Source organism: Notolepis coatsorum (assembly GCF_963971535.1).
Source record: "Notolepis coatsorum genome assembly, chromosome: 1".
Lineage (NCBI taxonomy): Eukaryota > Metazoa > Chordata > Actinopteri > Aulopiformes > Paralepididae > Notolepis > Notolepis coatsorum.
This window is the reverse complement of record NC_140165.1, coordinates 92,098,438-92,242,616: the sequence shown is the minus strand read 5'-3', so window position 1 is coordinate 92,242,616 and position 144,179 is coordinate 92,098,438. Positions and strand designations below refer to the sequence as shown.

The following is a 144,179-nucleotide window of genomic DNA, read 5'->3' as shown; positions in this document are numbered from 1 at the left end:
CTTCTGTAATCTGTTACAAAACATGATAAGGTTATAGTATGCACCCAGCAGATAGTGGGGCGTAAAGATAAAAGTAGAAATAAGTCAAATGAGCAGACATATAAAATCACAGTTTTTCACATTAGGATCTAACATCCTTTAGGGCCACCTTGTTTATGGTTTGATTCAGTTTTAGTAGAATGTAAAATACATGAATGATGAAATGAGCACATAAAGTGCAGACATACTGCAATGGAGGACATTCAGGAATGTAAAAAAAGAATAGCGCTTGCCGATTGGTGCTAAGAACAGCAGGGCGGGTGCAAGCGGTGTGACGTAATTGGCAGACTCGACTCAATCAAAATTATTCCGTTGCCGGCTGAATGATTGAATTAATGAAAACTTTATTAACAGATTGCAGAATGGGTACAATACAGTACAGCTCAATACAACAACAGTGGACTGGAGGATGAAGACCAAAAAAATACTTTCGGCTTTTTTACATAAGGGTCCTCCATTTTCAATTCATCAAAACATTTAGAGACATACAAATATACAGTAGTTTCATTAAAATGCTATTGATTGATTGATTGATTGATTGATTGATTTAAAACTTTAACATATTGCAGAATGGGTACAGTACAGCTCAATACATACAATTGTTAAGGGGATGCAGACCAGAGGAAGACTTTCGTCTTGTTTACATCAGGGTCCCCCATTTTCAATTCATCATATTTCATATCTAAATCATATAATATCTCATTGCTAAATATATGCAATATATAATCTAATAATCCAATCATCTAAATCTAATATATAATATAAAAATGCTAAATGCATGGGTATTTTATTTTGTCTTTAATGTTAGCTTGCAAACTCAAATACTGTCTTGGTAAGCCTCATAATGAATTGTTTGGGGAAAAAAAGAAAAACATTGTGATGTGTATCGTGTATCGCCGAAAGGTCAGAAAATATTGTGATATCATATTTAGGCTATATCGCCCAGCCCACAGTCCTTACCTGTGGTGGTATTCCAAAAATAATATTCCAATTATTTGATCGCCATCTGGTCCATCCTATGCCCATCTGGTCCACGACATAACCCACCACAACATATGGATCGGGGGTCCCGAAAACGATTCAATGCCCTGGACGCCACCTTGAGGACCAATGTTTTACATGACTGACACTGAGATTGTGAATTGCCCAAGGCATAGCTACAGCTGGGGGGGGGGGGGGGGGGGGTCGAATTTTAAGACAACTCTGTCGTCATAGTAACCAATTCAAATGGCTTCCCCTTCACCGCTTGGAGCCAGATCACGCAGATCCCAGTGCTAAACTTTTGCCGTTAGAACGTTGTGGCTGCATCCCATCCTCATCGTATCATTCTAGGGTGGGGGCCCAGTGCGTGCTGTCTGATGAAGGATGGAGGAAGATGAACCCTGTGACTATGTGCAAGCGTCTGGTAGCAACACCTCAGCACATACTCATGAGGCAGATTACATGAGTGGTACACGCACACATGGGAACACAGACACTCACACACACACACGCACACATTCATACCCCCCCCCCACACACACACACATTCATACCCCCCCCCCCCCCCCCCACACACACACACACACATTCATACCCCCCCCCACACACACAGACTCTCAGGAATAGAAAAAATGTCAGCTGTCACTCCTTCACTCCTTTTATAAGAATCTCTCCATAAAACATCTGCTCTCATGTCTGTTTCACTCCTAATTTATTTTCATCATTCCTTCAGTCTTCCTGTTGCCTGTCCTCGTTTGTTCATTCATCCATCCCATCCTTTTTTTTTTTTTTTTTATCACTTTTACACAAGGACTAATTTTAGTTAACTTTTCTATAACAGGAATGTGGATATTTTATACCGAGGAAGACGAGTATTTCGAAGCAAAAACGCGATAATTTCCGTACAAAAACATTGTTTCATATGAATGTAGAATGAATGTCATATCTCCCTTATTTCTACTGTCTTCAATAGGGGAATACGATGTGCTGGTAGGGACTGGGGAGCTAGCAGTGAGGCGTTGAGGACAGTGTATGTAGCTTTGGTGAGGTCCATGATAGACTACGGGTGCATGGCTTATGGGTCGGCGGCCCAGTCGCATCTGAGGTGGATGTGCTTCAGGCTCGGGCTTTGAGGATATGTAGTGGGGCCGTCAAGTCTACTCCAGTGCAGGCACTTCAGGTGGCGATGGGGAGATGCCCCTGGAGATAAGGAGAGGGCAGTTAACGGCTAATTACTGGGCGAGTCTGCAGGGACATGGTGACTCTCACCCGACTAAGGGGGTTCTTAGGGACTGCTGGGAGAATGGGAAGGGTAAAGAATAACTTTGGCCGGGTGGGGCAGGAAGCGGCGGTAGAGTTTGGAGTGGGGGGTCTAAGTATAAGCAGAATACTTATTATGTGAGCCATATTTTCCTGACTGCTCAGGCCTTAGGCCAAGTCAATTTAGGATTGAATGTAACATGATAATATACATTCTGAATGCTGTTGTGACATGTTCATGATGTTTATACTTGAATACGTTTTTTTTTAATCTACTTTTTCTCCTTTTTTCTGATTTTTCTCCCCATCCCAATTTACTTCTCGTGCCAATTCTCCCTCCCCTGTCCTGATCGTTGCTCGCATATGCCCCCCACTGGCCGGTTGTAGGGAGGATAGAAGCATTGCATCACATGTCCCCTCCGATACATGTGGAGGCAGCCTGTCACATCTTTTCACTTGCCAGCGCGGACTCTCATTTGGCGAGGAGTAACGTGTAAGAGGCTCACACTGCCCCCGCCATTTTCCTGACTTTGCTGTGCAGGCGCCCCAACCGACCTGTAGGAGTCGCTGTTCACAACGACCAGACTACCACCCTTCGACTTCCCACCCGCTAAATCTGCCAATTGAGTTAGTATGACGGCCGGCCCAAGCCGGAGGCAACGCCGACAGCCGGCTGCGCCACCCAGCCACCCCATACTTGAATACGTTTGAAATTAAAATCGCTAGTTTTATAGAGCAGTCCAGAAATATTGATTTATGACCATTATGTCATTTCGGGGAGGAGGTTAATATAGTCCTCTCGGGACAGATAAACCATTTCTCTAGCAGGATCAAGGGAGGGGAGAGGTGAGTTTATTTTGGGGAGGGGCTCCAAAGACAACAAGGGGTGGCCAAGGGAGGAGCTCCCCCAGGGAGCACTAAGTGGCTGTGGGTTTCCTCTGGGTGTCGTTATGTTGATGGCTGCTGTGTGTTCCCCGGTGTCCCGGGGGAGGCATGTAGGCATCGACCGACGAGATCACAGTTTTGACGAGATGCTGTCATCTTTCCTTGGGCATGGGGGAAGGGGGCAGTATGCGTCAAAACGACAGCCTAGTAAATAGAAAAACCAAGTAGTTTGTTGATTCTGAAGGTTGATTAAGATTCAAAGGGAGGATTGAAGGAAGTAGCCTTGTTACAATGTGTATATAATGTAAATATCTGTAGATGACAGCATCTACTCATAGATCTCAGATGAGGAGGACAGTATTAGTGGTGTGTGTGCTTTCAAGTTAGACTGGGAAGCCACAGGCTAATAGCAGCAGATGAGACAGGGCTGTGCCCCAAGGTCGGCAAGCAACAGCTGATAGCCACAGCATTTTGTTTTGGGTAAGCGATGCCGGTAATATCAACACCACCGTTGCTATAGTGATTTGGGTCAAAAGTGCTGTTGCCATGGTATTGTGTCACTTAGTAACGATAAAAGGGGGCAGGGCTCTGTAGCTCACTTGGTAAAGCATGGCACTAACAATGCTGAGGTTGTGGGTTCGATCCCATGGGACTACATATACTGAAAATCTATGCACTCATGTACTGTACGTTGCTATGGATAAAAGCGTCTGCTAAGAAGCATATATATAATTATTTTTATTTCATTGGATTTTTAGCCCTAGTTGCACTTATGTTTTATTTTGTGTTTTTAAAGGGGCTATGCATTATAAATGTCATTTTTCAGTCTCTAGCATTGTATTATAGTAATAGGAGTTCGTATCAATGTGTTTTTGGGCCTAAATACTATATTGACGAATTCCTCAGCTACAGCCCATCCCCTGTTTGCCTCTAGTAAATCAGGTCATGTTGATTTGACGACCTGGTGCACGTCACAGGGCGCTGTTTATAGCGCAAGGTGATGTGATTGGCTGTGTGGTTTTACCTAATGCCCGCCTCCATTCTTGGTACCTGGAGCCGATACAACCTGGAAACAGAAATTGCCGTCACTCGCCTCAATTTTACGATGAGCAGCAAACCCCGCAGAACATGTAATGTTCCTGGTTGTAGAGCTACCGAGAAGTCTTTGCACAGTTTCCCCGTTGATGCCGAACTTCGCCAACAATGGAACAAGTTCCTTTTTGGTGACCCTCCAAGTTCCGTCGCAACGTCTAATACTCGGGTTTGTACTGCACATTTCTCCGCCGACGACGTCACCAATCAAGGTATTTTTGATGCTGGAGTGGTCTCCATGTTGGTGCTAACCAAAAGAGCTGTGCCTTCAATACGCGACCCGACACAAGAAATAGTAAGTAGATATGTCGTGTGAGATATGTTATCATAAATACCATCTAACGTTATAGTAACTGCTGCTCTTTATAAAGTAACGTTATAGAAAACTATTGAAGCAAGCTAGTCATAACTTCTAAATAAAAGAACACAACTAGTGAGAGGTAAACAAGGTAACGTTATATTTAGTGGCTTGTATTATATTGTAATTGATTTACGATTTGGTAACTCTTAGGCCACCACAAGTTCCAACGGCAATGTACGCCTTTCTCCTGCTTCAAGGGACTTCAGTTGCCAGACAGACAACCCAAAGATTCGTTCTGTTGGTACACAGCTTTCTATGAAAACACTTCGTTCGCATGTCAAGAGTCAAGGTAGGTTTGTAACTCAGTGTGATGTAATGTAATAATGTGTAATAATGTGACCCAGAATTGTTTAGATTGGCCCCCTTCACCCACCGCTTTCACCCAAAGCTGTAAAGGAATGTGGATTGTTTGTATAGTGTCTCCCCCCCCCCCCACCTCCAATGTAAATTACCCAGTATGGTTGTCAATATACAGTATATATACAGTATATACAGTCAAATGTATATACTCCCTTTTCTTGACTCCTTCAGTATCACAAACAGTACTGTATTTGCAAATCAAATTTAGCTCTAGTGTGGTGACCCATGTTGGCGTTACACAGGTCACAATGCTAGCTCTAGTGGTGACCATGTTGTTGTTACACAGGTCATAATGCTAGCTCTAGTGTGGTGACCATGTTGGTGTTACGCCAGAGCAGGTCACAATGCTAGCTCTAGTGTGGTGACCATGTTGGTGTTACACCAGGTCACAATGCTAGCTCTAGTGTGGTGACCATGTTGGTGTTACACCAGGTCACAATGCTAGCTCTAGTGTGGTGACCATGTTGGTGTTACACCAGGTCACAATGCTAGCTCTAGTGTGGTGACCATGTTGCTGTTACACCAGGTCACAATGCTAGCTCTAGTGTGGTGACCATGTTGGTGTTACACCAGGTCACAATGCTAGCTCTAGTGTGGTGACCATGTTGGTGTTACACCAGGTCACAATGCTAGCTCTAGTGTGGTGACCATGTTGCTGTTACACCAGGTCACAATGCTAGCTCTAGTGTGGTGACCATGTTGCTGTTACACCAGGTCACAATGCTAGCTCTAGTGTGGTGACCATGTTGGTGTTACGCCAGAGCAGGTCACAATGCTAGCTCTAGTGTGGTGACCATGTTGGTGTTACACCAGGTCACAATGCTAGCTCTAGTGTGGTGACCATGTTGGTGTTACACCAGGTCACAATGCTAGCTCTAGTGTGGTGACCATGTTGGTGTTACGCCAGGTCACAATGCTAGCTCTAGTGTGGTGACCATGTTGGTGTTACGCCAGAGCAGGTCACAATGCTAGCTCTAGTGTGGTGACCATGTTGCTGTTACACCAGGTCACAATGCTAGCTCTAGTGTGGTGACCATGTTGCTGTTACACCAGGTCACAATGCTAGCTCTAGTGTGGTGACCATGTTGCTGTTACACCAGGTCACAATGCTAGCTCTAGTGTGGTGACCATGTTGCTGTTACACAGGTCACAATGCTAGCTCTAGTGTGGTGACCATGTTGGTGTTACGCCAGAGCAGGTCACAATGTGTGAGTGTGTGAGTGTGTGAGTGAGCAAAGTTATCAATAAATCCCTTGTTTGACTAAACTATGTTTTGTAAATAGGTGTTCAGGCGAAAGTCGTGTCGGTCTCGGTGGGGACACAAAATACTGGATACTGGTCTAATCAACAGGGACCATCCACGTCAACACCTGTGAAGGGGTTTAGACCCAGTAAAAGACCACGACTGGAGTCTGATGACGATGGAGTGACCGACAGCTCGATCGATGTTCCAGAGCCGCAGGATTCCACTTTCAACATTGACTCTTTGATTAGCGAGCCCTCGATTCTAGCGTAAGTTAGTTGTTACAAACATCTCCATGGCCCGTAAAAATACAAAAGCTATATAGTTGTGCCGTGTTATTTATTTGTGTTTTTCTCGAGCAGGGAACCGTCAAAACCAATCTATGAGGTCCAGAAATACATCGTTTACGAAGACAGTCTACTGGAATTATTTCAACAGTGTCCGGTGTGCGATGCTCAATGTCATATCACCAAAACTACGCGAGGGACCTTCTTGGCTGTCTCCCAAGTTTGCCCCGGTTGTAAATACAGCCGTAAATGGGCGAGTCAGCCTCTCATCGGCAGCACACCAACTGGAAATATTCAGCTTTCTGCAGCAGTTTTTTTTACTGGCTCATCTTTCACCCAAATGGAGAAGGTATTTGATTTGATTGATTTGATTGACAAGTCAGATATACATTATGTTTTTGTTTGTGATTCACACGTGCATATTAACAAAGCGTTATTCATTTATTCTTTTAGGTCCTAAATGCGTTACACGTCTCCACAATAAAGTACAGAGCGTTTCGGGTACACGCCAAGAAGTTCTTGGAACCTGCTGTTCTAAGTTTGTGGACCAAGGACCAAGACGTTACCCTCGCCAGATTAAGCGAGAAAGAAAGCGTGATAATCGGCGGTGACATGCGAGCCGATAGTCCAGGTTAGAAAAAGCTCCCCAATGACAAATTCCTACTTTATGAATACATTTTTAATATTGCACTACATTGATTGAAATTGTTATTATTATTTTCAACAGGCCACAGTGCTAAGTACGGAAGTTACTCTGTGATGGATGTATAGATGTAGCAGTACTCCAACCAGTCAATCAAGTTTGTAAATGGTAAATGGTGCATTTATATAACGCTTTTATCCAAAGCGCTTTACAATTTGTTCCTCACTTTTTTCACCCACCCATTCACTCACACATTCACGGCAGAGGCAGCCATGCAAGGTGCAAACCAGCTCATCGGGAGGGAGCAATTCCACCCCTCCTACCAACCCCCCCCCCCACCCACCCACCCAACCAGTACTGTAATAGCAAATCTGGTATGTCAAAAAATTTAGATGTAGCAGTACTGTCTATCTGTATGTCATGTATGTCATACGACTGTTATGTAATGTTATGTTATGTTATGTAATTCAAGGTCTGTCTAAGAAGCTTGACAAAATTGCACAGGCGAAAGACTGCAAGGTCATAAAAAAGTGGCGCCTGCACATTTCTAACCACCTCTACTGGACAGCTGCCACGTCGAAGTCTGCCGATGAGAGGGTTGCTAGGTGGAAGTCATGTCTCAATCACATGATGAATGTACATGAACACGACGAAGAACCACTCTATCCGCGTTGTCTTCATGCTGACCGTGTATCAAGAGATAGTAGCAAGTGGGTTAAACCTGGTATGTCTGTCTGTCTTTCATCATGAATATATACTCAACATATTTATTTATGTCCTCATTCTAGATTGGTGTGATTTACAAATGTATACTTGCTTGAATAATTCTAATCTACTGTAATATACTCTAATGAAATATCTGAATGCAATTTCTTTTTTACTTTAGACTCAAAACCGGCCCACCAGCTCGAGAAGGTTTTGCTAAACACAAGGATCATCAAAGATGTCGCCAAATTGAGTCCACACCATCAAACGTCTTCATTGGAGTCCTATCACAGTGTGATTTTACGTTTTGCCCCAAAAAACGTGGTTTTTTCGTACATAGGAATGCTTTGCAGGTATTTTATATTGTGTACAAATGACTAATTATGGACTCCTGATTTGTCAAATAACTCATTATGTTGCATTAGATAACCTCAGATCAACTACAAATATATTGCTTGTGCTTATTGAAATTTTCCTTTCAGACTATACCTAGCTGCCATGCATTTCAATGAAAACTCAAATCGCCAGCAAGCCATAAACGCTTCTGGAGAGCTGGCGTACAAGATGAGTTTTCCAAAGGCCAAAAAAGGTGGACACACAATAAAACCAAGGAAAATCCCAGCGACAGTCAGTAAGTAAAAATATCAACATTTATTATTGCACACACATGACCTATATAAATAGAAAAATATTTCCACTTACAGTGGAATACAATAAATTGAATAAATAATAACCTTTTTAACATGACAAAACAAATAACAATTTCTCATTTACAGACTATGTCAACCAGCTAATGGAGCTACTGTTTGACTTCGTCCTTCGTGACCCCCAACAATATATCCAGGTGGTAGAGGCGATTGCCATCCCAGAACATTTGTGCGCACAGTTCGACAGGCCTTCCATGGAAGAAGCGGTTGCCAGCTATGTGTCACGCTTTAATCCTGTACCGGTCTGAAGCCAGTATAGACACCATCAGCATCCGGAAATTCTGTGCGGATTCGAACCACTACACAGGATGGGATTACTACCCTCACTCTGCGGCCTAAGTAGCCGAAGCACCACGCGACAAAGCATCTGTACGCGATATATCTGAAACGGCTGAAGAAAATCAAGTATTATATTTATGCACAAATAAAATAAAAAAAAAGCTGGGAAATAACCATTTGTCATGTCATGTCATTGGACAGTAGCAAGCATTGATTATATGTGATGTGCAATAAGGATTAGATTGTGTTTGCAAGAAAGATTAGTATAGTCTGAGAGATGCAAGATGGAGAAACACCTGTAAAAAAATATATAAATCTGTAATAAATATTATTTACTTATTGATTCCGCTTTCTGGTATCCGGCCAAAATCTGCCTTGTAGATATTAGTTGCCATTTGGATGGTATAGGGGTTGAAGCACACTGGATCCAATCCCGGATGATCAACCATGCACAGTAGTCCAGTTGGTTCCTGGTTAATTCGACGTCTGACCTATATATATAGAAAATTAAATCGTTAGCCATATGCATGGTTTTCAGTGCTACCAAGATGCAAGTTTGTGTTACTACTTTACCTGTGGAACTTCCATGCAGCATACATTCTCAGTCTCTGTTGGCATCCGTTCACAATTTCCGCACGTGCACCTAGTAGATTTGAGGGTGAATGAAATTATCAATCAATGGAGGCCAGAGAAAGACTTTCGTCTTGTTTACATCAGGGTCCCCCAATTTCAATCGTCATGGTAACATATAGATAGACAGTACTGCTACATCTCTATATTTATGACATACTATATTTCTATTGCTACAGTATTGCTCAATACCAACAACTGTTATGATGGAGGCCAGAGAAAGACTTTCGTCTTGTTTACATCAGGGTCCCCCAATTTCAATCGTCATGGTAACATATAGATAGACAGTACTGCTACATCTCTATATTTATGACATACTATATTTCTATTGCTACAGTATTGCTCAATACCAACAACTGTTATGATGGAGGCCAGAGAAAGACTTTCGTCTTGTTTACATCAGGGTCCCCCAATTTCAATCGTCATGGTAACATATAGATAGACAGTACTGCTACATCTCTATATTTATGACATACTATATTTCTATTGCTACAGTATTGCTCAATACCAACAACTGTTATGATGGAGGCCAGAGAAAGACTTTCGTCTTGTTTACATCAGGGTCCCCCAATTTCAATCGTCATGGTAACATATAGATAGACAGTACTGCTACATCTCTATATTTATGACATACTATATTTCTATTGCTACAGTATTGCTCAATACCAACAACTGTTATGATGGAGGCCAGAGAAAGACTTTCGTCTTGTTTACATCAGGGTCCCCCAATTTCAATCGTCATGGTAACATATAGATAGACAGTACTGCTACATCTCTATATTTATGACATACTATATTTCTATTGCTACAGTATTGCTCAATACCAACAACTGTTATGATGGAGGCCAGAGAAAGACTTTCGTCTTGTTTACATCAGGGTCCCCCAATTTCAATCGTCATGGTAACATATAGATAGACAGTACTGCTACATCTCTATATTTATGACATACTATATTTCTATTGCTACAGTATTGCTCAATACCAACAACTGTTATGATGGAGGCCAGAGAAAGACTTTCGTCTTGTTTACATCAGGGTCCCCCAATTTCAATCGTCATGGTAACATATAGATAGACAGTACTGCTACATCTCTATATTTATGACATACTATATTTCTATTGCTACAGTATTGCTCAATACCAACAACTGTTATGATGGAGGCCAGAGAAAGACTTTCGTCTTGTTTACATCAGGGTCCCCCAATTTCAATCGTCAAGTACAGTTAGTGTCAGTCAGTACAATCTAACGTTAGTGAGTGTGTGTTTTCGACGGGCCGCGCGCGACAGAAGTACACAACTATTATATAACAGTAAGTAACTAATAGTGCAATTAATCAACTTACCAATCGGAAACGATGTAACGTAAGCCTCGATCGCTGTTGTTTGGGGGTTAGTGTCAGTACAATCTAACGTTAGTGAGTGTGTGTTTTCGACGGGCCGCGCGCGACAGAAGTACACAACTATTATATAACAGTAAGTAACTAATAGTGCAATTAATCAACTTACCAATCGGAAACGATGTAACGTAAGCCTCGATCGCTGTTGTTTGGGGGTTAGTGTCAGTACAATCTAACGTTAGTGAGTGTGTGTTTTCGACGGGCCGCGCGCGACAGAAGTACACAACTATTATATAACAGTAAGTAACTAATAGTGCAATTAATCAACTTACCAATCGGAAACGATGTAACGTAAGCATCGATCGCTGTTGTTTGGGGGTTAGTGTCAGTACAATCTAACGTTAGTGAGTGTGTGTTTTCGACGGGCCGCGCGCGACAGAAGTACACAACTATTATATAACAGTAAGTAACTAATAGTGCAATTAATCAACTTACCAATCGGAAACGATGTAATGTAAGCCTCGCTGTAGCAAATCGCCTTCTTCTTCTTCTTCGGGATCAAACTGTGGGTCGCTCTCTGGATCCCAAACATAATGTACATCCATGTTGTATTAGTTAGTAAAATCGGTATATGTTTTTGCGTGTCGAAATAAAAACCTGAAACCTAAGACCTCAGACCTCTACCTGGATGGAATGACGGGGAGATGGGCGGAGCTATTTGGTGGGTGGCTGTCACTCAAAGTGTGGGTGGAGCCAAGCCAATAATAGCCTGCTTTTATGAGGCTGAAAAATGCTGGTTTTGAGTACAAGATTAGAAATATAAAACAATGATTATTTTTGGAATAAAAATTACACATGTGTTACATAGACTCACAGGAAGTGTGTAAAGTTGCCCAAATAGTGCTAGGAATAGCACTGCATGACACCTTTAACAGTGCATGAAGGATTGTGTATTACTGCACAATTTTGGTGAAATAAATCAGTAGTTAAAAAATCTGGGTCGCGACTTAATGACTAAGGAAAAATGTGGGTCCTGAGGCTAGACCAGTTGAACCACTGGTGTTGTAGACTACCACATGCTGCCTTACTGTTGGTCTTGGGAGGGTGTAGACTACCACATGCTGCCTTACTGTTGGTCTTGGGAGGGTGTAGACTACCACATGCTGCCTTACTGTTGGTCTTGGGAGGGTGTAGACTACCACATGCTGCCTTACTGTTGGTCTTGGGAGGGTGTAGACTACCACATGCTGCCCTACCGTCGGTCTGGGTAGGGTGTAGACTACCACATGCTGCCTTACTGTTGGTCTGGGGAGGGTGTAGACTACCACATGCTGCCTTACTGTTTGATTGATTGAAAATGTTATTAACATATTGCAGAATGGGTACAATACAGTACAGCTCAATACACACAATTGTTAAGGGGATGCAGACCAGAGAAAGACTTTCGTCTCGTTTACATCAGGGTCCCCATTTTCAATTCATCATAACATTATGACATACATGACATACAGATAGACAGTACTGCTACATCTATACATTTATGACATACCAGATTTACAAATACAGTACTGTCTGTGATACAAGAAGAGTCTAAAAAAGAGAGTATATACATTTGACAAAGAAACTGTACATTGTTTTTTTTGCACCATTTCATTAGCCTGCAAGGGTGTAGGGTTTGAATATTTCGTTAATACGGTCCTGTGAAGTGTTTTTATTTAAAATAGATTCTTTAAAAAGGTTGCATTACAGTGTTTTATATTATTCACTTTAATTATTACACATATATTACACTATATATGATAGCTTAAAGAGTAGGGCTGAAAATATAAAGTACAGAAAAGATCTGTCTATATGGGTGTGTGTCTCTGTTCGGGGGGTGTGAATAGGCTCCTCTTAGGTGCTAAAACACAGCATGGGGGCGTGAAGATTAGGGCACATGCATATACTTAGAGTAAAAATGTAGAACATTATAGTCACATTTACAGGCAACATTCAAATGGTTTATATCTTTGTAACATGTACATGTACAAGTATTGTACAACATTTTACTCATAGCATATTTTTAGTTCACACAATGTTCACATGTTTTCACACATATTTTTTCTTAAAAGATTTCCCCATAAACATGCTATTGTCCTAATAAACTAACCTACACAATAACATGCAACACTTTGATGAATATTGTTACACCGCTGACAGAGATGTATTATAATTATAATTTGGATAAAAACGTCAGCTAAATGACTAAATGTAAATGTTGTAATACCAACTATTTGACAGTTTGGGACACGGTGGTGATTCTTATTTTGTAAAACTAAGACTAAAACTAAAATTAAAAGGCTACAGATCAGAGAAAGACTCTAGTCTTGTTTACATCAGAGTCACCCATTTTCAATTAATCAGGGCATACATGACATACTGATAGACATTAATGTTACATCCAGACATTTAGGACATACCAGATTTACAAATACAACACTGTTTGTGATAACTTGTAAGGGGTCTGTCTGTCCAAGCTGTTCTAACTGTTTCAATAGGGTATTTCAACCATCTTTAATTAAGACTTATTTTTGGATATGGATCACCTCAAGGCCTGAATGTCCATACACTGTAGCAATGCTAAGCCTACATTTCTAGGTCAACTTCCCCTTTTTAGCATGGTTCAGACCTCACCACCCCCAATTTATGTCACAGTACCAGTGAAAATAGCACAGAGTATGGGGAAAAGGCCTTTATGTGATAGCTAGCTATGTCTGTAAAGGACTTTCAAAAACCCATTCAATATAGTTTGCTCCACCTCAAATGTAATGTTCAGAAAATGTGTATTTATAGGTCTTTGCTGTTGCTGTCAATTGGGACCAGGTCTAGCTAAAAGAGGGGTCAATGATCTCCAATCATGGTATAGCATCTTTCATGCATGAATTTCAACTCTAACGTGTTACACACTAGTAATTCAGCCATAATATTTGCAAATAGTATTCTTCTAAACAGTGTATTACAAATACAGTGTATTTGTAGCTAATGTAGACAATAGGCAATTATATAATTGTCACCTGAAAACATATTGCAGGATATTTTCAAGATAGCCACTTAACCAGTTCATCGTCACCCCGCTCACACCGTATGTTTGTAATTTAGAAATTAAAATGTGATGATCAATCGTATCAAATGCTTTTTTTTTTATCCACTTTTTCTCCCATTTTCTATATTTTTCTCCCATCCCAATTTCGTATCATCCAATTCAACCCTCCCCTGTCACGAACGCTGTTTCTTGCCTCCCACAAGCCGGCTGCAATGTGGACTAAGTCATACATAGCACAAGTCCCCTCCGGTACTTGAGGTAACAGCAGTCGCATCTTTTCACCTGCGCAGCTCGATCTCTCAGTGGTGAGGAGTAACGCGTGGGAGGCTCACGCTGCCCCCGACACTTCCTGATTCTACTGCGCAGGCGCACCAACCGACCTGTAGGAGTCGCTGTCCACAACGCCCGATCCCCACCCATCAGTTTCCCACCCCCTAATACGGCCAATGTGTATTAGTACGGACGACCAGCTAAACTGAAAGAAAATGTGGAGCGCTGGGCTCGAACAGGCAAGCCCAGCGTCTCCAGATTTCGTGGCGAGCGCCTTGCCCACTACGCCACGTAGCCGCCCTATCAAATGCTTTTTTAAGTCAATAAACACCCCTATTGTGTAATTCCTCTCATCTACGGTTGTGGTTATTTCTTCATATATATTCATTAAGGCTAAGGCTGAGGCTGTATCACTCAGTAGGTTATTCTTTTCAACAAAAACTATCTAAGAATCTTGAATCAAGAATCTTGGAAAATTGTGAAAGCAAAGACACTGGTCTGTAGTTGGTAAAGCTGTCTTTGTCCCCAGATTTAAATAGAGGAATAATGTAGTGAATTAATAGAATTTTCCCACAGGGATGAGGTTTATCTTATCTAAGTGTGCTAGTGTTTAATAGTGTATAGGGACATAGTGTGTAATAGTGTAATATTGTCATAGGGTAGTCATATAATAGTATGTAATAGTGTTATAGTGTAATATTGTGCAAATGTGTAATAATGTAATAGTGTGTAATACTGCAATAGTTTAATACATTATTTTGTTTTATTTCCTCAAACAGACATGTTCATGTAACTTGCATCAATCCGATCATACTTATTATAATCTATACCCTTAATTTCAGTCACCTTTCAGCCAACTGTGTTGAAGATTTGTAGCATGGTCCTAGGATAAACATAAATTATAGACATCTAAAATCATGAAACAGGTCGATTTTTAGTAGATTGAATCATTAGTCAGAAGGATAATGCTATTTTAGTCAAGGGTTGAGATATATCACCCCCATGACACGTCCCTATTTTGTAAGACAAGCAGTTTGATGTTGTAATTACAGTGATTAGGCTCGTTTGCCTGTATACATTTTTTATCAATCTGCTTATTGTGTATTTTTTAGGTGTTTGGTTATGTTTTATCTGTCATTTGGATCAGGTCTAGCTAAAAGAGGGGATTTATGATCTCAAATGACTAAGGTTTACCAAATGTCATGCATGAATTTCAACTCTTGTTATGGTTTGTAACCGACCTCAAACCCAACGGCACAGAGAGGAAGTTCAGAGTTAGCCAAAGCAAGGGCGTATTTATTTACAGAGTCACAAGATGGAATGAAGTACAGCAATCGAACAAACGGGGAATCTGGCATGTGAAGATGTTGCGGCTCTGCAGATACTCCCAGTAGGTAGTGGTGAGGAATTGGCTAGTGACGTTGAAGCGGCTCTGCAGATACTCCCAGCTTTCACTCCCGGTGGAAACGGAGAGAGAGAGAAATCAGAGTTAGCCCAATGCACACACAGAGGCAGAGAGGTGACTGATCCAGTATAAATCCAAGTGACTTGATCTTCGGTGTACCACACACAAGTTAGCAGAGTCCAGAGAAAAAACAATACGGTATCTTCAGTGTTAATCTAACACAAAAATTAGGTGAGTCCAGTACAAACAAAAACGGGATCTCTTCGGTGTTCACCAAACACACAAAAAACTGATAATCCAAAAGACAGTTTCCAAAAACTCACCAGAGCGCAACGCGAGAAGCGGGCAGATTACGAGGCGTAGATCCGAACGGGGAACCAGGTTCTCCACAGCAGTTCTCCACAAAAGATCCTGGAGAGCAAAAAGACAGGAACAGCGACGGGGAAGGCAGGTATATGCAGGTGTAATTCAGAACGACCCAACATCGATAGTAAGGGGGTCTGAGCATATAAAGCCTTCAGGGGCGCTAATTACAAGCTGTGACAGCTGCGGGATGAGATTGATACTTGCTCCAAAAGCGTGTGGCGGGGAAAGCACCAATCAAACACGCCACCTTAAAGGAACGGAGCGCGTGGCGGGGAATGCATTAATCACATAGTACCTTAAAGGAACGGAGCGTGTGGCAGGGAGCGGACCAAAACCTCACAACTCTAACGTGTTACATAAGTAAAACAGACTATTTGCAAACAACATTGTTCTAAACAGTGTATCTACTATAGACAGTGTGTATTTATATTTTAGCTAAATGTAAAAAACATGAGAACATAATCCTAGTGAATTCTGAATTTGTTGTTTATTGGTTGAATGTCAAGGATAAACATAAATTATAAACATCTAAAACCATGAAACTGACCGATACACTTAAAACAGACATATCAACCTAGTTTTTAACCTGTTTGCATAATGATAAGGTAAAAAAAACAAAGTGCTTCAATACAAATGTATTTTTTAGAAGTTTAAAAATATCAAGCCCCAAATGTATTTTCTTTAACCTGATCTAAGGTACATTATACAACTCATTGCTGAATTACTTTGCAGTGTTTCGTTTTTTAGCCACACTAAATATTTATGCTCTCAATATTATGGATATGCATTAAATCCTACACGATAGGAAATATTCAATCAACTCAAAGATGATAATTCTAAGGCAAATACATTTGAACTCACTCACCATAGTTAGTGTATAGTATGGCTAACATGTATGAAAGTTGTTGATACAATATTATAATTCATAATTTTGCAGAAAAAAAAGCTAAATGCACTGTATTATCCGTGAGGTTGTTTGATTTTTGTCCCGATGATTGAAGGAAATTCATTTTAAGAACTATTTAGCATGAAATATCTTAATACAAAGATGTATTTTATACATTATAACCATGAAAATAATGCAATGTTAGGTTTTACCGTGATTATAGTGTTCACAGATAGGAATGTATCATTCACATTCAATTATCCAAATGTACTCTGTTTGTGTGAAATTTACTCTGTGAAATGTACTCTGCGAAAGTTCCCTGCACTATGCAGGCTTTTACATAGGCTACTAGCAAAAACAATTCATATTGTTTCAGTGATGGTCTTGTTGATAGGTCTATTGTCGACATGTCTTATTTTTTATTCTTATTTCATTGTATAGTGAATCCAGGGGTATAGTGGATCGATTATATTTTGTTTTTATAATATTTTATAATATCAAAACAGGTCTTATGTTCTATAAAATGTTCTTATATATATACAAGTCTTATATAGAATGATGTAAAAAAAGAGTCCTACTAATATATTTCACTTAAAAAACTTGTACAGAAAGATAAATATCCGACCCCCGGAGCCCTGTCGGCGTGTATACAGGTTCTGTACAGTATACCATATGCAAATCCCATATGGTCTAGCGGTAAGGATGCCCTGCTTTCACGCGGGGGCCAGCCGTGTATAGGTGTAACAGACTGACAGCCAATGAAATGGGTGCATTTGTCACGCTGTCCAAGGAGCTGAACTGCTCTCGTGCAGCCGTGTTCGAATCCCGGTCGGGGCAAAAGCCTGTCATACATTATCAAAGATAAACAGCTATGTTGAATCAATAAACATGAATATCACTAAATAAACATGAATATTGCACAGATTTAGATTATAATAGTAAAGCTATTATAATAGTTCAATGGTTGTGATGGCAAAGTTTGCGTCAGGTTCCTTACTGTATATTTGCATATCGTATGTCACAAATGTAACAGTACTATATACCTGTATGTCATGTATGTCCCTGTCATAAATGTCATGTATGTCATAAATGTCACTATGAATTGAAAATGGCAGACCCTGATGTAAACAAGACAAATGTCTTTCTCTGCTCTGCATCCCCTTAAACATTTTGTGTATTGAGCCGTACTGTATTGTACCCATTCTGCAATCTGTTAAATAAAGTTTTCATTCATTAATTCTGTCCCCGTCTCTCCTTGTTGCACATATTTAGATTATCATTAGATTGTAGCGGCAGAGGTTTTTGTCAACTTAAATCATGTTTCTTAATTTATGCACAGGACTGTGTGTGGATGACCACAGGCCTGTGGTCCCCAACACCTCTGGGGTCAAACACCATCTCCTCAGTCTTCTTAACATTTAAAACCAGACAGTTATTGTCGCACCAGTTTACAAACCACTGGATTTCCAAATAATAGTCAGCTAGGTCACTGTCATTCTTAATTAGAGCTAAAATGGCAGCGTCATCAGGAAATGTTCATATCATATCTGGTGAATTACCTAGCTCATGGAAGTCGGCCATGGTTCTCCCCTTGTTAAAGGGCGGAGACCCCTCTGACCTAAATAATTATCGCCCTATTTCCAGATTGTCTGTAATGGCCAAAGTCTTTGAATCTCTTGTAAACAAACTGAAAGAGTTTCTAGCTGACCATAATATTCTTAACAAGTCTCAGTCAGGCTTCAGATCCATAGTACTTCAGCGACTATGCTAGTCTCAAATGACATAATTGAAGCACTAGACAAGAAAAAACACTGTGCAGCATTGTTTGTTGATCTGTCTAAAGCGTTTGACTCTGTGGATCACGCATTACTGCAGAGGCTTGGCTGCATATAGGTCTTGGTAAAACGGCTTTGAGCTGGTTTAAAAACTATATCTGAAAGAACTGTGTCTCAGTAATAATAATAATAATAATAATAATAATAACAACTTTATTTGTATAGCACCTTTCATACAGGGGATTGCAGTTCAAAGTGCTTTACATCAGTAAGAAATAAAACATAAAATCAGTGTAAAACAAGCAGCAAGAGCAAAGCATAAAGTGGGATAAAATAATGCAGATATATTAATCAATTCATATCAGAACCTCACGTTCCAATATGCTTCTGTAATCTGTTACAAAACATGATAAGGTTATAGTATGCACCCAGCAGATAGTGGGGCGTAAAGATAAAAGTAGAAATAAGTCAAATGAGCAGACATATAAAATCACAGTTTTTCACATTAGGATCTAACATCCTTTAGGGCCACCTTGTTTATGGTTTGATTCAGTTTTAGTAGAATGTAAAATACATGAATGATGAAATGAGCACATAAAGTGCAGACATACTGCAATGGAGGACATTCAGGAATGTAAAAAAAGAATAGCGCTTGCCGATTGGTGCTAAGAACAGCAGGGCGGGTGCAAGCGGTGTGACGTAATTGGCAGACTCGACTCAATCAAAATTATTCCGTTGCCGGCTGAATGATTGAATTAATGAAAACTTTATTAACAGATTGCAGAATGGGTACAATACAGTACAGCTCAATACAACAACAGTGGACTGGAGGATGAAGACCAAAAAAATACTTTCGGCTTTTTTACATAAGGGTCCTCCATTTTCAATTCATCAAAACATTTAGAGACATACAAATATACAGTAGTTTCATTAAAATGCTATTGATTGATTGATTGATTGATTGATTGATTTAAAACTTTAACATATTGCAGAATGGGTACAGTACAGCTCAATACATACAATTGTTAAGGGGATGCAGACCAGAGGAAGACTTTCGTCTTGTTTACATCAGGGTCCCCCATTTTCAATTCATCATATTTCATATCTAAATCATATAATATCTCATTGCTAAATATATGCAATATATAATCTAATAATCCAATCATCTAAATCTAATATATAATATAAAAATGCTAAATGCATGGGTATTTTATTTTGTCTTTAATGTTAGCTTGCAAACTCAAATACTGTCTTGGTAAGCCTCATAATGAATTGTTTGGGGAAAAAAAGAAAAACATTGTGATGTGTATCGTGTATCGCCGAAAGGTCAGAAAATATTGTGATATCATATTTAGGCTATATCGCCCAGCCCACAGTCCTTACCTGTGGTGGTATTCCAAAAATAATATTCCAATTATTTGATCGCCATCTGGTCCATCCTATGCCCATCTGGTCCACGACATAACCCACCACAACATATGGATCGGGGGTCCCGAAAACGATTCAATGCCCTGGACGCCACCTTGAGGACCAATGTTTTACATGACTGACACTGAGATTGTGAATTGCCCAAGGCATAGCTACAGCTGGGGGGGGGGGGGGGGGGGTCGAATTTTAAGACAACTCTGTCGTCATAGTAACCAATTCAAATGGCTTCCCCTTCACCGCTTGGAGCCAGATCACGCAGATCCCAGTGCTAAACTTTTGCCGTTAGAACGTTGTGGCTGCATCCCATCCTCATCGTATCATTCTAGGGTGGGGGCCCAGTGCGTGCTGTCTGATGAAGGATGGAGGAAGATGAACCCTGTGACTATGTGCAAGCGTCTGGTAGCAACACCTCAGCACATACTCATGAGGCAGATTACATGAGTGGTACACGCACACATGGGAACACAGACACTCACACACACACACGCACACATTCATACCCCCCCCCCACACACACACACATTCATACCCCCCCCCCCCCCCCCCCCCACACACACACACACACATTCATACCCCCCCCCACACACACAGACTCTCAGGAATAGAAAAAATGTCAGCTGTCACTCCTTCACTCCTTTTATAAGAATCTCTCCATAAAACATCTGCTCTCATGTCTGTTTCACTCCTAATTTATTTTCATCATTCCTTCAGTCTTCCTGTTGCCTGTCCTCGTTTGTTCATTCATCCATCCCATCCTTTTTTTTTTTTTTTTTATCACTTTTACACAAGGACTAATTTTAGTTAACTTTTCTATAACAGGAATGTGGATATTTTATACCGAGGAAGACGAGTATTTCGAAGCAAAAACGCGATAATTTCCGTACAAAAACATTGTTTCATATGAATGTAGAATGAATGTCATATCTCCCTTATTTCTACTGTCTTCAATAGGGGAATACGATGTGCTGGTAGGGACTGGGGAGCTAGCAGTGAGGCGTTGAGGACAGTGTATGTAGCTTTGGTGAGGTCCATGATAGACTACGGGTGCATGGCTTATGGGTCGGCGGCCCAGTCGCATCTGAGGTGGATGTGCTTCAGGCTCTGGCTTTGAGGATATGTAGTGGGGCCGTCAAGTCTACTCCAGTGCAGGCACTTCAGGTGGCGATGGGGAGATGCCCCTGGAGATAAGGAGAGGGCAGTTAACGGCTAATTACTGGGCGAGTCTGCAGGGACATGGTGACTCTCACCCGACTAAGGGGGTTCTTAGGGACTGCTGGGAGAATGGGAAGGGTAAAGAATAACTTTGGCCGGGTGGGGCAGGAAGCGGCGGTAGAGTTTGGAGTGGGGGGTCTAAGTATAAGCAGAATACTTATTATGTGAGCCATATTTTCCTGACTGCTCAGGCCTTAGGCCAAGTCAATTTAGGATTGAATGTAACATGATAATATACATTCTGAATGCTGTTGTGACATGTTCATGATGTTTATACTTGAATACGTTTTTTTTTAATCTACTTTTTCTCCTTTTTTCTGATTTTTCTCCCCATCCCAATTTACTTCTCGTGCCAATTCTCCCTCCCCTGTCCTGATCGTTGCTCGCATATGCCCCCCACTGGCCGGTTGTAGGGAGGATAGAAGCATTGCATCACATGTCCCCTCCGATACATGTGGAGGCAGCCTGTCACATCTTTTCACTTGCCAGCGCGGACTCTCATTTGGCGAGGAGTAACGTGTAAGAGGCTCACACTGCCCCCGCCATTTTCCTGACTTTGCTGTGCAGGCGCCCCAACCGACCTGTAGGAGTCGCTGTTCACAACGACCAGACTACCACCCTTCGACTTCCCACCCGCTAAATCTGCCAATTGAGTTAGTATGACGGCCGGCCCAAGCCGGAGGCAACGCCGACAGCCGGCTGCGCCACCCAGCCACCCCATACTTGAATACGTTTGAAATTAAAATCGCTAGTTTTATAGAGCAGTCCAGAAATATTGATTTATGACCATTATGTCATTTCGGGGAGGAGGTTAATATAGTCCTCTCGGGACAGATAAACCATTTCTCTAGCAGGATCAAGGGAGGGGAGAGGTGAGTTTATTTTGGGGAGGGGCTCCAAAGACAACAAGGGGTGGCCAAGGGAGGAGCTCCCCCAGGGAGCACTAAGTGGCTGTGGGTTTCCTCTGGGTGTCGTTATGTTGATGGCTGCTGTGTGTTCCCCGGTGTCCCGGGGGAGGCATGTAGGCATCGACCGACGAGATCACAGTTTTGACGAGATGCTGTCATCTTTCCTTGGGCATGGGGGAAGGGGGCAGTATGCGTCAAAACGACAGCCTAGTAAATAGAAAAACCAAGTAGTTTGTTGATTCTGAAGGTTGATTAAGATTCAAAGGGAGGATTGAAGGAAGTAGCCTTGTTACAATGTGTATATAATGTAAATATCTGTAGATGACAGCATCTACTCATAGATCTCAGATGAGGAGGACAGTATTAGTGGTGTGTGTGCTTTCAAGTTAGACTGGGAAGCCACAGGCTAATAGCAGCAGATGAGACAGGGCTGTGCCCCAAGGTCGGCAAGCAACAGCTGATAGCCACAGCATTTTGTTTTGGGTAAGCGATGCCGGTAATATCAACACCACCGTTGCTATAGTGATTTGGGTCAAAAGTGCTGTTGCCATGGTATTGTGTCACTTAGTAACGATAAAAGGGGGCAGGGCTCTGTAGCTCACTTGGTAAAGCATGGCACTAACAATGCTGAGGTTGTGGGTTCGATCCCATGGGACTACATATACTGAAAATCTATGCACTCATGTACTGTACGTTGCTATGGATAAAAGCGTCTGCTAAGAAGCATATATATAATTATTTTTATTTCATTGGATTTTTAGCCCTAGTTGCACTTATGTTTTATTTTGTGTTTTTAAAGGGGCTATGCATTATAAATGTCATTTTTCAGTCTCTAGCATTGTATTATAGTAATAGGAGTTCGTATCAATGTGTTTTTGGGCCTAAATACTATATTGACGAATTCCTCAGCTACAGCCCATCCCCTGTTTGCCTCTAGTAAATCAGGTCATGTTGATTTGACGACCTGGTGCACGTCACAGGGCGCTGTTTATAGCGCAAGGTGATGTGATTGGCTGTGTGGTTTTACCTAATGCCCGCCTCCATTCTTGGTACCTGGAGCCGATACAACCTGGAAACAGAAATTGCCGTCACTCGCCTCAATTTTACGATGAGCAGCAAACCCCGCAGAACATGTAATGTTCCTGGTTGTAGAGCTACCGAGAAGTCTTTGCACAGTTTCCCCGTTGATGCCGAACTTCGCCAACAATGGAACAAGTTCCTTTTTGGTGACCCTCCAAGTTCCGTCGCAACGTCTAATACTCGGGTTTGTACTGCACATTTCTCCGCCGACGACGTCACCAATCAAGGTATTTTTGATGCTGGAGTGGTCTCCATGTTGGTGCTAACCAAAAGAGCTGTGCCTTCAATACGCGACCCGACACAAGAAATAGTAAGTAGATATGTCGTGTGAGATATGTTATCATAAATACCATCTAACGTTATAGTAACTGCTGCTCTTTATAAAGTAACGTTATAGAAAACTATTGAAGCAAGCTAGTCATAACTTCTAAATAAAAGAACACAACTAGTGAGAGGTAAACAAGGTAACGTTATATTTAGTGGCTTGTATTATATTGTAATTGATTTACGATTTGGTAACTCTTAGGCCACCACAAGTTCCAGCGGCAATGTACGCCTTTCTCCTGCTTCAAGGGACTTCAGTTGCCAGACAGACAACCCAAAGATTCGTTCTGTTGGTACACAGCTTTCTATGAAAACACTTCGTTCGCATGTCAAGAGTCAAGGTAGGTTTGTAACTGTGAGGTTTTGCCCGCTGCTCACCACCTTTTCTCTGTTTCTTTAAAGCCTACTGTTAGAAATTCCCTTCTCACTCACTCTCTCTAGCCCCCACCCTCTCGTTCTTTACTCTCGTTTACTCTCAGTGGCCACACCTGGACTATTATCAATTACCTCTCGCACCTGTGGTGGCAGGCTAATTAGTTCCCCTGTGGGCTTTAAATACCAGGGCTCTTCCCCTCGTTTCGGCGTGGGGTCGTGTTGTATTCATGCTGAGTCATATTCTCTAACATCTAGACTCTTTCGGGAGATCCTCTGGTCTACCAATGCTGTAAGATGGATCTCTCCAGCCTTGAGATGTTTGCTCCAGCCTTCGTCTGCTGTCGCCGTAGCCTGTGGAGGAGACTGTTCTGCGCTCCCTGTAACTTCCACGGGAGGCACCCCAGCGCTCCACTGCAGACCCCAGCGCAGCTGTTCGTCCTGACGCACATCTAGACCAACGCGCATCTCCCGGACCCTCGAGCTTGGCACGCTCTCCAGTCACCAGCGCGCAACGCGCATCTTCAAGGGCCTTGGCCACCTGTCGCCGTTTGCCTGGAGGGAGACATTGTACTGCGCTCTCTAATTCTCTACGGGAGGTATTCCAGTGTTCCACTCCAGACCAGCGCGCCAGATGCGCTCAAGCCTTCGCCACCTGCCGCCGTTTGCCTGGAGGGAGACACTGTACTGCGCTCTCTAATCCTCTACGGGAGGTATTCCAGTGTTCCACTTCAGACCTTCGAGCTTGGCACGCTCCTCCGTACCAGCGCACTGACGCGCATCTTCCAGACCTTCGAGCTTGGCACGCTCCTCCGTACCAGCGCACAGACGCGCATCTTCCAGACCTTCGAGCTTGGCACGCTCCTCCGTACCAGCGCGCCGACGCGCATCTTCCAGACCTTCGTGCTTGGCACACTCCTCCTCGCAGACGCACCCCGAGGCGTCTCTCGGTTCCGACGCGCACACCAAGGTGTGGCGCGCACTCTGTTCCTCGGCTCCGACAGCGGCTACCCGGTGGACGACACCCTCGCCACCGCCACTGTTCCGACGCGCACACCAAGGTGTGGCGCGCACTCTGTTCCTCGGCTCCGACAGCGGCTACCCGGTGGACGACATCCTCGCCACCGCCACTGTTCCGACGCGCACACCAAGGTGTGGCGCGCACTCTGTTCCTCGGCTCCGACAGCGGCTACCCGGTGGACGATATCCTCGTCACCGCCGCTGTTCCAGCACCCTGTTCCTCGGCTCCGACAGCGGCTACCCGGTGGACGACATCCTCGTCACCGCCGCTGTTCCAGCACCCTGTTCCTCGGCTCCGACAGCGGCTACCCGGTGGACGACATCCTCGCCACCGCCGCTGTTCCAGCACTCTGTTCCTCGGCTCCGACAGCCAGCCACCCGGTGGCGATGCCCTCGCCCCGCTGCTGTCCCCGTACCATTACGCATACGCCTGGGTGAGTTTTGATTGTGATGTCACTCACCCAGCGTAGTGCCCTTGCCCCCGTTCCCGCTGCTGTCCCTGTACCTTTACGCATACGCCTGGGTGAGTTTTGATTGTGATGTCACTCACTCAGCGTAATGCTTTTTGCCCCCCGTTCCCGCTGCTGTCCCTGTACCTTTACGCATACGCCTGGGTGAGTTTTGATTGTGATGTCACTCACTCAGCGTAATGCTTTTTGCCCCCCGTTCCCGCTGCTGTCCCTGTACCTTTACGCATACGCCTGGGTGAGTTTTGATTGTGATGTCACTCACTCAGCGTAATGCCCCTTGCCCTCGTCCCGCTGCTGTTCCTGCACCATTACGCATACGCCTGGGTGAGTTTTGATTGTGATGTCACTCACCCAGCGTATTGCCTCCTTTAGTTCTCACTTAGTTATTAGTGTGGACTTTTCATCTCCCACTCTGTTTTGTTCTCTCGTGGATATTATTTTGGACATTTCATCTCCCACTGTGTGTTTGTTCACACGAAGATAGTATTTACTTTATTACTTTGTTATTTGGACTGTTCTGCATCTGCTCTGTTTGTTCCCTTTGAATATTAACCCTCTCCTCTGTTCTGCAGAGCGGCCCAGATGTTTTCCCACCAGTCCCCAGTTCCTCCCTGTCCCCAGCCCGCCTCCGCGGTTCTCTGTCCCCAGTTCCTCCCTGTTCCCCAGCCCGCCTCCGCGGGCCTCAGTCCCCTCTGTCCCAAGTTCTCCCCTTCTAGTTCCACCTAGTCCCTAGTCCTCTATCCCTAGTTCTCCTAGTCCCTAGTCCTCTTTCCCTTGTTCTCCTAGTCTCTAGTTCCTCTGTTCCCTAGGCGTTCCCTTAACCTTCCCTTAGGCGTTCCCTTACCTTCCCATAGTGTTCCCTTTTCCTGCCCGCCTCTTAAAGGCACTTTACCTTCCCCTCTTGTGTTATTCCAGTGTTTTGTGTTTTCTCCCTTAAAGGGACAGTGCCCTTTTTCCCTGTTCTAAATAAATATCTGTTTCTTGGCAAACCATCATACCTGTCTTGTGTTGTGCGATTGGGGTCGGTTACAAACCATAACAGTAACTCAGTGTGATGTAATGTAATAATGTGTAATAATGTGACCCAGAATTGTTTAGATTGGCCCCCTTCACCCACCGCTTTCACCCAAAGCTGTAAAGGAATGTGGATTGTTTGTATAGTGTCTCCCCCCCCCCCCCCACCTCCAATGTAAATTACCCAGTATGGTTGTCAATATACAGTATATATACAGTATATACAGTCAAATGTATATACTCCCTTTTCTTGACTCCTTCAGTATCACAAACAGTACTGTATTTGCAAATCAAATTTAGCTCTAGTGTGGTGACCCATGTTGGCGTTACACAGGTCACAATGCTAGCTCTAGTGGTGACCATGTTGTTGTTACACAGGTCATAATGCTAGCTCTAGTGTGGTGACCATGTTGGTGTTACGCCAGAGCAGGTCACAATGCTAGCTCTAGTGTGGTGACCATGTTGGTGTTACACCAGGTCACAATGCTAGCTCTAGTGTGGTGACCATGTTGGTGTTACACCAGGTCACAATGCTAGCTCTAGTGTGGTGACCATGTTGGTGTTACACCAGGTCACAATGCTAGCTCTAGTGTGGTGACCATGTTGCTGTTACACCAGGTCACAATGCTAGCTCTAGTGTGGTGACCATGTTGGTGTTACACCAGGTCACAATGCTAGCTCTAGTGTGGTGACCATGTTGGTGTTACACCAGGTCACAATGCTAGCTCTAGTGTGGTGACCATGTTGCTGTTACACCAGGTCACAATGCTAGCTCTAGTGTGGTGACCATGTTGCTGTTACACCAGGTCACAATGCTAGCTCTAGTGTGGTGACCATGTTGGTGTTACGCCAGAGCAGGTCACAATGCTAGCTCTAGTGTGGTGACCATGTTGGTGTTACACCAGGTCACAATGCTAGCTCTAGTGTGGTGACCATGTTGGTGTTACACCAGGTCACAATGCTAGCTCTAGTGTGGTGACCATGTTGGTGTTACGCCAGGTCACAATGCTAGCTCTAGTGTGGTGACCATGTTGGTGTTACGCCAGAGCAGGTCACAATGCTAGCTCTAGTGTGGTGACCATGTTGCTGTTACACCAGGTCACAATGCTAGCTCTAGTGTGGTGACCATGTTGCTGTTACACCAGGTCACAATGCTAGCTCTAGTGTGGTGACCATGTTGCTGTTACACCAGGTCACAATGCTAGCTCTAGTGTGGTGACCATGTTGCTGTTACACAGGTCACAATGCTAGCTCTAGTGTGGTGACCATGTTGGTGTTACGCCAGAGCAGGTCACAATGTGTGAGTGTGTGAGTGTGTGAGTGAGCAAAGTTATCAATAAATCCCTTGTTTGACTAAACTATGTTTTGTAAATAGGTGTTCAGGCGAAAGTCGTGTCGGTCTCGGTGGGGACACAAAATACTGGATACTGGTCTAATCAACAGGGACCATCCACGTCAACACCTGTGAAGGGGTTTAGACCCAGTAAAAGACCACGACTGGAGTCTGATGACGATGGAGTGACCGACAGCTCGATCGATGTTCCAGAGCCGCAGGATTCCACTTTCAACATTGACTCTTTGATTAGCGAGCCCTCGATTCTAGCGTAAGTTAGTTGTTACAAACATCTCCATGGCCCGTAAAAATACAAAAGCTATATAGTTGTGCCGTGTTATTTATTTGTGTTTTTCTCGAGCAGGGAACCGTCAAAACCAATCTATGAGGTCCAGAAATACATCGTTTACGAAGACAGTCTACTGGAATTATTTCAACAGTGTCCGGTGTGCGATGCTCAATGTCATATCACCAAAACTACGCGAGGGACCTTCTTGGCTGTCTCCCAAGTTTGCCCCGGTTGTAAATACAGCCGTAAATGGGCGAGTCAGCCTCTCATCGGCAGCACACCAACTGGAAATATTCAGCTTTCTGCAGCAGTTTTTTTTACTGGCTCATCTTTCACCCAAATGGAGAAGGTATTTGATTTGATTGATTTGATTGACAAGTCAGATATACATTATGTTTTTGTTTGTGATTCACACGTGCATATTAACAAAGCGTTATTCATTTATTCTTTTAGGTCCTAAATGCGTTACACGTCTCCACAATAAAGTACAGAGCGTTTCGGGTACACGCCAAGAAGTTCTTGGAACCTGCTGTTCTAAGTTTGTGGACCAAGGACCAAGACGTTACCCTCGCCAGATTAAGCGAGAAAGAAAGCGTGATAATCGGCGGTGACATGCGAGCCGATAGTCCAGGTTAGAAAAAGCTCCCCAATGACAAATTCCTACTTTATGAATACATTTTTAATATTGCACTACATTGATTGAAATTGTTATTATTATTTTCAACAGGCCACAGTGCTAAGTACGGAAGTTACTCTGTGATGGATGTATAGATGTAGCAGTACTCCAACCAGTCAATCAAGTTTGTAAATGGTAAATGGTGCATTTATATAACGCTTTTATCCAAAGCGCTTTACAATTTGTTCCTCACTTTTTTCACCCACCCATTCACTCACACATTCACGGCAGAGGCAGCCATGCAAGGTGCAAACCAGCTCATCGGGAGGGAGCAATTCCACCCCTCCTACCAACCCCCCCCCCCACCCACCCACCCAACCAGTACTGTAATAGCAAATCTGGTATGTCAAAAAATGTAGATGTAGCAGTACTGTCTATCTGTATGTCATGTATGTCATACGACTGTTATGTAATGTTATGTTATGTTATGTAATTCAAGGTCTGTCTAAGAAGCTTGACAAAATTGCACAGGCGAAAGACTGCAAGGTCATAAAAAAGTGGCGCCTGCACATTTCTAACCACCTCTACTGGACAGCTGCCACGTCGAAGTCTGCCGATGAGAGGGTTGCTAGGTGGAAGTCATGTCTCAATCACATGATGAATGTACATGAACACGACGAAGAACCACTCTATCCGCGTTGTCTTCATGCTGACCGTGTATCAAGAGATAGTAGCAAGTGGGTTAAACCTGGTATGTCTGTCTGTCTTTCATCATGAATATATACTCAACATATTTATTTATGTCCTCATTCTAGATTGGTGTGATTTACAAATGTATACTTGCTTGAATAATTCTAATCTACTGTAATATACTCTAATGAAATATCTGAATGCAATTTCTTTTTTACTTTAGACTCAAAACCGGCCCACCAGCTCGAGAAGGTTTTGCTAAACACAAGGATCATCAAAGATGTCGCCAAATTGAGTCCACACCATCAAACGTCTTCATTGGAGTCCTATCACAGTGTGATTTTACGTTTTGCCCCAAAAAACGTGGTTTTTTCGTACATAGGAATGCTTTGCAGGTATTTTATATTGTGTACAAATGACTAATTATGGACTCCTGATTTGTCAAATAACTCATTATGTTGCATTAGATAACCTCAGATCAACTACAAATATATTGCTTGTGCTTATTGAAATTTTCCTTTCAGACTATACCTAGCTGCCATGCATTTCAATGAAAACTCAAATCGCCAGCAAGCCATAAACGCTTCTGGAGAGCTGGCGTACAAGATGAGTTTTCCAAAGGCCAAAAAAGGTGGACACACAATAAAACCAAGGAAAATCCCAGCGACAGTCAGTAAGTAAAAATATCAACATTTATTATTGCACACACATGACCTATATAAATAGAAAAATATTTCCACTTACAGTGGAATACAATAAATTGAATAAATAATAACCTTTTTAACATGACAAAACAAATAACAATTTCTCATTTACAGACTATGTCAACCAGCTAATGGAGCTACTGTTTGACTTCGTCCTTCGTGACCCCCAACAATATATCCAGGTGGTAGAGGCGATTGCCATCCCAGAACATTTGTGCGCACAGTTCGACAGGCCTTCCATGGAAGAAGCGGTTGCCAGCTATGTGTCACGCTTTAATCCTGTACCGGTCTGAAGCCAGTATAGACACCATCAACATCCGGAAATTCTGTGCGGATTCGAACCACTACACAGGATGGGATTACTACCCTCACTCTGCGGCCTAAGTAGCCGAAGCACCACGCGACAAAGCATCTGTACGCGATATATCTGAAACGGCTGAAGAAAATCAAGTATTATATTTATGCACAAATAAAATAAAAAAAAAGCTGGGAAATAACCATTTGTCATGTCATGTCATTGGACAGTAGCAAGCATTGATTATATGTGATGTGCAATAAGGATTAGATTGTGTTTGCAAGAAAGATTAGTATAGTCTGAGAGATGCAAGATGGAGAAACACCTGTAAAAAAATATATAAATCTGTAATAAATATTATTTACTTATTGATTCCGCTTTCTGGTATCCGGCCAAAATCTGCCTTGTAGATATTAGTTGCCATTTGGATGGTATAGGGGTTGAAGCACACTGGATCCAATCCCGGATGATCAACCATGCACAGTAGTCCAGTTGGTTCCTGGTTAATTCGACGTCTGACCTATATATATAGAAAATTAAATCGTTAGCCATATGCATGGTTTTCAGTGCTACCAAGATGCAAGTTTGTGTTACTACTTTACCTGTGGAACTTCCATGCAGCATACATTCTCAGTCTCTGTTGGCATCCGTTCACAATTTCCGCACGTGCACCTAGTAGATTTGAGGGTGAATGAAATTATCAATCAATGGAGGCCAGAGAAAGACTTTCGTCTTGTTTACATCAGGGTCCCCCAATTTCAATCGTCATGGTAACATATAGATAGACAGTACTGCTACATCTCTATATTTATGACATACTATATTTCTATTGCTACAGTATTGCTCAATACCAACAACTGTTATGATGGAGGCCAGAGAAAGACTTTCGTCTTGTTTACATCAGGGTCCCCCAATTTCAATCGTCATGGTAACATATAGATAGACAGTACTGCTACATCTCTATATTTATGACATACTATATTTCTATTGCTACAGTATTGCTCAATACCAACAACTGTTATGATGGAGGCCAGAGAAAGACTTTCGTCTTGTTTACATCAGGGTCCCCCAATTTCAATCGTCATGGTAACATATAGATAGACAGTACTGCTACATCTCTATATTTATGACATACTATATTTCTATTGCTACAGTATTGCTCAATACCAACAACTGTTATGATGGAGGCCAGAGAAAGACTTTCGTCTTGTTTACATCAGGGTCCCCCAATTTCAATCGTCATGGTAACATATAGATAGACAGTACTGCTACATCTCTATATTTATGACATACTATATTTCTATTGCTACAGTATTGCTCAATACCAACAACTGTTATGATGGAGGCCAGAGAAAGACTTTCGTCTTGTTTACATCAGGGTCCCCCAATTTCAATCGTCATGGTAACATATAGATAGACAGTACTGCTACATCTCTATATTTATGACATACTATATTTCTATTGCTACAGTATTGCTCAATACCAACAACTGTTATGATGGAGGCCAGAGAAAGACTTTCGTCTTGTTTACATCAGGGTCCCCCAATTTCAATCGTCATGGTAACATATAGATAGACAGTACTGCTACATCTCTATATTTATGACATACTATATTTCTATTGCTACAGTATTGCTCAATACCAACAACTGTTATGATGGAGGCCAGAGAAAGACTTTCGTCTTGTTTACATCAGGGTCCCCCAATTTCAATCGTCATGGTAACATATAGATAGACAGTACTGCTACATCTCTATATTTATGACATACTATATTTCTATTGCTACAGTATTGCTCAATACCAACAACTGTTATGATGGAGGCCAGAGAAAGACTTTCGTCTTGTTTACATCAGGGTCCCCCAATTTCAATCGTCAAGTACAGTTAGTGTCAGTCAGTACAATCTAACGTTAGTGAGTGTGTGTTTTCGACGGGCCGCGCGCGACAGAAGTACACAACTATTATATAACAGTAAGTAACTAATAGTGCAATTAATCAACTTACCAATCGGAAACGATGTAACGTAAGCCTCGATCGCTGTTGTTTGGGGGTTAGTGTCAGTACAATCTAACGTTAGTGAGTGTGTGTTTTCGACGGGCCGCGCGCGACAGAAGTACACAACTATTATATAACAGTAAGTAACTAATAGTGCAATTAATCAACTTACCAATCGGAAACGATGTAACGTAAGCCTCGATCGCTGTTGTTTGGGGGTTAGTGTCAGTACAATCTAACGTTAGTGAGTGTGTGTTTTCGACGGGCCGCGCGCGACAGAAGTACACAACTATTATATAACAGTAAGTAACTAATAGTGCAATTAATCAACTTACCAATCGGAAACGATGTAACGTAAGCATCGATCGCTGTTGTTTGGGGGTTAGTGTCAGTACAATCTAACGTTAGTGAGTGTGTGTTTTCGACGGGCCGCGCGCGACAGAAGTACACAACTATTATATAACAGTAAGTAACTAATAGTGCAATTAATCAACTTACCAATCGGAAACGATGTAATGTAAGCCTCGCTGTAGCAAATCGCCTTCTTCTTCTTCTTCGGGATCAAACTGTGGGTCGCTCTCTGGATCCCAAACATAATGTACATCCATGTTGTATTAGTTAGTAAAATCGGTATATGTTTTTGCGTGTCGAAATAAAAACCTGAAACCTAAGACCTCAGACCTCTACCTGGATGGAATGACGGGGAGATGGGCGGAGCTATTTGGTGGGTGGCTGTCACTCAAAGTGTGGGTGGAGCCAAGCCAATAATAGCCTGCTTTTATGAGGCTGAAAAATGCTGGTTTTGAGTACAAGATTAGAAATATAAAACAATGATTATTTTTGGAATAAAAATTACACATGTGTTACATAGACTCACAGGAAGTGTGTAAAGTTGCCCAAATAGTGCTAGGAATAGCACTGCATGACACCTTTAACAGTGCATGAAGGATTGTGTATTACTGCACAATTTTGGTGAAATAAATCAGTAGTTAAAAAATCTGGGTCGCGACTTAATGACTAAGGAAAAATGTGGGTCCTGAGGCTAGACCAGTTGAACCACTGGTGTTGTAGACTACCACATGCTGCCTTACTGTTGGTCTTGGGAGGGTGTAGACTACCACATGCTGCCTTACTGTTGGTCTTGGGAGGGTGTAGACTACCACATGCTGCCTTACTGTTGGTCTTGGGAGGGTGTAGACTACCACATGCTGCCTTACTGTTGGTCTTGGGAGGGTGTAGACTACCACATGCTGCCCTACCGTCGGTCTGGGTAGGGTGTAGACTACCACATGCTGCCTTACTGTTGGTCTGGGGAGGGTGTAGACTACCACATGCTGCCTTACTGTTTGATTGATTGAAAATGTTATTAACATATTGCAGAATGGGTACAATACAGTACAGCTCAATACACACAATTGTTAAGGGGATGCAGACCAGAGAAAGACTTTCGTCTCGTTTACATCAGGGTCCCCATTTTCAATTCATCATAACATTATGACATACATGACATACAGATAGACAGTACTGCTACATCTATACATTTATGACATACCAGATTTACAAATACAGTACTGTCTGTGATACAAGAAGAGTCTAAAAAAGAGAGTATATACATTTGACAAAGAAACTGTACATTGTTTTTTTTGCACCATTTCATTAGCCTGCAAGGGTGTAGGGTTTGAATATTTCGTTAATACGGTCCTGTGAAGTGTTTTTATTTAAAATAGATTCTTTAAAAAGGTTGCATTACAGTGTTTTATATTATTCACTTTAATTATTACACATATATTACACTATATATGATAGCTTAAAGAGTAGGGCTGAAAATATAAAGTACAGAAAAGATCTGTCTATATGGGTGTGTGTCTCTGTTCGGGGGGTGTGAATAGGCTCCTCTTAGGTGCTAAAACACAGCATGGGGGCGTGAAGATTAGGGCACATGCATATACTTAGAGTAAAAATGTAGAACATTATAGTCACATTTACAGGCAACATTCAAATGGTTTATATCTTTGTAACATGTACATGTACAAGTATTGTACAACATTTTACTCATAGCATATTTTTAGTTCACACAATGTTCACGTGTTTTCACACATATTTTTTCTTAAAAGATTTCCCCATAAACATGCTATTGTCCTAATAAACTAACCTACACAATAACATGCAACACTTTGATGAATATTGTTACACCGCTGACAGAGATGTATTATAATTATAATTTGGATAAAAACGTCAGCTAAATGACTAAATGTAAATGTTGTAATACCAACTATTTGACAGTTTGGGACACGGTGGTGATTCTTATTTTGTAAAACTAAGACTAAAACTAAAATTAAAAGGCTACAGATCAGAGAAAGACTCTAGTCTTGTTTACATCAGAGTCACCCATTTTCAATTAATCAGGGCATACATGACATACTGATAGACATTAATGTTACATCCAGACATTTAGGACATACCAGATTTACAAATACAACACTGTTTGTGATAACTTGTAAGGGGTCTGTCTGTCCAAGCTGTTCTAACTGTTTCAATAGGGTATTTCAACCATCTTTAATTAAGACTTATTTTTGGATATGGATCACCTCAAGGCCTGAATGTCCATACACTGTAGCAATGCTAAGCCTACATTTCTAGGTCAACTTCCCCTTTTTAGCATGGTTCAGACCTCACCACCCCCAATTTATGTCACAGTACCAGTGAAAATAGCACAGAGTATGGGGAAAAGGCCTTTATGTGATAGCTAGCTATGTCTGTAAAGGACTTTCAAAAACCCATTCAATATAGTTTGCTCCACCTCAAATGTAATGTTCAGAAAATGTGTATTTATAGGTCTTTGCTGTTGCTGTCAATTGGGACCAGGTCTAGCTAAAAGAGGGGTCAATGATCTCCAATCATGGTATAGCATCTTTCATGCATGAATTTCAACTCTAACGTGTTACACACTAGTAATTCAGCCATAATATTTGCAAATAGTATTCTTCTAAACAGTGTATTACAAATACAGTGTATTTGTAGCTAATGTAGACAATAGGCAATTATATAATTGTCACCTGAAAACATATTGCAGGATATTTTCAAGATAGCCACTTAACCAGTTCATCGTCACCCCGCTCACACCGTATGTTTGTAATTTAGAAATTAAAATGTGATGATCAATCGTATCAAATGCTTTTTTTTTTATCCACTTTTTCTCCCATTTTCTATATTTTTCTCCCATCCCAATTTCGTATCATCCAATTCAACCCTCCCCTGTCACGAACGCTGTTTCTTGCCTCCCACAAGCCGGCTGCAATGTGGACTAAGTCATACATAGCACAAGTCCCCTCCGGTACTTGAGGTAACAGCAGTCGCATCTTTTCACCTGCGCAGCTCGATCTCTCAGTGGTGAGGAGTAACGCGTGGGAGGCTCACGCTGCCCCCGACACTTCCTGATTCTACTGCGCAGGCGCACCAACCGACCTGTAGGAGTCGCTGTCCACAACGCCCGATCCCCACCCATCAGTTTCCCACCCCCTAATACGGCCAATGTGTATTAGTACGGACGACCAGCTAAACTGAAAGAAAATGTGGAGCGCTGGGCTCGAACAGGCAAGCCCAGCGTCTCCAGATTTCGTGGCGAGCGCCTTGCCCACTACGCCACGTAGCCGCCCTATCAAATGCTTTTTTAAGTCAATAAACACCCCTATTGTGTAATTCCTCTCATCTACGGTTGTGGTTATTTCTTCATATATATTCATTAAGGCTAAGGCTGAGGCTGTATCACTCAGTAGGTTATTCTTTTCAACAAAAACTATCTAAGAATCTTGAATCAAGAATCTTGGAAAATTGTGAAAGCAAAGACACTGGTCTGTAGTTGGTAAAGCTGTCTTTGTCCCCAGATTTAAATAGAGGAATAATGTAGTGAATTAATAGAATTTTCCCACAGGGATGAGGTTTATCTTATCTAAGTGTGCTAGTGTTTAATAGTGTATAGGGACATAGTGTGTAATAGTGTAATATTGTCATAGGGTAGTCATATAATAGTATGTAATAGTGTTATAGTGTAATATTGTGCAAATGTGTAATAATGTAATAGTGTGTAATACTGCAATAGTTTAATACATTATTTTGTTTTATTTCCTCAAACAGACATGTTCATGTAACTTGCATCAATCCGATCATACTTATTATAATCTATACCCTTAATTTCAGTCACCTTTCAGCCAACTGTGTTGAAGATTTGTAGCATGGTCCTAGGATAAACATAAATTATAGACATCTAAAATCATGAAACAGGTCGATTTTTAGTAGATTGAATCATTAGTCAGAAGGATAATGCTATTTTAGTCAAGGGTTGAGATATATCACCCCCATGACACGTCCCTATTTTGTAAGACAAGCAGTTTGATGTTGTAATTACAGTGATTAGGCTCGTTTGCCTGTATACATTTTTTATCAATCTGCTTATTGTGTATTTTTTAGGTGTTTGGTTATGTTTTATCTGTCATTTGGATCAGGTCTAGCTAAAAGAGGGGATTTATGATCTCAAATGACTAAGGTTTACCAAATGTCATGCATGAATTTCAACTCTTGTTATGGTTTGTAACCGACCTCAAACCCAACGGCACAGAGAGGAAGTTCAGAGTTAGCCAAAGCAAGGGCGTATTTATTTACAGAGTCACAAGATGGAATGAAGTACAGCAATCGAACAAACGGGGAATCTGGCATGTGAAGATGTTGCGGCTCTGCAGATACTCCCAGTAGGTAGTGGTGAGGAATTGGCTAGTGACGTTGAAGCGGCTCTGCAGATACTCCCAGCTTTCACTCCCGGTGGAAACGGAGAGAGAGAGAAATCAGAGTTAGCCCAATGCACACACAGAGGCAGAGAGGTGACTGATCCAGTATAAATCCAAGTGACTTGATCTTCGGTGTACCACACACAAGTTAGCAGAGTCCAGAGAAAAAACAATACGGTATCTTCAGTGTTAATCTAACACAAAAATTAGGTGAGTCCAGTACAAACAAAAACGGGATCTCTTCGGTGTTCACCAAACACACAAAAAACTGATAATCCAAAAGACAGTTTCCAAAAACTCACCAGAGCGCAACGCGAGAAGCGGGCAGATTACGAGGCGTAGATCCGAACGGGGAACCAGGTTCTCCACAGCAGTTCTCCACAAAAGATCCTGGAGAGCAAAAAGACAGGAACAGCGACGGGGAAGGCAGGTATATGCAGGTGTAATTCAGAACGACCCAACATCGATAGTAAGGGGGTCTGAGCATATAAAGCCTTCAGGGGCGCTAATTACAAGCTGTGACAGCTGCGGGATGAGATTGATACTTGCTCCAAAAGCGTGTGGCGGGGAAAGCACCAATCAAACACGCCACCTTAAAGGAACGGAGCGCGTGGCGGGGAATGCATTAATCACATAGTACCTTAAAGGAACGGAGCGTGTGGCAGGGAGCGGACCAAAACCTCACAACTCTAACGTGTTACATAAGTAAAACAGACTATTTGCAAACAACATTGTTCTAAACAGTGTATCTACTATAGACAGTGTGTATTTATATTTTAGCTAAATGTAAAAAACATGAGAACATAATCCTAGTGAATTCTGAATTTGTTGTTTATTGGTTGAATGTCAAGGATAAACATAAATTATAAACATCTAAAACCATGAAACTGACCGATACACTTAAAACAGACATATCAACCTAGTTTTTAACCTGTTTGCATAATGATAAGGTAAAAAAAACAAAGTGCTTCAATACAAATGTATTTTTTAGAAGTTTAAAAATATCAAGCCCCAAATGTATTTTCTTTAACCTGATCTAAGGTACATTATACAACTCATTGCTGAATTACTTTGTAGTGTTTCGTTTTTTAGCCACACTAAATATTTATGCTCTCAATATTATGGATATGCATTAAATCCTACACGATAGGAAATATTCAATCAACTCAAAGATGATAATTCTAAGGCAAATACATTTTAACTCACTCACCATAGTTAGTGTATAGTATGGCTAACATGTATGAAAGTTGTTGATACAATATTATAATTCATAATTTTGCAGAAAAAAAGCTAAATGCACTGTATTATCCGTGAGGTTGTTTGATTTTTGTCCCGATGATTGAAGGAAATTCATTTTAAGAACTATTTAGCATGAAATATCTTAATACAAAGATGTATTTTATACATTATAACCATGAAAATAATGCAATGTTAGGTTTTACCGTGATTATAGTGTTCACAGATAGGAATGTATCATTCACATTCAATTATCCAAATGTACTCTGTGAAATGTACTCTGCGAAAGTTCCCTGCACTATGCAGGCTTTTACATAGGCTACTAGCAAAAACAATTCATATTGTTTCAGTGATGGTCTTGTTGATAGGTCTATTGTCGACATGTCTTATTTTTTATTCTTATTTCATTGTATAGTGAATCCAGGGGTATAGTGGATCGATTATATTTTGTTTTTATAATATTTTATAATATCAAAACAGGTCTTATGTTCTATAAAATGTTCTTATATATATACAAGTCTTATATAGAATGATGTAAAAAAAGAGTCCTACTAATATATTTCACTTAAAAAACTTGTACAGGCTAATGCTAACGCGGCGCAGCTAACACTCGAAATGCTGGTGGGTGAACTTGATAAGCTGCGTAAAAATGTAACAGATGAACTTACCGCATCCATGAACGCGGCCTTAGCCCCACTCCAAGCCTCTCTTCAACAAATCACCTACACGGTAACTTCACACACCACCACGATGACTGCAATGGAGACGGCTCTTTCTGCACATTCAGATGATATTACCACACTGGGACGTGATGTGGCCGTGTTGAAGTCCAAACTGGAATCCACTACTCAGATGAATGAGAAGTTGCAACTAACCATTGAGGATCTGGTGTCACGCTCTAAGCGACAAAATCTCCGTGTGATCGGCATCCCAGAGGGAATGGAGGGAGAAGACCCCCGGCTCTTCATGGCAGCGCTGTTCATGGAGGTGGCGAGGGACGCGCAGCTGGACCCCAACCTGGAGTTAGACCGTGCACACCGCAGTCTGGGGCCGAAGCCGCAGCAAGGATCCCGACACTTCATTGTCCGCTTCCATAAATATACCCAAAAGGAACGGGTGCTTTTGTGGGCTAAGAAGAACCGAGACGTCGTATACAAAGGGCATTCTATCCGGATCTTTGAAGATTTCAGCGCCACACTCGCCAAGAAACGGGCCACCTTTAACAAGGTGAAATCCCAGCTCTACAAAGATGGGATACGCTTCGGTCTCATATATCCAGCCCGCCTCCGGGTTACCGTGAACGGACTGACTCGCATGTTCGAGACCGCGGAGGAAGCAGAGCTTTTTTACGAGGGTATTAGCAGTAAGTGACCAATTATTAGGACTGCCCACATATCCCATTCGAATAACTATTTACAGTTTGTTTGTTTGTTTGTTTGTTTGCCTTTTTCCCTATTTACTCATTAGGCTGTTATAAATGGTCTTTGGGAACACTACAGGCTTTGTTTATGGGATGTGTGATGTGAAAGGACTTACATATCAGAAGTGTATGTTACAATATAGTATATGTCATGGGGTTACAAACGTCGTCCTAACTACAGTAACCGGTTGTGCTGATTAAAACGGTACATCACGTGTCAAGTTCAGGGGGATACGAGGGGAGGGAGGGTTTGTTTGTTATTGTGTTAAACACAGACGGGTTTGATATAAAGAGGCATTACGTGCCTAGCTCAGGGGGACACGGGGCTAGGGGGGGTTTCTGTTTTTTGTTTTCTATGTTACACTCAGACAGGTTTGTGAAATTGTTTTTAATTTCTCACCTTTATATAACTACCAGCCGCTCTATTATTTTGCTATGTATATCTGTGCTTATTAGCAGAAGTGTTTTTCTTTTCTTGCTTATATATGGCAGCAACTCAGAATAAGATCCAGATCGGAGGTAAAGCTGTCACGTTAGTTTCCTGGAACGTAAGAGGACTAGGCAATATCATGAAAAGGCAAAAAGTCTTCAGGCACCTTAAATCTCTGTCTGCGGACGTGATATTTTTACAGGAGACACACGTCAAAGCCACACAACAACGTAGCCTGAGGTGTAATTGGATTTCGCAGGCCTATCACTCGCCTTTCTCCTCCCATGCTCGCGGCGTGGCTATCCTTTTTAAGAAAAATGTCCCATTTCAATTGACTTCTATGACTGCTGATCCTTTTGGTAGATATATTTTAGTTTCAGGCACCATTAATTCATTCCCCTTGACTTTACTTAACATCTATGGTCCAAATACTGATGACCCAAATTTTTTTAAGAACGTTTTCAACCTGCTCCCCGACACTAGTAACTCAAATGTAATAATTGGCGGTGACCTGAACTGTTATCTAGACCCATACATGGACAGACTATCTACACGCCCACCCCCAGATATCTCATCAGTTCGGGTTCTGAACAACCTGATTAAATCCAGGAACCTAGTAGATATTTGGAGGGTTCAGCACCCGACTGACAGGGATTACTCATTCTACTCTCATCCCCATAAATCCTATAGTAGAATAGACTATTTTTTATTAGACTCCCAACTAATCTCCCATGTCACCAACACAAAATACAACAACATATTGATTTCTGACCACAGCCCCCTGTCAATGTCCCTAGATCTCTCCATCCCCAAGCAAACATACTCTTGGCGTCTCAACCCCTCCTTACTTGCTGAAGGGAAGTTTGTAGAGTATATCACCACCAAATTAACATCTTTTATGGAATTTAACGACAATGGTGAAGTGTCAGACTCCACACTGTGGGAAACATTAAAGGTTGTAATTCGTGGGGATGTAATCTCATATGAATCCACTGCCAAAAGGGAGAGAGAAAGGCGACTGATTGAGATTAACAATGCTCTTCCCGCCCTCGAGACGGCATATCAGGCCTCAAAATCCCCTGAAGATTATAATAAAATATTGAAGCTAAAGTATGAATATAACTGTATATTGGGTGGTCAAATAAACACTCTCCTTTTAAAACTAAGACAAAAGCAATTTGAAATGGGAGATAAGCCTGAGCGTCTCCTGGCGCGACAGCTCAAGGGTGCTCAGGCCTCTAGGTCAATCCTCTCCATCAAGTCTAAGAGTGGCGCCCTGCTGACTAACCCCAGGGAGATAAATTACCGTTTTAAGGAGTTTTACAGTGAACTTTATTCATCTAAATGTGATCCCACTCAATCTGATTTGAACGACTTCTTTGACCCTCTTGAAACACCCAAACTGAGTGATGATGCTAGAAAGGATTTAGACTGTGATTTCACATTGGGAGAAATAACTTCAACCATTAAATCATTCTCATCAGGTAAAGCAGCTGGGCCAGATGGATACAGTGCTGAATTTTACAAGAAATTCTGTGACATTCTCGCACCACTCCTCCTCAGAATGATATCCAGTTCTGAGAAGGACGGAGTCCTACCCAAAACATTATACGAAGCTAATATTGCCCTCATATTAAAAAAGGGGAAGGAGGAAGTAGACCCGGCCAGCTTCAGACCCATAGCACTCCAAAATTTCGACAGAAAGGTAATTACTAAAATGCTGGCTGTTCGACTAAATAAACACCTGTCAACCATCATTCACCCTGACCAAACAGGGTTCATTCCGAATAGATTCTCCTTCTTCAATGTCAGACGCCTCCTCAACACCATGTATGCTGGTCATGGTCGGACCAGGGGTGCTGCGATTTTATCACTTGACGCACAGAAGGCGTTCGATCAGGTTGAGTGGCCTTATATGTTTGAGTCACTGCATAGATTCGGGTTTGGTGATACATTTATATCCTGGGTAAAACTCATATATGCCAGTCCAACATGTTCAGTTATAACCAACGGGGAGAAGTCAACCAGGTTTCCACTGCTCCGTTCTGTCCAGCAGGGTTGCCCTCTTTCGCCGGCGCTTTTCGCCGTTGCGCTCGAACCCCTTGCCCTAAAAATACGCAGTCACCCAAGTCTTGTAGGCTTGAAAGTTGGAGGCGTCGAGACACGCATCAGCTTGTATGCTGACGATGTAATATTATACCTACACAATTCAGAGATATCGATTCCCCCTCTTTTAGAATTAATTACCTCTTTCGGTGAGCTATCCGGATACACAATTAACTGGACAAAGAGTGACTTTATGCCTCTTTCTGACACCTTCACTCCCGGTTTCCTGGAAAATCTCCCATTCAAATTGGCAAAAGATCGCCTCACCTATCTTGGTCTGACCATACCCAAAGATCCTAAATTAATATTTAAATTGAACTTTGCCGACTATGTTTCAAGGCTAAAACAATGCATTGAAAATTGGAAAGTGCTACCCCTCTCCATGATAGGCCGCATAAACTCTGTCAAGATGGTCTCTCTCCCCAGATTCCTATACCTTTGTCAAAATCTTCCCATCTTTCTCACAAAGTCTTTTTTCAAGGAACTGGACTCTGTAATTCTGTCTTACATCTGGAATTATAAGAATCACAGAATCTCAAAAATGCACTTGCAAAAACCTAAATCTGAGGGAGGGCTGGCCTTGCCAGTATTTAGGCACTACTACTGGGCTGCCAATGTAAGGGCTCTGATGTACTGGCGGCAGGGGACAACAGGTGAATTGACTCCTGGGGCCCCCTTGTGGCTGAGAATGGAGGCTAATTCCCTTATTAACTCATCCTTGCCAGCTATGCTATTTGTCAAACCAGGGGTACCCGGGATCTTAAGAAGCTTGAAACTAAGTTTTGTCGTGGAAAACTCTGTCAGAATTTTAAATCAAATCAGGGGTGCTTTGAGCCTACCAGATGTTTCTATCCATGCACCAATCTGTTTTAATCACACTTTTTCGGCTCCATGGACAGACAGGGGCTACCTTGCCTGGAGTGGGAAGGGGTTAGCTTCCATTAAGGACTTATACATAGACGGTCACTTTGCATCCTTCGATCTACTAAAGAGGAAGTTTGAGTTGCCCGGCACCAACTGGCTCAGATTTTTACAAGTCAGAAATTATGTTAGATCCAAAGTTCAGGCTTTCGAAGAGCTCCCAATTGAACATTCTTTCTTTGATATATTGCTGAGCCCTCCCCACTCCAAGCACCTCATCTCTAGGTTTGTGTGTCTGTTTGACAACTGTAATATGGCCTCTACTGAGAAGATTAAAGAACAATGGCAGGAGGAACTCAGTATTGATCTATCTGATATTATATGGGATAGGAGTCTGTCTATAGTACAACTTGGCTCAGTCAATAGTAGGCACCAGCTGATCCAATTTAAAGTTGTGCATCGTCTCCACTACTCCAAGCATAGATTGCACAAGATCTACCCCTCTGTTTCACCTCTGTGCGACAGGTGCCAGGTATCAGAGGGTACACTTTCTCATGCCTTCTGGTTTTGCCCTTCACTAACAGGATTCTGGGCCAAAATATTTGACTGGTACTCTAAGGCCTACAAGATAACTATACAGCCGGGGGCAGAGCTCGCCATTTTCGGCTGCTCTGAGTCCTCTCTGAGCTTTCCTACAGCTGTACAACAATCTTTGACACTGGGGACAACGGTTGCTAAAAAACAAATACTGATGGAGTGGAAGTCCTCCTCAGCACCTTCTTTCCAACTGTGGATGGCGGACATGACCTCTGTCATACGGATGGAGAGACTAAGGTTCCTGAGAACCGATTCACTTAAAAGGTTTTCAAAAATCTGGGACCCGTTCTTAGCCTACCTCGATGAGGCTAGAGGCGGCAGCTGATTCGCCCGTCTGATCTCACAGTCCCCCTATGAGGGACCCCAAACCAAACACAATATTTCTCAGTCATGTATGGCTGGTAACCGTGTTGTAATATCAAATGTGAAAAATGTGTTATTGTTTTTTTCTTCTTTAATGCATCTTTTTACTTTCACTGTCTGAGTGTGTCTGTAATGTCATGTTGGTATACTGTTTGTTATGTTTGTACAATGTTCTGAAAAATGTAAAATAAAATATATAAAAAAAAAAAAAACTTGTACAGAAAGATAAATATCCGACCCCCGGAGCCCTGTCGGCGTGTATACAGGTTCTGTACAGTATACCATATGCAAATCCCATATGGTCTAGCGGTAAGGATGCCCTGCTTTCACGCGGGGGCCAGCCGTGTATAGGTGTAACAGACTGACAGCCAATGAAATGGGTGCATTTGTCACGCTGTCCAAGGAGCTGAACTGCTCTCGTGCAGCCGTGTTCGAATCCCGGTCGGGGCAAAAGCCTGTCATACATTATCAAAGATAAACAGCTATGTTGAATCAATAAACATGAATATCACTAAATAAACATGAATATTGCACAGATTTAGATTATAATAGTAAAGCTATTATAATAGTTCAATGGTTGTGATGGCAAAGTTTGCGTCAGGTTCCTTACTGTATATTTGCATATTGTATGTCACAAATGTAACAGTACTATATACCTGTATGTCATGTATGTCCCTGTCATAAATGTCATGTATGTCATAAATGTCACTATGAATTGAAAATGGCAGACCCTGATGTAAACAAGACAAATGTCTTTCTCTGCTCTGCATCCCCTTAAACATTTTGTGTATTGAGCCGTACTGTATTGTACCCATTCTGCAATCTGTTAAATAAAGTTTTCATTCATTAATTCTGTCCCCGTCTCTCCTTGTTGCACATATTTAGATTATCATTAGATTGTAGCGGCAGAGGTTTTTGTCAACTTAAATCATGTTTCTTAATTTATGCACAGGACTGTGTGTGGATGACCACAGGCCTGTGGTCCCCAACACCTCTGGGGTCAAACACCATCTCCTCAGTCTTCTTAACATTTAAAACCAGACAGTTATTGTCGCACCAGTTTACAAACCACTGGATTTCCAAATAATAGTCAGCTAGGTCACTGTCATTCTTAATTAGAGCTAAAATGGCAGCGTCATCAGGAAATGTTCATATCATATCTGGTGAATTACCTAGCTCATGGAAGTCGGCCATGGTTCTCCCCTTGTTAAAGGGCGGAGACCCCTCTGACCTAAATAATTATCGCCCTATTTCCAGATTGTCTGTAATGGCCAAAGTCTTTGAATCTCTTGTAAACAAACTGAAAGAGTTTCTAGCTGACCATAATATTCTTAACAAGTCTCAGTCAGGCTTCAGATCCATAGTACTTCAGCGACTATGCTAGTCTCAAATGACATAATTGAAGCACTAGACAAGAAAAAACACTGTGCAGCATTGTTTGTTGATCTGTCTAAAGCGTTTGACTCTGTGGATCACGCATTACTGCAGAGGCTTGGCTGCATATAGGTCTTGGTAAAACGGCTTTGAGCTGGTTTAAAAACTATATCTGAAAGAACTGTGTCTCAGTAATAATAATAATAATAACAACTTTATTTGTATAGCACCTTTCATACAGGGGATTGCAGTTTAAAGTGCTTTACATCAGTAAGAAATAAAACATAAAATCAGTGTAAAACAAGCAGCAAGAGCAAAGCATAAAGTGGGATAAAATAATGCAGATATATTAATCAATTCATATCAGAACCTCACGTTCCAATATGCTTCTGTAATCTGTTACAAAACATGATAAGGTTATAGTATGTATGCACCCAGCAGATAGTGGGGCGTAAAGATAAAAGTAGAAATAAGTCAAATGAGCAGACATATAAAATCACAGTTTTTCACATTAGGATCTAACATCCTTTAGGGCCACCTTGTTTATGGTTTGATTCAGTTTTAGTAGAATGTAAAATACATGAATGATGAAATGAGCACATAAAGTGCAGACATACTATAAAATCCTCTGATATATAAAATAAAGGAGAATAAAGACATCCCTCCAGGCCTCCAACTCCCTCTGAAAAAACTCTGTCTCAACAAAGTCCTGGAATGGCATCCTGGGATTGGTGAGTCCTTCTGCTGCATAGGTCTGGAAGACCTTAGTGGAGCAGTAGAAGTACAGTATCTCACCGCTCCAGTCTGATAATAAAAAAAAGTGGATGGTGGAGCCATCTCTGAGGAACCGGGACTTTGGCTGACCACAGGCGAGGCAGTTGTGTGTCCTCTTGGGGAGCCGCTGTTGTTGCTGCTGCTGCTGCTTCTCCAGCATCTCACTGAATGAATGAATGAAAACTTTATTTAACAGATTGCAGAATGGGTACAATACAGTACGGCTCAATACACACAATTGTTAAGGGGATGCAGACCAGAGAAAGACGTTTGTCTTGTTTACATCAGGGTCCCCTATTTTCAATTCATAGTGACATTTATGACACACACAACATACATGACATCATGACATTTATGACATAGGGACATACATGACATACAGGTATATAGTACTGTTACATTTGTGACATATACGATATGCAAATATACAGTACTGTTACCCATAGATCCTAACTATTATAATAGTTCAATGGTTGTGATGGCAAATTTTGCATCAGGTTCCTTACTGTATATTTGCATATCGTATGTCACAAATGTAACAAGTTTTCAAGTTTCTTTAATAGTTGTCATACAGAAGTACAGAATACTTTCATACAAAATGCTTCTTACTGTTAGTAACTAACAGTACTATTGTTTCTGGCTTAAAGGCCAACCTTCATGTTGTATTTTTGTTCAATAAACAATGTGGACTAAACCTTCAACAATACACAGAAGGTTAACCCTTTCACTGCCACACGACAGCCGGTTAACCCTGTAAACCTTCTAGTCCCAAAACATTCTGTGACTAATTCAGTGCAGATTGTAATGTATTGTCATCATGCAGCACAAGTACAGTACAACTAAAAGAGGTTTGGCATCCAACCAGAGTGACGATGTAGCAGTAACGTGAAATAGTAATATACACTGTACAGGTGGTTAAACTGGGTATAACATATATAAATTAGTACTATGAGTACTACATGTATGTACAGAGTTGTAGTATTAATATGTACAGTGATACAGGTATAAAGACACTATGGTAGTACGTCATACTGGCCAGCAGTGTAACTAGTAAGAGTAGGTAAGAGATATGTACAGATTTAGATATAGTATTAATATGTACAGTGATACAGGTATAAATACACTATGGTAGTAAGTCATTCTGACCAGCAGTGTAACTAGTAAGAGTAGGTAAGAGATATGTACAGATATAGATATAGTATTAATATGTACAGTGATACAGGTATAAAGACACTATGGTAGTAAGTCATACTGGCCAGCAGTGTAACTAGTAAGAGTAGGTACGAGATATGTACAGATTTAGATATAGTATTAATATGTACAGTGATACAGGTATAAAGACACTATGGTAGTAAGTCATTCTGACCAGCAGTGTAACTAGTAAGAGTAGGTAAGAGATATGTACAGATATATATATAATTATATACCAATGATGTAAACTACCCATAATTGATCAGTAGGGTTTCCTGGAGGTTGGGCTTTAAACATCTAGCCCAGGGACTACAACTGAAAACTAGCAACCCTGCTAATGTTGGCATATTTACAGTTTTTAATTTGTATTCATTTATAAATGTATAACTGTTGATTGATATGCACTGTCCCTGATCAAATAAACGGAGTAAAAAATAAAAGCATAGCAGATAGATAGTGAGATAGATAGATAGGACACAATGTATTATCGTTATTATAGATCTGCTGTGCAGAAACAAAACACGACTCAGTCAGCTTCACAGAGTACATCCAACTGTTGAAACTGCCAACACAAACCCACGTTGGTAAACAAACGTATTGTTGAAAATATACAATATGACTGCTGTTGTGACATTGTTGGATCTTATACTGTAGTTTACATTTGAGAAAAAACGAACTCAGTCACTCGGTAAATCAATTCAATTGGAGTCTCTTTAAACAGCGGCAACACAAACGCAATAACCTATTGGTAAACAAACGTATTGTTGAAAATATACAATATGACTGCTGTTGTGACAGTGTTTAGGAATCGGATCTTATTTAGTAGTTTAAACTCACCTTCAAACGTTAACAGGTTGAAAAAACGCAGGGTGGCTAGGTGGTGTAGTGGGCAAGGCACTCGCCACCAGTGTGGAGACGCTAGGATTCGCGTGTTCGAATCCAGCTCTCCACATTGTTTTCAGTTTAGCTGGTCGTCCGCAGTAATACACATTGGCCGTATTACGGGGAGGGAAAACTGAAGGGTGGGGATCGAACGTTGTGAACAAGCGACTCCTACAAGTCGGTTGGTGCGCCTGCGCAGTAGAATCAGGAAGTGTCGGGGGCAGCGTGAGCCTCCCACGCGTTACTCCTCGACACTGAGAGATCGAGCTGCGCAGGTGAAAAGATGCGACTGCTGTTACCTCAAGTACCGGAGGGGACTTGTGCTATGTATGACTTAGTCCACATTGCAGCCGGCTTGTGGGAGGCAAGAAACAGCGTTCGTGACAGGGGAGGGTTGAATTGGATGATACGAAATTGGGATGGGAGAAAATATAGAAAAATGAGAGAAAAAGTGGATAAAAAAAAAAAAAAAAAAAGTTGAAAAAACGCTCCAACTCTGCAAAACGGATCTCTTCTTCTGTTCTTCTCCTAAATGTGGATACAGCAGCGCAGCATCCACAAACTCGCAACAGCGCCACATATGGCCAAAATAATACATGGTTTTGTAAACAGGGAGTGGATGGTGGTTAAGGGAATGGATCGATGTTAAGAGACGAGTGGATGGTTGTTAAGGCCAACTACTCCAGGGTCCCGCGCGGCAGGCGCGGGTTCGACTCCTGCTATGGGAATAACACCTTTTTCTATACATAGCAAATGTGTTGGTATGCTTTATTGTAACTGTTTGACTGTTTTAGTGCAACACTACTGTCACCAACATCTAAGAAGGGTCTAGGGTTATCTCCTCAACACTAGGTCGGAGATGCATTTAAGTCCTATCGATAGTTTTTCCATACCTTTGCAAGGATATGTATGACTGTGTTGCATTCATTTATTTTAAATTTGGTGAACTTTATGGTATTTATACCTTATTCATGATTGTGATACTTCTTATTGAATTGTTTAAAGAATATGTGTATGACCCAAGGGTTCATTAATGTATAGTAGGACCTTACAAATATGATTTGATCCCAACAAGTGGTCAAATGTTTTCAAGCATTACATTTTAAAGGGATCACGTTCACATACCTGAATATAGTTAGACAACAGGATAATATTTGTATTATTACTATGATGAACTTAAAAAAGTTAGAGAAAAGGTCGAATGAAACGCAGTTGGTTATATTATAAAATATTTATTAAAGAATATTGCAGATCATACTGTAACCTTTTTTATCAATAATATAAGCGTGCATAACATCAATAATGTGATTAATATCTAAAGTTTCTAAACACTTATGATTTTTCAGCTTAAAAGCCGTAACATCCACTATTACGGTGTATAAACATAACAGGTGTGCTCTGTTAAAATGACCATTCATATGATCTAAAATAGTAACTAAGCCGTTTTCAGATAGAAGACTTTCATCCTCTGAGAGTGTCTCTATCATATATTGCCAATTATTTAGCAAGCCTTTCTCTCTCACCAGCTTCAACATATTTTCAAAAAGCCTTAAGCGCAGGCTATTGACTAACTTTTTTGCATCTTGAGCGGAAGATAGTTACTGTCAAATGACCATGGTATTGTATCCATAGCTATAATATGAAATATAGATTTTGCTCTACAAACAACGTGACCCACAGTGAAACTATGTAATGAAAACCTGGCCGTGCTATAGCTAGATGCTGAAATCGAAAGGCCCCGAATGTGTCAATAGTCCAGTCATCCATCCATCCAAAATAAATATCACATCTAAATGAATAAAAACTCAAATTTATTTCTGTGTACATTATCTCTGTAATTACAGATTAGATCATAAACATAGTTCAATATTTCAACAAGAGGACTGAGCAAACTGTACAACATAAACAGTCAATGTTTTGGACCCTCATTTAAACAAAATGGCATCCAACACCCCAAGCCAATGTACCACTAGGGATGTGAGCAGGATAATTGCAGAAAAACGAGGGAACATTTATTCCACACATCTGATTTTGACCAATAATACTTAATGTATGTTATCCATACCGACTGTCACGGTTGACAACCTCCATCCAGGACATAAACATCTGACCCAGCATCACACCCCTGACGGAGGCCTAAACACACTGGAGGTAACATATAGTCCAGTAACACCTCGTCACCTGCAGCAGAGAATAACATGGACACATTTCACCTTGTTCCTCTGGACCCGATGACCTGCAGCTTTTTGGCTGGTTGCTCTATATTCTTTATTCCATTCCTCTGTAGTGGCTGGTGGATAACCTCTTGACAGCCAACATATTTCTAGATGCAAAGCAGCATCTACTTGGACATTTGACACAATGTTTGCTCTGTACACATCAATCAAGATCAAGATGTGCTTTAAGTGCAGACTTTCAGCTTTAATTTGAGCCTAGGGATTACAACAGTACATGTGACCTTTTATCTTTTCCTTGTAAATTAAATAATGAGGGAATAACACACCTGGCCATGGAACAGCTGAGCAGCCAAAAGTCCCAATTACTTTTGGTCCCTTAAAAAGGAGGAACATGTAGAAAGCTGTAATTCCTACACCGTTCACCTGATGTGGATGTAAATATCCTTATTGTTGATGATGTCCAAATATGTATGGCCCTGACCGCCGATGTCACTAACACACTCATCAGTAACTCACTCACAGTTAGCCGCTCTGCCCCGAGCGACACAGGAGCTGCACTTTGCATCTATGAAACTGTGTCCTTGTTTACAACAGAAAAGATTGATTGAACACCGGTTCAATTGATCACCTGCCAAAGTGGCTAGTAGTAGAATTGACAGACTTTCCAGACATAACCAAAACTCAATTTTTAGCTAGTGCTAATTCCAATTCCTGATCAAATTAATCTCAGCATTAGCTCTAAAGCTCATCCATACATGATATACTTCACAGTATTTCATGTGTGCCAAGTTTCAAGTTTAGTTTCCCCCCGCAAACTGTTACATAAAGACACCAGTACAAGACTGAGTGGGAGGAGTCGGTGGTCATTTGGAGGCGGAGCCCTGACTGGAACTTCCTGTGTGTTCTTGAAGCTTCTGGTAATGTTTCTGGAAGGTGGAGAGAAGGAAAATGTCAGGGATGTTTGTTTATTTGTGTCAGAGTGCATTAATACTAGAATTTGTTTCATGTTTATTTGTGTCTTGTGTTCATGCATACTACAATGTGTTTCGTGTTTGTGTATGAGTGCATGCATACTAGAATGTGTTTCATGTTTATATGTCTGTGCATGCGTACTACAATGCGTTAACTTTCATGTTTATATACAGTGGTGGTCAAAATTATTAGAACACCTGTCAGATCTGAAAACATTGACCTTTTCTTGCCTCCAAAACATGATTTAATTTCCTAATGTTCATGAAACATGCAGATGGTTGCTCTGAGCACAACAAATATCAGATGAAGCAAGTCCTACTGTTTTTATCCACTTTTAACTTTAATATTGGGTATGTCCACCTTTTGCAGCAATTACAGCAGCACATCTCTCTGGCATAGTGTCAATATATTTCCTGAGAACTTCAACACTAATGTTATCACATGCCTTCTGCAACTCAAGCCAAATGCTTTCCTTTGAATGTACAATAGATCTGTCCAGTTTATTGTCCAACTCGTCCCAAATTTGCTCGATGGGGTTGAGGTTCAGACTTTGAGGGGGCCAGTCCATCATTTTTAATGTTCCAACAGATTCCTTCTGTTGCAGGTAGTTCCGGCAATAGTTAGAAGAATGTTTAGGGTCCTTTAGGGAAAATAAATCCAGGCCCAATAAGACGACACCCAGATGGTACTCCGTGCCTCACCAGAATGTTGTGGTATACTTTCTTATCCATGTTGCCATAAATTTTCACTAAGTCACCTGTTCCTGAGGCTGAAATGGCACCCCACACCATAATACTACCCCCTCCGTGTTTAACTGTTGGCAAGAGACACAAATCTTTAAATCTCTCCCCCTTCCTCCATCGAACATACATTCTTCACTTGTTGCCAAACTGTTCAAACTTGGACTCATCAGTCCACAACACTTTATACCAATCTTCCTTTGTCCATTTCTTGTGTTCTTTTGCAAATTTCAGGCGTTTCACTATATTTTTCTCTCTCTGTTGAAAAAACGCAGGGTGGCTAGGTGGTGTAGTGGGCAAGGCACTCGCCACCAGTGTGGAGACGCTAGGATTCGCGTGTTCGAATCCAGCTCTCCACATTGTTTTCAGTTTAGCTGGTCGTCCGCAGTAATACACATTGGCCGTATTACGGGGAGGGAAAACTGAAGGGTGGGGATCGAACGTTGTGAACAAGCGACTCCTACAAGTCGGTTGGTGCGCCTGCGCAGTAGAATCAGGAAGTGTCGGGGGCAGCGTGAGCCTCCCACGCGTTACTCCTCGACACTGAGAGATCGAGCTGCGCAGGTGAAAAGATGCGACTGCTGTTACCTCAAGTACCGGAGGGGACTTGTGCTATGTATGACTTAGTCCACATTGCAGCCGGCTTGTGGGAGGCAAGAAACAGCGTTCGTGACAGGGGAGGGTTGAATTGGATGATACGAAATTGGGATGGGAGAAAATATAGAAAAATGAGAGAAAAAGTGGATAAAAAAAAAAAAAAAAAAAGTTGAAAAAACGCTCCAACTCTGCAAAACGGATCTCTTCTTCTGTTCTTCTCCTAAATGTGGATACAGCAGCGCAGCATCCACAAACTCGCAACAGCGCCACATATGGCCAAAATAATACATGGTTTTGTAAACAGGGAGTGGATGGTGGTTAAGGGAATGGATCGATGTTAAGAGACGAGTGGATGGTTGTTAAGGCCAACTACTCCAGGGTCCCGCGCGGCAGGCGCGGGTTCGACTCCTGCTATGGGAATAACACCTTTTTCTATACATAGCAAATGTGTTGGTATGCTTTATTGTAACTGTTTGACTGTTTTAGTGCAACACTACTGTCACCAACATCTAAGAAGGGTCTAGGGTTATCTCCTCAACACTAGGTCGGAGATGCATTTAAGTCCTATCGATAGTTTTTCCATACCTTTGCAAGGATATGTATGACTGTGTTGCATTCATTTATTTTAAATTTGGTGAACTTTATGGTATTTATACCTTATTCATGATTGTGATACTTCTTATTGAATTGTTTAAAGAATATGTGTATGACCCAAGGGTTCATTAATGTATAGTAGGACCTTACAAATATGATTTGATCCCAACAAGTGGTCAAATGTTTTCAAGCATTACATTTTAAAGGGATCACGTTCACATACCTGAATATAGTTAGACAACAGGATAATATTTGTATTATTACTATGATGAACTTAAAAAAGTTAGAGAAAAGGTCGAATGAAACGCAGTTGGTTATATTATAAAATATTTATTAAAGAATATTGCAGATCATACTGTAACCTTTTTTATCAATAATATAAGCGTGCATAACATCAATAATGTGATTAATATCTAAAGTTTCTAAACACTTATGATTTTTCAGCTTAAAAGCCGTAACATCCACTATTACGGTGTATAAACATAACAGGTGTGCTCTGTTAAAATGACCATTCATATGATCTAAAATAGTAACTAAGCCGTTTTCAGATAGAAGACTTTCATCCTCTGAGAGTGTCTCTATCATATATTGCCAATTATTTAGCAAGCCTTTCTCTCTCACCAGCTTCAACATATTTTCAAAAAGCCTTAAGCGCAGGCTATTGACTAACTTTTTTGCATCTTGAGCGGAAGATAGTTACTGTCAAATGACCATGGTATTGTATCCATAGCTATAATATGAAATATAGATTTTGCTCTACAAACAACGTGACCCACAGTGAAACTATGTAATGAAAACCTGGCCGTGCTATAGCTAGATGCTGAAATCGAAAGGCCCCGAATGTGTCAATAGTCCAGTCATCCATCCATCCAAAATAAATATCACATCTAAATGAATAAAAACTCAAATTTATTTCTGTGTACATTATCTCTGTAATTACAGATTAGATCATAAACATAGTTCAATATTTCAACAAGAGGACTGAGCAAACTGTACAACATAAACAGTCAATGTTTTGGACCCTCATTTAAACAAAATGGCATCCAACACCCCAAGCCAATGTACCACTAGGGATGTGAGCAGGATAATTGCAGAAAAACGAGGGAACATTTATTCCACACATCTGATTTTGACCAATAATACTTAATGTATGTTATCCATACCGACTGTCACGGTTGACAACCTCCATCCAGGACATAAACATCTGACCCAGCATCACACCCCTGACGGAGGCCTAAACACACTGGAGGTAACATATAGTCCAGTAACACCTCGTCACCTGCAGCAGAGAATAACATGGACACATTTCACCTTGTTCCTCTGGACCCGATGACCTGCAGCTTTTTGGCTGGTTGCTCTATATTCTTTATTCCATTCCTCTGTAGTGGCTGGTGGATAACCTCTTGACAGCCAACATATTTCTAGATGCAAAGCAGCATCTACTTGGACATTTGACACAATGTTTGCTCTGTACACATCAATCAAGATCAAGATGTGCTTTAAGTGCAGACTTTCAGCTTTAATTTGAGCCTAGGGATTACAACAGTACATGTGACCTTTTATCTTTTCCTTGTAAATTAAATAATGAGGGAATAACACACCTGGCCATGGAACAGCTGAGCAGCCAAAAGTCCCAATTACTTTTGGTCCCTTAAAAAGGAGGAACATGTAGAAAGCTGTAATTCCTACACCGTTCACCTGATGTGGATGTAAATATCCTTATTGTTGATGATGTCCAAATATGTATGGCCCTGACCGCCGATGTCACTAACACACTCATCAGTAACTCACTCACAGTTAGCCGCTCTGCCCCGAGCGACACAGGAGCTGCACTTTGCATCTATGAAACTGTGTCCTTGTTTACAACAGAAAAGATTGATTGAACACCGGTTCAATTGATCACCTGCCAAAGTGGCTAGTAGTAGAATTGACAGACTTTCCAGACATAACCAAAACTCAATTTTTAGCTAGTGCTAATTCCAATTCCTGATCAAATTAATCTCAGCATTAGCTCTAAAGCTCATCCATACATGATATACTTCACAGTATTTCATGTGTGCCAAGTTTCAAGTTTAGTTTCCCCCCGCAAACTGTTACATAAAGACACCAGTACAAGACTGAGTGGGAGGAGTCGGTGGTCATTTGGAGGCGGAGCCCTGACTGGAACTTCCTGTGTGTTCTTGAAGCTTCTGGTAATGTTTCTGGAAGGTGGAGAGAAGGAAAATGTCAGGGATGTTTGTTTATTTGTGTCAGAGTGCATTAATACTAGAATTTGTTTCATGTTTATTTGTGTCTTGTGTTCATGCATACTACAATGTGTTTCGTGTTTGTGTATGAGTGCATGCATACTAGAATGTGTTTCATGTTTATATGTCTGTGCATGCGTACTACAATGCGTTAACTTTCATGTTTATATACAGTGGTGGTCAAAATTATTAGAACACCTGTCAGATCTGAAAACATTGACCTTTTCTTGCCTCCAAAACATGATTTAATTTCCTAATGTTCATGAAACATGCAGATGGTTGCTCTGAGCACAACAAATATCAGATGAAGCAAGTCCTACTGTTTTTATCCACTTTTAACTTTAATATTGGGTATGTCCACCTTTTGCAGCAATTACAGCAGCACATCTCTCTGGCATAGTGTCAATATATTTCCTGAGAACTTCAACACTAATGTTATCACATGCCTTCTGCAACTCAAGCCAAATGCTTTCCTTTGAATGTACAATAGATCTGTCCAGTTTATTGTCCAACTCGTCCCAAATTTGCTCGATGGGGTTGAGGTTCAGACTTTGAGGGGGCCAGTCCATCATTTTTAATGTTCCAACAGATTCCTTCTGTTGCAGGTAGTTCCGGCAATAGTTAGAAGAATGTTTAGGGTCCTTTAGGGAAAATAAATCCAGGCCCAATAAGACGACACCCAGATGGTACTCCGTGCCTCACCAGAATGTTGTGGTATACTTTCTTATCCATGTTGCCATAAATTTTCACTAAGTCACCTGTTCCTGAGGCTGAAATGGCACCCCACACCATAATACTACCCCCTCCGTGTTTAACTGTTGGCAAGAGACACAAATCTTTAAATCTCTCCCCCTTCCTCCATCGAACATACATTCTTCACTTGTTGCCAAACTGTTCAAACTTGGACTCATCAGTCCACAACACTTTATACCAATCTTCCTTTGTCCATTTCTTGTGTTCTTTTGCAAATTTCAGGCGTTTCACTATATTTTTCTCTCTCTGTAATGGTTTCTTTGTAAAGTAAAGTCCTTGTTCTCCCAGTTTCCGATGCACAGTTCTTGAAGACACTGTTGCACCATTAGTCATTGTGATGTTGATCTTGTCGCGCAGTTCTCGTGAGGTCTTTCTTTGGTCCTTTTAGACTGAGAATTATGAGATGCTTCACTTGTCTGAAAGTTTATTTGTCCTACCTCGCCTCTTTCGGTTCTGGTGTGAATTGGTGGCATCATGGCGTTCTAAAGTGTACTTTACAGTGCTTGGACTGAAGGAACATGATTGTGTGACATTGACAGTGAAATAGGCCTAGCTAGTTTTTTGTAAGGAAAATGATGTAAATCTCCTTATGATGGCTCTATTCTATGGTTTATAGAGCATAATGATGACTTTGTATATATAACATTTGTTTTATGGGTATTTTAATGGCCAATTGTACAACAACAACAACAACTGAAACCTCTTAAATATGCCAAGTGTTCTAATAATTTTGGCCACCACTGTATGTCTGTGCATGAATACTATAATGCGTTTGTTTATTTGCATCTGTGTGCATGCTAAATGTTATATACAGCACCTTTAACACAGTGGACTTTCTTTGTCCTTCAACTATGATTATGTGTGCGTGTGTGTTTACCTCCATATTCTGGTAATGTCTCTGGCTGCCACAGTGGAGTATCATGGCAGATCTTTCGCTCTCATAGAAGATAGAACACAGCTTACAGAAAAACCCTGTCTTAGGAACCACAAACTCGTGACCTGAGAAAAAAAAAAAGAGGAGACAGACAGACAGACAGACAGACAGACAGAGAGAGAGAGAGAGAGAGAGAGAGAGAGCAGGGTGGGTGACAGAAATGGAATCAGTGACCAATAGTTCAGTTTGTAAATGATAACATGTGTGTATTTAGGCAACAGGGAGAGAAGTGTAGTAAATGCATATTAACCCTCTGAGTACCAGGGCATTAACCCTCTGAGTACCAGGGCATTAACCCTCTGAGTACCAGGGCATTAACCCTCTCAGTACCAGGGCATTAACACTTTGAGTGCCAGCAACGCGCTTTGTCGTTAGTTCATGCCACCCTTTGAATGCCACCAACGCTATATAGCGTTTTTATGTGGTATTCTTTTTTATTGGCGATTTGAATTCATATTTCATCAATCGAGCCTCACGCTAGTGTTGCAGAGTCTCTCTGAGCTCAATTGGGAAGATACATCCCCCTATCGTCTCTCCCTGTGGTACTGCACTCCATTAGTTTAGACCAGGGGTCAGCAACCTTTTTGACATGGAGTGCCTGTTTGAAATATAGTTGTAACTAGTGTGCCTCAACAATATTCCATGCATCGTAATATTTTTTTCTCATAATCAGGTATTTTTAATGATAATTTTTACATTATTACATCATTATTGTTATTGTTATTATTAACAATATTATTATGATGGTTGTATCAACCCTAAATCTGAGTTGGGGGGGGGGGGAATGCAATGCAGACAAACAGCTGCATACAGTGCAACCATTTCACTCACATTTGCCCATTCATTTTTGGACACATCACACACCATTGGTGTGTGTACTGTACGTGTGCTGTCATAGCTCTACCTACAGGCCTAATGGAGAACACCAGGATGTGAATGGAGGGTGAATGTGAGGTATATCGTGTAAATAAGTTTTGATTGATCGCAAGACTACACTGTAAAAAAAATATAATAAGTTACCAGAACTTAAAAATATTGAGTTCAGTTACTGTGCATTAAGGTTTTCAGTTTTCAATCCATAATAAGTTAACAGAAAAATAAGTACACAACCACATTATTTCAACCTAATAAAACTATGTTTATTGTCATTGTTTTAAGAACACAAGTTGACTTGGTAATACTCACATTTTGAGTAAAAAAAATGGCTTTTAACATGTGCAATGTTCAATGAAATAGAAAAACAAATAATACAATTTGTTGATTAATCCCACTGGTCACAATGGTGACCGTAATAATGTTTTTGTTATAAGGCTCTGCAAATGTTACTGAATGATGTAGCAATGTATTTCCAGCTAAATTGAAATAATAAACAAATAAAGGGTCTCAATTAAATATGTGGTAGTAAAAAGAACCTGTGGGAGGATTTCAACAAGATAAATGCGACAACAGTGCAAAATAGTTCACTATAATATTTCAAAGCAAAAAAAAAAAAAAAAAAAAAAAAAAAATTCATTTTTTTTTAATGCTGCCCCCTGTGCCTATGCAAATGCCCCTGCGTGCCTATGCAGGCACGCGTGCCTAGGGTTGCCTACCCCTGGTTTAGACTGATGATGGGGGGGGGGCCAGTTTCCTCATTTAACTTTTCCGTCAAGCCAACTGAAGAATCCATTGTGATCGCCGACCATCAGAACAGCGTGGATTATGTATTTACAGTACCCAGCGCTGAATCAATAAACGCGATCGATATTTAGAATGACGATCAGGAATTGGAATAATCTTTTTGGATAACATCTGATCTGAGGTAAGGAATCTATTTGACCAGTCTTGGGATAATCAGAGCTTTTTTCACAGAGATATCAGCGTGTCCCATATGTGTGTGTGTGTGTGTGTGTGTGTGCCGCTGATCAGGAAATGAGAATCGATATTTCAGCCCGCTTCTATAGCGTGCATGAGTACACATATACTATCGATAATCTAGCGTTTATTTGAAAACGATTCATAAATAGGCCGAAAAATGACAACGTTTGTGTATGCCAGAATATTCCACTAAATGCCGATTATCACGGAATCTTTATATTTTCCTTGAAAACGAGGGCTTTTCAAAATGCTATAAAACGGAAATGAAGCGATTAAAAAACAATCCGTTTCGACAATGTTGACTGCAAACAAGTCATTGATAAGCGACAGGCAGATTAGACACAGCCATAATTTAAGACAGAGATTATGCGTTCACAACGCTATCATTGAAGTGGGTGCTGGCATTTAACCACCAGTACCAGGGCATTAACCCTCTCAGTACCACCGGCAATATGGCTGACATACACATCTAGGATGTTGACTTTTTTTTGCCTTTTTACATTTAGCTCCCATCCCCCAATTCAGATGTTATGGCAATTCCCTTCCTGGTCATTGTGCTGCCCTACTCTCAGTCTGGGGAGGGTGTAGACTACCCTACTGTCGGTCTGGGGAGGGTGTAGACTACCCTACTGTCATCTGGGGAGGGTGTAGACTACCCTACTGTCAGTCTGGGGAGGGTGAAGACTACCCTACTGTCAGTCTGGAGAGGGTGTAGACTACCCTACTGTCAGTCTGGGGAGGGTGTAGACTACCCTACTGTCAGTCTGGGGAGGGTGCAGACTACCCTACTGTCAGTCTGGAGAGGGTGTAGACTACCCTACTGTCAGTCTGGGGAGGGTGAAGACTACCCTACTGTCAGTCTGGGGAGGGTGTAGACTACCCTACTGTCAGTCTGGGGAGAGTGAAGACTACCCTACTGTCAGTCTGGGGAGGGTGTAGACTACCCTACTGTCAGTCTGCGGAGAGTGAAGACTACCCTACTGTCAGTCTGGGGAGAGTGAAGACTACCCTACTGTCAGTCTGGGGAGGGTGTAGACTACCCTACTGTCAGTCTGGGGAGAGTGAAGACTACCCTACTGTCAGTCTGGGGAGGGTGTAGACTACCCTACTGTCAGTCTGGGGAGGGTGTAGACTGCCCTACTGTCAGTCTGGGGAGGGTGTAAACTACCCTACTGTCAGTCTGGGGAGGGTGTAGACTACCCTACTGTCAGTCTGGGGAGGGTTTAAACTACCCTGATGGTCTGGGGAGGGTGTAGACTACCCTGACAGTCTGGGGACTACACAGCCACCCTGGGTCTCTGCTTAGACCTCTACACTACCCATCCACCCTGTGTGAACTAAATAAATTCTAGGTTCAGGGTGAATGTATATGTGTCTCACCAACAGGGTTGTTGGGTCTGAAGGGAGGCATCTTGAAGTCAGCTGGGACGTCTGGAGACTGAGAACGAGACCTCTTAGCATCTGAGGACGAGACCTCCTCCCTTCTCTGTTTACTAACATCTAGAGAGAGAGAGAGAGAGAGAGTAAATAAGACATGATGAGAGATAGAGAGAGAGAGTAAATAAGACAGGGTGAGAGATAGAGAGAGAGAGAGAGAGTAAATAAGACCGGGTGAGAGATAGAGTAAATAAGACAGGATGAGAGATAGAGAGAGAGAGTAAATAAGACAGGATGAGAGATAGAGAATAAATAAGACAGGATGAGAGATACAGAGAGTAAATAAGACAGGATGAGAGATGAAGAGAGAGTAAATAAGACAGGATGAGAGAAACAGAGAGAGAAAGAGAGAGTAAATGAGACAGGATGAGGTGAGAGGGGGGAGGGAAGGAATGAGGAAGTAAAGAGAGCGAGGGAGCATAAATGAATTGAGAAAAGAAAGACAGAGAAATACATGAAAACTGAAAATACATACATTTCCATTTTGATTGAGTGGAAGCAGGATTTTAGAAGTTAAGAATGAAATACCGTAATTCCTCTAATAGTAACCCCGGCTTGTATTTGTTTCAACTGTAGCGGGTACCAGGCTTGTATTAGGAGGAGGCCTGTATAAGAGGGCGGCCTATATTTCAAATTTTCAAACGGATCATAATGAATAAATCAACATTTTGTGTCAGTTTGAACCCAGTAAAATGTACTGGGTTCATTTATTGAAACCAAGTACTGTATGAAATAGTAAACAGTGCAATTACAGGTGGTCACTGGTCATTTCAACGTTTTCAAAGTGAAATCAAGTAACTAGCTCAGTATGCAGCTCAGTATATTAGTAACCCGGCTTGTATTAGGAGGCCGGCTTATAATTGCTTAGCTCAAGAGCGCACCCGGCCATTAATAGAGACCCGGCTTGTATTTGAGACCCGGTTACTATTAGAGGAATTACGGTACTTAAGAGAAAATGACACTCTCACTACCTTTGAGAGCAGCTCTAGCCTGGTCTTCTGTCTCCATCCCTCCCTGGTTCTCAGGGGAATGAGGCTGCTGGTCCTGCCCAGTAGAGGAGGCATCGATGCTGGGTCGGTTCTCTCCCACCTCAGCCTCTTTGATCTGGAGCTCTGGGTGATCGTCAATCAACGATGCAGATGCATGTTTGACCAATGAAGACGTGACGTCTGGCAACGTGGAATGGGCTTGTTCTTTGGGAGGGATTTGTATTTCTGTGAGAGGGGCTGGTTTTGTGGGAGGGGCTTGTTTTGTGGGAGGGGCTTTATTTGTGGGAGGGGCTTGCTGTTTTGTGGGAGGGACTTGTTTTGTGGGAGGAGTTTGTTTTGTGGGAGGGGCTTGTTGTTTTAGTGACACTCTCTCACTACCTTTGAGAGCAGCTCTAGCCTGGTCTTCTGTCTCCATCCCTCCACCAGAAGTCTGGTTCTCAGGGGCTTGAGGCTGCTGGTCCTGCCCAGTAGAGGAGGCATCGATGCTGGGTCTGTTCTCTCCCACCTCAGCCTCTTTGATCTGGAGCTCTGGGTGATCGTCAATCAACGATGCAGATGCATGTTTGACCAATGAAGAGGTGGCATCTGGTAACGTGGAATGGGCTTGTTCTTTGGGAGGAATTTGTATTTCTGTGAGAGGGGCTGGTTTTGTGCGAGGGGCTTGTTGTTTTGTGGGAGTGGCTTGATCTGTGAGATGAGCTTGCTGTTTTGTGGGAGGAGCTTGTATTTCTGTGAGAGGGGCTTGTTTTGTGGGAGGGACTTGATTTGTGGGAGGGACTTGTTTTGTGGGAGGGGCTTGTTTTGTGGGAGAGGCTTGTTTTGTGGGAGGGGCTTGTTTTCTGGAAGGGGCTTGTTTTGTGGAAGGGGCTTGTTTTGTGAGAGGGGCTTTATTTGTGGGAGGGGCTTGTTTTGTGGGATGGGCTTGTTGTTTTGTGGGAGGGACTTGTTTTGTGGGTGGGGCTTGTTTTGTGGGAGGAGTTTGTTTTGTGGGAGGAGTTTGTTTTGTGGGAGGGGCTTGTTGTTTTAGTGACACTCTCTCACTACCTTTGAGAGCAGCTCTAGCCTGGTCTTCTGTCTCCATCCCTCCATCAGAAGTCTGGTTCTCAGGGGGATGAGGCTGCTGGTCCTGCCCAGTAGAGGCGGCATCGATGCTGGGTCGTTTCTCTCCCACCTCAGCCTCATTGATCTGGAGCTCTGGGTGATCGTCAATCAACGATGCAGATGCATCTTTGACCAATGAAGAGGTGGCGTCTGGTAACGTAGAATGGGCTTGTTCTTTGGGAGGGATTTGTATTTCTGTGAGATGGGCTGGTTTTGTGGGAGGGGCTTGTTGTTTTGTGGGAGTGGCTTGATCTGTGAGATGAGCTTGTTGTTTTGTGGGAGGAGCTTGTATTTCTGTGAGAGGGGCTTGTTGTTTTGTGGGAGGGGCTTGATTTGTGGGAGGGACTTGTTTTGTGGGAGGGGTTTGTTTTGTGGGAGATGCTTGTTTTGTGGGAGGGGCTTGTTTTGTGGGAGGGGCTTGTTTTGTGGGATGGGCTTGTTGTTTTGTGGGAAGGGCTTGTTTTGTGGGAGAGGCTTGTTTTGTGAGAGGGGCTTGTTTTGTGGGAGAGGCTTGTTTTGTGGGAGAGGCTTGTTTTGTGAGAGGGGATTGTTGTTTTGTGGGAGGGGCTTGTATTTCTGTGAGAGGGGCTTGTTGTTTTGTGGGAGAAGTTTGTTGATTTGTGGGAGGGACTTGTTTTGTGGGAGGAGTTTGTGTTGTGGGAGGGGTTTGTTTTGTGGGAGGGGCTTGTTGTTTTAGTGACACTCTCTCACTACCTTTGAGAGCAGCTCTAGCCTGGTCTTCTGTCTCCATCCCTCCATCAGAAGTCTGGTTCTCAGGGGGATGAGGCTGCTGGTCCTGCCCAGTAGAGGCGGCATCGATGCTGGGTCGGTTCTCTCCCACCTCAGCCTCTTTGATCTGGAGCTCTGGGTGATCGTCAATCAACGATGCAGATGCATGTTTGACCAATGAAGAGGTGGCATCTGGTAACGTGGAATGGGCTTGTTCTTTGGGAGGAATTTGTATTTCTGTGAGAGGGGCTGGTTTTGTGGGAGGGGCTTGTTGTTTTGTGGGAGTGGCTTGATCTGTGAGATGAGCTTGTTGTTTTGTGGGAGGAGCTTGTATTTCTGTGAGAGGGGCTTGTTGTTTTGTGGGAGGGGCTTGATTTGTGGGAGGGACTTGTTTTGTGGGAGGGACTTGTTTTGTGGGAGATGCTTGTTTTGTGGGAGATGCTTGTTTTGTGGGAGGGGCTTGTTTTGTGGAAGGGGCTTGTTTTGTGGAAGGGGCTTGTTTTGTGGAAGGGGCTTGTTTTGTGGAAGGGGCTTGTTTTGTGGGATGGGCTTGTTGTTTTGTGGGAGGGGCTTGTTTTGTGGGAGAGGCTTGTTTTGTGGGAGAGGTTTGTTGATTTGTGGGAAGGACTTGTTTTGTGGGAGGAGTTTGTTTTGTGGGAGATGCTTGTTTTGTGGGAGGGGCTTGTTGTTTTAGTGACACTCTCTCACTACCTTTGAGAGCAGCTCTAGCCTGGTCTTCTGTCTCCATCCCTCCACCAGAAGTCTGGTTCTCAGGGGGATGAGGCTGCTGGTCCTGCCTAGTAGAGGAGGCATCGATGCTGGGTCGGTTCTCTCCCACCTCAGCCTCTTTGATCTGGAGCTCTGGGTGATCGTCAATCAACGATGCAGATGCATGTTTGACCAATGAAGAGGTGGCATCTGGTAACGTAGAATGGGCTTGTTCTTTGGGAGGGATTTGTATTTCTGTGAGAGGGGCTGGTTTTGTGGGAGTGGCTTGATTTGTGGGAGGGACTTGTTTTGTGAGAGGGGCTTGTTGTTTTGTGGGAGGAGCTTGTATTTCTGTGAGAGGGGCTTGTTGTTTTGTGGGAGGGGCTTGATTTGTGGGAGGAGTTTGTTTTGTGGGAGATGCTTGTTTTGTGGGAGGGGCTTGTTTTGTGGAAGGGGCTTGTTTTGTGGAAGGGGCTTGTTGTTTTGTGGGAGGGGCTTGTTTTGTGGGAGAGGCTTGTTTTGTGGGAGGGGCTTGTTGTTTTGTGGGAGGCTCCTCCTTTTCCTCTCTCTCTTCCTTCATGGTCCCACGTTTTCCTCTAGTCGACTGCCTCACTGATGAAGAATGGAAAGAGGTGAGAGGAAGAATAAATTAAGAGACAAAATGGATTCAAATATGATTCAAATATGAACACACCTAACCCCTTCTCCAGGTGAGCTTTGTTATTATGATGTGAGACGTGTCTGGGCTGCTGCAGAGAATAATGTGGTGTGTGTATGTATGCGTGTGTGTATGTGTGTGTATGTGTATGTGTGCTGCCCACACTCGGTATCGGAGTCGCTCCGTTATGAGCGAGCAGCAGCACGAGCCCGTCTGACTTTCGACTGAAATAGATGCGTTCGTTAGAGAAATTAGATAATCAAACAGTTATGCCTTTATTATGCCTTATGCGCACTGCCAGCCAGCCCTTATGCGACGGAGAGATACACTTTCAATCTGAAACTTCAGAATGTTACCCTTAAAAAAAAAAAAAACTCTCATGCATTGATTGATTGAAAATTGTATTAACAGATTGCAGAATGGGTACAATACAGTACGGCTCAATACACAATTGTTAACACAATGGCCGCCAAGAACGAGTTAACTCGTTATAGCCCGCCAATCGTTGGCCGCCAACAACTCGTTATTATAACTCGTAGTATACTCGTTATTATGATCGTTATTTCTTTTATTCGCTATTTCCATTCATAATTCATCCTGCTATGGTGTAGGACTGTGTTGCACTCTGTCTGAGACCGCAACAGTGCGATACCGCCACCTAACGCCTTGCGGCCGCTATTGCACTCCGTTTGAAACAATGTGGTTTGTTTTCCTGGCCGAGCTGCACCGTGCAGGCGGCTGTCGCGGTAACCGCATCACCGCAATCCCGCGGTGTGTCAAGGCACGCACGGATGGAGAACAGACAACCGCGACATCCGCAGTAAAATAAAAGGGACGTCATCATTTTTAACTCAGTTCATTTAATGACAAGGTGCCCGTTTTCCAGTAGCATGAGCTAACTTCACGTTTCCATACAGTTTACAACTCATAGATGAAATCAGGATTTATTTTCATATCCCGGACTCTCTCCCCCAATGTATACCTTTTCCTGTATTAATCTGAACCTCAGTAGAGTACAGGGGAGCGTTCTCCTAACTCCCGGGCCGAAGTGCCGGTCATGTAACGTGCTTGTTATAACTAGCCGGACTTCGGGGTAATTCCCTCTGTAAGGTGGTGACAGTAGCTACACTCTTGACTACATCAACGTTTCCATAATCCCTACTCTCACTTCGTTAACGTCATCATAGATATTATGATCTGTAATGTCAACTGGATAACGTTAGCTATTGGCTAGCTATCTATAACGTTAGCTATTGGCTAGCTATCTATAACGTTAGCTATTGGCTAGCTATCTATAACGTTAGCTATTGGCTAGTTTTTGATTTTACATGAGTTTCCTCATTTTACTTTCCGTCAAGCCAACTGAAGAATCCATTGTGATCGCCGGCCCGGAAAACGCGTGGATTATGTATTTACAGTACCCAACGCTGAATCAATAAACGCGATCGATATTTGGAATGGCGATCAGGAATTGGAATAATCTTTTTGGATAACATCTGATCTGAGGTAAGGAATTTATTTTACCAGTCTTAGGATAATCAGAGCTGTTTTCACAGAGATATCAGCGTTTGCCCTATGCGTGTGTGTGTGTGTGCGATCAGGAAATGAGAGAATCGATATTTCAGCCCGCTTCTATAGCGTGCATAAGTACACATATACTATCGATAATCTAGCGTTTATTTGAAAACGATTCATAAATAGGCCGAAAAAATTACAACGTTTTTGTGTATGCCAGAATATTCCAGTAAATGCCGATTATCACGGAATCTTTATATTTTCCTTGAAAACGAGGGCTTTTCAAAATGCTATAAAACGGAAATGAAGCGATTAAAAACAGCGATTAAAAACTTGTGTAGTAAAAACAACACAAGCAGTGTAAACAAATAAGTCAATATAATTTACTATCTAACTAACTGAAATATACAGTATACACAGTGTCACATAAGGTGCAGTATGCCTGAGGTAGTGTTATAATTTACTGTCTAACTAACAGAAGTAGGGATGTCCGATATTATCGGCCTACCGATATTATCGGCCGATATCGGCATTAAAATGTGATATCGGAAAATCTCGGTATTGGTTTTCAATTTTTTTTTTTTTTTACATTCCTATAACCTTTATTTACCCAGGCAAGCAAAAAAGAACACATTCTGATTTTATTTATTGTCAAAAGTATGCATAATGTTGTGTTAATTCCACAACAAGAGATATGTAATGTTAATTACCTGAAATTATTCCATTTTGGGGGGGGGGGGGGGGGGGGAAACCCTGCATATATCGGTATCGGTTGATATCGGTATCGGAAATTAAGAGTTGGACAATATCTGTATATCGGTATCGGTAAAAAAGCCAATATCGAGCATCCCTAAACAGAAGTATACAGAATTCACAGTATCACAGTATTCACATAAGGTGCACATAAGGTATGCATAAGCAGTGTTTCCCCTAGGATTTTTTTCAGGGGGGGTGGTAGGCCCCCCAAAACGACTAGTGTTGTCGCGGGGCGCGCGTGTCACGGATACGTGGTGTCAACAGTGTCGTCATAGACGCGCGCAGTAAGGCGGTTTTTAGTATCTGTGCATTTCTCTACACTGAGCTGAAATGAAACGATTACACATAAATTAGGTAAATAAATATTAACACAGAAATTTACTTATTTACAATTTTACATACAGTAGTGACAACACACATACTGTATGAACCAGGGTTAGAAATTTCGAACCCTGGTATGAACTATTTACAAGACAGGGACAGTCTTTCCCACAGGATTTTATGAGACTGTGGTAGGTGAACCTTGGACTCTCTAGGAGAGTCTGGGGGCATGCTCCTCCAGAATTGTTTTTTTTGTATATTTGTAAGTTAAATGCACTTTGAGAGCAAAATAAAGAGGCCAGATCTATGATGAACTTTGTGCTCAAAACACAAAATCGACTAGATTCTAGTCGATTTTGTGTTCTGCCTCGAGGAGAGGTTTGAGAACCACTGGATTAGAGCATACATTTGAGCCATCAAAGAAATGAAGCAAAAGTGGTTACCTGTGTTGAACTGGTTTATTTTTTAGAAAATATAAAAATATACTGGATTACTATTACGACTACTACCACTGCCAATACTACTGATACATACCTATTGGCAATTTATCAGTCTAGGTAATTAATGGGAAACACTGAGGGAGGCACATACAACACTCATAACTAGAATTGCGGCCTCCCGTAGGTGGTTTTTTAGAGTGGTTTTGAAAGTGGGTAGGGATTCACATAATTGTATGGCTGTGGGTAGGGCGTTCCACATTGTTGTGGCATAATTCCGAATAATTGCATGTGCTATAAGTATAAAGTATAATAAATCGCAAATTATTTTGGGTATGCAAAGTAAAAAAAGAAAAGAAAAAGAACCTAGCCCCATTTTTGCCCGATTCATAAGTGGTTAACATTTATGAGTTAAGCAGTGATATAGTTATCAGAAAAGTAAACAAACTATTTCCTGCATAAGGAAACCAGTCCTTTATGGTTGCGTTCGAAGTTGTTGAATAAATGTGGCTGCACAGATGCCGTGAAGTGAAATTACTTTTTTTAAACTAATCTTTCGGTTCTTATTTGTATTTATTCAATATGTTAAGTGAAGATAATATGAGAATAAGTAGCACCGGTTAGTTCTGTACATCCCCCAATTTAGCCATTATGTCAATTCCCTCCTGGTCGTTCCCCATTATGCCTTACTGTCGGTCTGGGGAGGGTGTAGACTACCACATGCTGCCTTACTGTCGGTCTGGGGAGGGTGTAGACTACCAAATGCTGCCTTACTGTTAGTCTGGGGAGGGTGTAGACTACCACATGCTGCCTTACTGTTGGTCTGGGGAGGGTGTAGACTACCACATGCTGCATTACTGTTGGTCTGGGGAGGGTGTAGACTACCACATGCTGCCTTACTGTTGGTCTGGGGAGGGTGTAGACTACCACATGCTGCCTTACTGTTGGTCTTGGGAGGGTGTAGACTACCACATGCTGCCTTACTGTTGGTCTGGGGAGGGTGTAGACTACCACATGCTGCCTTACTGTTGGTCTGGGGAGGGTGTAGACTACCACATGCTGCCTTACTGTTGGTCTGGGGAGGGTGTAGACTACCACATGCTGCCTTACTGTTGGTCTGGGGAGGGTGTAGACTACCACATGCTGCCTTACTGTTGGTCTGGGGAGGGTGTAGACTACCACATGCTGCCCTACTGTTGGTCTTGGGAGGGTGTAGACTACCACATGCTGCCTTACTGTTGGTCTGGGGAGGGTGTAGACTAACCACATGCTGCCTTACTGTTGGTCTGGGGAGGGTGTAGACTACCACATGCTGCCTTACTGTCGGTCTGGGGAGGGTGTAGACTACCACATGCTGCCCTACTGTTGGTCTTGGGAGGGTGTAGACTACCACATGCTGCCTTACTGTTGGTCTGGGGAGGGTGTAGACTAACCACATGCTGCCTTACTGTTGGTCTGGGGAGGGTGTAGACTACCACATGCTGCCTTACTGTCGGTCTGGGGAGGGTGTAGACTACCACATGCTGCCTTACTGTCGGTCTGGGGAGGGTGTAGACTACCACATGCTGCCTTACTGTTGGTCTGGGGAGGGTGTAGACCACCACATGCTGCCTTACTGTTGGTCTGGGGAGGGTGTAAAGTAGACTACCACATGCTGCCTTACTGTCGGTCTGGGGAGGGTGTAGACTACCACATGCTGCCTTACTGTTGGTCTGGGGAGGGTGTAGACCACCACATCCTGCCTTACTGTTGGTCTGGGGAGGGTGTAGACCACCACATGATGCCTTACTGTTGGTCTGGGGAGGGTGTAGACCACCACATCCTGCCTTACTGTTGGTCTGGGGAGGGTGTAGACTACCACATGCTGCCTTACTGTTGGTCTGGGGAGGGTGTAGACTACCACATGCTGCCTTACTGTTGGTCTGGGGAGGGTGTAGACTACCACATGCTGCCTTACTGTTGGTCTGGGGAGGGTGTAGACCACCACATACTGCCTTACTGTTGGTCTGGGGAGGGTGTAGACTACCACATGCTGCCTTACTGTTGGTCTGGGGAGGGTGTAGACTACCACATGCTGCCTTACTGTTGGTCTGGGGAGGGTGTAGACCACCACATCCTGCCTTACTGTTGGTCTGGAGATCACCTGCCTCCTCTGATACATGTGTCAGAGTCACCAGCCTCTTCTTTCCACCTGACAGCTAGGAGTTTCACTGGGAGACCTTAACGCAGGCAAAGGTTCACGCTAGGGCTGGGCAATTAATCGAAAAGAAATCTCGATTTTGATTCATAGACCTATGCAGGGGTGTAAAGTACTTGAGTAATTGTACTTCGTTACAATACTTAAGTACTGTTTTGGGAGATTTGTACTTTACTCTAGTATTATTAGGTTTGTATACTTTGTACTTTTACTCCATTACATTTCAGAGAAAAAAAACATACTTTTTACTCCTTACATTTAAAATGCAGACCTACAAAGTACAAATCTCACAGGTCCAACCATTTTAATTAGTATATTTAAATTGTTTATCTGGCCGAACTAACGTTAACGTTATTAATCCTGTGACCGTAGGTAAACAGCCAATCAAATCCCCATCAATGGAAAATGAACCCGCCCATACCCATGCTGATTGGTCCTTGTGCAACACTATAAAGCGGGGATCTTTGATTAAACACCTGCTATCAGAAGAATAGACAGTCAGATCCGCATTATGCTGTGGTTAATATTGTGATATTATTCAGGGTACTGTAGTAGAAAATGTATAGTTTCTATACCATAAGATCATAATTACATAATTACTATTGATCTACAAATCAGTGATATCAGCTTCCCTTCGAGCTCTGTAACATATTAACATTAACAGACCTCTGTGGTAAAGGTTGTGTTTATCTTCATCAAACAATATTCAAGGTAGAATGTGTACAAAAGCAGGACACGATGACATAACCCAGAACATTAAAGCCAGGTCATCAGGACCAGGGGGGCCTCGTCAAAAGCCCAACGACCTTTGTCGATGATGTAAGATCATATGATTTGAGGGAGGACACTCCAGAATACTGTTTACTCCAGTATTCTATCTTTAATATTGTGATATTATTCAGGGTACTCCAGTATTCTGTCTTTAATATTGTGATATTATTCAGGGTACTCCAGTATTCTGCCTTTAATATTGTGCTATTATTCCGGATAATCCAGTATGCTGTGGTTAATATTGTGATATTATTCAGGATACACCATTCTGTTTTTAATATTGTGATATTATTCATGCTGTGATGTGAATGCCGTCCATGTTAGTTTACCTTCAATGGAGAAGTGCATTAAATAATTGTAATGCAAAAAAAGTGTCCTCTGTTCTTTCATTTCAGCATTGTCTATCTCATTGTGGGCAGAGTGTATGCTTGGTTTCATTCCAACCTTGCCTAAACACCAGCTGATGATTTCACTAATTGGCTCACCTCTTCAACTAACTCACCTGGTGCAATGTATAGTTAAAATGAAAACTTGGCCCACGATGGAATGAGTTTGAGACCCCTGGTCTATCCCTTTAAAAAGAAAAATTTACTTTTACTTTTTAGTACTTAAGTACATTTAAAAGTAGGACTTTTTTACTTTTACTCAAGTGTGTTTTTAGCCAGATACTTTGACTTTTACTTGAGTCATATTTTGAGACGGTACCCATACTTTCACTTAAGTATAATTTCTGGGTACTTTTTACACCCCTGGACCTATGCAATCTCATTTCTAAGTTATGACGCATTTTTTTTATTTAAAAAAAAATAAAGAATTATTTTTATTTTTTACTTTTTACTTAACTTTTTAAATTATTTTATTGAAAAAATAAGAATCGTGATCTCAATTCTTAGAGAGAAAAATCATGATTAGCATTTTAGCAAGAATCGCCCAGCCCTAGCCATCTCCCCCAGATCCCCTCCCTGATGAACAGGTGCCCTGACCGACCAGTAGGATTGCAACGACCAGGACTCATTCCCACCACAAACACTGCCAATTGTATTCATATGACGGGAAGACTGACCAAGCCAGAGGTACCACTGCCGGGATCTGAAACCTGCGAGTGCTTAGACCTACACTAACCAGCTGCCCTGGGTCTCTGCTTAGACCTCTACACTAACCAGCTGCCCTGACAGTGGAACATCATACAACTCTCTGCTTAGCAGTTTTGCAAAAAGAATTCTGGAAAACATTCCAGACAATGTACAGATGAAAAGGTTTAAGTTGTCAGGAAGACTGCATGTATGTGTGTGTGTGTTACCAGGGGTCTGTTCTTCCCTCCTCTTGGGTCTTCCTCCTCTCCTGGTCGTTACCTCCACCACCTCCTCTTCCTCCCCGACCTTATCAACAGTAACAAAAGTCATCCTTTCCTCTGAAGAGACAGAGAGATGGAGACACAGGAAGAGGGTTAAGCGGGATGAGTCATAATGAAAGTAGGGCTGAGCCCAAACGTTCAAACGTTCGGACCTTCGTTCGTTATGTTGACGTTCAAATCTAAATTAACTCAATCAGCGCCAGAGGTGGCTGTTTACCGTGTGGTAAGAAGGCCACCGCGGATACATGGCAGCGTTTGTGGGGCTCAAACTATATATTATATCATAGCTATGGATATAAAACTATTGCCCATTTGACATCGAGTATCTATCGTTCAATTTGTGAAAAAGAAATAATTTTCTCATCCACATTCCCGTTTTATACCGTGGTGAATATGAGTATAGTTTTAGAGTATTCCTGTTTAATCCCAGAAAACGCCGCTATGCAGCGTTTAGTGCATGTCACTAAAAACCGTGGCGTTTCTCGCCTGTATCAACAATCAATCTGAAATCAACGCTATATTATTGGTATTATGTTTCATCATGAATGCATGAAAGGGTGGGTGGGGGGGGGTCGTTTTTCTATGCTTCGATCATCACCAACGGAATACGCTACACACACACATTACACACATACGGATTGCGGGGAAGGGATTCTTCGATCAACGCAAGATTGATACCATATAAGCCCTTACCTTGACTAGGATATTCCAATGATCTGATCGCCATTCCAAGTATTGATGTCGATCGTGTTGCCAACATAATCCACCAAAGAACATGAACCGGGAGTGCTTGATTCTCCTCAATCCATGTGTTATAAACGCGTGTCCTGCCCGACAAGGAAAACCCGGACTTTTTAGATCGACACATAGCCACATAGTAAAGCGGCAGGCGGCGGTATTGGACGTTTGCGATCTCAGACTCATTCCACACAGGCTCCCTCGATGGATTATGAATGGGAATATCGAATAAAAAATATAACGATAGAAAACCGGACTTTTCTCGGGTTTGGCGCCCAAGCGTTGGCGAGTTAACCCGACTTATCTCGGTCTGGCGTCCAATGAGTTAAAGGGTTCAAACCTCCGCTTTTTTATTATAATTTTTATTTTCCAATTTTTGTTTTACATTTTTTTAATTTATTTTACACAAAAAATATATATCAGAATGTGATAGAGATCAGAATATCACAGTACCATGTTGTGTTTACAATCATTCGAAAGTCATGCACAAACAACAGGTCACAACAACACAGTCTAGTGAGATGAGGACGGGTCAGTCATATCAGGAAATTAATCAGTCATGCAAAAAAGAGTTTAGTGACTCACAAGTCTTATTTCATAATACAACGTTTCCGAATGGACGTTTGGATTAAACTAAGTGTATGCAGTGATACTGATGCTTTCCCAGCGGAACACAAGTTACTTAACGTTACACAGTAAGTTATGTTATGCACGTTAATTAAGCTATGTAGAGCGCAGCCCTTTAGCTTTAGCTAACGTTAAGATAGCAGGAGCCGTCGGCCAACAAAGATGTTGTTTCAACAAATGTATTCACAAAATTGTATTATCATCCAAAATGTATTGAAGCCTCCCGTGACCAGTACGTAGTCAGTACTCTTAACTCATTCAACGCCAGTCACGAGTATAGTCGGGTTAATTAGCCAACCGTTCAGCGCCAATCACGAGTATAGTCGGGTTTTAATCGTTATTTCTTTTATTAGCTATATCCATTCATTTTCATCCATCCAGCCTGATGTTATCATTGGGAATGGGTCCGAGCTCGGAAAAGGGCAAATACCGCCACCTACGCCTTCCAGCAGGTATTGCACTCTATTAGAAATGGTGTAGTTTCTTTTCAGGGGCGATCTGAGCCGTGCGGGCGGGGTTTAAATACTCAGACGAGGCAGGCCTTTACAACGATGGCATGGTACACTAACCCCGCCCGCCCATTCATGTGTAACCCTCGGTAATGTGGGACGGACCTCCATGAGCAGTATTTGGAATGGCGATCAGATAATTGGATTATTTATTTTGCATTACATCAGATACCAGGTAAGGACTCTATATATAAAATCTTGCGTTGATCTGATATTTCTTTCTACCCCGATCGCGGCTGTCTGTGTGTGTGTGTGTGTGTGTGGCTGTGTGCCGTTGAGTGGGAGGAGGTGGCAGGGTGGCGGCGCGCTCCAGGGCCCTTTTCATTCTTGCATGAGGAAGGATAATAACGATAATCTAGCATTGATTTCAGCGGATTAGATAATCAGGCGAAAAATTACAATGTGTTTATTGTATTCCACTAAAGGGCTATTATCGCGTCTTTTCCTGGGATTACTAAGAATCACCAAAACTATACTCATATTCAAAACGGTATCAAATGGAAATGTACCGATGAAAAAACAATCTGTTTCGTGCATGTTGACTGGAAGCAACTCACTGACAGTCGACGGGTGTATTAGACCTATAGCTATAATATAAGATATATTTTAAGCACTTGCAAGTGAACAAAGCGCCCCATTGACTTACAGCACTGGCGTAATAGCGCCCTCTGGCGTCCTGACCCGTGGCACAGAATGAGTTAATAATCGCAGCAATGAGGTTCTTACACCTTTTCCAAAGCAAAATTCAAGCACCTTTCAAGCTTTTTCAAGATGCCTTTTCAAGATTTTCCAGCATCTTATGCGGCTGTGGTAAATTTAATATTTACTCAATTATCATTTCACTTCTTCCATCACATTAAATCAGATGTTATTGTGCTATAAACAACCAAAATTATTTAGACTTGGCATCCTATATAACCTGGCTGAGCCAATATGAAACAATCACTCAAATAATCACCAGATAAAACTTCAATTTCAATCAGATATTTACTGAAAATGTGGAAAATAAGCTTGAGCCTTAAAATGTATACAAAATCAAATCAACCTAGGATTTTTATATAACCCCCACAGTGTTGTGTTCAGTTGGTACGTCCCATCAGGGACCAGGATGTAAGCTATAATGCCCATGTTATTAGTTGAAATACAGACGCACAGTTGACACGCTCTAGTCTCCTCTCTTGTTATTTTCACACAAACAGCTACCCCTAGTAGCTGGCTTCTTATGTTGCCAACATATCCTACAGAAAATTCCTTAAAATAGAAAGAATTGATTTGCTTGTTAGCCATGTTGATCACAGCGAAACCACAGCTCCGATGCATAATGGCGTTAGCTAAACAAAACAAAACTTGTTTTAAGGTAAATTGGCTTTCAGTGTGTCAGAGCAAGCGCACTCAAGTTGTGCAGACTGGACGCTCTGACCGAAGAGTCAGTTTATCAGAGCGGAGCAGATTTTCAGAGTGAATTTATTAACTCACCATAATATACGGTGTCGCTCGTCATTGTCAACATGAACAATAAACAGCCATCTGTGGCAACGTTGGCGGCTACGTGGCGTAGTGGGCAAGGCGCTCGCCACGAATGCGGAGACGCTGGGCTCGCCTGTTCGAGCCCAGCACTCCACATTGCTTTCAGTTTAGCTGGTCGTTCATACTAATACACATTGGCCGTATTAGGGGGTGGGAAACTGATGGGTGGGGATCGGGCGTTGTGGACAGCGACTCCTACAGGTCGGTTGGTGCGCCTGCGCAGTAGAATCAGGAAGTGTCGGGGGCAGCGTGAGCCTCCCACACGTTACTCCTCTCCACTGAGAGATCGAGCTGCGCAGGTGAAAAGATGCGACTGCTGTTACCTCAAGTACCGGAGGGGACTTGTGCTATGTATGACTTAGTCCACATTGCAGCCGGCTTGTGGGAGGCAAGAAACAGCGTTCGTGACAGGGGAGGGTTGAATTGGATGATACAAAAATTGGGATGGGAGAAAATATAGAAAAAATGGGAGAAAAAGTGGATAAAAAAAAAAGAGCCATCTGTGGCAACGCTAGCTCACTAGCTTGGTAACGTTTAAAAAAGATAAGACGCTAGCTAATGTTAGCTCACTAACGTTACTGGGATTAAAGCAAGCTTTCAGGAGGGGCGGGGGGGTCGAGAGAGGACTCCTCTTCATTTTGCGTGAAAGGCGAAAGCAATTAGGCTCTCTCCGAATTTTATTTCTTTATCTAAAAACCGAACTATTCAGTCAGATAGCGATTTATTATGAAAGTATACAGTGCAATTACAATTTCAATAACTTTCCAGCACTTTATACACAATTCAAGCTCTTTTCAAACCTTGAAAATACCACTTTGAAATACAAGAATTTTCAAGGATTTCCAGCACCCGTACGAACCCTGAATGTGCGCATACATTATAATATATACATTCAATATATATATTTTTGCATGATTAAAAACAATGGTACAAACGTCTGTTCGAAAAATCCTTGCGAATGTTCGGATCCCAAAAAACAGGTTTGGGGACAGCTCTAAATGAAAGGACAAAGAACAACTTCAACCACCATACACACACCTGTGTGGTCAGTGCTAAGCTTGCGTTTAGCAGCGCTGGACGTTTTCTTCGCACGTTCCTCCTTTGTCTTCTCCTCTTCTTCATCTCCTACCGCCTCATCTAGAGTCACCAGAGTCTACACAGAGAGAGAGAGCGAGAGAGAGAGAGAGAGAGAAATACAGAAAGACAACAGAGAGCGAGAGAACTTCAAAACCAAAGCCATGGTGGAAGCTATTTTGGGATGGCTTCATAGTAGAGATGCTCACAAGTTCAACAAGTAATTTTATCCAAAACCAAGTATCAAGTCTTTGAGCTAGTCCGTCTCAAGTCTCTTTGGAATATTGGTAAGTGTTAAATAATTATGTAAGTGTTTAATCCACTGTGCATCATATTTATTTCTAGGGAATGCACTTTGTTTTTCATGATGATCATCCATCTCTGATTTATCTTTTATCATTTCAGAAATGGATTGAATACAATTATAGTATGTGTTATCTTAGTTTTATCTACATTAGGGTATCGATAAGGTCACTTTAAAATATCATACTGCACTGCAATATGAAAAAAAAGACAGGATTGCTTTTAAATGTTATTCTTTATCTATTGTTACCTTGATAGGACTGGTCTTGGACACCTCATACAATATGCATAATACAAAATCATCAAGGAATACAACCTTACAAAGTAAAGAATTGTGGCATTAATACTGGGGCATAACATTGTTGAATGAAGTTGGGTACAGGTAGAGGGAGAGCGGTGAATCATGAATAAAGCTCAACAGGACTGTTTTATCCATGCTTATCAAAAACTACTATTTCCTGAATAAATAAACGAGTGAGTTAATATATTAACAGAACCAGTTCCTGACCTCAGGGTTGAAGGCATCGCCCGGTTCCTCCTCCTGGCTGGGTGGTTGTGGCTCTGTAGCGCTCCGTCCCACCCCTCCGTCCTCTTCCTCTACAATCTCGTCCAGGGTGATCAGTGCCTGAAGATATCCCTCCATCATCCCTTCCTCCATCCTTCCACTCCTCTCCACTCCTCCTTCAACCACCTCTCCACCAGGCTCGTCTGCTCCCACCTCATCCAGAGTCACCAGCCCCTCCGGATCCACCTCTTCTTTGTCTCTCCCTCTCTCCTTCCCTCTCCTCCTCCCTCCTCCTGCTCTACTGCTACTGTTACTGCTGCTATTCCTCTGCTTCTTCTCTCTCTCTTTCTCCCGCTCTTCGCTCTCCTTGCTCCTCTTCTCCCTCTTGTCTCGCTCCTTTGTCAGACACTTCTCTTTCACAGCGGCTTGTCTCTTCCTGAGCTCTTCCTCCTCCTCTGTGTCGTCTGGGTAATCTTCCTCTTCCTCGCTCACCTCATCCAGCGTCTGGTTTTCCTCTCCTTCGGGTGTTTTATCCTCCTCCTTAGTCATATCGTCTTTCTCCTCGTTTCCAGACCCTTCAGCGGGGCCATCGCTCTCCTCGTTTCCAGAGCCTTCAGCGTGGCCGTCGCTCTCCTTGGCCATTTGGTCTTTGTTTTCATTGTCGGAGGCTCCTGTAGTGATGTCACAACTCTTGCTCTGTGTCTCGTATTCTTTTGAAGTTTTATCGTCTTTCTTAGTGGTTCCTTCTTTCCTTCCTCCATCAGACCCTTCTGTGGTCATCAGATCATCTTCAACTTCTTGTTCTGCCTCGACAGATAGATAGATAGCCTTCTCTTCCTCCAATTCATCAGTTCTACATTCTCCTTTAAGCGCTCTGTTCTTCCTTTGTCCATCAGATCCTTCTGCAGTGGTCAGAGAATCATCAATTGGCTCATCCTCCACAGAATCTACAATCTGATATGAGTCATCTGCTTCTTTTTCAGACACTGCTGTTACGGATTTGCTCTTTTTAGCTTGTGTGTCCTCTTTTTTAGAAGTTGTATTATCTTTCTTAGATGTTCCGTCTTTCTTCACTCTCTCGGATCCTTCTTCGATGGTCAAAGAATCAACAGTTGGCTCATCCTCCACAGAATCTACAATCTGATATGAATCCCACACTTCTTCTGATACTTCTATCTTGGTTCTGCTTTTTCTCGTTGGTTTGTCATCTCTTTTAGCCATTCCATCCTCTTTTCTAGGTGTTTTTTCTCTTTTTCCTGACTCAGAATCCCTGACAGGAGTGTCACTCTTCTTCTGTGGTTTGTCCTCTTTTATAGCAGATTTATCCTCTTCCTGAGGTGCCCTTTCCTTCTTTCCTCTCTTTTTCATAGTGGTCAAATCATGGTCAATTGGTTCATCCTCCACAGAATCTACAATCTGATATGTATCTGCCTCCTCCTCCTCTTTTGTAGGTGCTTCAATAATGGTGCTGTTCTTCCCCTGTCCATGAGATCCTTCTGCAGTGGTCAGAGAATCATCAATTGGCTCATCCTCCACAGAATCTACAATCTGATATGAGTCATCCGCTTCTTTTTCAGACATTGTTGTTACAGCCTGGCTCCTTTTCTTTTGCTTATCTTCTTGTTTAGAAGTTGTATCATCTTTCTTAGATGTTCTGTCTTTCTTCCCTCTCTGAGACTCAGTGGTCAGAGAATCATCTATTGGCTCATCCTCCACAGAATCTACAATCTGATACACTTCTTCTGATACTTCTATCTTGGTTCTGCTCTTTCTCGTTGGTTTGTCATCTCTTTTAGCCGTTCCATCCTCTTTTCTAGGTGTTTTTTCTCTTTTTCCTGACTCAGAATCCCTGACAGGAGTATCACTTTTCTTTGGTGGTTTGTGCTCTTTTATAGCAACTTTATCCTCTTCCTGAGGTGCCCTTTCCTTCTTGTCTCTCTTTTTCGTAGTCGTCAAATCATGGTCAGTGGTCAGAGAATCATCAATTGGCTCATCCTCCACAGAATCTACAATCTGATATGAGACATCTGCTTCTTTTTCAGACACTGCTGTTACGGGTTTGCTCGTTTTTGCTAGCTTGTCCTCTTTTTTAGAAGTTGTATTATCTTTCTTAGATTTTCTGTCTTTCTTCACTCTCTCAGACCTTTCTTCAATGATCAAAGAATCAACAGTTGGCTCATCCTCCACAGAATCTACAATCTGATATGAATCCCACACTTCTTCTGATACTTCTATCTTGGTTCTGCTTTTTCTCGTTGGTTTGTCATCTCTTTTAGCCGTTCCATCCTCTTTTCTAGGTGTTTTTTCTCTTTTTCCTGACTCAGAATCCCTGACAGGAGTGTCACTCTTCTTCTGTGGTTTGTCCTCTTTTATAGCAGATTTATCCTCTTCCTGAGGTGCCCTTTCCTTCTTTTTCGTAGTGGTGAAATCATGGTCAATTGGTTCATCCTCCACAGAATCTACAATCTGATATGTATCTGCCTCCTCCTCCTCTTTTGTAGGTGCTTCAATAATGGTGCTGTTCTTCCCCTGTCCATGAGATCCTTCTGCAGTGGTCAGAGACTCATCAATTGGCTCATCCTCCACAGAATCTACAATCTGATATGAGTCATCCGCTTCTTTTTCAGACACTGTTGTTACAGTCTGGCTCTTTTTCTTTTGCTTATCTTCTTGTTTAGAAGTTGTATCATCTTTCTTAGATGTTCTGTCTTTCTTCCCTCTCTGAGACTCATCAGTGGTCAGAGAATCATCTATTGGCTCATCCTCCACAGAATCTACAATCCGATATGAATCCCACACTTCTTCTGATACTTCCATCTTGGTTCTGCTCTTTCTCGTTGGCTTGTCATCTCTTTTAGCCGTTGCATCCTCTTTTCTAGGTGTTTTTTCTCTTTTTCCTGACTCAGAATCCCTGACAGGAGTGTCACTCTTCTTTGGTGGTTTGTCCTCTTTTATAGCAGATTTATCCTTTTCCTGAGGTGCCCTTTCCGTCTTTTCTCTCTTTTTCATATTGCTCAAATCATGGTAAATTGGTTCATCCTCCAAAGAATCTACAATCTGATATGCATCTGCCTCCTCCTTCTCTTTTGTAGGTGCTTCAATAATCTTGCTGCTCCTTGTTGCCACTTTGTTGTATTTTTTACATGTTCTCTCCACTTTCCTTGATGTTTTTTCAACATTTCCTGTCTCAGAATCTTTAACAGGAGTGTCACTCTTCTTTGATGGTTTCTCATCTTTTTTAGCTGTACTATCTTCTTTTGTACTTGTGCTTTCCTTCTTTCCTCTATCAGACCCCTCTGTGTTGGTCAGATTGTCTTCTACTGGTTCATCCTCTACAGAATCCACTATCTCATACATAGCTTCCTCTTCTTCCTCCGTTTTGGATGCTTCCTTAGTTTCCTTGCCCTTACTTGTTGGTTTCTCCTCTTTTCCAGACATTCTATCATATTTCTTTGCGGTGTTGTTCTTCTTTCCCCTCTCAGGGTGTTCCGTGGTTGGCCGGTCATCAACACAATCTACTACCTGAGAAGAAGCTTCTTCTTCCTGTTCTTTGGCCGCTCTCGTCGTCCTTACTGGTCTAGTCATTCTCTCCTCTTTCCTCTGTGTCCTTTCCCGACTTCCTTCAGAGTCTTTGATAGGTGTGTTGCTTTTCCTTGTCGTATTCTCTCTTTTCACCGCTCTATCATCTTTCTTGGGTATTCTTTCCTTATTTTGTGCCTCTTCCTTGGGGACCTTGTTATCTTGGCTTTTTAGATTATCTTTGGCAGCTTGGTTGCCATCTTGTAAAGATTCCTCTGAAACCATTTTGTTATTATCTTTATCATCCATTGGAGTTTGTTTGCCTGAATCCAAGACTTGGGCGTCCTTCCCTTGAGGAGGTGAGTCTCTCTGGGCTTGATTTGTTCCCTCTACTCCCGCTTTCTCTGGCACCTGTGGTTGTTTGACTGATGTTTCCATTTCTGCTTCTGACTCTGCAGTGTTCACTGCAGCAGCTTCTGCTGACACCTTGTGGCCAGGCTTTGCTACTACACCCTCTGAGGTTGGTACTACTACATGCACCAGGTCCTTAACGACTTCTTCCATTGGTTGAGAGGGGGCAGTGTCGTCTGTTACTTTCTTAATGGCTGTTGCTTTGGATTTAACAGTAGCAGAAGAGGGTGTTGTACATCTCTTAGATGGTACCGGCTGTGACCTCTGAGCAGGATTTCTACTGGCAGCTGTGGTGCTCTTCTTTTGTTGTGTTTTCTGAGCAGTGGAGGACGGCTTTTCAGTGGGGGGAGCAGAAGAAGAGGAGGAGGAAGACCTAGGGACGGTAGAGGAAGATGAGGAGGAGGTGGTTGTAGATGGGATGATTTTAGACGAGTCCTTGGAGGATGAAGGGGAGTTTTGACTCTGTTCTACTTTTTTGGAGGAGGACAATCTGGTTTTGGGGGCCTCCTTTGAGGATTCCTTCAATCTTTGTTTGGTAACTGATGAACTAGAATTCTCTTCTGCTCTCTTTCGTTTAGATGATCGTTCTGGCCTGCGATCGGAGGATGATGATGATGACTTGGGAGGAAGATGGGAGAACTCTTTACCCACGTCGCCGACCTCATCGACAGTGACAAACTCTTTCAAGTTAAAAGAATCCAGGTCGAATGGGTAGGCATCAGAAGGAAGGTCATCCTCTGAGATATCATCTGTTGCAAAACACGTGTCCTGGGTGGAGAGAAGATATTATAATTGAGTATAGTTATAATATGTTTCAAGATCAACCAATTAACATCAACAACAGTGTTGTAAGAGGGAAGAACAGGGAAGATAAATGTCTTTGTTTTGTGCAGGTAACATGAAAAGAGTAGTAGAGGAGAGTAAAACTCAGGTTTGATTCTTTATCATGAGGTTTTAATGACGCATGACGTTTATAGAAAGGTAGGTCATGTGGAGGAGACAACTATCCTTAACACTTTCGATGCCGGCCGTGTTTTCCTTTTTACCCCCTTGAATGCCGCCACCCACTTCAATGTTAGCGTTAAAAACGCATAATCTATGTTTTAAATTATGGCTATGTGTCTAATCTGCCCGTCGCTTATCAATGACTTGTTTGCAGTCAACATTGTCGAAACGGATTGTTTTTTTTTAATCGGTTCATATCCTTTTTATAGCATTTCAGATCGCTAATAAAATAAAATAAATGACAATTCGCGTCGTCGGCACTCAAAGTGTTAACTATCCTTAACCCTCGTGTCTGATGAGGACCAAATGGTCCTTTGGGATTCTTATTTTTTTGATAACTTTGCAGTGGTTATGTTTGTAGCCAATATATGTGGCAAAGGCGTGAATATTTGTATTATCTTGGATTCTTAAAAAAATAAAATAAAAAAATGTTTACTCTACTTTCATTTACCCTGTAAAGTTAAAAGTTACACTCTTACCATTAACACATTCTGCGCCACGCAGTATGCCCAATACCACTCTCTGCCAGTGCTGTAACCCTCTATGGAGTGGATCACCTTCTTTGCAGGGCTATAACTTTTGAAATATTATAGCTATATCGACATTACTATGGCCCATTCAACATCGGGTATCTATCGTTCCGGATGTGGGAACGTTATATTTTCCCATTCATACATTGTCGTGTTAGTACCGTCGTGAATATAAGTATGTTTTTAGAGTGTATAGCAGTCATTCCTAGAATGCGCGTTATAGACCCTGACGCGTATTATATATAATCGATTGTGTTTCGTTCCTATACACGCTATATTAAAAAATTCAAATGCATATGATCACTATACATTATGCTCCATCATGCGTGAAGGAAAGGGGGGGGGGGGGGTCGTTTATGATTCCTTGATTGTCACTAACGGCTTTCTTTAGTACGACACCATACGTTGATCGGATAGATTGCAATGAAATAAATGGACAAAGCTGGAATTAACGTTAGATTCCTCTTACCTGTGGCCGATCGACAGTGACAACCTCTTTCAAGTTAAAAGAATCCAGGTCGAATGGGTAGGCATCAGAAGGAAGGTCATCATCTGAGACATCATCTGTTGCAAAACACGTGTCCTGGGTGAAGAGAAGATATTATAATTGATTATAGTTATAATATGTTTCAAGATCAACCAATTAACATCAACAAGTGTTGTAAGAGGGAAGAACAGGGAAGATAAATGTCTTTGTTTTGTGCAGGTAACATGAAAAGAGTAGTAGGAGAGTAAAACTCAGGTTTGATTCTTTATCATGAGGTTTTAATGACGCATGCCCTTTATAGAAAGGTAGGTCATGTGGAGGAGACAACTATCCTTAACACTTTCGATGCCGGCCGTGTTTTCCTTTTTACCCCCTTGAATGCCGCCACCCACTTCAATGTTAGCGTTAAAAACGCATAATCTATGTTTTAAATTATGGCTATGTGTCTAATCTGCCCGTTGCTTATCAATGACTTGTTTGCAGTCAACATTGTCAAAACGGATTTTTTTTAAAAAAATCGGTTCATATCCTTTTTATAGCATTTCGAAAAGCTATCGTTCTCTAGACAATTTTCAGAAAATTGAAAGATTCCCCCATAAACGGCATTTATTGGAATATTCTCGAATACACTAGACACGTTGTCATTTGTCGGCCTATTTATGAATAGTTTTCAAATAAACGCTAGATTATCGATAGTATATGTGTACTTATGCACGCTATAGAAGCGGGCTGAAAAATCTATTCTCTCATTTCCTCAACATCACACACACATCCACACATACGGGACACGCTGTTATCTCAGTGAATACAGCTCTGATTATCCTAAAACTGGTAACATAGACTCCTTACCTTCGATCAGATGTTCTCCAAAAAGATTATTCCAATTCCTGATCGCCATTCCAAAAATCGATCGCGTTTATTGATTGATTATTGGCTGCTGTAAATATATACTCCACGCTGCTTTCCAACTCGCGATCACTTCCCTCATCATCAGATCCCTCGCCAGCATAATGGGGCCAGTTGGCTCCCCCCACAGGGATCCACCAGTATAATCGAAAGGCCTGCAGTTACACAGGGATAGACGATAGGGGGCGGTATTTTCCCATCTGAGCTCCTAGAGGGTCTGCTGTACCAACGGGAGACTCGGTTGATGAAATATGAATTCAGATCGCTAATATAAAAAAAAAGGACAATTCGCGGCGTCGGCACTCAAAGTGTTAACAACTATCCTTAACCCTTGTGTCTGATGAGGACCAAATGGTCCTTTGGGATTCTTATTTTTTTGATAACTTTGCAGTGGTTATGTTTGTAGCCAATATATGTGGCAAAGGTGTGAATATTTTTATTATCGTGGATTCTTTAAAATAAAAAATAAATTTTACTCCACTTTCATTTACCCTGTAAAGTTAAAAGTTACACTCTTACCATTAACACATTCTGCGCCACACAGTATGCCCAATACCACTCTGCCAGTGCTGTAACCCTCTATGGAGTAGATCACCTTCTTTGCAGGGCTATAACTTTTTAAATATTATAGCTATATCGACATTACTATGGCCCATTCAACATCGGGTATCTATCGTTCCGGATGTGGGAAACATTATATTTTCCCATTCATACATTGTCGTGTTAGTACCGTCGTGAATATAAGTATGTTTTTAGACTGTATAGCAGTAATTCCTAGAATGCGTGTTATAGGCCCCGACGCGTATTATACATACGGTAATCGATTGGCGTTTCGTTCCTATACACGCTATATTAAAAAATTCAAATGCATATGATCGCTATACATTATGCTCCATCATGCATGAAGGAAAGGGGGGGGGGGGGGGGGGGGGTCGTTTATGATTCCTTGATTGTCACTAACGGCTTTCTTTAGTACGACACCATACGTTGATCGGATAGATTGCAATGAAATAAATGGACAATCAAGCTGGAATTAACGTTAGATTCCTCTTACCTGTGGCCGATGAGTCTGGTGAAAAAAATCTGTCCATCTGCTATATCCATTTTCCATTTGTATGACGCAATAAACGCCGAAAGTATATTGATTCTTGGGTCTCGAAAGCGATCCCATGCACTCGAGTGTGTATCTTGATCCACATTACAAGATAGCTCTGCCGGAGCTTTTCCCCCGATGCACAGAGTGCCACATCCGGTTTAGAGTGGAGTGCAACTCGCCCGAAATCCACAAGGCGGCGGTATTGAGGCGTTGAAATATCAGACAGGGTCCAGCTGGCTCCCGGAGCCTTCCTGGATGAATTATGAATGCCAATAGCGAATAAAGGAAATAACGATCATAAAAACGAGTAAACTCGTTGTTGCCGTTATTCGATTGGCGGGCAATAACGAGTAAACTCGTTTTTGGCGCAAGATGTGTTAACGGTCTAAATGGCAAGACCACCCGCATTTCATTGTATACTCGTATGCCGTGACAAATAAAACTCTTGACTTGACTTGAATGGTCATCTTCAAATACGCCATAAAAAGATTAGGGATGCCCGATCGATCGGTCAGCGATCGGTATCGGCCGATATTCACAAAACTAGCTGGATCGGGTATCAAAATAAGAAATAACAATTCAGTACATTTATATCTATGTGCTAATTTGTTACATTTAGTTTCACTAAGTTAGGAAAGTAATGTTTTAAGTCAAGCCTGATGTTGCCTTGCACAAAAGAATGATCCTAGTCTCTTCCACACAGTGAGGCATACAGTCTATTAATTGAACAATGGGTATCGGCCGATATGGCTCATAGAAGATCGGTGATCGGTATCGGTGGCAAAAAACGTGATCGGGGCATCCCTAAAAAATATTATATGTTGAAATAATTGTCCACCTTTTCTTTCATAACTCTTTTATTCAACTTCAGCCCTCAATTTTAACCCTTTAAATATATTGAAAATATTTTAATTTGTGTGTGTTTTTTTAACAATAATTTGTGATGCCATCACAAACACTGGGTTCAAATTCTAAAATGAATTCAATATTTGGTGGTTATGATCAGGGCTGAATATAAATGAAAGATTTATAAAAAAAAAAAAAATATGGAAAATGATTTCAACATATAATATCTTTATGGCGTTTTTGAAGAGGACCATTTAGTCCCTTAACTCATTCACGGCCAACCACGTATATACGTGTTTGCTCGCCAACCGATATATACGTTTTTGGATCGTTGTTTCTTTCATTCGATTTTTTTTTCATTTCAGGGACACAGACCTCAGGGTTACCATAGGAAATCATTCTGAGATTCCAAAAGTGCAATACTGGCCGCATCCTGCTAGGTGGCAGTATCGCCCACCCTTTTTTCCCACCGGGTGTTACATTTAATTCGCTCCGGGCGCTGAATTTAGACGGAGCCAAGTAAATCGCTTCATCCGACCACTTCGAAACGCATCTAGCACACTCAATCCAAATTATGTGCGGGACCAGATGGACATCAATACTGGAAATCGCGATCAGACAATAGACCTATCTCAAACCCTGCCCTCTTTTCTTGATCCTCCAATCACAACTGTCACTTACCTCGGACAAACAAAGTTTGTTTGTCCGAGGTAAGTGACAGTTGTGATTGGAGGATCAAGAAAAGAGGGCAGGGTTTGAGATAGGTCTATTGTCTGATCGCGATCACCTACATTTTGAACTGGGGATATCACTTATGTTCCAGTACTGACCGGTTGCTTCCGCCTAGGAGTGGATCACAACATAGCAATCGGTGGAAGATTTGGTGCCTCAGAGCTATTCTTTCCTGTATGGTAGCCATGCCCAATATACACGAGTAATTGCGATCGCCATGGGATGGACTGGGATTTATTCATTTTGGAGTACCTTCTGACTGAGGTAAGGTCTATCTTAGGTAACCTGCTGGTATTTTTTCTACCCAAAACATGCTTCTGTACCGATCACAGTGTCGTATTTTACCGGACCTAAAACATGCTTTTGGTAACAATCGCAGTTTCGAGTAAATTTTTTTTTCTTCTGAAGACATGTATGGTATATACCTTTGATTTGGAAGTATTTGGGGTTTCAGGCAAGCAACCAGAACGATTTGGGCATAATGCATATAACGCATCATATCTTGCGATCTATGAAAAAAGACTGGATTATTTTGGAAAGGGGCAATAACGCTGGTGTCATTGAGTAACGATGGGAAAAGAGCATGGCGGTCAATGAGGTAAGAGTGTTGTAACACTTTAGTTTTCAGACACAAGGGTTAATATGCTGATATATACTTTAACTGGTTGATTAGATATTATAAAGAAATTAGATTTTCTTTTTTTATTAAAACATTCTGGGAACTAAATGTCCTCAGGTGATGAAAACAAGTTGAGGGGATATTGGTCAGACCCCACAAGGTAAAGGAGCTATTTCAGGGTTAGGGCTTAGGGCATGCAGTTGTTATGATGCTGGTTTTCAGTCTTGTTCACATTACAACACTGGTTATTAAAACTGCTTCAGTCTGGTTCACACTACAACACTGGTTATTAAAACTGCTTCACTCTGGTTCACACTACAACACTGGTTATTAAAACTGCTTCACTCTGGTTCACACTACAACACTGGTTATTAAAACTGCTTCAGTCTGGTTCACACTACAACACTGGTTATTAAAACTGCTTCACTCTGGTTCACACTACAACACTGGTTATTAAAACTGCTTCAGTCTGGTTCACACTACAACACTGGTTATTAAAACTGCTTCACCCTGGTTCACACTACAACACTGGTTATTAAAACTGCTTCAGTCTGGTTCACATTATTTACAACACAGGTTTAAAACTGTTAAAACAGAAACTGTTCCTCTCAGGGACACAATTTTCTCAACTTCTGACATCAAACAGATTTAGCAAGTAATCCACTGTATTATACCACTCCTATCAAACCGTACTTTTACAGTCGATTTTCCAATGGGAGGTGGAGGTACAGCACATCCTCAAATTGTACTTGTGGAGAGTTGAGGACCAAAACAAATGGAAATGCAGGTACATTTGAACTGCACATGTGCTATATATATACACCCCAATCTTTCCTAGGATGTGATGACGGAAAAAATTAAGCAGCTTGCTGGATACCTCCACAGGGATGTATATACAGACGCTTTGAGACCAGAGGAATCTTTTCATAGTTCTTTTTGCTTTTTGTAGGAGTTGCTGTGGCAACGACCAGGACTCATGGATGACTGACCAACCTCATGTTGAAGTTAAAACACCTATGCATAAAATAATTCCCAGTGAATCTCTTAGTTCAATCAATACTGTGCTGTCAGAACAGTCATGTATGTAGGTTAAGTATTTAAAGTTCACTATTGTCCATTTTAGTAATCATCTTGTTATCAACCAGGAAATGCTTAGTTATACGTTGATCAATCTAGTGATCTATGCATGAAAACAATTACTTTTTTCAGCAAATCTCTTAGTTACAACAATAATGTATAAGTTAAGCAGTGTTGTTTTGTTTATAGGTTAAAGTAAAGTTATTTCCAATGTTCACTATTTGGACAAACTGGAATGCAGCCAAGCTTTCTCACTACAGCCACTGTCCATCTCCAGGGGAAGCGTGGCCGCCGGCCGGCTTATGTCACTTCAGCATTCCTATTGGTTCCTCTCTAGCGGTGGTGTCAGAGAGGAGGAGCCTCGGGGCGCCAGGGTGGCACAGCACGGCCGTCACGGGTTTGACTCCCAGACCCGGCGACCATTGCCGAATGTCTTTCCACATCTATCCTCCCATACTTCCTCTCTGCCGGACTTGTCCAAAAAACTAATAAATCTACCAAAAACATAATAAAAAATAAATAAATAAAAGAGAGGAGGAGCCTTGCTAAACTCCATGCCATCATGGACAACCCCTCCCACCCACTACACACAGACTTCATTCCGACAACCATCACACTTTATAACGCATCATTGTGCCTCACTGCATCACTGAGCACAGGGTCGGTGACAGTACAGTCTGGCATAATCTTCCTGGACTTTTACTTTTAAATCGACATTTTACACATATTACTGTATATTTTTGACTACCTAAATTTTTTTTTATTATTATCTTTTCACCCCTCCTTTTTCCGATTTTTCGCCCGACTACCTAAATGTTTAACGTTTACTGTGAGCGATCTGTAGTGCTGAATTTCCCTCAGGATAAAGTATTTCTATTCTATTCTATTCCATTGGTGGTGTGAATATAAACACAAAAAAGCTCTTGAAGGTATGTAGTTCTTGGGGCAGCTCCTCAGTGGGGAGCTCCCCTCAGGGATTCCCCAGAACGGTTTGATCCGAAAGCGCCTTATCTACGACACTAAGTATTTTTTTTTGTTTTTTTTACCTTCTCTTTCTCCTATTTTTCTCTGATTTTCTCCCCGTCCCAATTAGTCGTTGTGCCAATTCCCCCCCCCCTCCCCTACCTGGCTGCTGTATGCATGTTCTCCGACGAGTCGGTACAAGGGTGTCCTGATGTCGAACGCACGCTTCCTCCGAGACGTGCGCTGTCAAGCCAGTGACGCTCTTTTCACTTGGCAGCGAGGACTCTCATTGGTGAAGTGTAACGCGTGGGAGGGCACGCTATCTCCACCAAGTCCTGCCCCGCTGAGCAAGCGCCGAGACCTGACCTGTAGGCGTCGCTGTCCACAACGCCAGATTCCCACCCGCCAGCTTCCCCACCCCCTAATACTGCCAATTGTATTAGTATGAACGACCAGCCAAGCTGGTAGCAACGCCGAGAGCTGGGCTCGAACCCAGCATCTCCTGCGTTTGTGACGAGCGCAATCTCCGCTACGCCACCTGACCGCCCTACGACACTGTAAGTCTGACCTGAAATCCATATCATGGCATATTATCATTATTTACCTCAGTAATGATAAAATAAACAATAATTCATTTTTAAAACACCAGCGCACAAATACCACATTCTCCTTCATGTTGGCCCTCTGGCAACATGTTTGGAATGTTTATCTGTCAACAAATTAATTTGTTAAATTAAATTAAAGGGCCACTCAATTAAACAGCCTATGCACTGGAGGAATGCATTTACCTAATATACGTACAAAATGAGCAAAATTATGTCTGAAAGAGATTCATGATGTTGGTAATCCATCTCCTTCTTTTGGCACCACACACATTGTTTACCTCTCTGTCTTCTTCCTCTCCTCTCCTTCTCTTGACTGTGGGGCTCTCGTCACGCCTGCCCCTTCGAGAGCTAGAGGAGGTTCCAGAGGACTTTGTTCTCCCGGAGGTGGACGGAGGTGGAGACTGGAGCTCCTTCTCTGAGGGGGCCCTGCTGCTAATGCCGGGGTACTGGGGGTGGGGTTGAGAGGGGAGGAAAGGCAGAGGAGGTGAGGATGAAAGGAGAGGGTATAGGGTAACATGGTACTGTAGGTGAGGATGAGAGGAGAGGGTATAGGGCAGGGGTGGGCAATTATTTTTCCCAGGGGGCCGAATGAGCAACTGAAAATATGTTGGGGGGCCGGGCCAAAATTCCAAACTCAATTATGCATAATATACATTTTATTTCTATATAAAAAGCAGTAAATGGCATTGTTTTGACCCCTGGTAAGAGTGTATGTTATTATTTGGCAATTAAAAGGTGAGGTTAGCTTTCAAAAATATCATTTATTCAAATAGAATTTATTTCCAAAATGATAAACAAAATGTGAAACATTAATAACATAGGGCATTTTGAGTTTCATATACTATTGAAACAAGGATTTTCTTAGCTTTCTAAAGACATCACATCATCTTATAGCAAAAATAAACAAGACATGTCACTGAACTGTGTAAAGAAAAGTGTCCCAATTTTGTAGCCTTTTTTACTTTACATGCCTATATTAAACATTTAATGTTTTCAGAACTGTGCAAAAAAAAGAAAAAAATATATCAAGTGTCCCATTTCACTTGTTATATTTCCACATTTTAGTGTTCTTCAGTTCTTTTTTTTTCATTCAGTGTGAGAAATCCAGTCTCTGTTGAGCTTTAACAAGTCCATCAAAGTCAGGTTGCATGTCTGAGGTGGAGATGCTAAGCACAGCTGCCAGATGTTAATCAGTGAGAGAGGATCTGTACCTGGACTTGGTAAACGTCATGACTGAGAATGTCTGTTCACATATGTAGGTGGATCCAAAGAGAACCAACATCTTCTGAGCATGTCTCCTAAGCGTATATTGTGCGTGTGAACGTTGACAAGAAGAAAAAAAAAGTAAAAAAAAAAAAAGTAAAAAAAAAAAAAAAAAAATAATTATCATGTAATCTTTCGCGGGCCGTACAATGCCCAGGTCTGGTATAGGGTAACATGGTAGGTGAGGATGAGATGAGAGGGTAACATGGTAGGTGATGTTCAAGAGTTCCATTCCATATTTCCAGACTGGTTGTTACGTACCGCCCGGGCTCCGGTTCAAGCTCCAGCTCCGTTCTGAACCCTCTGAACCTTGGTGCTCTCTGGCGAATCAGCCGGCGTTTACACCCATTTAAGCAGAACCAACATTCCACCGTCTCGTCATCAACTCAGGCGGAGGTAAAAATAATGCGTGGAGAAGCGAGCCTCAACGTGCGAGCGCACACACAAAAGCACACTATACGTTTGAAATGAATCCTTCCAGCAAAGTAGGCTTCTATTATTGGAATTACTGTTTTAATGGGTATCATAGTAGTAAGTCCTACTGTAGAACATGACATATTAGCATGACATCTGATTTATTAATGCCAATACTAAAAATTAGGGACAAACGCAATTGGCACAAGTGTAAATGATGGATTAGTCACTCAGTTAACAACTGAGCGATTAGCTCAGCTGGTAAGTCTGCTGACAGTGGATCCTATAGTCACAGGTTCAAATCTCTTGCTTCCCAAAGTTTTTTCTTTTAACATCGTTAATTAATTTATCCACTCTGGTTGGATGGTGTATTGTACTCTTGTGCTGTATAATGACAATACATTTGAATCGAATCTCATTTAGAAATAGAGTGGATGGTGCAATGCCAACACCTCCGAAGCTGTCTGCCACTGTCGTGCCCATAGGCAGCGTAGCGATTTCAAAATGAGATTCGATTCAAATGTATTGTCATTATACAGCACAAGTACAATACACCATCCAACCAGAGTGGATAAATTAATTAACGACGTTAAAAAAAAAAATTTGGGAAGCAAGAGATTTTAACCCGTGACCATAGGATCCACAGCCAGCAGACTTACCAGCTGAGCTAATCGCTCAGTTGTTAACTGTGAGTGACTAATCCATCATTTACACTTGTGCCAATTGCGTTTGTCCCAAATGTTTTGTATTGGCATTAATAAATTAGATGTCATGCTAATATGTCATGTTCTACAGTAGGTGTAACTGAGGGGTACAATTCCCTGACTGTATTATAAGTATGGTATCATTAAACCACTACTGTCTTATCTACATTACTACTGGCCATACAGTACACAGGTATCTTAGATGAACACTTCCCACAATGACACGGTTCCACACAAAACTGGGTTTAAGAGTATTTATTAGCAGCAATGATAGTATATATAACAATACTTTACGTAGGGTGCGCTTATAAGGCAAAGGAATGTGCGTAAGCAAATCAATAACGTATGTCCATTCTCATATTACGCAGGAGATAATAAATACAACCTGAATCTTAGGAATTATATCTATGGTACTCTAGTAAGGCAGCGGGAGATACTGGTAGGGTCCCTCCGGTTGTAGGCCAGCAAGGGGAGAGGATTTGTCGGTAGTAGAGTCTGGGTCAACGATGAATAGAGAGACTCCAAGTACAGGAGACGGTGCAATAATCTCTTGATCCGCAGACGAATAACAGCTGTTCTCCGTGGCATGCAGCTCCGCATGGAAGAAAGCTAGCCAGCCTCAGGCTTCTGAGAGGCGGGCTCGACGTTGCTCCTCACAGGGTAAATCCCACACAATTGTGGGTGTAGGCGATTCTCCGCTCCATCAATTACAGGACCAAAGCAAATATAATCCAGCCGAAAAGGGCTATGTAGTCGTCGGGTAGATTATCCAGTGTACATGTCCACACGGTCCTCGTCTAGGGCTCCTCGGGTGAAAGCGCCAGGGTAAGCAGCCCAGCCTGGATAAGCACACTAGCTGATACGAGGAAACGTTGGTGATGCTGGTCACTGTAGAACGGTAGCCGCACGATACACTATACATAAATAGACTATTACTGAATTAATAGAATAGGTCGAACTCGACGGTACAGAGTTAAACTCTGATACTTCAGTTATTAATTCGCACGCGGTCTCAATGCTCTATTTGGGGCCAAAACAGGCCATACTTCACCGCACGTTGTATCGTGGGTGAGGCTTCAACTTATTGGGTAACTTAACTTCTGTATTCACCTGCGCCGTATTTATACGTTAGGTGAACAAACTAGTACCAGCCCTATTCCTGTCTCGTATCCTTGCGCAGAGCCGTTCATGCCCAGGCATGTCTTTGGCGGTGACTTTGAACCAGACCTTGGGGGTATGGCAATGGCGCCTAGGGGACCGCTGTCCAATAGGAGAACGAAATATTATGGTCTGTACTGGGTTAAAGGGATATTCCGTGTATATGTACAAGGAATACACAAGGGATATCAAACGATATACAAATATTATGCAATATATATCAAGTAGTAAATATATATATTCGGTTTAATCTGATCCTTCGTAACAGTAGGACTTACTACTTTGATACCCATTAAAACAGTAATTAGAATAATAGAAGCCTACTTTGCTGGAACGATTCATTTCAAACGTATACAGTGCGTGTGCGTGTGTGCTTTTGTGTGTGCGCTCGCGCGTTGAGGCTCCTAAGCCTTTCTCCACGCATTTCTGGAGCATTTCTAAATCCACTATGGTTGGATGGTGTATTGTACTTGTGCTGTATCAAAACAATACATTTAAATCTAATCTCGTTTTGAGAGCAGTCGCAAATCACTTCCTGTTGAATCGGTTGAGTGCAATGCCGACTCGCTACTTTGCCCGTTTACTCATCTTGACAGCCTAGAATATGACACGCCCACTGATGATGTCACGGTTCGCGAGGAAAAACCAACTATTTTCTGGTACCAGCTGAGCACCGATTTGTCACGTTCTGAACCAATTAATCCAGGTCTGAACGCGCCAGCCGGTGCAAGATTACGTTTCGGCACCGGCTCCAGCATGGAGCCTGGCCGGTCTAAAAGGGCTATCTGTGGCTTTTGGGTATGTTGTGTGTAGAGCTGGTGGCAGAGCTCTGATTCTTTGTGCTGTTAGTTAGTAGAAATATATTTTGTGTTACCCATTATTGCATATTCTTGTTTTAGTCTAACCTTTGTATATTTGTTTGTCTGTCTGAATGAAGAGGATCAGACGTGCATCACCACTGATAATGGATCAAATGTTGTCAAAGCTGTGGAACTGAATCAATCAAGGCTTCAGTGCTTTGGAGCGTTCCTAGATGGTTGTGTGAAAAAAAAATTCTGGCGGTATTCAGGTTAGTAATGCTCCATCACATGTTTTAAATCTATTACAAGATGAATATTAAACTGAAGCTTGAATTTAAAGCAACCCAACAGACGTTTAATGCAAGTATCATTTCATGCAAGCCGCATTTTACAATAAACCTCTGTTGGGCTGCTTAAAAAAAAGTTTAATAAAAAGAAAAGGTCTGAATACAAACTCTTCTCCTGCTTAGATTGATTTGATTGAGTTCTGGTGTTTGCCTGCCATGTTTCTTTCCCTAAATGTCCTGTAACCCTGATAAGAGAGAAAATGCAGTCTCACCTCTGCACTCTTGTTCTTGTTCTTGTTCTGTTGAGCCAGTCTGTACTTGCGAATGGTCTTCTCCAAGGCTATCAGGGCTGGTTCCATACGAGACTTCAGCGTGTTGTACAACGTCAGTGAGGGAGAGTATTGAGCAGGTATCTCATACACAGGTTCCGCTGCCGACGCACTTCTTATCGCATTTACGCTGAAATGACACGAGAATCACAAGTTGTCGTTTTGGAATGTGCCATGTTTGGGACCAATTCATTTTAAATTAAATTAATTCAAAATTAAAAACAGAAATGATAGCACATCCATTCTCATGCACTTGATAGGTTGAAGAAGTGAAAGAAAATCTATTTCCTGAATTCACTGAATGTAAAGTGATTTGATGCCTTTGCTGATGTAGGATGGATGTAAGTTTCATTAACAATTTTACTAATAACAAACACTTACGACTCAGGAGTTTATCACCATGAGATGTTAGCACTCAAAATATAAAATACTGCAAGAGGGAATAAACTTGGGTGCATTTAGGTCTAGGGGACCTAAAACAGGGGGAAAACAGGAACGTTGTATTTTCGAATGATTTAATTTGCATGTCCAAGTTAAATGGCAACAGCGTTTTAGCTGGCATATTCGTTTTCCTAGCAGCAATGCTCCAAGGGGGTTTTCGTTCTCAAAGTCACTTGGAACGGTGGGGGCTAAACGGCTATTTAGGGCTAAACGGTGTATTCAAATAGCCTAACAAATAAAAGGTAATATGTCTCGGAACATAACATTGCTCAAGACGTAAACGATGCTGTAAAAGATAGCCACTTATACGTTATTCTGAGGTGATAATTCATCTGGATAACCAAGGCACAGATTTTGTCGAGGCAGGTAGCATTATGTCGGGAACATTTATATCTATAGACTGGTGTATCTTTCGTCCACGAAAAATGGAGCCTCTAATAAATATTATTGCTCGAGATGTAAAATACGCCGTAAAAGATAGCCACTTAAACGTTATTCTGAGACGATAATTCATCGGTATCTGGATAACCAAGGCACGGATTTTGTCAAGGCATGTAGCGTTATGTCGGGAAAATTGATATCTATAGACTGGTGTATTTTTCGTCCACGGAAAATGGAGCCTCTAATAAATATTATTGCTCGAGATGTAAAATACGCCGTAAAAGATAGCCACTTAAACGTTATTCTGAGACGATAATTCATCGGTATCTGGATAACCAAGGCACGGATTTTGTCAAGGCATGTAGCGTTATGTCGGGAAAATTGATATCTAAAGACTGGTGTATTTTTCGTCCACGGAAAATGGAGCCTCTAATAAATATTATTGCTCGAGATGTAAAAAGACGCCGTAAAAGATAGCCACTTATACTTGCCCTGATGCCTGGCAGTGTAAAAAGGTCATGGTGCAAGATGAGGGTATATATGCCCTCTGTTATATTTGCCCTATAAATATATATATATGCGGTAAATATTATATAAATGAAAACATTATTATTATTATCATTATCATTATCATTATCATTATTATTATTATCATAAAAATATATATTTAATTAGACTGAAGCATTTCATACTTTTTTTTAAATGGCTAGGCTATTTAAACACAAATAGTTATGGACATCGTAATTTTATTCTCCGCTTATTTAACACATTCCTGGTCAACCACGTATATATATGTTATTGGGACCCAGCGGTTGACGGCCAAAAGCATATATATATGTTTTCCCCTTGTGTAACCGCAGCCTTAGATACAAGTGTTCTAAGAAGTAGAACGCCGTCTCCCAGTGCTGAACAGCTTTGGTGAGGATGTCTTAATATTCGAGGGTATAGTGGTTTAACTGGGATTATGTTGCTAGGAAACAGCTTGGATCCACGCTTATTTCCTGTTAGCAACTGATGTTAGCAACTGATGTCGGCAACTGATGTTAGCAACTGATGTTAGCAACTGATGGTAGCAACTGATGGTAGCAACTGATGGTAGCAACTGATGTCAGCAACTGATGTTAGCAACTGATGTCAGCAACTGATGTCAGCAAACCACTGCAACAGCAAATTAACTTGGTCCATTTAGAATGCTTACATTGTCAAGTTGAAACCATCTATAATGGATGTTTCCAAGACTAATTGATTTCTGTACATTCTTTTTTTTTGTTAAATAATGTTGTGATGTAGCCTACGGTCATGTTGTCCCTGTGAGCCATGTGTGAGGTCTCGTCTTCACTGCTTCTCAAGGTGCCACTATGTGTTTGCACCACTGGCAGATTACAGTACATTCGTAGTATTTGGTGAATAACATGTTTCTTCCCTCTCTGTATTCATCACCACTAATTAGTTACGAAGCAACCAATTAATACACCAGTTAATCTAAGTTAATATCAACCAAGATCATTATCCAAATAAGTCATTCTTACCCTCGGAATTGTCCGATTGTCCGCTGAAGGTCAAATCTGAGGGGGATCAAATAAGTTCATTAGATAGATGAAAGAAAAGAAAATAATTTCCATCAGTGTACCTGCTAGGGCTGGGCGATATGTATAACAATCTTTTTTATTTTTAATTTTTTTAAACAACAGATGTATGTTTATTTTGCAGCAATTCTTTGTCGTTGCCGCCATCCCCTCACACTCCAGTTCTCAGGCTGCAGCTGGTTTGAAAGCGAAAGTAAACCGGCTTCTCTGCTGGCTGTGGCTCCAGGGGAGTTGAACAGTTCTGGCCCTGCTAGTTTTTTTCTCCCATCCCAATGTTAGTCGTATGCCAATTCCCAATCCCTTCCTGGTCGCTGCGCACTTACCCCCCACAGTCAGATCATCTGGGAGAGTGGAGGCTATCACGTGCTTCCTCTGACACACGTCCAGCCAATCAACCGCTTCTTTTCACCTGGCAGCGCGGATCCTCCCCGAGAGGGCGTAGCGTGTGGAAGGATCACACTATCCCACTCAGGTCCTATCCGCGCTTAGCAGGCTCCCCGACCGAACTGTAGGAGTCGCTGTTTACAACGACCCGGACCCACCCCGCCAGCTTCTCCCACCCTCTAATACAGCCAATTGTATTAGTGTGAACGGCCAGCCAAGCTGGTGACAACCCCGGAGCTGTGAGCTGGATTCGAACAGGCGAATCCAGCTCACAGCTTCGGGGTTGGTGACGAACGCAATCTCCGCTACGCCACCTAACCACCTGCTAGTTTCTTTTCTATCTTTTGACGCTTTTTTGGTGGACAAACCACCGCACATGTGCACCGTGACTCGTGACTGGAGTCTAGCTCTGCTAGCACACATAGCCTACTGTGTACAGACGGTTTCAAACTGTATTTTAAATTAGAAAGCAAACAAAATAAATGGACAAGAGAAAAATAAATCTCAATTTGGTCAGTATTGTCATTTGGACAAGCAAAGCCATTACTTTAAGTTGCAGGCAAGACTGACAAGTCTGTCCACTGTCTCTGGTTTTATAACTGCCCTGTTGCAGGTCACAAAAAAAAAAAAAAAATCAATACACCCCCCCCCCCCCCCCCCCCCCGGTGTTATTCCCCAGTTATTCCGATGTAAACTCCGCCCCATTGTATATATATATTTTTTTTTTTAACATTCTTTTTGCCTGCTTTTCGATTTAGTTTTGTTTTTAGTTTTAGTTTTTTGTTGTTTGTTCCTGGTCAATTTCAGTCCTGTCCGTGTCTCGTCATGTCTCATAAAAGCAAAAAAAATAATCATGGTGATATGTTAATATTGATAAACAACCTTTGCTTCTCTGTACCACCTATGTTTCACCAATAAAAGATATATATAAAATACATACCTAAGTAAATGGAATATTGCTCCACTTCTACAAGGTCCTTGCATGTTCTTGGTATCTAGGGACATCTATGGACCTCAGTGAATGTATTCCCAGTGTCAGAAATAGTGTCTATTACTAGGCTTGCTTAAATTGTGATAGTAGATTTCATTATCTGTTTGCACGCCTGGCGATAGTAAATCCAAATTGAAATCGGGCATTTGAAAGATAAGATTTGGCACAATCCATAAATGTGCGAATTGGCTATAATAAGGTAATTTATAAGCCTGCTATTCTATAATAATATTTCAAATTGCATTGGTCCGGATGGGAGAATTCAGTACTGTATCTACAAAACCTTGTTTAATCATCTTCCCTTTATTCATTTTTTGTACACATGATCTCAAGAGGGTACTGAACGAGCTCAGTGGCAGTTTTTCATATCTGGTCATTTTTTGCATGGTGTTATTCACGGTCAAAGATGCAAAGAAAAATCATAATTCATATTCTCCTTTGTTTCATCACAATTTACTCAAGCCTAGTAACAGACACAATATTTCTGACACTGGGAATACATTCCATGATCCATAGATGTCCCTAGATACCAAGAACATGCAAATAGACCTTGTAGAAGTGGTATATAGACAGACACAGACAGAAAGGTATATAGACAGGCTGGACGGTATGGTCTAAAATGTATATCAATGGTATAATTTGAAGCATAGACGGTAACGGTATACATCACCGTATATTAATTTATCTTAAAATGTCTATATAAATGCTTCTGAAGGGGTAAATATCTGGCAGCTATTACTGTAATCTTGTATTACTAGGACATTTCACATAATACAGAGGTATTTAAGAACATCTATTGTGCAAAACTGCAATAGTTACTTCCAGGGGAGGAAACTAACTTTTTGGCTTACCAGCCAACTGGCGAGTATCTGATTTTTTTTACCAGACAAACTGATTTTTTACCAGCCAAAAAAAATCGCTAATTGTGATAATTACTTCTTTGTATGTCTTCGTCTAAATTGATTTTCAATCATAGTAATAATCACACCGTGTCTCTACTCTTTTAAAATATTTATTAGCATAAAACATTAATAACAGTCTCTACTCTTCACAATATTAGCATAACACATATTAACATGAAAGAGGGATCTATTCTGGACTGGGTTGGGCTGAACTGGGCAGTGAAAGATGCTGGGTTGGACTGGGTTGGGCAGTGAAAGAAAAAAACCGAAGTATGTTGTGAAGTGTATAGATAGATAGATAGATGTGAAATGTATAGATGTAGCAGTACTGTCTATCTGTATGTCGTGTATGTCATATGTTATGATGAATTGAAAATGGGGGACCCTGATGTAAACAAGACGAAAGTCTTTCTCTGGTCTGCATCCCCTTAACAATTGTGTGTATTGAGCCGTACTGTATTGTACCCATTCTGCAATCTGTTAATAAAGTTTTCAATCAGTCAATCAAGTTAACTTTGAACCTCGGTTGTCAAGCCACGTCAATGTTGTGTATGCATCCGAGTGTTCACTGTGCCTTTAAGACGGCACGGTGGCCTTACGACAGTGCTGTGAGCCTGTGAAGTACCGTCAAGTGTTGTGGTAACGTCAGTTGGGTTGGTCTGCTGTTGTGCACTGGTTGAGCTAGCCCCTTTCGTGACTGCGATGTGCAAGCCAGGGGCTTTTGAGCATGAAATAAAATGTCTAACCTTACGTCGTAGTCCGGTGCGCAATAGACTAACATACACCTCTGTAATTTAAATGTGTCCTTGCCTTGGACTCGAGAGTTGTACTAGGGTTGGATGCAGTTCCCCGTTGCTCAGTCTGTCTGTTTTCCATCTTCTGTGTTTAACGTTATCTGTTTGCGAGTGCTTCCTTGACTGATGGCCAGTACCACGGGACTTTTATTCAACATTCTATATTTCCGCGGGTTGGCCAGTACTGCAGGAACTTTTATTAAACATTATATATGTCCGCGGGTTGGCCAGTATTGCGGGAACTTTTATTAAACATTATATATGTCCGCGGGTTGGCCAGTACTGCAGCAACTTTTATTAAACATTATATATGTCCGCGGGTTGGCCAGTACTGCGGGAACTTTTATTAAACATTATATATGTCCGCGGGTCTTGTGCAGTGCTCTCGTGGCACTGTCAACTCGCCAGACTGGCGAGTGGTCTTCATGAATCACTCGCCAAACGTAAAAAATACTCGCATTTGGCGAGTAAAGTGGCCTAATTTCCTCCCCTGGTTACTTCCATCTCTTTATTTAATTTTTTTATTATCCTCTTTTTCTCACCTGATTTTCTTTTTTTTTTATCCACTTTTTCTCCTTATTTTCTATTTTTCTCCCATCCCAATTTCGCCTCGCCAATTCTCCCTTCAATTCTCCCCTCCCCTGTCTCGAACGTTGCTAGACTATGCCTCCCACTGGTCGGCTGCAGTGAGGACCAAGCCTTGCATCACGTGTCCCCTCCGGTACATGAGGAGGCAGCTGTGATCTCTCAGTGGCGAGGAGTAACACGTGGGAGGCTCACGCTGCCCCCGATACTTCCCGATTCTGCTGTACAGGCGCACCAACCGACTTGTAGGAGTCGCTGTCCACAACGTCCAATCCCCACCCACCGGCTTTCCCACCCCTAACACTGCCAATTGTGTTAGTATGAACGACCGGCCAAGCCGGTAGCAACGCCGAGAGCTGGGCTCGATACCAGCATCTCCTGCTTTCGCTGAGCAGGCGCCCAGACCTGACCTGTAGGTGTCGCTGTCCACAACGCCAGATTACCACCCACGACTTCCCTCCCGCTAACTCAGCCAAACAAGTTAGTATGACGATCGGCCCAAGCCGCAGCCCAAGTTACTTCCATCTCTGAAAAACACTTTTTTCATGAAATACAATAAAATCAAGCGGCACAAAGTGAAAATAAAAACGACTGCAGGACAGGAGGTTTCTTTCCCTCAAACAACTCAAACACAATAAAACTCCAACATAACTTAACTTTAGTGTACATGTTTGACAACGTAGAGAGAGCGTGATGTAATAGGTTTGAGTTTGAGGTTTGAGCGTCCTAATTTGCCGTAGTTGATGATGTCACACCAGGATGTCATTGTCAACACACACAGAGTTGGAAACGAGAGCAGCCCGATGGATAAAGCAATATAAAGAAACGAATAGCCAATAAATGTGAAGTTATCTTTGAACCTCTGTTGTCAAGCCTCGTCAAACCCCCCCCCCCCCCCCTTTCCTCACTAATGGAACTGGTGCCGTGGAGTCACGTTAGCCCGTTGCTGAGGTAAAGCAAGTCTCCTCTCAGCCTCCTTAGCCAAATTGAAATGCCCAAACTATATGGCAAGGTCCATGAGCAAGTGGAGAAAAACTCAGTACAATTAAACACTATGACCACTGCAAACGTCGAGTGAATCATCAAGTAACGTTAACGTCATTGCTACTGCTGTGACTAGCTGCTCTAGTCTACCGGTCACAAGGTATGAAGGTATAGTCAAAATCCATACCGTAGCGCAAATTCATACCGTTTATACCGTCCACCCCTACACAGACAGAAAGGTATAGACAGACACAGACACCAACCTGCCCACACCAACGAGCTTCTCCACTTTTGAGGTGAAGCAGGTAGCAGAATACGCGTCGGTCCAGTGTCGGTCAATCAGCTCAATAACATCAGCAACATTGTTCATCTCAAAGTAGACCTGAAATGGAATGAAACATTTACCTTTATTATTATTATTTATCCTTTTTTTTTTTATCAACATCCATGAAGCAAGTAAATCAACAGTGGCCATGTATTCTACTTAAAGTATGAGTTCATTTTAAAATGAAACCTCTGCCATTATCTACTCACTCCCATGTCAGTTAAACTCTATTTCAGTTATTGTATCCTCATAACACATGAGTTAGCTTGCATAGCTCCATCTTAGCCATCTCTTAAACTATAGGGGACTGCATTAACACATTCTGCACCACGCAGTTTGCCCATCTATACCACTCTCTGCCAGTGCTGTAACCCTATGGAGTGGCTCACCTTCTTTGCAGGGCTATAACTTTTTAAATATTATAGCTATATCGACATTACTATGGCCCATTCAACATCGGGTATCTATCGTTCCGGATGTGGGAACGTTATATTTTTCCATTCATACATTGTCGTGTTAGTAACGTCGTGAATATAAGTATGTTTTTAGAGTGTATAGCAGTAATTCCTAGAACGCGCGTTATAGGCCCTGACGCGTATTATACATAATCGTTGGCGTTTCGTTCATATACACGCTATATTAAAAAATTCAAATGCATACGATTGCTATACATTATGCTCCATGATGCATGAAGGAAAGGGGGGGGGGGGGTCATTTATGATTCCTTGATTGTCACTAACGGCTTTCTTTAGTACAACACCATAGGGCTGGGCGATAAAACGATAAAGATAAATATCGCAATAAATTATTTCCTCGAAATAATAAATTAAACGTGGTCGCAAAGTTTCGATATATCGATTTTCCAAGTTTGGATATCAGGCTCAGCACACTCATTTCATTATGATCCAGTGGTGGTAGGCTGCCGCTGCCCCCTGGTGGAATATAATAATCTATGCACTGGGGTCTTTAGAAGAAGATGCGCGGACTGATGACAACATCAACTCGAGACAAGACATTCAGTTTTGGTGGTTTGAAATCACGCGGCATAATCACAAGAGAAAACATTCATTCAGACTGTGTTGGAACAGTTGGATATAACAAAATGGATTTATATGGATTATGGACTTGGACACATTCATGGAGAATTCAAGCCGGGACCACAACGCTTCTCAAAGGGTTGGCTCGACACGCGACGGCTCTCCAACTCGTCTCGTAGTGACCGCAGCAAAACAAGTAAGTCTATTAATAGCCCGTCCGTCGGCGCCGGGCATAAGAAGTTAATTAAACTCGACAGAAATGTATATCGACGATAATTATCGATATCAAGTTATATGAAAATAATTTTATAGCGATAAAGTTTTTGGCCATATCGCCCCCCAGCCCTACAACACCATACGTTGATCGGATAGATTGCAATGAAATAAATGGACAATCGAGCTGGAATTAACGTTAGATTCCTCTGGTGAAAAGAAAATTCCAATTATTTGATGTCGATCTGCTATATCCATTTTCCGTTTGTATGACGCAATAAACGCCAAAAGCATATTGATTCTTGCGTCTCGAAAGCGATCCCATGCACTCGAGTGGTTATCTTGATCCACGTTACAAGATATCTCTGCCGGAGGATTTTCCCCGATGCAAAGAGCGCCACATCCGGTTTAGAGTAGAGTGCAACTCGCTCCGAAATCCAACAGGCGGCGGTATTGAGGCGTTGAAATATCAGACAGGGTCGAGCTGGCTCCCGGAGCCTTCCTGGATGAATTATGAATGCCAATAGCGAATAAAGGAAATAACGATCATAAAAACGAGTAAACTCATTGTTGGCGCTATTCGATTGGCGGGCAATAACGAGTAAACTCGTTTTTGGCACAAGATGTGTTAAGTATGGCTGCATGTTTGATGTCATTTAGTCCTCCTAATCTGCCCCACAATGCAAAGCATCAAACACATCTTCTTTTGTTGTTAGCTAGCATTAGCACTAACATTAGCTACCAAATATTTGAGCCAATGTCGGCTACAAAATGTTGCAGCTAATGCTAGCACCTGTTAACACATTCAGCGCCAGAACCGGGATAAATCGGGTTAACTCGCCCTCGCTTGAGTGCCAAACCCGAGAAAAGTCGGGTTTTAATCTTTATTTCTTTTATTTGCTATATCCATTCATAATTCATCCATCCAGCCTGATGTTATCATTGGGAATGGCTCTGAGATCGCAAACGGCCAATACCGCCACCTAACGCCTTGCGGCCACTATTGCACTACATTTGAAACGATGTGGTTTGTTTTCTGGGCCAAGCTGCGGAGTGGGGGCAAGGCAAGCGCTTATAGGGATGGCATTGACGAGGGTCCCCGCCCCCCCGTTCATGTGCAATGTTAGTAAGCGTTGGACACACGATCGTGATCAGTATTTGGAATGGCGATCAGATAATTGGATTATTCTTTTTGCAGTACATCATAGACAAGGTAAGGACTATGTTATCAATCTTGCGTTGGTCCGATACATTTTTCCCTGCGATCGCAGCGCGTGTCTGTAATGTACTGTGTAATGTATGCCGTTGGTGGCGATCGAGGCATAGAAAAACGACCTCCCCCCCAGGCACCCTTTCTTGCATGCATGATGAAACATAATACCGATAATCTAGCGTTGATTTCAGATTGATTATTGATCCAGGCGAGAAATGGCACGATTTATAATGAAATGCAGTAAAACACTGTTTGTCGTCTTTTCCTAGGATTACACAGAATCACTCTAAAACTATACTCATATTCACCACGGTATAAAACGGAAATGTATGGATGAAAACAGTATCTGTTTTTTGCATGTTGACCGTCACTGACAATCGACAATGTTATTAGATCCATAGCTATAATATTTAATATGGTTTTAGCACTGTAAACACCGGAATTTATCCCCATTGAACAGAGTGCTGGCACACAACGGCCCAACGCTCATAGCGACCCCTGGCGCTGAAAGTGTTAAAGAGTACCACATTTGTATGCTATTTGTATGCAAAATGTTGCACATTTTGACTTTTCAAAATAAACGTCTTCATGATAAAAAAAAACTACATAATTAACAAAGTTATTATAGGACATATTCCATGATTAAGGCATCTTCTTAAATGATTGATACAGTAGCCGTGTAATTTCTATGGGCCATCTGGTAAAATGCAGCCTATTGAGGCTACGTTTAGACGGAGAGAGTCTGAACAGAAACCGCAAAAGTCGTCTTGCGGTCTCACTTTTAATTTTGCGTTTAGACTAGTGTTTTGGGATGGAATTCTGCGTGCAGACGAGGCTGAAAGACTCGAGACGACGGAGCCCCGCTGTCACACGATTGGCGCAGATGTCACATGACCAGAAACGTCAGTGGCCAATCAGATCGCCTCAGGTCGTTGAGACAACCAGACGTGCTGTGAAGACCCGCCCTACTCTGCCTCTGATTCGCAGACTGTGGGTGGGGGAATGTGATTGGACCAAAGCAGAGTCACTCACAGACAGTGGGTCCAGTCACTAATAGTTGTGATAGCCGCGGGACAGATTCTTGTGTATTTAAAAGTACTGCCAATGTAGCCTTCAGGTGATCACCATGGATAGAATCAGACATGCTTTGTTTACGCTTCTAGGCTACTGGCGCATGCCTGTGATGTAAGCAGTACGCGCGACGAGAGCCTTGACAACCCTTTCGTCATCGTTTTATGCAGTTTGACAGTTTAGATGATAGCGCAAAGGTTTATCGTTTCTAGGAATTCCACCCTGGAAGGTGGTCTCACTTTTTTGCGGTTTCACCCCGTAAAAACGCTGTTGCTGTATAAACAAAAAGGCACATCCGAAAAAATATTTTTGCGGATTCACCTGCTAGCGTTTCCGTCTAAACAGGGCCTGAGTTTGGTGACCCCATGACCCGACCCATCCTCTGGCACCACAATCAACCCAAACCTTCTATTTTAAAATGAGTGCATCTCGAATAGCTTTTATTTGAATCTTTTAAAATTTGCCGTGCACATTCATGACCCCTAGTGGAAGAGTGCAAGTGAGCGCACTGGGTGATCACACAGGCTTAATCTTTTGTAACTTTAGGCAGAATTTTACTTTCAGTTTACAAAAATATAACTGCATTATCTGGCTATATAAGGACAGAATTAACACCACAACTTCAGTGAGTGAGGGTGTGTCTGTGTCTGTGTGTGTATGTATGTATGTGTCTGCACCCTGTCAGCGAGCGGCAGGTAGTTCTTGCAAGGCTTGGCGTTCGTCACAATTTTCAAGAGTTGTCTGCAAGTGTCAAAACTCCACTTCCTCAGGTCCACGATCAGCAACCTTTCTGCCAGATGTTGTTCTAAATATACCTAGAATAAAAGGTAACAATTATTATCATTATGATTATAAATAATACCACATACTACTTTACTACTACTATCATCATTATCATCATCAATTATTATTAATATTGGTACACAGATTCCACTTTTTACTGACCACACAATATACAATGTATAGGTGATTAAACTGGGTATAAAATATATAAATGAGTACTCCTAAATGAGTGTAGTTCTAATCAGATGGATGTACAGAGTTGTAATATGAATATGTACAGTGATACAGGTATTAAGTCAATATGGCAGTAGTCATACTGGCCAGCAGCGTAACTAGTAAGAGTATGTAAGGGATATGTACAGATAATAGATATAGTATCTACAGATGTGGATATATATATATATACAGTAAGAATAAATATATATATACATACATACAAACGCACACACGCTATATACAGCATTATTGTGCATGCCATCATACAGAGTTATATGGGTTATATGCAGGTGTATAAGTAAGTATATACCTTATTCAGCATATAATCATTCTATATTCAGACGGATATGGATATATATATATATATATATATATATATACGGTAAATATAAAATACTAATACTATAAGTATACATAGTAACAAAATGAGTGCTGTGGTTGACAATTTTTTACTGTTACTTTATTTATATTTGTAGTGTAAAACAATATTTATCTTTTCACAGATACACGTTTTTAAGAATTTAACTAATCAAATGCCATGTCCCCAATTTATCTTGTAATGGAACTGACAGCAAACATAATTTTATGATCAGAAAATACCATTGCCCTAGTACTTGTAAGTACTTGGTATGTGTAACAGTGATCGATAGAGTATTTTAACCTGGTATTGGGTAGGAAGTCCCATTTAAAAAAAGTCCCATCCCTTAGATATTGTGTAATCATTTTGTTGTTTGTTTTTCTGTTATTTTTAAGTAGCACTACAATCAGTGTAGGGCAGTATATACTGTATAGAGGCTTACCGTAAGTAGCCCGACCACATTTCCACATTTGATTTAGATCAGATTAAATTAGGGTTGGTGGCATTGGTTTCAGGGGCAGCTGCTATTGTTGTCAAAAAGATGTAATTTGGTCAACTCCGTTTCTGCAGTCAGTTCTGTAGAACCTGACATCTGCAGGATGGTATGCTATAAGTAACGTTTAGCAAAGATCTTGTCATATCGACTGAAAAACGGAAAAGATTACTGTGTAGATCGTTGTTGGGATTTTAAGAATTGTTTTGATTAAAGTAAGATTATTCAATATAGATGTTTCTGATATTTTTCCCAGCCCTAGGTATCAGTGCACCACAAATTAGTATAGATGTCTGTGGTATGGGACAGGGATGAGCTAGAAGGGAACTGAATGCAGCCTAGTTCTACTCTGGTCACACACCAACAACAGAGGGACATATTTAATGTAGTTCATGGTTTGAGTTATGCACAGAAATGTAAGTGCTTATTGAATTTGCATCATTGCATCAAGTAATGCATAATCCAGTTAACCTGTTAAACCCTATTTTCTGAAAATCCACCTAAAAATAGAAGAATTTTCACATCAGCCGGCTCCAGCTTCGACAGTGGCTGGTGTGAGCAGGGTAGTGTAGTTTTATGAAATTTCCATCCATCGAAAGCCCTGGGTCTCCTCTGTCTTAGGACTAATGATTTCATGATGGCGTCATTTCCTCACGTCTAAACGATCCGGTTTCCGATGCAATGCACAGAGAATTCTTGTTACAACCCAGCCTGGATGTCTTGCCTTAACCCCCGGAGCCCTATTTTCTGAAAATCCGCCTAAAATACATACCTAAGTAAATGGAAGATTGTTCCACTTCTACAAGATGCATTTGCATGTTCTTGGTATTAGAAATATTGTGTCTGTTACTAGGCTTGAGTAAATTGTGATGAAACAAAGGAGAATATAAATTATTTTTCTTTGCATATTTGACAGTGAATCCATGCAAAAAATTACCAGACATGAAAAAGTGAGCTCATTCAGCACCCTCTTGAGATCATGTGTACAAAAAATCTAAGCAAATTAATAAAGGGAAGATGATTAAACAGAATGTTTTGTAGATACAGTACTGAATTCTGCCATCCGGACACATGCAATTTGAAATATTATTATAGAATACCAGGCCTATAAATTACCTTATAGCCAACTTGCACATCTATGGATCGGGCCAAATCTCCTCTTTCAAATGCCAGAGTTCAATTTGGATTTAGTATATCCAGGCGTGCAGCAAGAATGAAATCTACTGTATGTACAGTTCCATTATTATAATGGATATGGCTCGGATTACAACGCGGATTGTTGCTAAATGTTCACAGAAGGTAGACACACTAACTGCGCTCCAATCTATGCCAATGGCGTTCAGCTTTGTGATAGATAATCCCAAAAAAATGCATACACGTCATTTGCTTGCAGGAAGCTAGAATCGGCTAGGTAATGTCGTTTTTCGAAATTTCAACGCTCATTGAGAGCTCTGGATGGCCGCTCGTCATTAACTAATAAATTGACAATGCGCCACGATGCACCTACACTACTTAGATTTTTCTATAATCGGGTAACAAAAGAAGTTGTGGATGTTGACAGAGTTTAATGTCCAGGCTGCAACTGATGTTTTGTAAGGTTTATTGTCCAAAGAAAATGGTTGAGAACAGACAGTTTGAGTCTTCCGTGAAAAAACATTCTCTCGCAGCAGGTGCATAACAATACTTGTCCAATTGGTGGTAGTGAACGTATTGTAGCGATCCGTCGTGCAGTAATGTCAAGAAGAATGAGGAGAGGTTGTATTCGTATATGGTGGTTTAATTCCAGCTCAATATGGGTTTTACAGGTTAATACTTCCCTCGTAATGCACAACACAGCTACCTGCTAATATGCTCGCTTCACAACAACCTAACATCTGGTCCGTCCTCCAAAATCTCCCAGTTTGTCAAACACACCCCCAGCTAAATGTCACATTGGCTTCCCGTAACCCTAATCACCAACAACTACATTTTAATTATATTCATAGGACGTATCTCACACATAGGAAGCTGTATGCTATGGGTTTGGTGGCTGACTCTCAGTGCACCCTGTGTGTTCTGAGGGCCACTGGCACTTTTTTTTTTTTTTATCCACTTTTTCTCCATTTTCTATATTTTCTCCCATCCCAATTTCGTATCATCTTTGTTTGTACGAGGAAGTCAGAGGTAAGCGACAGCTGTGATTGGAGGATCAAGAAAAGAGGGCAGGGTTTTGAGACAGGTCCATTCAACCCTCCCCTGTCACGAACGCTGTTTCTTGCCTCCCACAAGCCGGCTGCAATGTGGACTAAGTCATACATAGCACAAGTCCCCTCCGGTACTTGAGGTAACAGCAGTCGCATCTTTTCACCTGCGCAGCTCGATCTCTCAGTGGCGAGGAGTAACGCGTGGGAGGCTCACGCTGCCCCCGACACTTCCTGATTCTACTGCGCAGGCGCACCAACCGACCTGTAGGAGTCGCTGTCCACAACGCCCGATCCCCACCCATCAGTTTCCCACCCCCTAATACGGCCAATGTGTATTAGTACGGACGACCAGCTAAACTGAAAGCAATGTGGAGCGCTGGGCTCGTCTCCAGTATTCGTGGCGAGCGCCTTGCCCACTACGTCATGTAGCCGCCCCAGGGCCACTGGCACTTATATGCACATGTTCTGGGAATGTCCACCGGTGGCTTTGGAAAATCCATAACCACTAAACTTTCGGACATATGTAACCCGACAATTCCACTTTCCGCACACAAAACACTAATCCTAAATGATATCTCCCTACTACCGGCCTCCATACAACAAAAAAGACTCATTCTAGCAGGAGTGACAGCAGCCAGAAAGATTTATAGCCATGAGATGGAAACAACCCAAAAAACTCAATTGGGCTTTGACACTCTTGGATGTAATTTATATGGAGATCTCCACTGCTCGGGTGAATAGTGTTAGGGAATCCAACATTGAGTTGTGGGCCTGAGAAAGTAAAGGCAGTGATCTAGTGGTGAAGCAGGGTCGGGTGTTGGTCCTGAGGGGTCCTGGGGTCATGAGGTGCGAGTGGGGGAAGAAATGCCTTTTGTAATGTCTGTGTTTTTATTTCTATTTATTGTCATTGTTATTATTATTGCTGTTATTGTCCTGTGAAGTCTTGTTATTATTATTACTGTATTGTGTTTTGTTTCATGTGATGGAAATTATTATAATTATTTTTATTTGATCACAAGAAAAAAGATGTCCCTAGATACCAGGAACATGCAAATTAGGCCGTGAGCCAGTAGGGTTGGTCGTTACCATCTTGGGGGACTAACTTTCATAGTGATTTTTGGGAAGGTATACACCCCTACTGCTAGAAAATATGTGATAGCAATGGAGCAGTTGCCTCCAAATGTGTGCTATCACAGCTTTTATAACACTACCAAGCATATCTTTCAGGCCTCCTGTCCGAAATTACATGCCCCAAATGAATCATGATAGCTCCTGAACCATAAGGCCTATAAGCATGTTTCTGGTCTCCTTTGATAGGTAACAAGCTAGGACATATGAATCCAGTGTAAGTAAACCCACATGTATTACCATTCCAGAGTAAATGGAGATACAATGAAGGAAAACATCATATTTTTACCCTCGCCTGGTACATAATCTTAATTTAAAAGGCAATATGACCATTATAACCAATAACCCATGGATAATAATGCAACTGAATGTGTTCTCCTACTCCTTGACTACAAATCTAACTCTGGATGTGATGAAAATACACTAAAAATACAACATTTATGATACCGTTTAAAAAGGTATACTCAGATGATGTAAATGTTTTGGCCATGGTTACCGTTTACATGTTGACTGTTTGCTGGTAATTTTACCCCAAAACACTATTTCTTTCAATACTGCCATGTTACAAAAACATAAATCTCCCCAAAACATTGAAATAGTAATAAAAAACAATGAATATTGATCAATATGCATATTCAACATTCGTATAGGGCCACAGAGTGTCATGCCATGTCACCTATCAATGTTTTCAGCCCAGTTAGACCTATACAATGATATAATATATAATGTTTTCAGAAAAATATTTGTTTATTTTGGAAAGTACAGACAGTTCTCAGTCTCTATCCGTGGCACTGTTGGTGGCGCTCTACAATTGGTTTACTGTTAATAACCTAGTCATCATAATAATTTTCCAAGTCTTCCATGTCTTCCACATCTTCATCAGAACTTTCCACACTATCTGAGGTGGATGCCTGGTTCTCACAGTCTGACAGTCTACACATGTCAGTGCACCTGAGGCCATTTGCAACACATACATCTTGGGAGTGAACATTTCTTTGGACAGTTACAGGCCAGTAGATCCAGGACGGCATCGGGTGCTGGCTGGCCTTCCATCCAGTCCACCACCAACTGTTCAGCTTCCTCTTCTCTCTCCATCTTCCAGCCTCTGCCAACAGGTCTTGGCACTTGTGGGTCCTTCTCCAAACATCTTCTCCATATACCAGCCTGGTAGTTGGCTTTCTGTGCATGTTTTGTTAAGCAGTCCTTGCATGGTGGGAGTTGATGACTTTCAAGTTCACCTTTTTTGGCATAGAAAATGTGATATCTGAGCTGATTGACCTTGGTGGTTGATGCTTTTGGGGCATACAGGAGACATGTAAATGCCTCTAGTTTGTCCCTCAGCTCTGGGGAGAGATCCCATTCCTGACCCAACTCTGAGAATGTGTCCTGATTTTGCCTATTGCTGGTCAGAATTTTTAGGGCACTTGTCTTCCCTTTGCCTGCAAAAGCACTTACAGTGTCACATCCTGTATATATGCATGCAACCCGATGAGAGCCCTACACACCTCTACGCCAACAGTGGCAGCAACCTTCCTGGTGTCCACAAGCCTTGCACAGGATTTACTGCCACATCTGGAACAATGGGGCCTCAATCTTGTCACAGAATGCTAAAGACATGATAAAGACATCTGTGTCTTCTGAGCAGATAACTACAGATGGGTATCCCTCTCTTTGTGGCATGGGCAGCATGGAGAAGTAGGCGGCCATCTGCTTCTTCCTCACTGTCCTGATGAGATTCTGTAACATTCGTCATTCACAGTTTCATACAGAATCTTGTCTTGTAGCTTTGCTCTGTACTCTGCCTTCCTCCATTCATCGACTATACAGCTAATGAGACTAGTTTTGTTACTGACTTTGGTCAGGAAGCTCCTCCACTGCCTCACCATCTGTGTACCTGTGATACCTTGCAACTCATGACCAGTCTCTTCACCCCGTGGAGATCTTTCACTGTTCTTGATAGAGTTCACCTTGTATGTGTCAAACACAACATCTATTCTGCTACTCTGACTGCCTTCCCTCAGAGCCATACCCAGAACTGTTGTGGCAGCATCTCTGAAAGTAACTTGATCACCTTTCACTCTTTGGACCAAGTTCATTCCATCAACCACTGTAGCAGAGTTCCCTGGGAGTTGCTCTGCTACTGCTAAATTTTTCTGTAAGGTCGTGGCCAAAGTAGCTTTATTTGTCTTTCTCAGCAATCCGCCTGGTGTGGACTGTGGACAGGGCCCAGGAAAATCGCCCAGGGGGATGAGAAAGGATATCTTCCATATATAGACTGCGCCCTTGTGCCATCACTTTGATGTGTCCAAACAAAGACCGGTTTGCTTTTAAGATGATTGCCCTCCCACTTGATTTCACTTCTCTCTTCTTACACATATCACTGAATGTGTTTAGCCTGTTGGTTTTCATTGGGTCATGGAATTTCTTTGCTGGTGGGTCTTTCTCCAGTATCTCATCCTTGAAGATTGTATTGCTCACCAATCTCATATGCATTCATCAGGTCGGAGGCAATCTCCTTGGCGGTTGTCTTTGCTGTAGAGATGCTAATGAGGTCCTGCTTCTTTGCAAATGGGTTGACCCATTCCTGTATGAGGCTAACCACTGCTGCTCATCTTTCTGGATTCTTGGCCGCTGTAGCTCTGTATGACAAACCTCTGATTTGTTACCTTGCACCATCTCCCTTAACTGTCCCAGGAATGCACTGCGGTGCTCAGCTGTTATGTAGTGACGCTTGACAGCTCCAGCATTCAGGCTGAACCATGTTGTGCCTCCAGGAGTCTGTGTGTCTTTGTTAACTGTGACTTCAGTAGCCTGGTCCACAGGGATCCGTCCAAAGGGGTTGTTACTTGACAGCTGCACTGAGAATTGGCCTGTCTTGAAGGCCTCATACACAGCAGGATGCTTCTCTGGGCGTTTTTTCATCCGAGAGAAGTAAGGGGACAGGTACCTGGCATAATTTATCTTATCATAAGCAAAGCACCATGGGATCATGCTTATTATAGCATGGAGGTGCAACTCCCAGTCCCCCTCACGAGAGGCACGCAGAAGGCCAAGTATTACGTTATCTACCATGTCAATGTATGACATCCAGAATGCAGAAAGCTCTCCATTGTTGTGACGGAGGTGTTCCAGAAAGTCTGTCCACAGGGTTATCAGCTCAGCTAAGAGTGGACTTTGCAGCAGATTGTTCGCCGTCTGTTGGTTCAAGTCACTGGCCATGTCTGTCACATTGTCCAAGAATGATTTGATCATCCCACTCTTCTCTGGAATGCTGTCCTCAACCCACAGTGTGAACTCTGAACTCTGCCCATGCGAGTCTCATCAGTGCTTCATAGATGTACATGTGGACCCTGACAGCACGGTTATAGTGTTTACCATCAAGGACATACAGTATGGTATGGAATGTCCCCATTCTGAGAAGAATGTTGGAGAAGCGCTCTTTGTGCTTCCAGGCCATTTCAGTGGCTTTCGCATATAGTGCTTGATCCATGACTACCACAATTGATTCTAGATGCAGTTCCTTTCTGATTATCTCTGATTGATTCAGGATTTCAAACACTGGTCAACTGTGTGGCTGGTGAATTGATGGTTGGCAGATAACCAACTATATCTTGTGAGATTGGTTCTTGGTCCCTGGTGCTGATATTAAAACCAGTCCAGCTTGGGATTGTCTGATTCTCTGCATCTGTTTGCCTTGCAAGTGCCCACACCAGGTTCTTCTTGCAGGCAAGAAGAGCAGCTTCCTTGGTTTCCTGGACACAGTGTTCCCTGGTTGGGAGAGGCTGTGGGCCCACACGCGCACCTGCTACATATACTCCCAGTTCTTGGTCCTCAATGGTGACCGATCTCTGCTTCAGTTTCTCAATGTGTGGAAGCTCAGCTCTTGGTAGTTGTGGTCCATAGACATTGGCCTGTACAACTATACCATTGACTCTATGTGATGTGCCCTTTCCAGTGAGAGTTTCCTCAAGTCTATCAATATTGTCCCATGCAAGATTGATGCTGGAAGTACAACTCTTTGAGTTGAGGCTGTTGCTAGCTTTTGGATACACAGAGCAGTGTCCTTCTCTTCAAGTTGGGAGTAATATACCCCATGCCCAAGCTTGTTCAGTGTTTGGATGAGCTCAGTATTACCCGTCAATGTTTTTACTGCATAAGGAAGTAGAAGGTGGTTTGTGTTAAAAATGTAAACATGATTACTTGATTAAAATGTTCCTTACGCTTTCTCCTAGCATCACGATCGGCCATGCTTGCTGAAAGAGGGGTGTGGCTCTAATGCAGTCCACTTTAGATGATGTGGAACAGTGGTTGGCTTATAGACATCCAATAAAATGTTTGTTCATATGGGTGGGTGGAGTCAGATAATAATAATAATAATAATTATAGATCTAGACAGCCTTTAAAAGTCATGTCCATGGATCAAATGGGATATCTTTATAAATTGTATCATAGATGTTGTATTTTTTGTGTATTTTCATCAGATCCAGAGTTACATTTGTAGTCAAGGAGTAGGAGGACACATTCAGTTGCATTATTATCCATGTGATATTGGTAATAATGGTCATATTGCCTTTTAAATTAAGATTATGTACCAGGCGAGGGTAAAAATATGATGTTTTCCTTCATTGTATCTCCATTTACTCTGGAATGGTAATATATGTGGGTTTACTTACACTGGATTCATATGTCCTAGCTTGTTACCTATCAAAGGAGACCAGACACATGCATATAGGCCTTATGGTTCAGGAGCTATCATGATTAATTTGGGGCATGTAATTTCGGACAGGAGGCCTGAAAAATATGCTTGGTAGTGTTATAAAAGATATGATAGCACACATTTGGAGGCAACTGCTGCATTGCTATCACATATTTTCTAGCAGCAGGGGTGTATACCTTCCCAAAACTCTTGTAGAAGTGGAGCAATCTTCCATTTACTTGGGTATGTACTTTTAGGCACATTTTCTGAAAATAAATGTGCCTAAGAGGTTAAACTGTATTTGCTGTATTTTGAGTCTGTAAAAGGTTTCTTTACATTGGTAATGTCTGTAAACACTAGAATAAAACAGACCTCTATTCTGATTTACAATAGGTTAAAGAAGCTTCAAAAGGCAGTTTCTATCGACAGATCAAACTATACAAGAAAGTATGTGAATACACCCCACATGTACATGGTCAAAGACAATTCAGGATTGGGACTTTAACTCATTAAGTAGTAGAATGAGATTGAAGATGGAGTGACTTACAGTGTTGCTGAGATGCATTAGCTCCATGTACCACTTGTCCTGCAACAGAGCAGAAATCGCAGAAATGTTGACGCACAACATGGAACATGGTCTAGCAAAGAGCTGCATGTCTGTATGCGTCTGTGTGTGTCTGTGCACGGACGTCTGTGTGTGTTTATGTGTCTGTGTGTGTGCATGCAGTTCTATTGACATTTTCTACAGCCCAGGTATGTGCTGGTGAGCTGGGAAGCTGTTAACTAGTGTGTGTCGGTCCTTACCTCATCATGGCTACTGTTAACTAGTGTGTGTCGGTCCTTACCTCATCATGGCTACTGTTAACTAGTGTGCGTCAGTCCTTACCTCATCATGGCTACTGTTAACTAGTGTGTGTCGGTCCTTACCTCATCATGGCTACTGTTAACACATTGAGTGCCACGCCCCTTCCGGGAAATTAGGTCTAGATTGCCCCCGCTTTAATCAATGGGAGGACGGGGATATTTGCGAACGCTTAAACTATATCGTAAATTATGGCTATGGTCTAATACACCCGTCACTTATCAATGACTTGCTTGCAGTCAACATGTATGAAACGGATTGTTTTTTCATCTGTACATTTCCGTTTGATACCGTTTTGAATAAGAGTATAGTTTGCAATTTCTAGTAATTCCAGAGAAAGACACAATCATAGCCCTTTAGTGGAATACACAAAACATGTTGTCATTTTTCGGCTGATTTATGAATCGTTTTCAAATAAACGCTAGATTATCGATAGTATATGTGTCCTCATGCACGAAGAGAAGCGGGGTCTGAAAAATCGCTTCTCCGTACTTTGGTGGACTCGGCGCGAACCTCACACACACGCGCTCCGACGGCGGAGACGTGTTCGTAACATAAAGGCCTTACCTCACATCTGATGTCATGCAAAAAGATTAATCCAATTCCTGATCGCCATTCCAAATATCGATCACGTCCATTGATCCAATGTTATAGTCCAAAACACATAATCCACGATGCTGCCAGTCCCCCCAGTCAATGCAATAGTATCCAGCTGCATGCCCGAGAAGTAAAACCTGGACTGGACTTATTTTTTTGATGCAGTCTCAGCCAATCCAATCCAATGATGTGCAATACCATCCGGGAGACGATAGGCGGCGGTATTTGCCCTTTGCGAGCTCAGACCCATTCCCAATGATAACGTCAGGCTGGATGGATGGATGAAACATTTATGGATATCGCTAATAAAAGAAATAACGATTAAAACCAGACTATACTCGTGATTGGCACTGAATGGGTTAACTAGTGTGTGTCAGTCCTTACCTCATCATGGCTACTGTTAACTAGTGTGTGTCGGTCCTTACCTCATCATGGCTACTGTTAACTAGTGTGTGTCGGTCCTTACCTCATCATGGCTACTGTTAACTAGTGTGTGTCGGTCCTTACCTCATCATGGCTACTGTTAACTAGTGTGTGTCGGTCCTTACCTCATCATGGCTACTGTTAACTAGTGTGTGTCGGTCCTTACCTCATCATGGCTACTGTTAACTAGTGTGTGTCGGTCCTTACCTCATCATGGCTACTGTTAACTAGTGTGTGTCGGTCCTTACCTCATCATGGCTACCAACAGTTAGTACAGGATCCAGGACAAAATGGAAGGTCAGCTCAAAGCCCTGCAGGGTCACAGGCTTGTCCGTGTTGGCCAGGACAAAATCACAACAGTTGTACCACCATGGGAACCTCACAAAGGCCTGGAGGAGATGGGGGGACAGAGGGAGAGATCAGTTGCTGTCACCTGATTGATGGTCATGTCAGTGTCCACCAGCTAGCCATTGAGACAGGCCGGCATGAAATAACCTGGCTAGCCAGAGAAAGCAGACTGTATTCATTGTACCTCAGGAGAGGAAAACAGACTGTATTCATTGTACCTCAGGAGAGGAAGAAAAAAGGGATTGACTGATATATCAGTTTGTCACTACGGACCATTTTTAAAGTAACAGTGATGATTTGTTGATTAGATCAACCAATTGCTTATTGGACAAAGTCCAATGACTGCTAGTGGACATCACAGTCTTTAGTGGAGGACAAAGTCCAATGACTGCTAGTGGACATCAAAGTCTTGAGTGGAGGACAGCCCTACTGTGTGTGTCTTACCCTCCTCTGAAAGGGCAGGATGAAGACATTGAAACGTCCCGGGATGTAGCCGCAGGGTTTGGCCAGGGTGACAAGGTCCTCCACGCTGCACCCGTCTGTAGGCAGACCGGTAACCATAGCAACTGTATGGTTAGCCATAGAGAGACTATTCATAAGACGAGTGACAACCTAGAATTGAGGGAGAGAAAGTTAACTACATACATTGCAAAATGAAATTCAAGGACTTTTAAGTACTTTTCCAAGCACTATTTAACATTTTAAAGGATGTCACTCGAAGGATACAATTAACTTTTAAATGCTGTTTTTTTAAGCATCTTCTTGGCCTGCTTGCCAGCTAGAGCATCACACACGAAGAAATGAGGAAAAGCAGTTGGAGCACGCGAGACAGCGACTCGTTAGATTTTATTAAAACAGGGGGGGGAAAGTATTTCTTGATTCAGAACAATTAGATCATGGATGAACAAAACATTCAATGTGAATGGTTGATTTGAATTTCAAGGACTTTAAGTACCTTGTTAATATTTTTTTTCTGTTTTCAAGGAATTTCCAGGCCTTGATTTTTTTTGTAAAAATCAAGCACTTTAAGCACTTCAAGGACCTTGTGCGAACCCTGGATATGTAAAGAGATAGACGTAAAGATATATAGAGGTAGAGAGATAGATATGTAGAGAGATAGAGATGTAGAGATAGAGGTAGAGAGATAGAGATGTGGATATGGAGATGTAGAGATAAGATATGGAAATAAATAAAGATAGATATGTAACAAGATAGAGGTAGAGAGATAGAGATGTAAAGAGATATAGATGTAGAGATGTAAAGAGATAGAGATGTAAAAAGATAATAGATGTAGAGATATAGAGGTAGAGAGATTGAGATGTGGCGATGTAGAGATAAGATATGGAGAGATATAGATAGAGATATGTAAATAGATAGAGGTAGAGAGATAGAGATGTAAAGAGATAGAGGTAGAGTGATAGAGATGGAAAGGGGCGACAGTGACTCAGGAGGTAGAGCAGTCGTCCGGTAATCCGGAGGTTCCCGGTTTGATACCCGCTCCTCCCAGGCAGCTTGTCGAAGTGTCCTTGAGCAAGACACTTAACCCCTAATTGCTCCCGTTGTGCAGGTTGGCACCTTGCATGGTTGCCTCTGCCATCGGTGTGTGAATGTGTGAGTGAATAGGTAAAATGTGAGGAAGAAAATTGTAAAGCGCTTTGGATAAAAGCGCTATACAAATGCAGCCATTTACCATTTAGATAGAGGTAGAGAGATAGAGATGGAAAGAGATAGATGTAGAGAGATAAAGATAGAAAGAGAGACTTGTAGAGAAGTGTACAGAGAAGTCAACTCACCTCAGTTGGTTCCAGTCCCTTGGCCGTGAAATAGTCTGTAAGAAGAAAATCAGAGCGTTCCTAAACGTAACTATGGTGACATGAAGCATAGAAGCACAGCATATATTATAGATAAAATAATGTATCCTATTTAGAGCATGAAGATATTACTGGTATCATATACCTTAAGCATATTGTGTCAAATGTAAACCAAACCTGAATCCCAAGGTGGTTGTACTAATCTTGTAAGTCATTTGAAATTACTAGGGTTGTAAACCGCGCTGGGATTTTAAAACTAGATCTTAATATTTAGAATTTTGGTACAAAATACAACCCTCATAATGTTAAATGATAGCCTGCTAGATGAGTACAACCATCTTGGGATTAAAATGGTTTGCATTTCAAGTTGATTTATTTGCTCTATATGTGGCCCATCATTGGAGTTTCATGGTATAGTTGTTGACACTTGTCAAGTCTTCCTTACCTGGGACCCTGAACTCAGCACACTTAGTAGGGATAATCGTATTTTTTGAGTTTGTCGTCCAAAATGGTGGAGCAGCCCCTGGAACCTCCAAGGCAGCAAGCCTGCGTGGGGGTGGAGCAGGCTCCCCGGCCTGCTCTCCAGGTGTCGCATCCAGAGGACCTCTTGGAGTAATACCTAGAAGAATAAAATCATCCTCATTAGGGACGCAAGAACATGTTCTCTAATGTAATACACATGTTCTCTAATCCAATACACATGTTCTCTAATCTAATACACATTTATTGTACTTCTGTATGACAACTATTAAAGAAACTTGAACTTGATATAGCACCTTCTCTTCCCTAATAAACATCCCCTTCCTATAATCAATGATTGCATCCTTGTTGTATTTTGCAAGTTTTTCTTTCTATGACAATTCCACATTGGAATCAATGTGGGGGTAGTAGGGGTGGACGGTATAAACGGTATACGGTATAAACGGTATGAATTTGCTCTACGGTATGGATTTTGACTATACCGTGTAACCGGTAGTGCAGCTCTAAAATAGCAATGACGTCATGTAACCACAGCGCGACTATTTCACTCGCATTTGCGCCTAAAAATAGATAGAATTAGTCATAGATAATAGATATGTGCGAACTGGAAAAAGTTATTTAGGAGGCTTCGCGCAGTGGGCGTGCCAGCCCCTACCGCACGCATGTAAACACGGGTCTAGTAGTCTAGTGGGACGGGACACGGGAGCTGTCGGGAGGACGGCGGCGTCTCCCTGAGCTAACGTTAGCTTAGCTACCGTTACAAAATGACCCAGTCAACTATTCACTTTTAGTTTAATACATGATGGGGCATTGTCTAACCGAACGGTATCTAGTCGGCCAGCTACCGATAGCTCCTGACATCAACAAACGCTCCACAAAGTCTAGTACTAGAGACGTGTGTGCTACCTGTTAGCTCACGTTAACGCAAGTTAGTTCACCGTTCAAAACGAAATGTCCCATTGAACTAAATAATTCACTGAGGTGTTGTATTAACGTTATATATCCGGCTACAGATAGCTCCTGATATCAATGTCTTATAACACTGATTCGATGCGTATTCGAGCTGAGGGCTTGCTAACGTTATACCAATACAATAGGGTCCAGGTGCAGCGCCGGAGAATCCTGGCCGTAGCTCTGTTCGAGGCTACTCGAGTATAGGTCCAGGTGCAGCTTCGGAGAATCCTGGCCGTAGCTGGAGGCTACTAGAGTACACACAGACAGTGGAGCTTGTTGCGTGGTGGCGATGTCTCGCAGATAATACAAGTACAAGTCTAATTATATAATATATATATTTTATAAAAAAAAATATATATATATAAAATAGAATTTTTTTTTAATCAAAAACGATGATACCGTGATATATACCGTTACCGTCTATGCTTCAAATTATACCGTGATATAAATTTTAGACCATACCGTCCACCCCTAGGGGGTAGTGTATAATGCTGTGGAGGTTAAGGCCCTGCCTGGGACACACTGTCCATCTAAGCAGTGCGTGTGCTGGTTAGAGCAGCTACACAGTGACCATGTTAACAGGTTAGAGCAGCTACACAGTGACCATGTTAACAGGTTAGAGCAGCTACACAGTGACCATGTTAACAGGTTAGAGCAGCTACACAGTGACCATGTTAACAGGTTAGAGCAGCTACACAGTGACCATGTTAACAGGTTAGAGCAGCTACACAGAGACCATGTTAACAGGTTAGAGCAGCTACACAGAGACCATGTTAACAGGTTAGAGCAGCTACACAGAGACCATGTTAACAGGTTAGAGCAGCTACAAATCAGTGGTGAAAGAAGTACACAGTTCCTTGTAAAAGTAGAAATACCCAGATGAATGGAATACTCTGGTAAACTATTTAAGTAAAAGTAGAGAAGTATTTGGTATTGAATGTAAGTATCTAAACTAAAGGTATGGATTCTACCTGGTTTGTGTATTCCAGTGCGTAGGAGCATTCGATCCTTGATCCATTAACTTCTAAATGTTATGTTAAAGTCGTATGTGATCCAGTTATGCTGCTCTGATTAAAGGTTATGTTTTTTTTTTCCCACTTTTTCTCCCATTTTTCTATATTTTCTCCCATCCCAATTTCGTATCATCCAATTCAACCCTCCCCTGTCACGAACGCTGTTTCTTGCCTCCCACAAGCCGGCTGAAATGTGGACTAAGTCATACATAGCACAAGTCCCCTCCGGTACTTGAGGTAACAGCAGTCGCATCTTTTCACCTGCGCAGCTCGATCTCTCAGTGGCGAGGAGTAACGCGTGGGAGGCTCACGCTGCCCCCGACACTTCCTGATTCTACTGCGCAGGGGCACCAACCGACCTGTAGGAGTCGCTGTCCACAACGCCCGATCCCCACCCATCAGTTTCCCAACCCCTAATACGGCCAATGTGTATTAGTACGGACGACCAGCTAAACTGAAAGCAAATGTGGAGCGCTGGGCTCTAACAGGCAAGCCCAGCGTGTCCAGATTTCGTGGCGAGCGCCTTGCCCACTACGCCACGTAGCCGCCCATCTGATGAAAGGTTATGTTAAAGTGGTATGTGGTCCAGTTATGCTGCTCTGATTATGTTCTCTTGAAGTTGTCAGGCTTCAAACATTTTGCCATGTTTTCTATGCAAAATATTTTTCTTCAAAGTAACTAGTAACTGATGGGTTCAGATACATGTAGTGGATTAAAAAGTACAATATATACCGGTACTCACGTAAAGTACAAGTAGCTCGAAATTTACTTTACTTGAGTAAAAATACTTAGTTACTTTCCACCACTGGTATAAATAGTATGTAGCACTGACAAATAAGACATAAGCACAAACTAATCTCTCACTTGGCAATTTCAATCTCAAAGGTTGGGCTCCATCAAAGGTGGGCATGGCTTCTGCCAGGCGTTTAGTTTCTGGTGCTGCCACATTGTTTCTGGTGCTGCCACATTGTTTCTGGTGCTGCCACATTGTTTCTGGTGCTGCCACATTGTGCATAACAATAGAATATAAAGAAATAGCATGAACATACCTTTATTGGGTGGGATGGAAGAATCTTTAGGTGTGGCTTTCACAACACGTTTGGGTGCAGTGGGAGGAGCCTCAACCACAGCTTTGGGTGTTGAATCTTTAGATGCAGGTGGGGCTGTGGCATTTGTAGATGCAGCCCCTACTGCCATTTTGGATGGGGTTGTGGCCTCTTTAGGTGCACTATCTACCACTGCTTTAAGTCGAGTTGTGGCATCCTTCGGTGCACCATCTACCACTGCTTTGAGTGGGCTTGTGGCATCTTTAGGTGCACTATCTACCACTGCTTTGAGTGGAGTTGTGGCATCTTTAGGTGCAGCCTTTGCCATCGCTTTGGATGGTATAGTGGAATCTTTAGATGCAGCTTCCACAACAACTTTGGATGGGGTGGCCAAGTCTTTCAGGGCAGCTTTGGGTTGGACCAATGTAGCCTTCGGTGTGGTTTGCAGAGACGTTAAACTTTCCTTGGGTAGAGGGCTAGAGGAGGTATCCTTGGAAATGGAGTTGGGTGGCGTGTCTTTTGATGCATGCTGATTCGTACTCATTTTGGGTTTGTAGTCGGGTTTGGGTTGACCATCAGTAGATTTGTTTGCTGGGGTTTCAGGTGTGATTTCTATATCTTTTGGTTTTGATTCCTTGTTGGGAACAGTTTCTGTTTCCATGGGTCCAGATTCCTTCAAATCTCCAGTTGTTTCTCCTCCAGGTACATTGTTGCCAGTAGATCCCAATGTTGCGGTGATGGAAGAATCACCAGACTTGGCTTCAGACTCCTCAGGCACTGTGGTTTCAGCGACCTGGACTTTCATAGCTTCAGCATTCTTGGCCGTTTTCAATTGCTTGGTCTTACATTTCGTCACAATCGTACCTGTTGTTTTAGCCTTTGATAATGATGCTTTAACTGCTGCTTTCATTGCTGCCACTTTTACGACCGTCTTGGCCTGTTGTGGTGTCTTGGTCTGTTTCGTACAGGCTGCCTTGGCTTTGGAAATCAGGAGCTTAGTAGTAGTAAGTGGCAAGTCCATTAGGGAAGGTAGAGGTTTGAGTTTGGAAGTAGGTAGCTGACCCCCTTTAATGGAGATGGAGGATTTGGCAGTACTGGATGTTATAGGCTTTCTGTGGGGGGAGAAAAATAGTCAGTCAATCAAGCATTATTAATACAGCACATACAGAGTTGCAATGCGCTTGACCAACATCTAAAGAAGAGACCCACATAGACCCATTTTTGTGGCGTGGGATATTTAGGGGAAGATAGCAGGTAGAGAAGTGGTATAGATGTAGATCAGCACAGTGTTTTTCTAGTCATAAATCGGTAATAAACAATGCGTTTTGGGTAGGTGCCATTGAACAGTCTTGAACGTTTAGTGAATTATGATGGAAGTGTATGATGGCCATTCGCATGCTCAATTATGTCAACTTAACAATTATTAAGTTGTTTCAGCCATTTTTGGGTCGATACCATTTGTTCATTGTTTTCGAGTCTCAGATATCCAATTTATGCATTTCCAGAGTGCAGAGTGTTTAGGGACCCGAGTATGCAGAAATGCTCAAATACACAATTTTTAGAATGGGTGAAAATAACACATTTGTACTGCATAAAATGTGTTCTTGCTCAAAACTGCATGGGATTAGCATAAGGTGGCATGTATGTAAAGGGGGGACTCTACCCATAGAACCCATTTTGATATATTGAGGTAAGAGGTCAAGGGACCCCTTTAAATGGCCATGGACGTTTTTCCATTACCAAAATGTAGCCCAACTTTAGAGCATTATTTAACCCCCTTTCCAACAAGTTGACACGACATGGATGGTACCAATGGATACCTTATGCCATCTTCACCCAGCTTAGCTTTACCGGTGTATGATGGCTACCTCGCTGAACTGCTGTAAATTGCACGCGTGTCGTCTCCGCACAGACACCATCACTTCTGCAGCGCTGCTACTGCCAGCCCCATCTTTCTACATTAAGTTTGCCTTTGATAATGGCCATCCATAATATAATGTTTCATGTCATCCATCCTTGATGAGCGGCCAGAAAAAAGTTGTGACCAGAAAGCAGTCGCATGATTTTAGTTTTTCCCTTGTTCAGAGTGAGAGAGAGAGAGAAAGGAAGGGGAAACTACTGCCATTATATAGTACACATATAGCCTCCACTTTCTCCTTTAACACATTGGGCGCCAGACAAGAGTAAAGTCGGGTTATCTGGCCAGCAGTTGAGCGCCATACCCGAGTATAGTCGGGTTTCTGAAGTTTTTTCTTTTATTCGATTTGTTTTATTCATTACAGGTTCACGGACCTCTGTGTTACCATAGGAAATCATTCTGAGATCCCTAGAGTGCAATACCGGCCGCATACTGCTAGGTGGCTGCTAGTATCGCCCACCCTTTGAAACCTTATTTCACGCCAGAATTTCACAGCAGAAGGCGCGATCGCCCATGGTGTGCAGCTTAGTCCTGGGGGCTTTGAGGCGGTAGGCTGTGCCGGAGCGGAGGGAACGGGAGGAGGACTGGGGGGTGAGGAGTTCCTTGAGATAGGCAGGGGCACCACCGTGTACGCACTGGTGAGTGAGGAGGGACACCTTGTACTGAATCCTGTGTTCCACGGGGAGCCAGTGAAGTGATCTGAGGGTGGGGGTGATGTGATCATATTTGCGCACCCTCATCAGGATCCTAGCAGCGACATTCTGGATGGTTTGCAGTTTTTTAATGCTTTTACTAGGGATCCCGATGAGGAGTGCATTGCAATAGTCCAGCCAACAAATGGTTCACAAGATATGAAAGGGGGCAGGGCTTAATTGTAGGGGCGGGGCAAACAAGTGGATGTCCCTGCTGAGTCCAATGACGGTACTGAGTCTGTACGACAAACAGTTCCCATAAGGCTATAGGACAAATGGTTCATGAGATATGAAATATGGGGCTTATGCGGGCGGCCGGGTAGCGCAGCAGACTAAGCGTCTGTCTACCACCGCAGAGAGTGGGATCGAATCCAACTGCCAGCGGTAGCTACGGCTTGGTCGGTCGTCATACTGACACAATTGGCAGTGTCAGCGGGTGGAGAGCCGGTGGGGTGGGTCCTGGTCATTGTAAACAGCGGCTCCTACAGGTCGGTCAGGGCGCCTGCACAGTGAGAGAGGGAACTGGGGGAGGTAGTGTGAGCCTCCCACGCGTTACACTTCCCCAGTGAGAGTCCTCGCCGTCAGGTGAAAAGAGGCTGCTGGCTGTCTCCACATGTATCGGAGGACGCATGTGATAGACTTCAGGGCTCCCTAGACCGGCAAGTGGGGGGGAAATGCGCGCAACGACCAGGAAGGGGAGGGGGGAATGGACCTCTCTCAAACCCTGCCCTCTTTTCTTGATCCTCCAATCACAACTGTCGCTTACCTCGGACAAACAACGTCAAGAAAAGAGGGCAGGGTTTGAGATAGGTCTATTGGCATAACGACTAAATTGGGATGGGAGAAAAATACAGAAAATAGGAGGCGAAAAAGTAGATAAAAAAAAGAAATATGGGGCTTATGCATAGGGGCTTGGTTATGGTTAACCTAGACCAATGAAATCTTATGAATTCTTCCTCTTTATTCAAACTATGGTGAAAGGTTAGGTAATGTTGCTGGTATGATGTCAATATGACTATCACCAGATCACAGGGATTAAAGCAAAAATACACCTTTTGACTGAAATGTTTTTGATAGGGTTAGGTCGCAAAATCTTGGGTTGGTTATTTAAAATATGTACTTTCATGAAAATAACTATATGTAACATTATTTTGGGTTTCGATAGACTGTTACAGATTTTTAGGATTTGATATGATTTGATGATATCAATGTTGACTTACTTGACAGGCAGCTTCTTCTGATTCACAGATAAGACACCCTAAAGACAAAACACACACATAACTTTACAAGCCACACTGACAAGTGTTTTTCATCTCTATTAGGTTAGGGTGGGACATCAGGTATCAAGTACATAATTGTTGCAACCGGCAGAGAAGCAGCAGAGGATAGGTGATAGAGAGCAAATATGTGCATTTCCCACTGTGTCTATGCCCATATTAGGAATCCCAGTAACTAAACCGGCTTGTACAGCAATCAGATGACCACCCCGGACTCCCGACGCTCCAGAACTGCCAATCATCCGTTGATGGCAAAAATGATCCGTCAGCGTTGTAGCCAATGAGTGTACCTTTCCAATGATACCCGACATGGGGGGGGGGGGGGGGGGGGGTGCGCGAATAAGGGATCTAGGTGAAAGTTGACCAGCAAAAAACAGAAGTGAATCACATTTCAGAATGAACGGCCGTGGATGAGGAAATGGATTTTGGAGAGCTTTTCTTTTGTCGCCAGTTATACTCGGACGTCTCTCAAAGACCCATTTCTGAATTTTTTTTTAATCAAATTTGGACCTGTACTACATAAGATTATTATTGCGGTGGAAATGGCAGACGTACAAAGACATAACATGCGCAAAGTGTAATCTAACTAATGCGCAGTGAATCACGCTCAATATATTAAATATAAATAACTTCTCTTAAATCACTATTCATGATTCTGCCTAGAGCCAGGACTCGACAGTCACAGTGTGCGTTTCACTCGCATTTGATCATTTCCGTGTTTCACTCCAGCTGGAAGGGAGGGGCTGAGCCCGATATCTCTACCTTTAGACGCTATGGCAGCTCTTCAGCCTGCGTTCTACAGCCTGTGATAACTCCTCTTGCGAGTCGCCCTGTTTCCATGTAAACTCCACGAGCAACAGGTCCAATAAATGCGTCTAACATGCTTTATATCCTCGTCATTCCTGTATGCCCGTTGGGGTTAAAAACCTTAACCTCTTCCATCTGTGCGGTCATAAATTTTTTTCAAATGTATGAAATGCATGTAAGAGTAAACATCCTAACCATGTCACAACAGCAGTCAGTGTATATTTTCAGCAATACGTTTGTTTACCAATAGGTTAAAATGTTAGTGAGATTTTAGTTTTTGAAATGTGATAATATTTTCGCGGAGATCCGCCATTTTGAATTAGTGACCGTCGCCAAATGATGATGATTTGTACTTGTAGTCATATGAGCACAGAGCATCCAGAGCTCTCAATGAGCGTTTTCTTCAAATTAAAAAAAAACGACAGTACCCCTGGAATTCTAGCCTCCTGCAAATTTCTCTGGATACTATATCACAAAACTGAACGTTATTGGCATAGATTGGAGCGCAGTTAGTGTGTCTACCTTCTGTGAACATTTAGCAACCATCTGTGTTGAAATCCGATCCAAAATGGCGGAGGCATATCCATTCTAAGAATCGAACTGTACATACAGTAGATTTCATTCTTCATTCTCGATGCACGCCTGGTGATACTAAATCCAATGTTTTTTAGGTGGATTTTTAGAAAATAGGGCTCCGGGCTTAACACATTCCCCACCAACAAGCGCCAACGCTTGAACGCCAACAACGAGTATACTCGTTATTTGATAGTTTTTCCTTTTTTCGATATTTGTATTCACAGGGGTATGACTCGTCATGCGAAACAAGAATGCATTGTCCCGTGGGATTATGCCCCTCCGCGGCTAAATGAATTGAGGGGCGGATTTGCGACGTGGAAACATATGGGTGATTTTGCGCAAGCATCCACGCGCGCGCCCGTATTCCGATCCGTGCAATAATATTCACAGGGGTATGGCTCGTCATGCGAAACAAGTTCCCAATGCATTGTCCCGTGGGATTATGCCCCCCCGCGTCGAAATTAATTGAGGGGCGGATTTGCGGTGATGGAGAAATGTATCAGAAAGTTCTTTATTGCCAAGTAGTTTTCACATACAAGGAATTTGCTATGGTCGTTTTCATGCGACATTAGCGGACCGACATTAAAAGACAGATAACCCAATCAATAAAGAGGTGGAGTCAAATGAAATATGAACTAATATAATATATAATATAACTAATCAAATATAGGCCAGGGCTGGACAACTGTAAAATAAAGAGGTAGAATACAATTAAATGAGATATAAACTAAATAAAATATAGCACAATAGAATATAGTACAATTATAAGTTAAAAAAAATTCACGTTGTTATAGCAAGCCTCTTCCGTGTTTTGGTACAGTTGTTTGCACATTTGCAATCGTTCCGTCGCCGGGGACGCTGATTCGCTCCCCAAACCACCTTTTCAAGTAGTCCCGGAGCGAATCAGCGTCCCCGGCGACAGAATGCAGCGTTTTACATTATACTGAGAGAGAGATTTACCGTTGTAGTGGAAATAGACACATGTGTATCTCTGAGGGTGAAGTTCTTACAGTTGGCCAAAGCCTCTGCGTCCTCCTCCTTCTCAAAACGCACCAATACCTTCAAAGAGAGAGAGAGAGACAGACGCAAAATGTCACCCTATGGCTCGCCGGGTTTCCCACCCGCTAACAACGCCAATTGTGTTAGTAAACTTAGTATGGACGGTCGGCCAACCCGGAAGCACCACAGCTGGATTCAATTCCAATGTCTCTGTGGTGGTGGGCAGACGCTTAGTCCGCTGCACTACCCGGCCGCTCACCATTTACTTTTTATCATCAATTTACAACGGAAGTCGCGATTCATGACATCAGAACATCCCTTGATAAGATGACAGAACATAAATTACTAAATATCGTTGAGAAAGAATCCTGCGAAAGGCAAATCGAATCCAGGACACTTGGACAAGGAACTGTAAAGTAATAAGGCTGAATGGTACACCTGAACAGGCCAAAGTAATAGCCGTTAGAGACATAACTTCATCAATATAAATGAAAATAACAAATGCTTTGGCAAAGTGGTGGATTAGGGAAGGTCATGTTTTTTTTGTTTTCTTTTGTATTTTGGGTGGGTTGTGAAATGTGGGAGTGAAAAATACACAGATTTAAAGTCTTTTGACTTTCAAGACCACAAACTGTATGAGTTAGACCATGACATTGATCCAGAGATCCACTTCTACCAGAACATTGATTTGAATTGTGAATATTATTCAGAAGATAAGTTCAATTCAAAAGTGAAAATTGAGGGGTTTTCAGTGATTCATTTCAATAGTAGGAGTCTCTACAGAAATGTCTCAAACATTAAAAAGTACCTTCAACAGTTTAAAAATAAGTTTAGTGTAATAGCCATTTCTGAGACTTGGTTGAGAAGTGACAAAGAACCTCAAGGGGGATTAGAGGGCTATGAAATGTTTTGGCAAAACAGGGTCAACAAAAAGGCAGGGGGTGTTGCCCTGTTTGTGAAGTCTGAATTTAAGTGTAAAGTTATTGAAAATATGACGGTTATTGACAATTTGATGGAATGTGTAACCATTGAAATCAATGTTGAAAGATGCAAAAATATATTAATTACCGGTAGTTGCATTTACAGAACACCAGCATCGTGTATTGATCAATTTAATAAGAAGATTTCTGAATTATATGAAATGCATAAGGTAATTTTTGTTTGTGGCGACTTCAATATTGATTTGATGAAATCTAATGAACATACAAAAACAAAAGAATTTGTTGATAATATGTTTAGTTTGAGTTCCTATCCCTTAACTCATTCCCCGCCAACAACGTTTATATACGTTATATATCGTATCGTATAGCTTACGCTCTGCTCTATTGGAACTATCCCTTTATTCAGTCTAATATTGAATAATTTTCTCCACATGCACACACCCATATCTGCTCCTCTACATAGGGTCGTGGCCACACCATCAGCTCCTTCCCTATTTTCACCACCGAAAAAGTGCCTGTATACACCACTTTAAAGTTTAGTGCCGAAATTGTTATTGGAGAAGAGGAGCTGCGTTGACATTATATCTTTGTTTTTCTCTCTCACTATTTTTCGAGGAAATACAGCGATAATGTCTTCGCCACCGGAGTGTCTAGAAGATGATGATCATTCTGACCTCCACCGGCGCTTCGCATTAGAGGCGCGCGTCGCTGAGCAATCCCCGCCGGCATTGTCTCCGGCTCTGCAGCTGGACACTATGCTTGGGAGGCGGTCGGCTGTGTGGGGGCTGACGGCCTCTCTGGGCGGGTGATGCGATTCCAAATCTGCGGTTCAATTCCCCGGGTCTCTGGACAAACGGATACCCTCTGCCGCCATGCTGGCCCCGCTTTTCAAGATGAAAAACACCCGGCGCGAGGGGGGTGAGCTTGGTGTTTCGTTATGAGAATATCTCCGGCTCAGGTCGGCTGCAGCCCGCGTAAAACGAGGGGCTTGCTGCCGATACCGCTGTGTCTGGTAAACACCGTTCTGAAGAGGGGCGTGTGTTGCCTTTTTCCCTTTTTTCTTTGGACAAGAAGAGGAAAAGACAGCGGCTGTCTGAAGTGTTGGCCTGTATTGCTTTTTCTCACGTTGTGCAGCTTTCAGTAGTAGCCGCTTAGCTTGCCACTGCGTTAGCTGGCGGCTGCGCTCGGCTGGAAACGTTAGCTTGATGCTATCAGTTAGCCTAGAGTTAGCTGTTTAGCTTATGCTACAACCATTGGCGCTAGCCGTGAGAATAGCGGGCCCTGGCACTCTGACTACGACGTCATCTCTGGCAGAAGATGCCGTCAGGCCTGCGCCATGACCGGCTGCAGGAGGGGGGCATCACGCCGGAGCAAGGCTCCGGCCATTGCTTCTTCTGGCCTGGCCAGCGAGAGGCCTTCGTCAACGTGGTAGACCAACCTGTGTTAAGGCCTTTCGTCCTGCGTTCGTTGGTGCAGGTAAGATGTCCATTGGACATTACCCCACTCTTCCTTCCTCCCCCTCCCGAATTTTTTTTGGTTAATAACGATGTCTTTGTTTAACAAAACAGAATTACTTCACTACATTTGGAGATACGACGTGTGGTGTGAAAATTGTCTTGGTCGCTTTTGTATAGCTTAGGTTAGCGTCGGCCAAGGCTTATGTCTTCTCTCAGCGTTGTTTTTTACCCGAGTAAAAATGATCTGGGTTTTTTGTTGTATGATGAGAAGTTGTGTGTGTTCATGTAACGTTTAGACAACGTGGCTGAGCCCACAACTGGCTGGGTGTTACCCTACAACGCTGTACATAGTGGCATATGATCGAGGGCCTGAGTCCCCCTCTTAGCTTGTTATTCTTTACTTAAAGGAAAACTCCAACATTTTGGGAAATTAGCTTATTTGCCATCTACCCTGGAGTTAGACAAGAAGATACATACTTTTTTCTTCTCTGTGCGTGCATTAGGCTTAGGGAACAGCCGCTCCTTTAGCGTAGCTTAGCTTCATCACTGGAAGTGGGTCAGACTTGTACCCCGACGTTCCCTACAGTGCCCTACAGTCACGAAATACACTCCAAAACGTTCCTGTAAACATGTTGTGACCTGTGTATTTACCACGTGGAGAAATAAAAAATTATTGAATTCGACAATTACGTTTTCTAAGCAAATATACTATGAACTATTTATTGCCGAACCACTCCTCTCGGGGCGCAGTGAGTGATTTCAACTTGACGCCGTGTTTGTTTACATTCTCATTTTATTCAAAGGATCCGAACCGATTGAAGTTTATGGATACCATGACTTAAAATCCTCTTACCTTGCCTCCCCAATTTAGAAAACAGTATTCCCATGGCTGATCTTGATATGCTGCTAGCTAACGGAGCTAACCAACAAACACAGAACTGGGCGGACACTAAAGCAAATAACGAGGGCAATGACTTCCGGTCGGGGGGGTTTCAAAATAAAAGAGCGACGTCTATAGCAGCGGAAATACGTTTATTTTGTACATTATCTAACGTTACAACTAACCTTTAGGTCGCTCTTTTATTTTGAAAGCCCCCCGACCGGAAGTCATTGCCCTCGTTATTTGCTTTAGTGTCCGCCCGGTTCTGTGTTTGTTGGTTAGCTCCGTATTTCCGCTGCTATAGACGTCACCCTTTTATTTTGAAACCCCCCCGACCGGAAGTCATTGCCCTCGTTATTTGCTTTAGTGTCCGCTTGGTTCGGTGTTTGTCTGACCCACTTCCAGCAATGAAGCTAAGCTACGCTAACGGAGCGGCTGTTCCCTAAGCCTAATGCACGCACAGAGAAGAAAAAGGTATGTATCTTCTTGTCTAACTCCAGGGTAGATGGCAAATAAGCTAATTTCCCAAAATGTTGGAGTTTTCCTTTAACACATTGGCGGCCACTGGGATGCGTCTAATATCACTCTAGACGACCAGCATATGTAAACAGACTTGCACAGTCCGTGGGGCTGTTTGTAGAGCTAAATCTATACTTTATAGTATTGCTATCTGTCCATTCTCTATGTCAATTGAGACCATAAACCGTCCCTTCAAAATGGCTTAAAGGAAAAAAAAATCATCAATACGTTCTCATTTTATAGCGCCGTGAATATAAGCGTTATACGGCATTTGGTCTAGTATATTTCCTGGAAAGCTGGATAAAGGGCTAATAGCTACTAACGTTATATCCAATGGCATTTCCGTTATACATAAGCTACAGTTAAAACTCAAACTGCATATGATCGGTACGATCCTCAAGCATGTATGCATGAAAGGGGGGGGCGGGGGACGTCGTTTCTGATTATTGATTACCAATAACCGTGGTCGTCTAAGTAGCCACATACGCTGATCGCCTGGTTGAGTATCATAACAAGGCCCGATCGGGCTGTAATTTACGTGAAAAAGATCTTACCATGAGCCGGTTGGATCCCCCACACCATTTCCCAGTTATCGATCACCATCTGGTAGATCGATATGTCCATTGGCTGATGATAAATCCCCTTACTGCATGGTGAAATCCGCGATCCAAAATGTATTCCGTGCAACAGACAATAGCCATCGCTTCAGGTGAGTAGAAAACTACATTAGAGATCCAAAAAAAAAAAAGACAGCTTCTGCCACAGGGAACACTGCATTATTGAGATAGCGCCCCTAAGAGGATCTGGCCGGTAATGCACTCTCGAATTCAAAGAGTAGGGTAAATCTGCAGTGCCGCTTGGCAACCTTGAATAAGTTATTAAAATGGAATAAAAGCCAAAACAACCTTGCCACGGATATATCCGTCCTTGGTCCTTTAAGCGTGGATTCGAAACACAGATATATACGTGGCCCGTCCCGAATGTGTTAAGGGTAATGATGAAAATAACAAGTGGCAAGTTTTTTCACAGATAAGCAGAGCTGTGGGAAACCTGTTTTCAAACAAGGTTATCGGCTGTGGCTGGCATGCATGATGTAAAGGTTTTACTCTACAGGTAAGTATGTGCTTCATCTGGCGCGCCATGCACCCGGTATCACGGCTCTGTTTTTTCATTTGGCGTTGTATCAGGGGTGAGGTGGTGAGTGAAATTATTCTCCGGTTTGCCCCTGCCCCCCCCCCCCCCCCCCCTCAAATATGATTGTTTACAAAATGTGTGTTGATTTACTATATTTTTGGGGATACGGTGTAAATCCCTCAGCTTCTGCTTAGAGAGAGGCAGTTTCTCTGAAAATTGTTGGTCGCTGTTATGTAGACTTAGCAAGGCCTGTGACCAGCACTTGATCGAGGACTTATGTCTTCTCTCATCATAAAAAACGGCGTTCCTCTTGCAGTAGTGAGAGTGAACTTTTTGCCCTTTTTTATTGTGATAGAGGGCTGTGTGTATCGTGTTCACGTTTAAGTAAACGTGGCATTGAATCCACAACTGGGTTAGGTGTTGGCCTACAGAAGTTTACATGTGTAGCTCTTGTACCAAGGCCTTTGGCCCCTCTCTTGGTCTGCGTTTTTCTTACTTTAGGGTAAAGGTGTAAAAGTTTCAGGTGGCAAGTTCGCACATGAGCCTGAAGCCATGTATAAAGCCAGTTTTTGCACAGACAAGGTTATCGTCTGTGGCTGGCGTGCAGAATGTGAAGCTGTTACCCTAACAGGTATAATGCGCTTTCATGTAGCACGCTACGACTGGTGTCATGGCTCTGCTTTGTTGTTGCATTGTATCAGGGGTGAGGGGTCATAAGGGGTGAGCTAATAAATCATTTCCCCCCCCTTTACTGATTGGCCGGGAGGTGGGACCTCCTGCCTGTCAGTCTCCCTGTCAGCTGAGGGGCAGCGCGTCACAGGGAGGGTTCCCTGGTTCCACTCCATGTTAGGATGGGTGGGTCACAGGATTTCCCCCCGGCCATGGGATAAGTCACTGGGCGCGTTTTCCTATTGGCCAGGAGACATCCGTGAGGTTACAGGCTCTGTGCTGCAGACCGCTGTCTTTGTCAAAGTTGGATGATGCGATGCATTCGAAAACTGTTCGTTTTCTGCTCTGCTCTCTATTACAGTGTGTATTGGGCCGTTGGTCACTTGGCCCAATTATTATTACATGTATCTTTTTCAATTGTTACTCATGTAGAGGTCTCTCTGGGGGAACTTCTGTCTTCCCCTCTTATGTAAGGAGCAGAATTGACGGGGTTGCCCTCAGACACGTCATATAAGGCCCGTATCTGTGTCTTATTGACCGGCTTCCTGCTGCTCGTCCCAGACAGCATGGAGTTAACGTTGTCTGGTGTTTCTTATTAGAATTCACCATTGATGTGTTTCGGGTTCTTGACGTGCATATAGCGCTGGCCCTGGGTGCTTCCAATGTGGAACCACGTTATGGGCCGGCGCGCCTTGGTTGCCCAATTCATAGAAACAGCGTTTTTTATGCGGGCGACTAGGAAGGAGATTTTTATCTCTACCGAGCGCCAGTGCACTAGGTTAGACTCGATGACTCACGTGCATCTCCGGGGGGAGATGACGGAGTAGATAATTACATTGGCGGAGGGGTCTCACGCCCATGAAGTGGGCCGCTAGGAGCAGCGCATTCACGTTCTGTCCATCTTGGTGGCGCCCTCTGATGTTTTAGATCGACACGCGTACCTACCCCCCCTCTTAGGACAGGGGATGGCGGCGTGACTAGGACGCGGGACTGGTTCTGGTCGCGCCGGACCAGGTCAGTTAACCCGTTGTCCGACGGGGCGCAGATCTGCTGTTCTGATACCCCGAAGGACTATGTGCTTTTCCGGGGGGGAAATGCCGGGTCGGTCCGGGCTTCGCGGGGATTGATGTCGTGGATGTATGTGTCATATGTATGCCACTACGAGTTGCCCATAACAGTGGCGTGCTTGGTCCATACTGTGTTGTACCTTGCGCTGTGTTAGGGCTCGCGTCCACCTGCCTCATATTTATGACCGCACGCGTCTTTTTTCAATGTATTCCAATGGGGAGGGGCCGTATGCGGCCGCCTATAGGAAGTGCGCTGCAGTCGGCTTCTTTTTTCAGCGCCTTTCAGCTTTATTGTGCGGCCGCACCAGCGTTTAAAGTTTAAACTTGCTGAACTTTTTTTCTCACCGCATGCGCCCCCGCCCCAGTACTACCGGGCGCACTCTGCCAGCGTTTTTCAGGTGAAAATGTGAGATAGGTGGACCCGGGCCCTTAGGGGTCCTGGTCCTTCTCCATTTGTTTCACCCCTCCCTCCTCCTGCTGGGCGGGGATGGGAGGGGGCTGTCAGGGTGGTTGCTGTCAACCCCTCTAGGCATCCCTGTGTAGGTCCCGGTCCGCCAGGCCCAGGTCCGGACTCGTTCTCGTCGACCCGTTGGCCTGGGTTAACGCTTTGAAAACTGAAACACTTGTACTGCTTGTATAGCCTGTGTATACGCGCAGTTATGTTTCTAAAGTTTTCTTGGTGGGTTAAGGGAACAACCGCCTCCTGTTAAACTAAACATAGGGAGGTGGTTGGTTCTCCGGTGTGTTGGTAGCAGAGTCGACTCTCGGGTTGAGGCCGGGCTTGACCCTGTCTGCCCGAGAGTATGCCCCTGCATCTTTCATGACGTCTGCCAATTGTGTCGGCCTCTCCGTTGAACCTCGCCCCCGCTGGAGGGGGTCGGGTTTGTGGAGGTCATTACATGGTGCCCAGCATACCGAACACCCCTTCCGCCGGGTACTGTTCTCACAGTAGACCCCTTAGGCACCTGTCTAGTCCGCAGTGCTCCAGGCACAGGTCGAGTTCTGGCCTGTTGCCTGGATTAAGGGATCAACCCCCTTGGGGGTTGTCTCCCCGGCGCGCCGTCTGGCCCCACAGTATTGTGGGGGGGTAGCCTCTTGGGGCTTACGGCCATGCCAACCTGGACACGTCAGATCTCGGAAACTAAGCAGGTTCGGCCCTGGTTAGTTCTTGGATGGGAGACCCCCTGGGAATACCAGGACGCAGTAAGCTAGGGTGCTTCAGAGCGGCGTGCCAAAGGGGGGAAGGGCCTACTCTTGATTTGGGCCCTGTCCGATACGCTGGCGATGTGGGGGGTGGTGTCACCAGTGACCGTCTGGTGGGGTCCCGATGCTACGGCATCGTTGACCTCACCGGGCCCCCCTTTTCGGGGGGTCCTGGCCGCGTCTATACTTTCCGCAACGGAGTTCGGTTTCCGGGTTCCTCTGATTGGCCGCCACCCCCACGTGACCCGCGCCGCTGCTGCTGCCGCTCTGCTGTGTGTAGAGGCAGAGGTCCCCGCCTTCCTCAATTTATACGCATGGAAGTATTGACTACGCCGTAACGAATCATTAAAAAAATATACCGTTAACTGGAATATGTTGTGCCTTTACACATATGTTGGATTATGTAATTGGTTTGTCATGACAAACAAATAAAAAAAATCGCGATTTACCCGCTGGCTACAACAACACACAGTGACTGCATGTGACCGCTCGCGGCAGCATATTCTCGCGCTGGCTGAGCTCTGGTGTCCGCTGGAGCAAGCCAGAGACAGCCGGCGATGCAATATTTTATTTGTTTGTCATGACAAACCAATTACATAATCCAACATATGTGTAAAGGCACAACATATTCCAGTTAACGGTATCTTTTTTTAATGATTCGTTACGGCGCAATCAATACTTCCATGCATTCGAGACCTCCATGTTTTGGGGGTATTCATCAGACAAATCGGATCCGGGGATTCGGCTCCCATCAGTCGGGCAAGAACTGCGGGTTTTCAGCCTCTCTCCTCTCTCCTGGAGCTTAAGGGGGAGCTTAGTATTCCTGCCTCTGAGGAGGTGGCTACAACATCAACACACAGTGACTACATGCAGTCACTGTGTGTTGTTGTAGCCAGCGGGTAAATCGCGATTTTTTTATTTGTTTGTCATGACAAACCAATTACATAATCCAACATATGTGTAAAGGCACAACATATTCCAGTTAACGGTATATATTTTTTAATGATTCGTTACGGCGTAGTCGTTCTATATGAATTGAAAATGGGGGACCCTGATGTTTCTCAGGTCTGCATCCCCTTAACAATTGTGTGTATTGAGCCGTACTGTATTGTACCCATTCTGCAATCTGTTAAATAAAGTTTTCATTAATTCAGTCAATACTTCCATGCGTATAAATTGAGGAAGGCAGGGACCTCTGCCGCTACACACAGCAGAGCGGCAGCGGCGCGGGTCACGTGGGGGTCGCGGCCAATCAGAGGAACCCGGAAACCGAACTCCGTTGCGGAAAGTATAGACGCGTCCTGGCCCTCAGGTTGTTCCTAGGGCTGGGTCCTCCTCCGCGCTCCGCTGCTATGGCCTTGCCACGGGGTTGGGTTCTTGACCTTCGACCCTGTGATGTTGGGGACTGTGACGGGGGTGTTTTGCTTCCCGTCCGTTCCCTGGTGGCATGTGGGATGCGCGCCTGAGTGGTCGCGGGACCTTCTGTGTGAACCTAAGTCCCACGTCTGCTCACCCTGTGCGTTTGAGGTGCTAAACCCTCTTCGCACAGTCTGATCTGATTCCCTCCCGTCCTCCTCTATGGGGGTCCAGGGGGCTCGGGTCCTCCCCGGTTCTGATGGTTGTGGGGGGCCTCAGCGGGTACATTTGTCGAGCTTCCGCTCTGCTCCTGTGTTCCAATAGAGCAGAGCGTAAGCTATACGATATATAACGTAAGGTTATTATATAACCCTAGTAATAAGAGTATAGCGAGCGCTCTGCTCTGACTCACTGAGGACCCCGTGGTCTTCGCCTTCGGTGGTGAAAGACTTGGGAAGGAGCTGATGGTGTGGCCACGACCCCGCTTATGTAGAGGAGCGGATGTGGGTGTGGCCAGGTGGATGGGTGTGTGCATGTGGAGAAAATTATTCAATATTAGACTGGATAAAGGGATAGTTCCAATAGAGCAGAGCGCTCGCTATACTCATAACTAGGGTTATAGAATAACCTTACGTTTATGGGGCGCCATCCTTTGAACGCCAACCACGTATATATACGTTATTTGACCGGTGTTCCTTTTCTTTTTCGATATTCTTATTCATTATTCATCCAGGGACCTTGGTGTTACCATAGGGAATGAGTCTGAGATCGCCAAAGTGCAATACCGGGCGCATCCAGCTAGACTGCGGTATCGAGCACCCTTTAAAACCTTGTATCTTGGCCTGTGTAATGGCCAAATGTCTCCGGGCGCACTTTTTTTTGTTGGGCGAATGGAGCGGTTATAACGATCGGATTGAGAAGCGTCAAATGCTCCCGGTGCATGATGTGTGGTGGATTATGTTGGCGACACGATTGACACCAATACTGGGACTCGCGATCAGATCATTGGAATATTCTTTTTGGGGTACATCCTAGTGAAGGTAAGGGCTATATGATATCAATCCTGCGTTGATCCATGCGTTGATCGCAACGTGTGTGTGTAACGTTACTCCACAACGTATGCCGTTGGTGACGATCAAAGCATTGGTGACGCCCCCCCCCCCCCCCCCCCCTTTCATGCATTCATGGTGAAACATAATACCTATGATATAGATTTGGTTTGGGAATAGTAGCGGGTCCAGGCAAGAAACGGCAACGCTTTTAGTAGAATTGACGTATAAGGCTATTACTCAGCCTTTCGGGAATTACCCCAGACCAATCTAAAACCATACTTATATTCACCACGGTATAACATGGGAACGTATGGATGAAGAAATGAATTATTTTTCACATATTGAATGATAGATAGTTGATATCAAAATGGGCCATAGTATTGTATCCATAGCTATAATATAGAATATAGTTATAGCTCTACAAACAAGGTGACGCACTCCTATCTTTTAAAGCGTGGCAGTGCTACCACAGGACTCGTCTAATGGCTGGCAGCCAATGAGTTAATTGTAAAACCTAGCAGAATAACAAAGGACAGTGCAACACTGATTGACAATATTTGTACAAATGTAATGGGTGAGAAGATAATAAGTGGACTATTAGTGACTGATGTAAGTGATAATTTGCGGTGTTTGAAATTAAGAACAAATAGGCATTCATACAATTTGGTTAGAAAAATATCCTGAAAAGAGGGTGAAACCATGGCTAACCAAGGGTTTAGAAAAAGCTTGCACTAAGAAAAATAGGCTCTAGAGGGAATTGATCAAATTCTCAAAGATACTCTAAAAAAAAGTGTAAATACACTTGATGGCTTTATTTAAAAAGATGGGTTATTGAGTGACCATCAATATGGTTTTAGGAACAATAGATCAACATCTTTAGCAGTGATATATTTTGTGGAAAATATATCAACAGCAATTAATGAAAAACAACCCTCAATAGGTGTATTTATTCACTTATGTAAAGTCTTGACACAATTGATCATTCCCTGTTTAAAAAAAAATGGAATGGTATGGAATAAGAGGTGTCGCTCATCATTGGTTAAGAAGTTATTTAAATAATAGGTTTCAATACGTAAACATTAATAATACAGAATCACATCTTAGAAGAGTAACTTGTGGTGTTCCACAGGGTTCCGTATTAGGACCCAAGTTATTTATACTTTATTTAAATTACATTTTTACAGTATCGAATATTTTGAAAAATGGTTACGTTTGCTGATGATACTAATTTACTTTGTTCAGGGGAGGACATGAAAGGTTATTGAAAACAGTAGAAAGGGAATTGATCAAGTTAAAGAAATGGTTTGATAGGAATAAGTTGTCTCTTAATGAAAACAAAATGTATGGTATGGTGGTGTTCCTAATAACTGTGAAATTAAACTGAATTTAAATGGAACTGAAATTGAAAGTATATGAAACAAAATGTCAATCAATTCAAAATAAACTGAGATGTCTGTTTACATGCCGATGACAAAACATCCTCTCTTATTTACTTGTCACAGTGGGTTGGATAGTACAACTGTTTTTTGAAGTTGAAAGAAAATTTTATTAATTCACTCAAGGAGGGTAAAGTTGAGTGGTTGGGGACCAAATTGAATAGAAATGCAGCCAAATAGTAACTGCGTATGTGCAATACTCAATGAACGATGACACAATGATGGCACAGGAAGTCCTTCATTCCGACAGCCATCAAACTATATAATGCATCACTGTGTCTCACTGCCTCACTGAGTGACAGTACGAACTCTGGCATACCTCCTGGACTTTTTTACTTATGACTTTTTACCTTTACGTCGACACCCATTACTGTACATGTTACTGTATATTTTTGGCTGTATATTTTAGAATGTATACCCCTGACTGTATTTCTATTCTTATTTGTGACTTTTGACTACCTAAATGTTTATTGTGACGACACCCCGCCATAGTCCTAACAGACCTTGACTATGCGGACAACATCAGCCTGCTCTCTGACCACGTGGAGCAGGCACAGGAACTCCTGTGCAGAGTGGAGACGGAGTGCGTCAAGGTTGGCCTTAGGCTAAATGCCAAGAAAACCGAGGTCATAATGTATAACATCCTCCCGGATCATCCACCTCTAAGGACAACAGGCGGCTCTGCTCTAAAGGAAGTCTGTGATTTCAAATACCTGGGCTTGTGGGTCAACTCGTCCGAGCAAGACCTTAAAGTGAGGAAGGCGCTTGCGTGGAGGGCTCTGGACGGCATGACCAGTGTGTGGAAATCCAACGTCCCCCGTCAAATCAAGCTCAACTTCTTTCATGCAACAGTTGAGTCTGTCCTTTTGTATGGCAGTGAATGCTGGACCTTGAAGCCCACCCTGCAGAAGTCCTTGGATGGGTGCTACACCAGAATGATACGTGGTGCTCAACATCAACAGGCATGTCACTAATGCAAACTTGTATGGGGGGGTGCTAAGGGTGAGCGAGAAAGTGGCAGTCAGGAGAATGAGGCTGGCAGGTCACTGCCAGAGACATCATGAGATGCCAACCAGCAAACTTGTGCTGTGGGAACCAACACACAGGCATCGATCACGAGGACGTCCCACATTAACCTACGTGGACGTACTCAGGAGAGATGCGGGAACAGAATGCACCGGCGAGCTAGCCAGATGCATGGAGGATCGGGATGACTGGAAGCACCGATGGAGGGCCCGTCCGAGGAAGACCTAGATAGATAGATCTGTAGTGCTGAATTTCCCTCGGGATTAATACAGTACTTCTATTCTATTCTTATATGTTGGCATGACTTATCCTCAATTTTAAACCTCCCTGAATTGACTGAATCAACCCTGCCACACACATACATACCTCCTTTTTGCCCTTCATGTGAAGGACCATGCTGGGTTTTCCAAAGTGCTCGATAGCTGCGACCACTTCCTCATGTTGAACGTTATGTGGAACATTCTTCAGTGTTAATGTAGTTTTACACTGAGCCTAGAGTGGGAGAGGGGGGACAGAAAGTGAGATAGGGGTATAGGGAGCAGAGATGTGAGGAGAGGAGATGAGGTATGATAAGGTAAGGGGTACACACACAACCAGAGCTACAGCACTATCAGCCCCTAGTATTATAATGTAAATATCAATATTTGTATTTGTGAATACCATCTTATGATTGCACTAGTTATACACATGCCTGTGTGATAATAATAACTTTATTTATATAGCACCTTACATACATGGATTGCAGCTCAAAGTGCTTCACAGAAAATAGCATAAAATGAACATAGGCATAGAATTAGCATACAGTTGACAGAATAAAAGCAATGCATTAAGTGCAGACATAAGAATAGGTATAAAAGACAATACAAGTAGTGCAACGTAGAAAGTGCAGACATGTCACCCTGGAACAGCCAGTCCCTCAAACACCCCACACATCAATCCCCACCACAGCCCCATCCAAGACACCCCCCCTGATAAACACAAAGTAGTTTTCCTTCAGTGATCTTCTTTCTGTATTTGTACTGAAAGCAAAACACACTCACCTGAGAACCTGAGGCAGAAGTCATCTTGCTCGTTCCTGAGCTAGACTTGGTTCCAGACAGCGATGTACTGGACCTCTTCTGTCCTCTGGAGGGAGGAGACGAGGAGTGTTTTGCTCTCTCGGAGGAGGATGGCTTCACCTTGGCGAACTCAGCCAGCAGAGCCGGAGCCAGAGAGTGAACCATGGCCTCCAGTCCACTGCGGTGTGACACAGAGTGGGCGGCTGAAGAGAGAGAGGAAATCAAAACAAAGTGTGAAAGGGTAACCTTCGGTAGTGAAAGTGTTCATTTTGATACCAATTTCTCTGTGTTCAGTAGAAAGCTACCCAGCTGCAGGCTAGCCTAGCTGAGCACAAATGAATGGAAGTGGATACGGACCACTAGCCGAGCTTAAAACTCAGGTGTTTTTGGCCAACAGCTAGGCTAGTGGTCTGTATCTGCCTCCATTCATTTGTGCTAAGCAAGGCTAGCTTGCAGCCAGATAGCTTTTTACTGAACACAGAGGAAATTGGTATCCATCTTCTTGTCTGACTCTGGAGAAGACGGTAAGCGCATTTCCCATAATGTTGTTGTGTTCCTTTACGACATGTATGTGTGACACAGA

General features: G+C 42.5%; 1 protein-coding gene across 1 annotated transcript; it reads right to left on the bottom strand.

Annotated features, from left to right (window-relative positions):
* Nucleotides 1-54,322: 54,322 nt before the first annotated feature.
* On the bottom strand, nt 54,323-123,612 carry LOC311242081 (uncharacterized protein). Its single transcript, XM_084331032.1, has 19 exons — nt 123,533-123,612; nt 120,482-120,655; nt 120,019-120,053; nt 118,670-118,837; nt 118,126-118,266; nt 116,543-116,581; nt 106,816-106,953; nt 102,543-102,661; nt 97,583-97,618; nt 95,175-95,361; nt 90,555-90,722; nt 83,415-83,528; nt 77,484-82,178; nt 76,637-76,751; nt 72,144-72,254; nt 61,633-64,800; nt 60,605-60,724; nt 57,311-57,432; nt 54,323-55,635 (listed from the first exon to the last, which is right to left on the bottom strand). The coding sequence occupies exons 4-19, from the start codon at nt 118,820-118,822 to the stop codon at nt 55,573-55,575; spliced, it is 9,489 nt and encodes a 3,162-aa protein (XP_084187158.1). The 5' UTR covers nt 118,823-118,837; nt 120,019-120,053; nt 120,482-120,655; nt 123,533-123,612; the 3' UTR covers nt 54,323-55,572.
* Between the last annotated feature and the right edge of the window lie 20,567 nt (nt 123,613-144,179).

Excerpts from the sequence above, each read along its gene's own strand:
- LOC311242081 (XM_084331032.1), bottom strand. The coding sequence starts at position 118,822 with ATGAATAGTCTCTCTATGGCTAACCATACAGTTGCTATGGTTACCGGT. Across the intron at positions 60,725-61,632 it reads GGCTAGAGCTGCTCTCAAAG|ATGTTAGTAAACAGAGAAGG; the intron begins GTAGTGAGAGTG and ends CTCTCTCTCTAG. Across the intron at positions 57,433-60,604 it reads CAGACCCAACAACCCTGTTG|GTCACGAGTTTGTGGTTCCT; the intron begins GTGAGACACATA and ends TTTTTTTCTCAG.